The sequence below is a fragment of the Macrobrachium rosenbergii genome, chromosome 19 (assembly GCF_040412425.1).
Source record: "Macrobrachium rosenbergii isolate ZJJX-2024 chromosome 19, ASM4041242v1, whole genome shotgun sequence".
In the NCBI taxonomy this organism is placed as follows: domain Eukaryota; kingdom Metazoa; phylum Arthropoda; class Malacostraca; order Decapoda; family Palaemonidae; genus Macrobrachium; species Macrobrachium rosenbergii.
The window spans coordinates 34787309-34931487 of record NC_089759.1 but is presented as its reverse complement, the minus strand read 5'-3'; the positions used below and the strand labels follow the sequence as shown (position 1 = coordinate 34931487).

The 144179-nt window shown below is 37.5% G+C and overlaps 4 protein-coding genes, 1 non-coding gene and 1 pseudogene across 12 annotated transcripts; 2 read left to right on the top strand and 4 right to left on the bottom strand.

Moving 5' to 3' along the window:
• The first annotated feature begins 15971 nt into the window (after positions 1-15971).
• On the top strand, positions 15972-44443 carry LOC136848815 (uncharacterized). 5 transcript variants are annotated; one of them, XM_067121488.1, is made up of 7 exons: positions 25741-25800; positions 26008-26061; positions 27630-27754; positions 31334-31443; positions 35748-35829; positions 38898-39014; positions 41571-44443. In XM_067121488.1, exons 3-7 carry the CDS (start codon positions 27662-27664, stop codon positions 41817-41819), a joined length of 651 nt encoding a protein of 216 aa, XP_066977589.1. In that variant the 5' UTR covers positions 25741-25800; positions 26008-26061; positions 27630-27661; the 3' UTR covers positions 41820-44443. The 5 variants fall into 5 exon arrangements, with proteins under 5 accessions (XP_066977591.1, XP_066977590.1, XP_066977588.1 ...); XM_067121490.1 differs by lacking the exons at positions 25741-25800; positions 26008-26061 and adding an exon at positions 15972-16038; XM_067121489.1 differs by lacking the exons at positions 25741-25800; positions 26008-26061 and adding an exon at positions 15972-16109.
• A 9519-nt stretch (positions 44444-53962) lies between these two features.
• On the bottom strand, positions 53963-76074 carry LOC136848814 (voltage-gated hydrogen channel 1-like). Of its 3 annotated transcripts, none has more exons than XM_067121485.1 (7): positions 74572-76074; positions 71675-71868; positions 69992-70186; positions 68657-68792; positions 63135-63336; positions 60535-60592; positions 53963-55959 (listed from the first exon to the last, which is right to left on the bottom strand). In XM_067121485.1, exons 2-6 carry the CDS (start codon positions 71846-71848, stop codon positions 60556-60558), a joined length of 744 nt encoding a protein of 247 aa, XP_066977586.1. In that variant the 5' UTR covers positions 71849-71868; positions 74572-76074; the 3' UTR covers positions 53963-55959; positions 60535-60555. The 3 variants fall into 3 exon arrangements, with proteins under 3 accessions (XP_066977586.1, XP_066977587.1, XP_066977585.1); XM_067121486.1 differs by having other exon boundaries at positions 60538-60592; XM_067121484.1 differs by lacking the exon at positions 53963-55959 and having other exon boundaries at positions 56086-60592.
• A 2185-nt stretch (positions 76075-78259) lies between these two features.
• Positions 78260-118042, bottom strand: LOC136848813 (uncharacterized). 2 transcript variants are annotated; one of them, XM_067121482.1, is made up of 18 exons: positions 118010-118042; positions 116352-116497; positions 115580-115756; positions 112804-112927; positions 111675-111840; positions 111315-111460; positions 108421-108629; positions 106858-106981; positions 105080-105250; positions 103460-103576; positions 102537-102697; positions 100782-100935; positions 98670-98893; positions 98048-98159; positions 93439-94406; positions 82696-82894; positions 81871-81999; positions 78260-79752 (listed from the first exon to the last, which is right to left on the bottom strand). In XM_067121482.1, exons 2-18 carry the CDS (start codon positions 116472-116474, stop codon positions 79697-79699), a joined length of 3360 nt encoding a protein of 1119 aa, XP_066977583.1. In that variant the 5' UTR covers positions 116475-116497; positions 118010-118042; the 3' UTR covers positions 78260-79696. The 2 variants fall into 2 exon arrangements, with proteins under 2 accessions (XP_066977583.1, XP_066977584.1); XM_067121483.1 differs by having other exon boundaries at positions 93439-94403.
• LOC136848872 (5S ribosomal RNA) lies at positions 86950-87067 on the bottom strand (annotated as a pseudogene).
• On the bottom strand, positions 88405-88508 carry LOC136848882 (U6 spliceosomal RNA). The gene has a single exon (XR_010856171.1). It is a non-coding gene; the product is annotated as a U6 spliceosomal RNA (small nuclear RNA).
• Positions 118043-120891: 2849 nt separating the features above from the next.
• LOC136848812 (trypsin-1-like) lies at positions 120892-130269 on the top strand. The gene is made up of 6 exons (XM_067121480.1): positions 120892-121198; positions 122037-122155; positions 125621-125798; positions 126139-126398; positions 128195-128358; positions 129799-130269. Exons 2-6 carry the CDS (start codon positions 122038-122040, stop codon positions 129955-129957), a joined length of 879 nt encoding a protein of 292 aa, XP_066977581.1. The 5' UTR covers positions 120892-121198; position 122037; the 3' UTR covers positions 129958-130269.
• Positions 130270-144179: the final 13910 nt, after the last annotated feature.

Below are 144179 nucleotides of genomic sequence, written 5' to 3'. Positions count from 1 at the left end.
CTACCTTAAAGTTTAAACAATTTACAAATTTCTTTTGATATTAAAGGATCAAGTTTATACATCCCTTGACTGATATTCATATTATGGTTGTAACTTTCTTTTATGAAGCTAGATTCAATGATGTTCCTTTCCAGTGCATTATTAGAATATACAATCCTTTTTGCCCCTTCCCAGTTGATAGCATGATTGTTCTCACTAACATGTACAAATATACCACTGTTCCCTTGTGCATATCTCACACATTTCTTATGTTGTTCAATTCTTTTTCCAGTGCTTTCCCGGTTTGGCCAATATAAAAGTTGTCACAAGACTTACACGGAATTTTATATACACACCCTTTAATATTGTCTGGGAGTTCTTGATAAGTACATTTTCATTGTTGTATTGTTCTTAAATGCGACATTAACACCAAAATTCTTAAGTAGATGAGGGATATCTTTCATACTATTATTATAAGGCAGAACAAGCAAATTTTTGTGTTGTAAGGTTCTTTCTGGTTTTGATACAAAGTCTTTTTGCCGCTTCATATGCACTGTTTAATACACTATCAGGATATTTCAATTTTTGCCTGCATTCCTAATCTTATCTATTTCATCATCAATATATTCAGGGCTACATACCCCGTAATGCTCTTAAAAACATAGATGAAAACACTGACTTTTAACCTTATTGCTTTGTCCAGAATAGAAATGCACATAGGAAGAAATGTTAGTGGGTTTTCTATACACACTATATTTAAACCCACTACTATTTCTTCGTATGAGGACATCCAGAAACAGTAAGCACCCATTATTTTCCATTTCCATCGTGAATTTAATTGATGGTACTAATTGATTTAACTTAGCAAAAAGTTTTTACATCTTGGTTCCCTGGCCATACACAAATTATGTCGTCAACATACCTAAACCATGTTACATTACGTGGGATTATGTTGTTTAATATCTTCTTTTCAAAAATTCCATATATAAGTTACTTAACACTGGGGATAGAGGGTTTCCCATTGCCATACCAAAATTTTGTGAGTAAAATTTACCATTAAATTCAAATTTACAATCTTTTACACATAATTTAATCAGTTCAATTAAAGTACTTTTAGAAAATGGGATATCCAGCTGTGTGTTCTCTAACAATTCAGATAAAAACGCCATCAGATCATCTATTGGCACCTTTGTGAATAGTGATACAACATCAAAACTTACAAGCCTGGATTCACTATTAATCTCTACACTATTTAGTTTATTTATCAGGTCCACATTATTCTTGATATTTGCATTTGAGATGGTACCTACTAATGGGTTGAGAATATCTACTAAGTACTTCGCTAGCTTGTATGATGCGGAACCAACTGAACTGATAATTGGCCTGGCCGGAAAGTTTGCTTTGTGAGTTTTTATTGTACCATACATGTATGGTAGCGATGGAGAGGTCACACACAACTTCTTTATAAGGCTTTCGTTACCTTTTAACAGGTTTTTCACTTTCTTATTGAAACCACTATTCACATTGTCTATCGGGTTCTTATTTAATTCTTTATATGTGTTATCATCACCTAAAAGATTTTGCATTTTTCTATATATTCACTTTTATTTAAAATTACAAGGGCGCCTGATTTATCTGCTTTTGTCATGTGTATATTTTTATCTTTTTCAGTTCATTAATAGCAACCATAAATCTTTTGGGGACGTTTGTGGTGTCTGATTTTTCATACTTCCATAAATCACTCCCTTAACCATGTTCACTTCTTCATTCGTTAAATCACTATATTTTTCCAAATTACACAGTCCTTTAGTTATTTCCACACTGTTCCTTCCGCCAGGAGATAAAGCAAAGTTTAAACCGTAGCCTAAGGCACTAGTTACATTTCTATCCAGCTGTTTGTTTGATAAGTTGACGACACATTCATGATTGGCGTTGTTGGTCCAAGGGCTTCTTTCAATCAACAGTTTCATTTTATTATCGTGTTTCCGTTTCAGTTTCCGATACACTTGATTCCTCATCTTCACATGACAATATTCACGGAGGGCATCTCTCAATCTGGTGGTATTGAGGCTTCAAAATGTCGTCTTTTCCTCGTGAGATCTTCAAAATTCTTTTTGGTTTCCAATGTTTTGATGTTGATATGTTTTTCCAATATGGCACGTTGTATTTCACCGAAGGGTTGGTCTTCTAATTTCAGCAAGGAATTGGTTATGAACGATCTTGGTATCACTTGTTCATCCCGACATTCACGTAAAAACCGCAGGTGTTCCTTGTTGGTATGAGCTTGAGTGAGGGCGTCGGCAAATTCTCTGACGGCATATTCCAAGATGGGGAAAAGAACACAGAAAGATCGGAAGGAGCGCGTGGTATCCATTGATGATTATTATCACTTTTGTACGTGATTCATTTATCACACATTACCACAGGTGAAAAATAAGAAACGGGGTGTAGGTCCTGACCGGTTTCGACTTTATTTCAAGCCATTGACGAAGGACTGATACAGAGTGTGAGAAGTCACAAATATATATACTACAAGAACAGTACTAACGAACATACACAACCGTTAGAGGCTCCATATCCCCACTCTGGCCGGTGTCGAGGTAGGAGTGGCCTTTAAAACTCATTTGGCTAAAAATCACAATAGACTCTCAGGGGACATTGCTGATAAACAGACCATACCCCACCTCAGATCCACACCTGACAGGTGTCATGGAGGCAGGTTTGGAAACTCATTAACCTTACTACCCTCGTACTGTGTTTACAAATATGATAATCCTATTTTCATATATCTCTACTGCCTACCTTAAAGTTTAAACAATTTACAAATTTCTTTTGATATTAAAGGATCAAGTTTATACATCCCTTGACTGATATTCATATTATGGTTGTAACTTTCTTTTATGAAGCTAGATTCAATGATGTTCCTTTCCAGTGCATTATTAGAATATACAATCCTTTTGCCCCTTCCCAGTTGATAGCATGATTGTTCTCACTAACATGTACAAATATACCACTGTTCCCTTGTGCATATCTCACACATTTCTTATGTTGTTCAATTCTTTTTTCCAGTGCTTTCCCGGTTTGGCCAATATAAAAGTTGTCACAAGACTTACACGGAATTTTATATACACACCCTTTAATATTGTCTGGGAGTTCTTGATAAGTACATTTTCATTGTTGTATTGTTCTTAAATGCGACATTAACACCAAAATTCTTAAGTAGATGAGGATATCTTTCATACTATTATTATAAGGCAGAACAAGCAAATTTTTTGTGTTGTAAGGTTCTTTCTGGTTTTGATACAAAGTCTTTTTGCCACTTCATATGCACTGTTTAATACACTATCAGGATATTTCAATTTTTGCCTGCATTCCTAATCTTATCTATTTCATCATCAATATATTCAGGGCTACATACCCGTAATGCTCTTAAAAACATAGATGAAAACACTGACTTTTTAACCTTATTGCTTTGTCCAGAATAGAAATGCACATAGGAAGAAATGTTAGTGGGTTTTCTATACACACTATATTTAAACCCACTACTATTTCTTCGTATGAGGACATCCAGAAACAGTAAGCACCCATTATTTTCCATTTCCATCGTGAATTTAATTGATGGTACTAATTGATTTAACTTAGCAAAAAAGTTTTTACATCTTGGTTCCCTGGCCATACACAAATTATGTCGTCAACATACCTAAACCATGTTACATTACGTGGGATTATGTTGTTTAATATCTTCTTTTCAAAAATTCCATATATAAGTTACTTAACACTGGGGATAGAGGTTTCCCATTGCCATACCAAAATTTTGTGAGTAAAATTTACCATTAAATTCAAATTTACAATCTTTTACACATAATTTAATCAGTTCAATTAAAAGTACTTTTTAGAAAATGGGATATCCAGCTGTGTGTTCTCTAACAATTCAGATAAAAACGCCATCAGATCATCTATTGGCACCTTTGTGAATAGTGATACAACATCAAAACTTACAAGCCTGGATTCACTATTAATCTCTACACTATTTAGTTTATTTATCAGGTCCACATTATTCTTGATATTTGCATTTGAGATGGTACCTACTAATGGGTTGAGAATATCTACTAAGTACTTCGCTAGCTTGTATGATGCGGAACCAACTGAACTGATAATTGGCCTGGATTGAAAGTTTGCTTTGTGAGTTTTATTGTACCATACATGTATGGTAGCGATGGAAGGTCACACACAACTTCTTTATAAGGCTTTCGTTACCTTTTAACAGGTTTTTCACTTTCTTATTGAAACCACTATTCACTTTGTCTATCGGGTTCTTATTTAATTCTTTATATGTGTTATCATCACCTAAAAGATTTTGCATTTTTCTATATATTCACTTTTATTTAAAATTACAAGGGCGCCTGATTTATCTGCTTTTGTCATGTGTATATTTTTATCTTTTTCAGTTCATTAATAGCAACCATAAATAAAAATATACACATGACAAAAGCAGATAAATCAGGCGCCCTTGTAATTTTAAATAAAAGTGAATATATAGAAAAATGCAAAATCTTTTTAGGTGATGATAACACATATAAAGAATTAAATAAGAACCTGATAGACAATGTGAATAGTGGTTTCAATAAGAAAGTGAAAAACCTGTTAAAAGGTAACGAAAGCCTTATAAAGAAGTTGTGTGTGACCTCTCCATCGCTACCATACATGTATGGTACAATAAAACTCACAAAGCAAACTTTCCGGCCAGGCCAATTATCAGTTCAGTTGGTTCCGCATCATACAAGCTAGCGAAGTACTTAGTAGATATTCTCAACCCATTAGTAGGTACCATCTCAAATGCAAATATCAAGAATAATGTGGACCTGATAAATAAACTAAATAGTGTAGAGATTAATAGTGAATCCAGGCTTGTAAGTTTTGATGTTGTATCACTATTCACAAAGGTGCCAATAGATGATCTGATGGCGTTTTTATCTGAATTGTTAGAGAACACACAGCTGGATATCCCATTTTCTAAAAGTACTTTAATTGAACTGATTAAATTATGTGTAAAAGATTGTAAATTTGAATTTAATGGTAAATTTTACTCACAAAATTTTGGTATGGCAATGGGAAACCCTCTATCCCCAGTGTTAAGTAACTTATATATGGAATTTTTGAAAAGAAGATATTAAACAACATAATCCCACGTAATGTAACATGGTTTAGGTATGTTGACGACATAATTTGTGTATGGCCAGGAACCAAGATGTAAAAACTTTTTTGCTAAGTTAAATCAATTAGTACCATCAATTAAATTCACGATGGAAATGGAAAATAATGGGTGCTTACTGTTTCTGGATGTCCTCATACGAAGAAATAGTAGTGGGTTTAAATATAGTGTGTATAGAAAACCCACTAACATTTCTTCCTATGTGCATTTCTATTCTGGACAAAGCAATAAGGTTAAAAAGTCAGTGTTTTCATCTATGTTTTTAAGAGCATTACGGGTATGTAGCCCTGAATATATTGATGATGAAATAGATAAGATTAGGAATGCAGGCAAAAATTGAAATATCCTGATAGTGTATTAAACAGTGCATATGAAGTGGCAAAAAGACTTTGTATCAAAACCAGAAAGAACCTTACAACACAAAAAATTTGCTTGTTCTGCCTTATAATAATAGTATGAAAGATATCCTCATCTACTTAAGAATTTTGGTGTTAATGTCGCATTTAAGAACAATACAACAATGAAAATGTACTTATCAAGAACTCCCAGACAATATTAAAGGGTGTGTATATAAAATTCCGTGTAAGTCTTGTGACAACTTTTATATTGGCCAAACCGGGAAAGCACTGGAAAAAAGAATTGAACAACATAAGAAATGTGTGAGATATGCACAAGGGAACAGTGGTATATTTGTACATGTTAGTGAGAACAATCATGCTATCAACTGGGAAGGGGCAAAAGGATTGTATATTCTAATAATGCACTGGAAAGGAACATCATTGAATCTAGCTTCATAAAAGAAAGTTACAACCATAATATGAATATCAGTCAAGGGATGTATAAACTTGATCCTTTAATATCAAAAGAAATTTGTAAATTGTTTAAACTTTAAGGTAGGCAGTAGAGATATATGAAAATAGGATTATCATATTTGTAAACACAGTACGAGGGTAGTAAGGTTAATGAGTTTCCAAACTCCGCCCATGACACCTGTCAGGTGTGGATCTGAGGTGGGGTATGGTCTGTTTATCAGCAATGTCCCCTGAGAGTCTATTGTGATTTTTAGCCAAATGAGTTTTAAAGGCCACTCCTACCTCGACACCGGCCAGAGTGGGGATATGGAGCCTCTAACGGTTGTGTATGTTCGTTAGTACTGTTCTTGTAGTATATATATTTGTGACTTCACACTCTGTATCAGTCCTTCGTCAATGGCTTGAAATAAAGTCGAAACCGGTCAGGACCTACACCCTGTTTCTTATTTTTCACCTGTGGTAATGTGTGATAAATGAATCACGTACAAAAGTGATAATAATCATCAATGGATACCACGCGCTCCTTCCGATCTTTCTGTGTTCTTTTCCCCATCTTGGAATATGCCGTCAGAGAATTTGCCGACGCCCTCACTCAAGCTCATACCAACAAGGAACACCTGCGGTTTTTACGTGAATGTCGGGATGAACAAGTGATACCAAGATCGTTCATAACCAATTCCTTGCTGAAATTAGAAGACCAACCCTTCGGTGAAATACAACGTGCCATATTGGAAAACATATCAACATCAAAACATTGGAAACCAAAAAGAATTTTGAAGATCTCACGAGGAAAAGACGACATTTTGAAGCCTCAATACCACCAGATTGGAGAGATGCCCTCCGTGAATATTGTCATGTGAAGATGAGGAATCAAGTGTATCGGAAACTGAAACGGAAACACGATAATAAAATGAAACTGTTGATTGAAAGAAGCCCTTGGACCAACAACGCCAATCATGAATGTGTCGTCAACTTATCAAACAAACAGCTGGATAGAAATGTAACTAGTGCCTTAGGCTACGGTTTAAACTTTGCTTTATCTCCTGGCGGAAGGAACAGTGTGGAAATAACTAAAGGACTGTGTAATTTGGAAAAATATAGTGATTTAACGAATGAAGAAGTGAACATGGTTAAGGGAGTGATTTATGGAAGTATGAAAAATCAGACACCACAAACGTCCCCAAAAGATTTATGGTTGCTATTAATGAACTGAAAAAGATAAAAATATACACATGACAAAAGCAGATAAATCAGGCGCCCTTGTAATTTTAAATAAAAGTGAATATATAGAAAAATGCAAAATCTTTTAGGTGATGATAACACATATAAAGAATTAAATAAGAACCCGATAGACAATGTGAATAGTGGTTTCAATAAGAAAGTGAAAAACCTGTTAAAAGGTAACGAAAGCCTTATAAAGAAGTTGTGTGTGACCTCTCCATCGCTACCATACATGTATGGTACAATAAAAACTCACAAAGCAAACTTTCCTGCCAGGCCAATTATCAGTTCAGTTGGTTCCGCATCATACAAGCTAGCGAAGTACTTAGTAGATATTCTCAACCCATTAGTAGGTACCATCTCAAATGCAAATATCAAGAATAATGTGGACCTGATAAATAAACTAAATAGTGTAGAGATTAATAGTGAATCCAGGCTTGTAAGTTTTGATGTTGTATCACTATTCACAAAGGTGCCAATAGATGATCTGATGGCGTTTTTATCTGAATTGTTAGAGAAACACACAGCTGGATATCCCATTTTCTAAAAGTACTTTAATTGAACTGATTAAATTATGTGTAAAAGATTGTAAATTTGAATTTAATGGTAAATTTTACTCACAAAATTTTGGTATGGCAATGGGAAACCCTCTATCCCCAGTGTTAAGTAACTTATATATGGAATTTTTGAAAAGAAGATATTAAACAACATAATCCCAATGTAATGTAACATGGTTTAGGTATGTTGACGACATAATTTGTGTATGGCCAGGGAACCAAGATGTAAAAAAAAACTTTTGCTAAGTTAAATCAATTAGTACCATCAATTAAATTCACGATGGAAATGGAAAATAATGGGTGCTTACCGTTTCTGGATGTCCTCATACGAAGAAATAGTAGTGGGTTTAAATATAGTGTGTATAGAAAACCCACTAACATTTCTTCCTATGTGCATTTCTATTCTGGACAAAGCAATAAGGTTAAAAAGTCAGTGTTTTCATCTATGTTTTTAAGAGCATTACGGGTATGTAGCCCTGAATATATTGATGATGAAATAGATAAGATTAGGAATGCAGGCAAAAAATTGAAATATCCTGATAGTGTATTAAACAGTGCATATGAAGCGGCAAAAAGACTTTGTATCAAAACCAGAAAGAACCTTACAACACAAAAAAATTTGCTTGTTCTGCCTTATAATAATAGTATGAAAGATATCCTCATCTACTTAAGAATTTTGGTGTTAATGTCGCATTTAAGAACAATACAACAATGAAAAATGTACTTATCAAGAACTCCCCAGACAATATTAAAGGGTGTGTATATAAAATTCCGTGTAAGTCTTGTGACAACTTTTATATTGGCCAAACTGGAAAGCACTGGAAAAAGAATTGAACAACATAAGAAATGTGTGAGATATGCACAAGGAACAGTGGTATATTTGTACATGTTAGTGAGAACAATCATGCTATCAACTGGGAAGGGGCAAAAGGGATTGTATATTCTAATAATGCACTGGAAAGGAACATCATTGAATCTAGCTTCATAAAAGAAAGTTACAACCATAATATGAATATCAGTCAAGGGATGTATAAACTTGATCCTTTAATATCAAAAGAAATTTGTAAATTGTTTAAACTTTAAGGTAGGCAGTAGAGATATATGAAAATAGGATTATCATATTTGTAAACACAGTACGAGGGTAGTAAGGTTAATGAGTTTCCAAACTCCGCCTCCATGACACCTGTCAGGTGTGGATCTGAGGTGGGGTATGGTCTGTTTATCAGCAATGTCCCCTGAGAGTCTATTGTGATTTTTAGCCAAATGAGTTTTAAAGGCCACTCCTACCTCGACACCGGCCAGAGTGGGGATATGGAGCCTCTAACGGTTGTGTATGTTCGTTAGTACTGTTCTTGTAGTATATATATTTGTGACTTCTCACACTCTGTATCAGTCCTTCGTCAATGGCTTGGAAATAAAGTCGAAACCGGTCAGGACCTACACCCCGTTTCTTATTTTTCACCTGTGGTAATGTGTGATAAATGAATCACGTACAAAAGTGATAATAATCATCATATATATATATATATATATATATATATATATATATATATATATATATATATATATATATATATATGTGTGTGTGTGTGTGTGTGTGTGTGTGTGCATTGAAAGGAAGAACAGAAATCATTTCAATGAAGATTTAGAGAAAGATACGAAAAGGCAAAAAGGTTCCGACCCTATAGGGCATATAAAGGAAAGGACACCAGAAGTGTTTCAGAATTGGACATTTTTGCTTTTTAGAGTCTTCAAAAGTTAATCAGTTGTGCAAAGACCAAAGGAATGAAACTTAATGTCTTATGCAATGATTGGCTGAAGAAACAGCACGCAGCTGCGTCTGAATTAGGGACCATGACACGTTTTGCGAGACAACAAAATTGACAACACCACCAGTGCAGCAGCGAAGGACTAAGTTACATAACACTTTCATTTGTCCCTAATTCGAAATGAGAAGGCAAATACAGCTGTAAGATCTTTTTCTGTTTGTTTCTTTTCTTGATCCACCTCTGTTATCTACTTGTTTGTAGACTAATTTACATTTTAGTTTTCTGTAAAAGGAAACTATTGAGATGGCTATTTTGAGTTTTCTGTACAAGGAAACTATTGAGGTGAATATTTGTCTGTCGGTCCGCACTTTTTCTGTCTGCATTTTTCTGTCCGCCCTCAGATCTCAAAAACTACTGAGGCTAGAGGGCTGCAAATTGGTATGTTGATCCTCCACCCTCCAATCATCAAACATACCAAATTACAGCCCTCTAGCCTCAATAGTTTCTATTTTATTTAAGGTTAAAGTTAAACATAATAGCGCGTCTGACACCGCTATAGGTGCCAGCAACACACGCCACCACCGGGCCGTGGCTGAAAGTTTCATGGGCCGCAGGTGAGAGTTTCCTGGACCGTGGCTGAGAGTTTCATAGCCTACAGCATCACACGCTGTACATAAAACTCGGTTGCTCCGAAGAAACTCCGGCGCATTTTTGACCAGTTTTTACAGCATCCCTATTACACGTAGGCGTTTGTGAATATATCAAAAAGTTCTGAAATGTTCTCTGGGAAGCAGGTGGCTAACGATATAATGCGAGTCTCTAATGTAGATCAAACGGGATTAAGAACGATGCACTTCACTGACTCAGCCGACTTCTCGAGCATCGTTGTCATTTTATGCTGCTTCTCACGCCTGATTTCTAGTTTGTTACATGGTTCTGAACAGGACTTATACCCAAAACGAAATGCAACAACCTTTTTTTACTATTTGCACACATCTCCACATTTCAGACCCTCTAAATTATTATGACACACGCACTACAGAAACAATTCGTCTCATTGTCTACAATCATCCACGTACGTCTTCCACAAGAACAGTTGAACCAACAATCTCTTTATACATTTCTACTTTGAGTTTCATTGACACCCCCGTTTCCCCAAGTCATTTCCTCCCACCTTGTATCTACTCTCATCCTACCGTCATCCATTATAATTACTCCCAAGTACTTATATGAATCAACTCCTCCAATTCTTCGATTAACATTCATTGCTTCGTCTTTCTAGTTTCCGTTACTCTGCAACTATACTATTTCCACATTTATCCTCTAAGCTTCTTCTAGAAACTATTTCACTAGTTACTGCAATTTGTTTTCGTCATCCCCAATCAATTCAGTGTTTACTCTACGCATTGGCTATTCCATATTTGATACGAAACTCATCTCACAACTTTCAACGTACATCTAATTTCATTTGCCTGATTTAATTTCTTAGCAACACTCCTATAAGATTATAAAACATTAATGAAGATATGATACACCCACGTCTCAAGCCACTTTCACAACCAACCAGTCACTCTCTTTTCTACATGTTTTTCGCATCCATCATGAAAACTTTAAATCACTGCCAAAAAATGACCTTCTTTACCTTACATTCTGAACACTCCCCACATTGTTTCCCTGTTGGTGTTATCGTGAACTTTTATGATATTTTATTATAAAATATATTTTATAGTGAAATAGATTTTTCCTTCACTTTCAAACTTCTTTCTTAACTGCTTCACAACAATCCCTTGAGCTACACATCCCTTTTTTCGTCTTAACCTAAACCGTTCTTTACCTAACAGTCCTGTCCAGTAACTCGTCTTCTTAATCAAAACCTGCCCTACTCTTTCTAAAGCAGACCGAGTGATGTAACACCGCTACAATTCCTACAGTTACGTCTCTCAAACTGACCTCTATAAATCTGCACTTACCCACCTACACATTCCTTCAGTAGCTTCCCCTCACCCTAATGTAGCTCTTAAACCCTGGTTGGCTACTCATACGTTGCCATCTTCGCCATGCTGCAAGTATTCTCGAACGCACATTAACCCTTTCCACCCTTATATAATTCAGCTTTGCCTCCTCTCTCATATCTTCCGCATTTAACAATTCTTATATACTCATGGGATCGACACTGGACCATATCCTCCTCAAATGGTATATATATATATATATATATATATATATATATATATATATATATATATATATATATATATATATATATATATATATATATACACACACGTGTGTGTATGCTTAAGGGGTGGCGGCGGTACGTGCGGGATCAGGGCGGGGCGCTTCTTCAAGTCTCAGTAAAATACCTTCTCTCTCGACGGGTATATGGTTACAGAAGTGGTAATAAACTTCTCACCTTTCTTGCTGGCTGAATGGCGTTGGAATGCAGGAAGGCGATTCTCGTAGACGTGAGACTGAGAGCATGAACTGTCAAAGAGAATTTTGCTTACAAATTTCATTTTGGGGAAATTAGCTCCTCAAACACAAACCGTCTCCAAAATGTTTGGGAAATCAGGAGATTAAGAATCATACCTGCCACAAACATATATATATATATATATATATATATATATATATATATATATATATATATATATATATATATATATATATATATATATATACACACCAATATTCAGAGGGCATTTCCTGGTTCCATGGGATCCGCACCACGTCATTAGTCACTCTTGTGACTTGGAGCCAGGGTCCACGTAACACTGACTATACCGCCATGTTACCAGCAAATTCTAGTTGACTAATCTGATAAAGACGGTGTATAAGAGATATTGGAATTATCGTAATGTTAAGAAAGAAAGAGTGTATAAACCAGATATGGAGTGTTGCTGTTCGGGTGACTCATTCACAATTCAGTAGGCAGATTGTGGATGTGGCACTGTTCAGTTTGTGTTATCTCAGAAGGCCCCATTCCTGTCTTGGAGAAATTTATATATAGTATGTTTGTTGTTACTGTTGCCTAATAATACTAAGAGGGCAAGTCATTTATGTAATCTGACTCAGTATTTGTCAAATTCATGACCTTTGGTTTGCCTTTGATAAATTTAACAACTGTCGGAAAGATACATGTCAAAATTAATGGAACTAGTGTCTGTTCGATAAATTGAATGCCTGTTTGAATGATATTCGTCGAACCATTGTCTTTGGTTTCATTTTGTCAGAACTGATACCAGTTTTAATAATCAGGTATCATCAGTCTTATTAAAATGAAAGCAGAGACAAGGACTTGTAGAACTAAAATAAATCTAGAAATCATACAACTAAACTTTCTTGGCCGGTAAACGCACAATTCGTGTTGACTCTTCCCTTCCCGACGCGTTTGCATGACCCAGCCTCTTTCAAAACACAACGGCCGCCAGCTGCATTGGAGCACTGAATTCAGATGAGACATGTCAGACATATATTCGAATGAAGATTTCCTTATCTCTTGTAATTATTGTTACTGAGTAAATAAATGAACATTATCCTGGCAAAGACGCGCCAAAAATAAGTCATAAAACTGAGGTTTCTCCAGTGACAGTACATTCGGAAAGGATACATCAGCAAAAGAATAGACAAATGTCTGCAGTCAGCTGAAAATCTATGGTGCACACATAAAAAAGCTTTATTGCTACAAGAGGCAGGGAAAGGAAGATCAATGGATGAGAATAAGGTTCATGGGGGATTGGGGGGAGAACTGGGGATGAGAATGGGACTTTTATGGAGGAGGGGGAGGGGGAGGGATATAGATCTGCAGACACCATCTCCTCCACCAACTAGGCACCCCCCCCCCACCTTCCCTCCTTCGTAAGTGAATACTGCAGTGCGTCGACCAACCAAGAATGGATCAAGGTGTGGTGACGGTGAAACGTAGAGACAAGGAAAAAACAGACCTTATACAACAATCAGTATATGTATACATATATGTATACATATATGTGTGTGTATATATTTATTTATATATACATATGAATTTTTATCAGACATTAAGCTACGAATGTTGTCAAATATCCGCCAGGTGACGGACCACTTATCAGATACAATTCCACTTCAATATTATTTAACATTTGTAGCTTACTGTTTATATATATATATATATATATATATATATATATATATATATATATATATATATATATATATATATGTATATATATATATATATATATATATATATATATAGTTGAGGTACGGTCAGATCTGACGAAGCATTAATATCATTTTTATTTGTCCCATGATTCTAGGATTACTGGAGCATAGAGTCAATCAATGTAGGAAAGAATGAAAACCGTAGTTTGCCTAAGAGTTGGCTTTTAAACAGGCTTGGCACATTGTTCAGAGAGTACAAAAGGCCGCATCCTCCTATGCAAAGAATTTGTGCAATTTCAGGCAATGAATGATATTATCATTATCATTATTATTATGATTATTACTTCAGTAGATGAAACCTATTCACACGGAACAAGCACACCAGAGGTGCCATTGACTTGAAATTCAAGCTTCCAAAGAATGTTGGTTCCAACCTCCCACCTCAGACCCCACGCTGCAGCAGTGCGGTACAGAGCCAGTGATTTTTCATCGCCCTGGGGGAGACGCGAACCCGCGACATCTGAGTGGCATGCCACGACACTAACCACTATGCTAGATGACCAGTTGAGTGCGCAATCGTTTGATAATTAATCACCCTTTTATTTTACGGGAGGCACAGTTTACCAAGACTCAACCAGCCTCGCCATTTTGTTTTCGCTTACCGTTTGATTAGAAAGCGCGAACTCTGTACTTTCTCAAAGAAAACATGACTCTTGTTCTCTTCGATTCAGAAATCTTGTTACAGAGCTGGTACACCTTGACGCTAATACCTATAGTTTTACGACCTTCAAGGCACGATCTAATGACACTCTTTTTCTTTACTTGCTCTCATTATCCTTTATCAGCTCTATTCTCGACTCAGACTCTATAGAAATAGGTTATATATCAAGGTTTTCGTATTTCTGGCTCTATTTCTAAGCTTTCTTATTGGCGTGACATCCACAGAAATGCTCTGGGACTCTAACCAGAAAGTATCAAGCGGGAAACTTAACAGAATAAAAAAAAATAAATTCATAATAATAACTAGCAAGAAAATACTATAACATAAGTGGTTAAGCATAACATAAAATTGTTGTGTACAGAAAATCCACAAGGATGTCAATAAATTGTATTTGTAATTCACTGTAATTTATTTAATGGCATGCTTATGGATTTTAGATATACAAGAACTTAAACATAACATTGTGAATTTTGTTAACAAGATACACATTATTTTCTTTAAGAAATGACCAAATTGAAGGGAGGTTGAGTACTTTCAAGAGGATAAAATTCACGTATCAACAATGATTTAAAGACAAAAACCAGTTCGCCTTAGAACAAAAGATCAAAGTATTTCTCCGTCTTTAGGTTTAGATGATACAAACTAAATCTCACAAAATGAATCACTTAACAGCACACGAGACAAATAAGAATAGGAAATTAAGAATAAGAAAAGAGAAAATAAAAAAAAAAAATTCAACGGAAGTCAACAGTTAACCGATATCGCAGAGGTTTCCTGCGCTACAAAGCGAGTCACGAGGGAAAGGAAATCGCAGCGGTTTAAGAAGTAGTCGTCGTAAAACCAAGAAGAAGTCGAGGCGTAATACCATTAAATTATGCTGGTGATAAAAACGTAAAAAGCAAAGGTGAATGAGAACTAATACGTTTTTATGCAAGACGAGAAGAAAGTTAAAAAAAAATTATATTGGAGTAAATATGATTCTGTGTAATAATATATATATATATATATATATATATATATATATATATATATATATATATATATATATATATATACAGAGAGAGAGAGAGAGAATATACTTCCTTAGAAGTGATATATCCAAAATTTGATAAATTCCCTGTTTTCAGCAAATATTTCAGAAGAGGCTGCTAGCTCATGCCTTCTCCACCCTGATTTGGTTTTAACAGACTGGCCCCCAAAGTGTCCCATCTCACACGGGTCTCGAACCTTGATTCTCTCACTTGACCAATGTACGTGTAGTATACCACAAAGAAGAAATGAGAACTGATACATGGTAGCAGAATCTAGTAAAATTACTTAAAAAAAAGAGAACTAAACATTATCAGAAATCTATATGATTTGCTCAGAATGGCAGTAAAATTTTAGTTCATGTTAGAGAAAACAATAATGCAATCTACTGGCCAGGCAATAAACTGTTGGTGCACTCCAATATTGTGCTGGAACGTCCGTTCTTTGACTTTTCAAACGATCCCGCTGGTCTGTGTGACAACTTGCAGTAGTATTGAAAGAAGAAGATTACAGAAACAGCGCGGAAGTAAACAAAGCGTCAGGCGTCACAAGACCCAGGCCTTCACAAATCTCCCCACGGCAGCAAACGAGCAGAACGGTAGGAAGCAACAAACGTCACCAACTGCACAAGAAGACATGTAGTGACCTGCGGCGTTTTGCAACGTGCTGGTGATGTTAACAGAGATTTATATTTGCTGCTACGTGCTTGGCCTTGCTTTCGTGCGGGTGTGTTCTATTTAACATGATGACAACGCCGTATCTTCTACTTGAGCGGAATCGAAAGAGACGGCAGTGTTTTGCATACAATAAGATTGTGCTTTACTCGTGTCCTCAGCTTGATTTCGGTGTGCTGTCGAGATTTCGTGTTAATAAACGACAACATTCTGGTAAAGATTACCTATAATTTCGATTTGGAAGTGCATACTATACTTCTATTGCTTAACGTGCCTCATTATAACTAGTTGGTGCTCCCACCAAACTAGTAATATCTGGTACAAGTTGTCAGCTACGGTTTGTTTAAGGTTCTTTTTTTTTTCCATCTAACTGGATCGACTGTCAATCTGACTCGAGAATATCCGATACAGTTCATCTGAATAAAGGGGGAACCTTTTTCCCACGACGCCCATTTGCTTTCCATAACGACAGGAAACCATATGAAGAATCTGTTTCCGTCGTCTGGTAACTGGTCTAGAAATTTTCTTTACAGCAAAAGACAGTTTAAAAAAAAAAAAAAAACAAACATACCTGGCTGAGAAAATGGAATAATGACTCCTAGACCTTCTTCCATAACTGCATAATCTCTTGTAATTAAGCCTAAAGAGTTACAGCGATACTAATATGGCTCATTTGCCTCGGCTATTTCTGATCACAGAGAAGGGTAACTTCTGGTCTAAACTGTGGGGATCTTGTTGTTGGTTTATTTGTGAATACACATAACGGGATTTATTCCCAAAGAAGCGATGCCAGATATAAAGGAACAAATTTCTAAACTTTGAGAGCAGGTGACAAAAAAAAAAAAACATTTCAAATCGAGACAGCGTCTGCTCCTTTAAAAGCATACCAACCTTTTACTTCTTTTGTAATTTCCTCTGTCAACAGTGTTTGAAGGCAATTATGCTATCTTGCGTGCCTGAGTGTGTTTGCGTGCACTTGCAGGATGTCTCAAAAACGAGCAGGAAGAATGTGATGAAACCTGCTGGCATATTGATCATGTGGCCTTCTTTCGAGGAAAAAATGGTCTAAGGGTAAGATTCGTGATCACAGATTTTCAGCAGTTTTTAAATGCATCATATCTGGATACAAGTCTGTGGCATCTATTTCGTATTGATAATTTCCATTGCAGTGCCGTAATACACCAAAAGTCAGAGGTCAGGGTCACTGAACAGGTTATAATTTTTTTATAGTCTGCGGACACACAAGGATGATCAATGACTACGTCATTCATCCTTAGAGGAAGGGCTTTGGCATTTAATGAACGTTTTTATTTTTAGATTGTTTGGTGCTATTTTAATCTAGTGTGCATTGTTAGCTCTTAGTTGATCTCAACGTTTCCTTGAAATATTTTTGTCTCGAGAAATAGTCGAATCGACGCATTGCAATAAAGATCTTATGAGTTTTTACACTGCAAAATTCCCTATGGTACAGTACCTCATTATAAAAGCATAACTCAGTGACAGAGTACTGGGCTACCCTCTGCAAGGTCCGTGGTTTGATCTTGGCCTGCTGCCCACTAGTTGACCCAAGTGTTAAATTGTCCCAAGCAATTGCTTTGGGTTATTAAAAAGGAATGAAGGCAGGGGCTTCTTCCCTCGACACTGCTGAGTCAGGAGGGATCAGCTCTTCGGACGCCACTCACGTGTATATTCAGTACTAAGACTAGGGCTGGCTCCATAGAAAAAGCAGCCATTGTCAGTCACTGCTTCATTTGTACCTTAACAGCTGAATTGTTGACGATGTCGCTGAGCAAGTGCATCGAATTCCCTTGCAGACACACGGCAACATTTACTTGCATCTTTCATGAAATATCTCATTTTCTTCAGCAACCTTCCAGTTATACATTCTCACATCAGCCTACCGTTGTTCATTCTTTCCTCTATATAACCAAGTTCCTGCTAGGCCCGAGTTCGAGTCTCCGACCGGCCACTGAAGAATTAGAGGAGTTTACTTCTGGTGATAGAAACTCATTTCTCGGTATAATGTGGTTCGGATTCCACAATAAGCTGTAGGTCCCGTTGCTAGGTAACCAATTGGTTCTTAGCCACGTAAAATGAGTCTAATCCTTCGGGCCAGCCCTAGGAGAGCTGTTAATCAGCTCAGTGGTCTGGTTAAACTAAGGTATACTTTTTTTCTCTACATAACCAAACCATCTCAGGTCACTTTGATCCACCATTCCCCTACGGTAACCTTTCTTACTACTTACTACACTTTCAGCTCTTCCTACGCCACTTTTGGAATTAATAGATAAAAAATTGACATTTGGGTGAATAAGTGATAACAATAATGTGATAATTTATAGGAATACGAGTGTTGATTCCTAATATCAGTTAACTGATCAGTTATCAAACCTTACGGGTTATCGAAAAGAATCTGGTTATTTTAATGAGATATGATTTTAGTATATTTAATAAAGATTTTAATCATATTCATTTTATATACTAAGTTTGTATTTTGAATATAAAAGTTTAATATATATTAAATTTTATCGGTTCTATCCAATTCCATTCTTCATTTTTTACGTTCATATTTTAACACTGAAATTTACTAGTATGTCATCATTCACCTATTCATCATCAATCATATCATTAATTTATATATTTCACCTTCATTATGGCGTTGAATAATCCTGATGGGTTCCGTCGCTTGGTCTTCAAGACCTAAATTTCATAATCAATCACTCAATCAAAGAAACAGTCCCCTGAAAACTAGTGACGATTTTGTTCGTTCTCAGGAGTTTGTAAATAGTAATTTTATAGCAATCCTCGGGGTCACGGTAAGTAGGTTAATTTGCAAATAGCAAGTGTTATTAAGACAATGAAATTACAGCAACTGTAACATAACATAAGCCTACCATAATTCCAAGAAGCCTACCGTGTTGGGAGTACACATTGGTTTACTACTAGAACTAGTAATTAAGTATAAAAATTGTCGCCATGCAGATACACAGATGCTCCTCATCACCGTTGAGGCTCTGTATCGATTTCGTAATCGTCATTGATTGACACAACGCCACCTTTTAATCCTTTAATCATTTACTTTCACATCTGTCTTTCACATGAGTTAGAATCACAAAGAAATTATCATGATGAAGCCTAACGGGATTTTTACGCTCTTTTCGTAATTTTCCGTACCAATTTTTCACCTTCTCTGCATTCGTTTCCCGATTAATACTGTAATCATCAGTTTCATATAGCTCAGGAATGATGAGTGGCTGTATTGGAACCTTTTAACAGCATTCCGGGAATTATCGACTCCGGAACTTCTTGGTCAATGGGCATAAATTACTTGAAGGCTTTTGACCAAATGCACAAAGTACAAGGATTTCATTTCAAGCTCCTTGTAAGTCAAAACATTACTTCTAACTGGGTCAAATGATAGATTTTTTTTTTTTTGTAACACTGACATAGCTTCGATGTTATCTTGATGCAAATACAGCAGGGTAGCAGGCTAATCTAGATCATTCATGACAATATTAGAACCTTCAAGCAATGCCAAGGTCAATTATGCAACACTCAGGAATGCCAGCATCCCAAAATGAAGCCATTACTACCAGCCCCTACCTCCTCCAATTCACTATACCCCATTCACTCAGACACTCTCCCACATCCCCTGAGCTGCGTGAAATCTATCTACCATGTTCCTCAGTCTCCCAACCTATTCACACCCTGAACCCACATCCTTTTCTCCTTCCCCCACACCCATCTTCGTCCATTGCGTCACCCCTGTAAAGAGTTAAGTATATCTGAGTTTAACCAGACCACTGAGCTGATTAACAGCTCTCCTAGGGCTAGATACACTGTAGATTTATCCTGTTAGGTGTTTGTTGGGATAGAACCATGAGGGCAAATAAGGGTCACTGCCTGAAAAGTAACCCAGAACTGTGCCAAAGGTTACCGTCAGGAAGCAGTTAGGACAGTACAGGTAAATACTACAACTCGGTTTAAATTTCTTAAACTGCCAGTCCCTACCTTTTCACCCCATAGGCCTACTCTCCCCCTCAACATCCCAATCCCAAGGTTTCCCATCCTTCTCCATCCCATCCCTAAGGTCAACCTGAAAGCGGGTCACTGGTTAAGCCCTTGGTAAATTCCAGCCCTAATTGAAATGATTCTGTAAGTAAGGCCTCGCTAGTCTTGAAGTTAAGTAATCATCGAAATTTATGTCCTATATGTTTTGGCATCTAGTACTCACTGACTGTGTTAGCAGTAATTAGATATCTTTGGAAGTATTACGTTTGTAATATGCATTGGTGCGAGGACAGCCATTAACCATTTAAAAAATTTAATAATTCAGCTTTAACGTGGTTTAGTTTAGCGTTTAAAGCGAGTATTGAGAGGCAATTTTAAAGGCTTAAGCCTTTCATTATGCTTTTCATGTATTAATGGTTTATCATAGACAAGATTACCGAACTAAATTAGGCATACATTGTGCACCTTCTACTTCGCATCTCTAGTTGTCATAAATTCTTCAGGACCACAAACAGTTAATGAGTCTCTTGAGTTTTAGATGTTAATGTTTACTTAAGGGAAATTTCTCGGTGTATGTTTGTATACTATTAATATACTGGTTGATTATGTTTTGTGTTTCCCTAGTGCCTTTAGTTTACGAGTATTTTGGTGCGTTTAGGATGTTTGACTACCATGTCTCCGCAAGTTGTTATACTCCTAGTGAACATAACTGCATTCAAGAACAACTGCGTCCCACTTCCATTCTCCTATCAGCCTTCATCAGCTACTTAAAGGATTGTGGAAGTCCAATTTTAAAAGGGGGTGTTAAACGAAAAGAAAATTATCCTTTTTTACTCAGTCAGTCACGTAGATGACATAGCAAAAGTTCGATACTACCTCAAAGGTTACTCACACATTATGTTAAATCACGTCAAGCATTAAAGAAACGCCTAGTCATTTAAGAATATTAACAAAGGTAAAACATTTGCATTTTTACTAATTCGTACGAATAAAGTAAAATTAGCTTTATTACCACATCATCCCCGCCACATTCCAGTCTAGACCACCTTTTACATAGCCCACTACTTGAACGGTCCTCCCAAAATATCGTCTTTGATAAGATATCGGTCATTTACGTCCTGGACTCGCCCAGTCCAGGTGTAATCGCTGAATGGCTTGCGTTTTCCCAAAACAATCTAGAGATAGGAAATAGAGCCCCTTTACAAGAATATTCACTTATAACTGGAGTGATAAAAAATGTCCCGAACTCCTGACCATTAGACTGGAAGAAATACAAATATCGAGAAACCCTGCACTGGAAGAGTCAGATATTTAAAAAAAAAAACTAGATAAGAAACTTACTAGAAATGAAAAATATACCTTCTCAAAAAAGCGAGTTGGATATTTAACACTTTCTAGTTCTACCGAATGACCCTATATTGCTGTTAGGGAGAGCCGAAGGTGCGGCTGACAAAAATGTCGATGGTTGCTTGCTTCTCCGTCACTTGAGTTAACTCGCGCGAACTAAAAAAATATTAGGACGAGAAAAACCGTTGTTGAATTCACGACATACTAGGAAATTCTCTCTCTCTCTCTCTCTCTCTCTCTCTCTCTCTCTCTCTCTCTCTCTCTCTCTCTCTCTATTCTTATGGAGAACAGCTAGTCATGCCCAGATAAACACATGTAAAGCTGGTGGCTGTGAAGGAAAAAAACTTCATGAGTCACTCGTGTCTTTAAGTAAAGGCCGTTACGCAATCTAACATTGGGAAAACAAGAAATGAATTGCTTGGTGATGCGAGTCCGTATATCCACTTAAGGCATCTTCTTCCCTTTAACATCGTACCAAATTAACAGGTAGCCTTTGGCATTATCCCGTGCTGGCATAAGGCCTGGTTAATTTAAGCGAACCAGCATTATCTAGAGAAGAGAATAAGATAAAAAGGATATATGAGAAAAGGGCAGATTTGAAAAGAATCGGCTCGGGTAGAAACAGGATGAAAATTTCAGCAACAAAAAGCAGATGAAAAAATAACCGTTTAAGGTGCAATCCGCTCCTGGTTCCTTTGAGCCACAATATAAAACCGTAACATCAAGTAAAGGAAAGTCTAACAGACAAACGTTAGACCCGTTTGTTTAAAAGAGTGAATAACACGAAGGAAAAAGTGGAACGTGCGAAAATGCCATATCAAGAGCCTAATGCAACGAATAGAAATTCTGACATTCTACAGAAACTGTTATGACGAATACTCCCGTTTCTAAGGTCTGATTGTCAGGTTGAACTGTTACAGAGCAAAGTAAGGCTAACAATTTTAGCAGCTGTTGGCGTTAGTAAAATGGTTAACCATTATTATCTTTCAGTTAATTAGTTCTTAATTGCCTTCTATTAAGACTTGCAGACTTACTTGTGTAAAAAGGTTCTGTATTTCATTGTGCTTAAGGGTGCGTCCATACTATAGTAAGCCATGTTGTAAACACTCTGTGGTAACTTATCTTTTACATGGACTATCACCTGATTGTGACAAACGGGTTGAAAGTAAGTCATAGACCGGAAGCGGAGAACGAATACCTTTCACCAACACTATATAATCGTACGAAGCAATGGTTAGAACTACCAGTAAGCCATTAACTTCTATTCAACTTGTTTGTGATGTGTGTACAATAAGTTGCCGACCTTTGTGTATGACGTTTGACTATCTATCTAGATTTAGCCAGCCTTGTGCTAGCACGGGCCCTTGCTCTTTAGCAGCCCGTAAGAGACTCTATAGTGAACTCGCCTTAATATATATAATTTTTTTTTACTTCATTTGCCTAATCTTAGTGACTTTCATACAAGCCTACCTGTATCAAGATGAATAATTCATATCACTGATCACGGGGAATTGAAACCCCACAAATCTGTTATTTCAGCGCCCCCTCAGATCTCTGCTTTAAATAACTTTCAGTTGCCTTTGCATGATAAAGGAAACTACGCTGTGACAACGACTTATCTCAGTAGCCCATAAACAGAGATTAGACGTGCAAATAAAAGAATAACCTTGGCATTTTCTTTATCTAGACTTAATGAGAATTAGAGCAAAACAATAAACTTATTTTCCTGGATAAAAGAAACTTTGCAGCAATTAAAACCAGGTCGTGAGTGTGACACTGAAATCGCAGTTCTTTGTCATGATGCCACTTTTATTTCATAACAAAGTTATTTATATGAATTATACATTTCTCCTTTATCATTAGGTACGATGCAAATGACAATAATAAGTCTTGTGAGACTTGTTAAATAGCTATAATTATGTTGTATAGTTTTCACAGTTTGACAGTTTTCTATCTAATTATCACTTTCTCGAAAAGATCTTCACCATGGATAACGGCCTCATTGTGCTATTTCTGCAACTCATTCATTTCAACTTGTTAGTATAGACTCTTAAATGAAAGGGCGAAGATTTTAAACTGACTCAACAAAACGCAGTGAAAAAAAGATAAATACCGAAAAAATTTTAGTACATATTAACAGTTTCATGATAGAAATTGCACCTCTTTAGGCCCACTCATCAAAATTCCAGCATCATTAGCCAAAGTGAAACATGGTACCAAAAGCAGTACAGAGCTACATAAATTACCAGATTCATTGAAGAAGTATATCTTCGCATGAGTTTGTTAAAAATGCTTTCCTCAAACAACAATCAAGGAAAGCTACGGGTGTGCAACAAAACCTCTAACTATGCCCACCCCTCCCCCGCCCTTCCACCTATTCCACTTTCAAGTCATGACAATGTCAAAACAATGCATCATATAACACACATTTGTACACATTTTCGCCCCTTCTTGATAAATTGCTGTAAGGCAATTTAGCAATATCTCCAACATGCTTTCGTCAAGCACACTTCAAAAAGTGCACTTTTCGTGAAAAGTTGTCTAGTTTGCTCAAATTCCTTGCACATTGATGGGACATTTTCACGGTAGCATTGTACAAAAAATCTGAAGGTCATTTCTTGTAATTGTTTTCTGCAAATGACTCTTGTCCTTATTCTGCCCTAAAACGGTTTCAAGCTAGCCATTTAAATATACATGCGCACGCATACACACTCACGCGCACGCGCAAACGGATTTTTTTGGCAGCCCTTGTGCCCAAGGTGTTCCAGCTTTCCTCCATTGCTTTAATAACGAACGATTTTTCCTTCTTACTGACAGCCTAAATTGGAAACGGTGAGATATAAACGGGATAATACAAAGGAAATATAACATAGGAAGCCTGTTTTGTCAATACAGAAAAGTTAGCATTACTTGTTATAGCTAGTTTAAATGTATTAGAGCTTAACAACAGTGAATTTATGGAAGGGGAAGATACGAACTGTCCGTTGCGTAATGAAGAAAAAGATTCAGAACATTAAATAGCGTACTTTTACGGGCTACTGTAAGGCCAAGCTGGCTTAATCTAATGCCGCGTCCACGCGATCGAACTCTGTCTTCAGACTATATGTCTTTTAACATACAAAGTATGCAAGAATCCGACCGAAACTTTGTCCAAACGGCAGAGCTACAGTACAGGTGGATTACGGGCTTTAGGTAATCACTAATCAGTCGGCAGCAAGTCGAGACCGCGTGTGGTTGTAGTAGTGTAATACGGTACGATAACAATAGTATTTTCACTAAATAAGTACTCTGCAAAGACTAAACGTGACAATAAAAAAAAAAACAAATATTCGAAGCGAGAGAGAGAAAGAGGCACACATACCTCAGAGTCGGAATGGTCTTCACCTAAAACCTCCTCAGTAGGGTACCATCAGGAATGATCAGAAGGCTGGTTATCGCTGCTTGGCATATTCGACACAGACGGTCCTGTAGTGTCGCCATCATTTAAAAAAGATAGATAATTAAAACACCACGACTTTGGCATACATATACCATCTGTTCCACTTCCCGACTTCTTTGACATTTTCATTTGCCTCACTACCCCACGGTACTGGTTTCTGAGATTGTCTATTTTTTTCACATCGCTTGTCAAAACTTTGAAGCTTTTGCTGGTAATCTTATTGGTTATCTCTTTGAGGGCTGCAGCAAGTTGGTTTCTATTCCTACAAGAGACACTTCTTATTTTCCACAAACATTCATGTTCGTGCAATAATTCAGTAATGTTATTCCGAGAACAATACGTGTTTGAGTTGGACATGATGCACAGTAATAAATCTAAGAAAAAAAAAAAACGTTCTTAACTCAGTCAGGATAGAAACAGACTGAAAACTGATTTTGTACCTGGCAGCGTCGTCGTTTCATATTCAGAGTCAGAACAAGGGCATTGTTTGTGCCCTCTTTAACAGCAAACACGAACATTTCGTGGTTTTGTCCGCTTAAATTGCCCATTTACAGACAATGTCTTCGACTCTGCAGACAGAGTTCGACCGTGTGGACACGGCATAAAACAACAGCAGGATCCTAACGTAATGTCTTGTGCTGGTGCTGGATTATATAATAAAAATGAATATAAAGTATTATGAAGACCGACCATATCATGACGAATATTCCCTTACTTAAAAAACTTAAAAGAAAAAATATCGGGAAACAAGACGCACATGGAAAATCAGGAAGCTACAGGGAGCCGTTACAACATTTCATCTTAAATTACTACTACTTTATTAATATTCCGCTGTCACCAGCTGTCAGATATACCAAGTAATCGCCTATGTATGAGAAATCTGTAAAAGGTTAGTAAACGTATTACCATTTGTTAATCAGCAAATCTGTTATATTCTACATTAAAGGGAACTTAGAGGTAATGCATAATATTAAGAAATGCATAAACAAAATAATTTTTCTCCGAAAGGTAAAGTATATCTTAGACGATATCTTAGGCTGTCGAATTAATTTATTTTGTGCTTTAATGGTTTTGTTATTTTGTTGCACGGTGGAAGAAGACCGGACTTGATGCCGCCCAAATCCAGTTGAAAAATGCATTAAAGGAGAAGGTAAATGTTTTATTTAAGGCATAATCATGTTCCCGAGTAGAAAGCGTAATTTCTTAATTTAGGGTGTAGTAAAATGGTAGCTTTAAAGATATAGTTTTTGGGGAACACATTAGAAAACCAAGGATTTTTGGGAAATCTAAGCAACATCTCTGCACGGACTCTTGCTTTGAAATTGATTTTTCCTATTCATTTAGCATTGCTGATGAAGGAGGTGGTGGTGTTTATTGTCGGTCAGTTATTATGGTAGATCTAAGTAGTAGCTCCGCAGCGACGATTTCCTCCTAACTTGACTTTTTTTTACAGTGTTTTGGTTGTTAATTATGGATTTACCTTCAATTTTTGTCGCAAGAATGTAATTGACCTGTAATTAACCGCTGAAGTCCATCCAACAAGGGTTTTCCATACGTGATCTTCACGAGACAGGGCACAGGTACGTCTGTTTCGAACGGTTCATATCCCGTCCAGCAAGTGCAATAACTTGTTAACGTATAAGTACCCCCCCCAGGCTAGTACTAAACACGGCAAAGGGACATTCCATTTGGCCGACAACAAACAAGTGCACCGCCAGTATCAGAAGCCCTAAAAGTGCCGAAAAAACCAGTTTCCAAGGTAAAAACAGGTGCGGAGCTAATACTTAGAATTACCATTATCATTAACCTCATATCTGCCCAACATGGTTAGGGATCCTTCGGGTACACGGGGTTTGGGTGGGGGAAAACGTTGGGAGAAAGACTGGGATGCCAAGTTGTTGTTATGGAATGATTCCATGCATGCGCAAGCCATTAGGGAGTCATATGTTTAAGAAGGGATTGGCTAAGGAAACCTATTATAACAGGAACTATACTAACCTAACCTAACCTAGCAGGCCGTGTTACTTAACCGACCCCCGACCCCCCGGTGAAGGAAACTCCACTTTTTACCAAAAGCTCCCCTATAACACTGTGCATGTGTGATAGCATTCCAGGATGGCCAGTATACAACTTCTGAGGCTAATTACAGGTTAATTACAGTTGACCTACAAAAAATAATGGTAAATTATTGATGAGCAACCAAATTACTGTAGGAAAAATCAAATTCCAAAGTAATACCCCGTGTGGAGCTATTGCTTAGTCCTACCAGACTTTGGTCGGCAAAACCACAAAATGAGTGAAATACAGGATTTATTCTACTTAACCTTACCTATAGGGTCCTTGCATCCCCACAACAGACAACCTAGGGCACTGTAAATGAAATTGGATAGTAGGTGTACAACCTAACCAAACCACACCTAAACTAAGATAATTTAGGATGCCAGGTCCTTACTTGGCAGGGAGCATCCCCTCCTTAAACCCCCAACCTAACATAACCTAGTTTATTAGGTCTTTGCTTACCAAGTAAGTGGTATCACTTTGAAAACATTCAATAAACCTTACTATAGGCTGATCAGAATAAGAACTTCCAGAAGTATCATGGAATCTATCCTTGTATTTCAGTAGTTTTGTAAAGTACCACAAATAGCATTACAGTATTGCTGTACAGAATTACAGTAAGCTTTTGTACTAACTGAGTTTTCCTGTTCTCTATTTCAGAACTTCACAATAAGGAAATTGGGTCATCTGTGATGGATTCAGAGCCTCTTCCAGAAACAAGAGATGTTTTAAGAGGCCATTTGCTTACTAAAGTACGATATTTAAATCCAGCTTTAGCAGAGCAGGTAATTGCATGTTTTTTTTTTTTTGGAAAAATTGTTTGGGGAATTTGCTTCTTGGATAAATATTTTTAAATGTATTTTGCTAAGTACACATGTGATCTTTCTCTGAATTTTTTGTAGCTGAACTCCATATATTGACTATGACTGAAAAGAGCATGACTGTTGGGTGATGAACTGCTGCAGCAGCAAGGAAGTTTGGATTCTATGTAGTGGTTGAATGTAAATATGTAAACAAGGCAGTAACAGTAACAGGAACAATAAGCATACAGTAGCAGTATTCCTGAAAGAAGGAAGACTTGAAATTGAATGAGATCTATTTTTAAGTGAGGATGTTTACATTTTCAAAATTCTAAAAATATGATATTTTGCGAACAGACATTTTTTTCTATGCGAACCTATTAGCTTACATGGCCTATCTGTGTGGTCAGCACTCAAAGAGACACTTAATAGTATAAATGAGAACACTTCTGTGTTAGGCCATGCACTGAGAACACCCAGCACCCCCATTAATGGTAACTTTTTTCCTGTTTTGTCCGGACTTCCCGCAAGAAGCTTTGGCTGAGAGGAAGGCTACATGTGGAAACTGATAGGTTTTGTATCAGGAAAAACACATTTTTGCTGCTTTCACAACATATAAATTGTTTTAATAAAAGACATGAATTTATATGAGACAAAGTAATTATTTAATAGTGTTCAACTGTGATGCATAGCAGTTTTTGAGCTGCATCACCGGGGAAGCCAATGGCCGAGCAAAAGTGATCAGGAAACAGAAGTTCAGACTGGTTCCTTGTAAGTAGGGTCATAGTGTATACTTTTTTTTGTATATAAGGATTTGGCTAAAAATATGTTAAACTTAACCCTTAAAATCTTCGATAAAGTACAGTAGTAAATACCCCAGAAGTCTATTTTCATATAAAATTGAACTGAGCCAAGGCCCTGCAATATGTTCAATTCCCACAATATCAAACTCTAAGAGTCACTTGATCCAACAAGCTTCCTTGAATTCGCCTCAGCATGTGTCGGCAGAAGGCTTCTTTTCCCTCTACAGTCTGGTCTCTTTCAGGGGTAAAGGACTAGTAATTATAACACCCAGTTGCCTTAAAGTAGAAAGAGCTATAATTTTTTTAAAATCAGTCTCAAAATTAGCCCCCAACCCGGCCATAAATATAGTTAAACACCCCAACAACAACAGTAAGGTCCTATCAAAAGAAGATATTAATCTCAGCCTGAATCGAATTAAAAGATAAACCCCTGCAGTAACTAGAGTAGAAGAATGAACCAGAGCAGAAACGGGGTTAGGAGCTGCCATCGCCCCAGGAAGCCAAGCAGAAAACGGAATTTGAGCTCTCTTAGTCGTGGCTGCCAACACAGCTAAAAAAATGACATACCTATTGTCAATAGACTCTTCCCCAACATAAAAATAAAAATTTCAGCCTCCCAAACTCAGTATCAAAGAAATAAAAATTTCAGCCTCCCAAACTCAATATCAAAGAAATAAAAATTTCAGCCTCCCAAACTCGATATCAAAGAAATACTAAGTAAAATAGCCACATTGCCTGATTAGACAAAGCTGCTAACGTACCGGCCCCAGCAGATTTTTCATTTTGGTAATAAATAACCAGAGCGTAAGACACTAAACCCAGGTCATCTCACCCCAACAAAATTCTAATCATAATAGGACTAATAATCAACAAAAGCATAGAAAGAACAAACCCTAAAACCAGATATATAAAACACCCAATATTGTAATCCCCAGACATATAACCACCTCTGTAGAATAAAATCATAGAAGAAATAAAACAAACGAAAGACATAAACATCATTGACATCCAGTCAGTAATCAAAGCTATTATAATGCTAGCCCTGTTAATTCTAGTCAGCTCCCAGTCTAAAAAATAACAACGACCAGAAAAAAAGCAAGTTTGAAGAGGTAACCAGACTAACAACAGACACAATAAATAAAAATACTATAGTCCTTAAATTTATCTTATTATTCCACAACACTGCCTAAAATAAAAAATTATATCTTTGGATCCACAAACCAACATTTTATTTAAACCATTTAAGCTATTAACAAACCAAAATCGAACCCTTCAACACTAAAACATTCAAGGGCAACCGGTGAAAAATTAAAACTAAATATTCTCGAACCTTACCAGAGCAACAAGAAAACAAAACCCTAAAATATTTCCCATATAAAGCCTGTAAGCTGCCCTTGAAAAAGAAAGTTTAGCAACTGGAACCATTGCCAGCAATACCCAAGAAACAACCCTTAAAATAAGACTGATCTCACCCAATAAATTAACGGTAGGGGGAGCAGCCATATTTCCAGCCCTTAACAAAAATCACCACAAAGCCATGGTAGGCATAAAGTTAAGCAGCCCCTTTCTGACCAATAATCTACGCCTCCCTAGATGCTCATACACCGTATTAGCCAGACAAAACAAACATATTTGTACATATTTGTATTGTATAAGGTACCCTTTAAAGGGCCTGCTGATTTTCGCTTTGCCCACCTCCATGTTTAATGTGTGAATCAGCTATATAATGGAGAGGTAAGGTTCATTGAAAAAATGTAAATGCTTGTTGCCCTCCCTACCTCCACACATTCAAAGTGGACAGAAGTAGACTGACCGGCTACGGGTGTTTGTACCTATCGTTCCCCTGGTGGGGGCTGGGAGAAGTAGATGGATAGAAACAGATATTCACGGAAAACCAAGTGTTCTCATTTTTGGTTTCAATCTATCGAACTACCGCTGGCATGGAAGTAGAAGGTATACAATGGAGAGGTAAGTATTTAAAAAATAAATCTTAAATTAAGTATTTATTTTTATCTTAAGTAACTTACGAAGTAATTACATTACTAATAATTCCTACTTTTCACAGCAGCTTTATTTTTAAATTTTGCGGTAGCGCTCTATTCTTTTGGTGTAGGTAACAGACCCCACCCACTTTCAGGGAAGAGTAAGTACAACCCGGCTCAAGAACTCAATTCGTTCCTGCCTCTCATCGACTGAACATCGGTTGTTGGGTAGCTTTTGTTTTGCATTGAATTTCACTGGTTATTTGCAGGCATCACCGAACTTTGGTGAAGTACACTGTTCTTTTTGGTAGCACTAATCTGTTTTAGCTCAGCAAGTTTCTTGATTGTGACTGAAGTATGTCAGATTCTAGTGCCCATAGTATTAGGTATTGCAGCAAGGGCTGCAAGACTAGATTGACATCTGCTAAATATGAAACACATACTATTTGTAGTTCTTGTAGAGGACAAACTTGTTCTCCTGACCTTAATTGTGATGAGTGCAGGGAATGGGATCAGGGGTGATGGAAAACTTTGAACTATCGTTTAGGAAGACTGCAAAGAGATAGAGAGAGGCAGCTGCAAAAGCCGAAGTTAGGTTCTCATTCTCCTGAAAGTGGGCAGGGTCGGTTATCTACACCAAAACAATAGAGCGCTACCGCGAAATTTAAAACTTAAGCTGCCATGAAAAGTAGGAACTAATAGCAGTGTAATTACTTGGTAAGTATATATATATAACACCTTATTTTATTATAAAAATATCATATTTTTTCTTTTTTTAGATTACAGATAAGTTGATTGAGGATAAAACCAACAATCAGATTATTGAGCTGTTAGTATGTGACTCTACATTAGAAGAAAACGTTGAGAAATTTCTCTCTTGCATTTCTGTGTAAGTATGTGTTTTGTTTTACTAATGGCTCATGAATTTCAAAGCAGTAACATTACATTTTCACCTTGAATTGTATACCTAATTGCATTACTGTATTAGCAAGAGAATACTTTTGTATAACTCCATTGGCTCCTTTTCAGAAGACTTTAGATTGTAATGGCTCCTTTTTCAGAAGACTTTAGATTGTAATGGCAATCCCTTTACAGCCATACAGGCATGATCAGTACAGCTGTTAATTGAACCAAAACCACAAATGAAACTAGGACAAAAGTAAGACAGACCATTACTAAAGTGTTTGTTCCAGTGAAGTACAGTATGCAAAACTTTGTCTGATATGTAGGAGTATCTTCAGACAAAAAATGGTTGGTTGTTGGTAACAAGGTAGTTAAAATGTGTGTAGTGAGGAAGGGTGTACGGAAGTCCTGAGCACTCACCTGCCTGAACCATATGTTTATTTTTACAAAGCATTCAGGCCTTTGTCTTTATATAGGAGTATTCCTTTGGTGGAGGCATTTTTGTTCATTGAAGCCCCACATCTGACATCTCAACAACCAAAGAAGCTTCAGAGCTAGGCTACTAAGGGAAAGAAATTGAAAATTTAAAAGAGTTAAAGTATACAGGTGGCACTAAATACCATACACATGCTCAAATACACAATATTTATGGATACACGCTCCACAATTAAAGTTGTTTTGTGGTGTGTTTATAGAACAGTGGCAGAGAGATGTTGGCCGTAAGGCAATGAAAGAACAGCAAACAGGTGAGTAGGTTACACCAACCTTCAACCACTTACACGGAAGATTTACCTTTTACAAGGTAACCTACTCACCTGTTTGCTGTTCTTTGGCTGCCTTACAGCCAACATGTCTCTGCCACTGTTCTGTTAACCACACCACAGAACAAATTTAATTTCGGAGCTTGTACCCAAAAATATTGTGTATTTGAGCATGTGCATAGTACTTTGTGCCATCTGTATATTTTAGGCTTATAAATTTTTAATTTCTTTCCCTTAGTAGCCTAGCTCTGAAGCTTCCTTTGGTATCCAGATGTTGAGATGTCAGGTGGTTTCATCATCTATTTTCCTGTGACCTCTGCAGATGCTGTGCCTTTGGGAGTCATGACCTCTCCTGCCGAGATCACTTCCCTGTTCTCTCCTGGTATCTGGCAGCAGGACAGTCTTGGGGTGGATTTCATGGATGTTCTCAAATGTCCATCATTAGCATGTCCGTTACCCTGTTTCTGTCATCTTTATTCTAGGGTTTCTCCAAGTTCCAAGCGCATTGGAAGTTGTGTGTGGCCATGAGTTACCCACTAACCTTCTTTTTGGAATCTTCAGCTTTGACCAGTGAACTGTGCAACAGTGGCTTTGCTCTTACAAGAGACTGATGCCTCTTGCAGTGAGCCAGTCTCAGACATGTTGGATCCTGCCTACTCTCATGCTTTTCTAGGGCTCCTCCAGATATTGCAGTGTTGGAAATTTCATGTCTTCCTAAAGTTACTGGGGAACCTTCCATCCAAGGGCACTGGCTTGGGTGATACCCCCTCTGCAACAGTAGTAAGTGCTCTAGTAGTGGACTCTGCTGTTGTGGCCTTAGACTGCTGTCATAAATCTCAGCCCCTACTATTAATATTGTTTGGTTGAGGAATAACTTTTCCTCGTCCATCTCCTCACCATGTCTTTTGGTTCTTGAACTGTAGATATTAGAAATTTTCTCATAGTAGGAAGCTCCAACAGATTTCTGACAGTCACCATTCTTCCTTGAAAAGGGATGGCAGGCACTATTCTTGTACAGGGGGCTGATATACCGTAGGTAAGTGTGCCAGTTTTTGTTAGAAACTTGTTTGTGACTAATCATGAGCCCAAATTTCTCAGAAGTGGAGGTTTGGCCCTTGGCTCCCTTGTAACTGTGGACTGTCCTAGCTCTTTGGAACTCATTTTTTTATTATAAAGTACAATTACATTGCAACCAATTTTGGCATTTCTGGCTTAGTTTGACATTCATGTGGTTGAGGTAGCACCCAAGCTCTCCAATGTGCTCAGTGTTGGTCCCAGTCTTAGGGCTTCTTGCTGATTCCAGTTTTATTGGCTTATTTACAGTGTATGGTCAGAGCAGTGACTATTAACATCCACTTCTGCTGTATTTGCTCTGACAGTCCACTGGTAATAGATACTGGTTCTCAATTTATTGGATCTATATCATCTACCAGTGTTTGTACTCGTGATTGGTCCTAAATCTACGTTACCAATCCCGGATTTAGGTCTGATCCTTACTTTGGCACCTAGCAAGGTGTTAAATGTTATGTTATAATAGTTGCACTCTGGAACAAGTCTGGGGTTTCACTGAGTTTGCTAATATATCAACAGACCAAAAATGTGACCGATAATTATGGAAAATTCAGGGATCTATAGGCTCAGTACCATTTTTAGCTACCACTTCTCCTTTGTGTTTGGCAAACAAAGGAAGGATTAGTTTGAGATTTCTTTCCATCAGAGAACTGGGTTATCTTATGGGTAATATGTCTGGTTTTGACACAAAATGGTAATGCTGGTAATTTTTGTGAAATATCTCCATTAGGCTTGATTTTTTGCTAAACATTTGTAACGACCCCAACTTGTTAATAGCTATAACCCTAGAAGGCAGTGTTTTATGATATTTCCTGACTTGCAAGGATTGAGTGAACTTACGAATCATCCAGCAAGAGGGGACATCTCCAGGTCCTGCTCAATTACCTCTAAATTCTTTATTATACCACCCCTCTCTTTTGGGCGAAACTGTTTTCATAGGTATGAGGTTGTCAAACATTAGAGACCATCTCTACATCTTTCTACTTTGTGAAGTTACCCACAAGTCCTTGGATTCTTCTTGAAAATCTGTGGTAGCTTCTCAACATATTGTGTAGCTACATAAGCTCCTCTTGAACAAGAATAGCATCTTGTGTAAAGTTCATGGGTAGGCTTCGGTCTGCTAAGTAGATGTGGCAGATGACTGGGCCCTCCCCTTTTCTTTCACTTGTTGAACTCTGGTAGTCCAGATCTTGATCATGCTGGTGTGACCAGGTGGAGGTCAGCTGCATGTGTGAGCACCATTATGAGATCTATGATCTAAGGATGTAATTCCCTCTGCCTTCCCCTGATCATCTTAGAGTAAAGTATTCATACAAAATTCAAACTCTGGCAAATTTCCATATCAGTCTCTCACATCAATACATACCTAAGCTTCCTGTGGGAAGATCATAGAGAACCACTGATGGCCAAGCTGCTCTCCCCACTTGTTTTGGGACAGGTGGATGGCCAGTGGACATAACTTTTATGGACACTGTTCAGCTACACCTGCAAATTAAATATTTAAAAATATTTTTAATATAAAGCCATCAGTTTACAAGTAGAAGATCCACCACCCATCTGCATAATTCTTGCGACACAAGGGGTGAACTAACCACTAGGGACCCTGTTCTACCAATTTGTATGGTTTACAAGGCAAACGTTAGCTCCTTTTGGTGCATGTCTAAGGGAGTTGTTGATTGCAGTAAATGCAAAAGTAAGCTGATTGGTTTGTATTAAAAGGATAAAATTTCTTTTAATTAAAACACTTCATTTATCAAACCATGATTCTATTATTAGATATTTTTTCTTATCCAGTGATGTTGTTTATTTAATCTTGATACCTATACAGTACTGTATTCATGTATAGACGCAGTGCCAGTACGGTAAATTACTATACAGAAAATAGTAGCGTATCCTTTATTTTGTCATAGAATTCTTCAATGTTTTTAACAAGTACTTAGAGAGTATATTAGAATATGAACAAAACCAGTATAGATTATTAGTTGCTGGCAGTAATTATAAAGTTATAACTTGCCACCTGAAACCTACATATGCCAGAGTGGGTCAGCAGAGCACATTCAGAGATGTATGAGCCTAAACGGTATTCTGTAGTGTTGAAAGGAAGTACAGTACGAGTATAATCAATTTTCCTGAAGTCTCATGGATCAGCTTTGAGTTGAACTTAACTGACTGCAAGTCATTACATTTATGCACTAATGATTGAGGTATTTGGATCACTGCAGTAAAAAAAGGATTAGATCAGTCGTATTACAGTATACTGTAAAGGAAAGGGAATTTCAAATATTGTACTGATTACAGTAGTTGTTTTACTAAGTTGTCTTTGATCATAATTTAAGTGCATCACAAGTTGTTTCACTTTTCAAAAAGACCAGTATTTAACTTGAGTTAATCCTGTTTTGAAATGTGTTGCCATTTATTACTCTTTGCGCTGATTGTAGTTTTTTATCTGTTCTTATAGTCCTAATTCCGAGGTGAGGGAGAGTCTTGGTATGGCCTTGTATCAAGCTGTCTCTTCTGTGGAACATGAACTGTGTGCTCAGGTAAGAGAATATCTGAAACTGTTATGGATAAAATTTGGCTAGAATTATAAGTTACCGGTAGTTTAAATGTTATTTATTTCTGTAATTATTTTTTTTAATCTCATCTTTATTTTTATTCTGAAGGAAATCTCACATGCCATATATATACAGTACTGTATATGGTATAGAGTGGAATTCCCAGAATAGTGATTATAACAAAATAAAAGAATGAAATACATCTAAAAGCCAGAAAACAGCAGTCAGCCAATAGTGGTGTGTATGCTTGGCTAGATACTAGAGTTTTGGGCAGCTCCAAGTATCATTATTTGTGTTGTCTTGATCCATGAGCTGTGGGAAATTGATTTCATAAAGGGGAGAAACTTAAGACCATTGGCAAGAAAACAGTGTTAACCCCTCAGATGTTTTCTATCCAATTCTTAATTGAGATATTTTTATGTATAAGCTGGATGCTCGCTTCATGCCCACAATCACTTCATGGAATAGAAGCATTGGCTGGGGATGCTTTGTCCTCTCTCTTTAAATATCTATTCATCCTAATTCTGCTAATAAGCAGGAGAGGCCTTTAGGAGACATGACTAAGTTGGAAGGTTTAGCCAAGAATCCCAAGTCTGGCCCAGGCAAAAAAATCAGTAGCTTTCTTAGGTCATGCTTCTATCCTGAATATACATGTATGATTTCATATTCTTTGGATACAATAGTCTTGATGAAGAGGACTATCTAATATGCTTTCCTCTTCAGGCTTTGAGAGCCCAAGGACTGCCAGTTAACTGACCCTATTTTCTGGCCTTTGGTCAAGAAGATAGCTGTCAGGTTGTATGTTACAATGACTTGAACTACAATGGTTGCTGGGCTGCTCACAGCCTTTTTGCCCTCAATAATTCCCTGGCAACTGTAGCCAACCTTATTATCTCTTGGCATTCCTATCCTACCACCCAACAAGATCTGTGACAACTAAGGAACACTGTTCAAGGAGGATGATGATGCTCTTCTTCACCCATGATATTTTCTCTACCCTGTTAGGATTTACTTCCCAAAATTTTGATCCTTCTAGCAAGGTACATGTACCAGATTTTGGGTGGTGTCAACCTTGGAAGAAGGTTACTTTTTGCCGTATGCGGAGACAGTTCTCCCATTAACTTGTGGTATGATACAGTTTGAGATCTACAAAAGAAACTCACTGAAATTCTGTGCTTTAGACAATGAAGTAAGGGTGATGGTGGAGAAAGAGGTCATAGAAGATATGGTGGGTAACCTCTGTGGCTTTTATACAGCTAGTTATTTATAATCTCTAAGGCCTTAAGGGGGTTGGAGATCCATAACTTACTCAGCCTTCTAAAATCAGTATCCCCAGTTAATACCCATTCAGAGGCAGTTACATTGCCTTATTGCTCTATCCAAAAGGACGCCTTGTTTGTATCCATGGAATTGAAGGATTTGTACTTTCAGGTTCCCGTGCACAGGTCTTCGAGGATGGTACTGTGGTTTTCTTGGCTAGGCATGGCAAGGCATGGTCTTCTAGTTCAAGGCCTTGTTTTGGGTTGGCAACAACCCCCCTCAAGTCTTCACTTGCTAACTATTCCCTGAAAGTTTTTGGACCCAAAGGAGGAGTGCAGCATCTGGTTGTTAATTTATGTCAACTAGGACAAATCTGACTTGGCACTGTTGAGGCATATGCATCTGGGCGTGGACGTGGTCACAGAAATCTTTTCAGTTTACCCCACAGTGGAGAGAATGCTCAGATTTCACTTGCTTTTGCAGAAGTTCCTTTGTATTCCAGCCTCTCCTTTAAAATTGTTGCAAAGCTTTCTGGGGCATCTGAACTCTAAATGAAGCTGATGTTGCACAGCCACATAAGGCTAAGAACATTGCTGCCACAACAGAACAAGACAATTTTGAGTCCCATCCTTCCTGGTAGTTCTGATAGACCTTGCTTGGTGGTAAGATCTTAATAACCTCCAAAGAGGATATGGGTACCAACTTCCTAAATTATATAGCACAGGGAAGGGATATGCACAATAACCCTCTGGAGTTGAAGGCAGTTTATCCTGCCCTTTGGACCTTTGCAAGTCACCTCAATAAAGTGATAGGGATAATGTTATACAACTCAACTTCAGTCGCATATTTCCCAAACAAAGGAGGTACTAAATCCCCAGCCATGGTCATCTGGCTGTTTACAAAGAAACAGAATGTTACCATAATTCCCAGATTTGTCTATGGGATACAGTGTTGTGACCGATAAATTGAGTAGGCAGGATCGAGTTACTGAATCCCAGACATCCAATATGGTAATTAGGGATCATGAAATTGCAGCTATAAGAGAAACATATGAGTTCGTCTGTTTTAGAGATATAATCATGTCTTGATCATGAATTCAAATGGCCTTGCTGTAGCTGCAGCTCATGTTTTATAAATTCCCAGGGGGGAGGGGGTTGCCATGCTTCAGACTTGCCTTCCTCATCATCATGATACATAACCCTTCTCCTCAGTGCATAGAACTCTGAGGTATTAACTTCTACCGTGTATATTGATGGGCTGAGCAAAGCATTAGTTTTGTTTGACCTGCCCAATATTGTGCAATCCCTTCAAGGCTCAAATACCTCACTCCAGAGGTTCAAAGGCTCGAAAGCCCTGGTTTACTCTGCATTGCATGAATTGGCAAAAATCCATCTAACATAAATAACTAGCCAGGTTACTGTAAAGTAATATGTGTGTGGTAAAACAAGTACAAGTTTTTAAAAACAATATTATTTTTTTTTTCATACAAAGTTTATTACTTTACTGAAGATATCCATTCCTTACTTATCTTTTGTAGTAAATCCAGATGACACAGGGAATGAATTGTAACTGCCTCCAATGTACTTTGGAGCCCGGATGTACAGCTGGCCAGGAGGGAACTTTTTTCTTCTAGAAAGTGTTTGGAAAACAACTCAGATACATAATCAGACTACTATAAAGTAGATGGTTTTTAATAAAAAAAAATATCAACATTAAAAAAAAATAAGATATGAAGTATGTACTGTTATGCTTATGTGGAGGTAGAGATCTTACTTTTTTTTATTGATTTATAGGTAACTGGGATGTTGTTGGAGTTGCCTGTTTCAGTAATATCCCAGCTGATCAATGATGAAGCAGCACTGAAGGAAGCAGTCACCAAAGCCCGTCAGGAGTACATTAGGTTTTCACAGGTGAGTTTAACTTTTCATTTTTATTGGACATATTTATATATTATGTCATGTAAGCCCATTGGTGAAATATTACTGAGTAGCTGGAATAGTTTCATTTATAAATTTACTTTTTTTTTACTTTAAATGCCTCAGGCTCTTGACCCACGGTGTATAGTGTTATTATTTATATTACTGTTTTATTGATGTGCTGAAAATAAGTCTGTCAAATGGAATGTAACAATTCCAGAGACTATAATGCTTGTATGTGAAAGGAGAAAACTAATCAGTGAGGAGTAATGAGGGTAATAACAAACAATGAACAGATATATGCAGGCACTAGGTAACACAAATATGATATTCTAAGAAAGCAATACCGGGGTGGGTTCTGTTAAAGTAGCACTGCAGCTTCTCTTGGCTGTAGGTGCATTAACATTCTGAACCATGCCAGGGATATTGTTTCATAAGTTTTACAGTAAAGGGAGTATGTCTCTCTGTTGGTGTGAGAACAACTGAATGTCTCAGCTGGTGAGAGAACAGCTGAATGTCTGGGCTGGTGAGAGAATGACTGGAGGCCTCAAAAGAAAAGACAAATTTCTTACTAAGGCCACAGTGCTAATAGAAGGCTGCCTGCCAAAAGTGGAGCACCCAGCCCACTTATAGTATCATTTAGAATGTAGTACATGCAACTGAGAAAAATGCAGCCTAATGGCAAGCAATTGATCACTCTGCATGGAAAATGGCCACAATCATGCAATTCAGCCATTGAAATTCAAGCTTCCAGAGAATATGGTGTTCATTAGAAAGAGGTAACAGAAGGTATTGCTAAATACACAAAGAAGAGATCAGTTATTAGAAAAGCATATAAATTGATAAATATCATAAACAAATAGTTAAAAATATAGATAAATTGTTAAAATACAAGGTGAATTGTTCTAGGGTAGTAATGCATTACATCTCCTCTTGAACTTTTGGGTTTTCAACTGCACAATATCCTCTGGGTGTTCCACATTCCAGTGATGTGAGGAATAAAGGATCTCTGGAACTGTGAAGTTGAACTGTGAAGTTCGATGGCGAGGCATATTTACTACATATTGTTGCTGCTGTTCAGCAAACCTGGTTTCTTTCAGCAGGAAATTGGGATCAGGGATCAACTGTGAATGCAAAAGATCTCGGTTAAAATACATCTTTTGAAAGGTGGAATACATCTTTTGAAAAATTAACAAAAAAAGAGCCCATCCATCAATGGTCCAAGTCATAACTACTAATATTAGGAAACAGAAACTTACCACCAGGAACCACTCTATCTACAAGAGATAAATCTCGAGCAGATGTCCACACTGGAGAACATTATTCTCCTAAAGGAAGGACAAATGACCTAAAAACAATTTTCACTGATTTTATCACTTATGTACAATACCCAACTTTGGTGCAGCATTTGCTAACACTTTCTTTAGATGTTTCTCAAAAGTAAGATGTGTCACAAATTACACCAAAAATAGTTGAAGCTACATATTCATTCAGTGGGGTCCCATCCACCTGAAGGGGAGGATGAGGAGGAAAATCTGTACGAGATCTGCTAATCAACAGTGTTTTTGTTTTTACTGCAGTTCAGCCTCATTCCTCACCGACCACACCATTCACTAATCCAGTCCATGTCATGATTGAGACTAAGGGCAGCATCATTTTTCGTAAGTGAAGACTGTACTACACCCGCAAGTGTTGCATCATTGGCTTACCGAATAATCTTGTTTTCCAGGCCAACAACCATATCACTTGTATACAATAAAAATAACAGTGGGCCATTTACTGACACCAGTACGAGAAAACTTACTGAAATATGTACTGTATAATGAATGTAAGTACTGTACAGTGAACCTAACACTATAGTGTATTTGCTGCATAGCAGTTGCTCTTCTCTTGAAGAATCAAGAAAGATTATACATTGCCTATGTAAACTTGATAAATTGCCATTCACAAAGGAAAGAAGCTGTACAGTTAGGCAGTTAAATTTGGTTTCACATCTGCCTCCAAATACTGTGTAGAAATTAAGGGAAATTCACAAGTCACCTCATCATATGAGCCAAACACACTAATTAAATGAAAAATAAATGAAAAATGAAGAACAAAGCCATATCTTGAAACAAAAGATCACACTATAAAAACATCTTTGGACTTTATGACCTCAGCGGGACACGCAGATGCATGAAACCTGCCTACACGTGTGTACAGTAGTGCTACTGGTTCACTGCTGTTGTCTTTCTTTACTGGGAGAGGGACTCAGCTGTCTGGGTTGATTTCATGTACATGAAGGGGCTGATTTTAAGTAATGTATTTGTTGTGAAGCAAATAATTAACAATGAACCTTTGTGGATAATGAACACCCTACATGTCATAAACCTTTAATAATGTGAGATATACCCATGTGATGATAATGATGATTATTGTAGTATCTTTATTCAAGTCAGCTGATAACTTAAATTTTAGAGCAACTGGTCATGTCTACCATACTTATGGAGCTTTCATGTTTTTTGTCAGGAATTGGAACTTATTACAGCTATGATTGCATCCTATTTTCAGGGTGAGGATGGCTGCCAGGAAGCCAGTGCTATGGGAGTATCGCAGAATATCAGTAATGAGAAAGAGGAATTAGGTGAGGTAATATTTGAAAAAATTTCCAAGAAGCATCCACAAGAAGCTGCTAAATTGACTGGAATGTTACTTCAGATGGAATATAAGGATTTGGTTAGAGTGATTGCTGAACCTGAACTTTTGACTAAGAAAGTGGAGCTTGCTTTGAGTGTTTTGAGATCATATAAGGGGAGTTGATGACATTGGACAAGATTGCATTATTCTTAGAACTTTCAATGTTGTCCTTGTTATTTGCAATTTGCTTTGCCAAAAGATGGGGCTGTGAGAGCTGTAGCATTTTTTATTATTAATGAAAACTTGTAAGAGTTTAGTCCTTTCTTTGCTGGATATATTTTTGTGATTCAGACCATATGAGTAATACTTAGATGTATGGAATATAGGAGAAAGGACATTATAGTTGGTATTTTATGAAAACTTATAAACTTTTATAGTATTAAATTCAGGGGTCTGCTCCTTCTGGTAAATAATGAAATCAAGTGTTTAACAAAGATTGGCACATAACGCACATGATAGGGTACCCTGGGGCCAACTTCATAGCTTATACTGTAGTCCAGTATTATTTGGAATGAATCTTACCTACTGTTAAATTTAGCTTTATCTTCATACCGTTTGTTGAAATTGCTTTTAAAAAAAAATCAGAATATGCTTGGCTAACCTGCGAGGACTGCCACTGTAGTCATCTGTTTCCCACCAGATGGTGCTGGAATGTTTACGTTCCTGTCATATTTCTTAGTGCCAACCTGTTAAACGGATGGTTGGATTGCCGTTTGTAATATTTTGTTGATTTCTGGCTAATTTTCTCCCGTACGGTACTGTGCTTGTTTCTGTTTTTGCTTTATGTCATCTACAACAAGCAGAGATGAAAGTGTCAGGCTGCATAGAAAGACTTTGTGAAGGCCGAATGTTTAGATTTTGCAAGATGACCTCATAGCCTATGTTAGCCTAGCTGCCCAGGCACGAGTGTAGTTTTCTTGATGCAGTATGTAGATTTTGAGTGATCTGATGAAAGGATGTAAATTTTGTTTAGTACTGTATCGGAAGATGTTAGAGGCCGATAATTTACGTAAACAATTAGTTAGGGCACAGCAGAAGCCTACCCAGTCTTTTCCTTTGGTATTCTGTTGTTGCGTCTCCTTCATTAACCTACCCGATATCCTAGGTTAATTCCTTTCTCTCATTCTGCTCCACCTTCTTTTGCTCCCTATGTGGTTCAGGAGAAAAGTAATTCTTGACATATATTTTATTAGTTAGGTTTTCGATCGAAAATATTAGGGCCAAGATCCCCCCCTCCCCCACCCCCAGTTTTCGTCCCTTTACGGTTTCCTCCACGAGGGATAAGGTTTCGGAGCCTTGGCATCATTCTGTAGCCTGCCCTCTGGACTGCCCTACGTCAGTTGGTTGTCTCCTCTGACAGGGAACCAAGGTGTGTCTCGGGACCAAGGTTCTGTGCCCTTCTACACCTCTCTCTCATCCATTTTCCCACTAAACATAGCAGTTTTTTCTGCTAAGTTAACAGCACTGGCTGGCTCACATAACATCCCTTTTAGAGAGAGTGATTGTGATGTATGTGAACCGGTGGAGTTAGGGTTTCAGATGTATTACATTTGCCTCTGTAGTTCTGAACCGCGTGTCTGTCCGTCTGTTATCTTTTGCTCCCCCGGTATCGTCCCCAACTGGACGATAACCCTCCTCCCCTCTTGCTCAGTTTTTCCCGGGTGACAGTTATTCCTTTTCGTATAGCGGCTCTTCCTCTTCCGCTGCCTATTTAACGAGAGTGAGTTGGCCTGATTTTAGCACATCTTGATAATTGCCTCTTAAGTGTTGTGCAGTCTCTCCGACTGTTGTTACCGTTATGTGATGATGTCAATCCATGCAGAGGACATTTGACTGACAATAAGGTTACATGGCGATGTCATACAAGAATCCTCTTCCTCCTCCACCTAAATACCTGTTCCTCCATCTGGTATTTTCACCCGGCATTCCGTGTCGTCATTACTCATGTTCCAGCAGTATTTCACCTCTTCCACCTCAGTTCCTTTGTTTGGACTTAAGGAGTTTCAACCGTGTTTTGGTTGACTCTCCTTTAGTATTTAAGTGGTGCATAGCAAGGGGAGAGAGGGGCTGACCATAAAACAACCCGTTGGGTATCTCAAGTTTTATTGTCACCGACGCTCTGGGTTCATCCAAGCCTTTTTCGAAGCAGTGTTGCTACACACACATTAATTCGAAAGGTCTGGAAGTCGGACAGTTGACACACAGTTGTTCACACTTTTGTTCTACATGTCAAGAGGCATGGTCTCCTTCCTTTGCTCTTATATGACCAGGAAGGAGACCCAGGTGAGGCAAACTACCAGTCCATTCAGAAGCTTACTCAAAATCCTCCCACCAAGGAAGTAAGTCCTCCTATTGTAAAGACCAGTGGTTTGTACATTGTGTAGGAACAAATGACAAATTTTAAAAGTAATTTGTATTTTTCCTAACTATACAAACCTGAGGTCTTGAAAAGTTAAATGCCCACCTCAAGCCACCCCTCATTCTGCTCCCTGGGCCAAAAGGCAAAGTGAATGCATACCAACTGGATGGGTGGGACTCCCACCTGTAGTCAGTAGTTAAATATATACTTAACCACCTTGTTTAAAGTTAAATGTCTGGTCTCCAGCTGCACTGAAGTATATTTTTATTGTAAAGACCCTAGGTGTGTGTAGTTAAATTTGTCATATTGCTGGAAAAGATGTCTTCCATACCTGCAGTTTCATTTTGAAATATATTTAGTTAAAATAAAGATCCATTTTTTACACTTATTCTTAGGGGTGTGCCTCCATGACCTTACAAGGATGATTTAAAGTTCTCAGTAATTTTGGGGGGTAAAATGATACTTTTAATATGTATCATATAGAAAACTTATGAATTATATATGATGAACATACTTTCATTCCCTGTCCAGAAGAAACTGGTTTGTTTCCATTCAATAGGCAAGTGCTCTGATGCGCCTGACAAATACAAAGAAAACTTAGTGCAGAACTCTCTTAAATCCTTTTTGAATGAGGTATTCTGCTACGGTACATAACAGGAATGATCCACTTGTCTCAGCTAATTTTTACAGTATTGTTAATTAAGTTCAAGAAAAAGAGATCCCTAACCCAATAGCTAAACCACCTAAGTGAGACTTTACACTGATATTTAAGCATCTTGTGAGGGAATTTGTAAACCTCTGAATCAAGTTTCCCTCTAGGAGCTCATGTTACAACCATTTTGCCTGCTTTTGCTTAATTCAGTGGGTTCATTGAACTACATGGGCTTTCAACTTGGGTAACATATTTAATACCACAATGTTACTGCAGTTTTTGCTTGTAGCCCTGTGAACTCAGACGAAGGCAGTGATTGGTAATTTTGTGTTTCATGAGAGTCCTAAGTTAGCCCTACTTGCAAGTTTTGCCTAAAACGTATCCTTAGGACATTCAAGTGTCATGTCTCGAATCTTCCCTTACCAATATATTTGTCCTTAAGAGTGATTTATTTTTTAGTGGGCTGACAAGCTCTCAAGCAGACACCCAACACAAACTGAACCCTGTCACTGTTGTGACTCCCAGACACTCAGACTCTTAAGGACAGTTCCTCCCTAACACACAAAAATTATATACAGGTAAAGCCAAAGTACTTGAGGACACAAATGAACTATGCCTCCTCTCTTATTGATGAATAATACGTATTACTGTATTAGGTAATTTTACCATACCAGAATCCTTATTCTTAACTCTTATAGGGTTGGCTGTAAGGATTTGTTCTTAAAAGTGCATGAATTATATTTCAATTGTAAATTGCAACTGTTTAAAACATAGGGATTTGATGGATTAATGTGACATTTGCTGCCTGGTGATATTTGTTTAAATATGTTTAATTGTTGGTGTTGACTTGCATTCTTTATATTCTGGCACTGGGTCGTATAGGTTATTCATCAAGAGTGCTGCAATCCAAAAGTGAGTATACTATAATTTATTATTATATTCATTATTTTATTTAGATTAAAGATGATGGCTTTTAGGGATAGTAAAAAATCACCAATTATACAGTATTTGATCTGGTTATACTCGTAGTAGCTGCAGTTTTGGCTGCTTTATCAGCAGTCATTTCCCGTAATGCCAACATACACCATTTATTTCAGCTTCATATTATCTGTGGAATAAAAAATTCATTTTTATAACATTAAATATATAGTATTTGTTTTGATACCGTTCAATTACTTTACAGTAGCCCAATCTGGTAATTCATAGCTCTTCAGATTTATTCCAGAGATTCAAGAGGACATCCTCATGATCAGGTAAGACACCTGGGCTCCAAACCTCTTGCCTTAAAAGAGTAGTCTTGATTCCTGTATGTATGCCCGACGTAGCACACGTGTTTTGGGGGCTCCCAGATTTACTCAGCTACGCTCTTCATAGTGTTAATTATTCTCCTTTCATTGATAATTTTCTGACAAATTGTTTATTTCCCCAATTTCAGTGTTTTCATTATAAAAAGAAGTCATAAATTTTGTGCAATATTGAAAATTTATCTTCAAGTCTTTTGAGTAGCCAGAGGGTTGCTAGTTACATGTAGGTACAGTAGTACTGTTTTCTTTTTAAACAGCCATCTGTTCATTATTCGGTAAGATAGAATATTGGATGTTTAACGTTGCACTTATTATTATTTTTTTTTTTGGATATGACCACAGTTTATGTTCAGTATCTATATTTCATTTTAGAATAATGGACTGTTCCTAGATTACCTGGAGGTAAGTGCAGTTCTTTCTATGGTCAGTACTGTACATTCTTTGGTGTTTTCCTGCTTAGTGAGCCTATTTGAATTCAGTGTACTCTTTGATGCCTAAAACTAGCTTGGAGTTAGGTTTGTAGTACAGGGTATTATACTAGTAATTATTAAGTGTTCCATTATGTACTTACACTCTCAAGCTGCAAGGGTGGTGAATGTTACATTACGTATGTGTTTGAATATCCTCGGGAAACATTCTATAGTTTGTCAGCGAGGTTCCAGAAAGATAAATAACTTATTGATAGCACAATGTTCTAGAAGCCAGGTTTGTTCACCAGAACTGACATGTAAAATTGGCAACATGTTCAGAAGTACTATGGGCTTTGTATGAATTGGGCAATTGCTTTTAGCATTTAAAGTCTTCTAAGGCCAGACCAGTTTAAAATATATCCTCAGCATCATTGCAAGTGATTAAACATAAAAAATTCAGTAAGTACCAAGAAATATAGGATGAAAAGATTAAAGAACTATCTTTTTACTACATTTCTTAAGCAGGTGAATGACGTTTAGATCATTTTTCAGATGATTTAGATTCACCATCCTTCTACTTTGGGTAAACTAAGAATAGGAACAGATCAGCTCCTGAATTTCAGTTAACAGTAAATTGTATATAAATTTACCACAGTTAGATTAGGATCACAGCAAAGTGACCATGAGATTAGTCTATGCCTTACCAGATTCAGATATGGATTTTGATTCAGTTTTTGGAAACACAAATCAAATCTCAGGTTCCTTCATTGTCAATTGTTGCAACACAATAAGAGCTGAAATATTTCAGGTTCCTTAAGGTATAGCAACCACATAGAAGACTACCTATTCAACTGTTTTTCCTGATACAATTCCTGAGCCAGCAAATCCCAAGATGACTCCTGTTATAGTTGAAACAGTCTGGAGTCAAGCATGAGACTCTTAGATTCACTGAAATTACTGATACAAACCACTCACAGAGAAGGAAAGGCCATGTCTGACAACTTGGATGGTAGTACTAAGCCTGGGAGGCATAAATCATTTAGACTGAGTTCTCCCAGGCGGAAGAAGTTGGTACAACCTCACCAAAGTTGAGTCTAGTAGCTTTGGCTTAATGGATTTGTGACTGTAGATAAAACTCAAATGTTAGCTAGTACTGATACTGTGTATGTGAGAAATTGACATACTCACAGGAAACCTGAGCATTGCAGCAAACCCTTTAGGAGTCTGGAAGGATCAGGCTAAAGCCACACATGACTTGCAAGTATACAGAGAAGTCAGGCTTGAAAGAATGTTCTTCAAATATCATAGCAGTAGTTGGGCACACAACTGTTGACACTCACACTCTAATGGATACTAGTGATAATGACCCAACCATGCAGCTCACCACTTGTGACACTTTGCCAAGAAAGGGTGCTCCTTTGATGACAACTGTGAGTTTTTTGTTACTAATCATTCTTTTGCCCAGTCTTCTACTCCATCCTACTGATATGTTCCACGGAAATCCGCGAACAGGTGAGTCTGTGAATCGTGAGACCGCGGATATGGAGGGTTTACTGTACACAAGTATATAAAGTAATATCCCAGCCCGAGAAGAACCCTAAAAGAGTTCAGAGGTCTGGTTAAACAAATCATTTATAACTAAATATAAGGTAATAGATGCAATTCTAACCCTCTTTCCCCTTGAACAAGACCCGTTGGTTATCTTCAGCTTTATTGTCCCTGACAATTTGGGTTCATCCAAGCCTGTCTTCACATCAATGACAGTACCTTCCATTTATTTGAAAGCCCAGAAATCTGGCAGTTGATCAGAGGCACGGGTCTCCTTCCTTTGATCTTACATGACCAGGAAAGAGGCCCCAGGTGAGGCTAACTACCAGTCAGTTCAGAGATTTGCTCAGAATCCTCCTACCAAGGAGTAAATCTCTATGTAAAGACCGAGGGTTTGTATACATGTAGGAACAAATGACATATTTTTAAAGTAATTATTTTTCCCAACATCCAAACCTGAGGTCTTTACATAAATGGCCCACCTCTAGCCACCTCATTCTGCTTCCTGGGCCAAAAGGTAAAGTGAATGCGTACCAACTGGATGGAAGGGATTACCTCCCCTTCCGTTGGTATCCAGATACAAATATCCTCCTTGTTTTAAGTTAAACAGCCGGCTCCAACTTGCACTGAAAATAAATCTCCTGTGTAAAGACCTCAGGTTTGTATGTTTAGAAAAATATAAATTACTTTAATTTGTCATTGTTCGCTTGAATTTTCACCTCTCATTTGATGAAAATTCTCTCATCTAGACCAGTGAATCTAAAGATGTGAGTAATGAAAACATTTTATGATAATAGACTAACCTTGGATAACACGCACACAGTGGGTAAGCAAATGGTTTATGACACTTGTAGTGAAGGGACCAGTTACTACTGGGAAGGTTCTAGTGAAGTTGGCCAATAAGAATTTACTTCTGTTCAGAGAACGAATTTGAATGATATTGTGAAATTCCCTTGATGGGTTACAGTGAATCAGGCTCGAGTTACCTTTTAAACCTTTTAAGTGTAGGAAGCCATTTAGATTTGGCTGAAGCACAACATTCACTGATGCATGGGAAAGAAGCCTGTACGGTACATAATTTCAATGTCTTCAAAAAGTTTTTATATAGTACATAATCAAGAATGATCTTAGTGCAAATGACAACCATGTTACCACCTAGACGATACACACAATGTCAACAGACCTGAATAATTTTATTTTTTAAAAATAAAAATTATTCATAAGGACACTGAAACAAAACCATCCAAGCCTCTGAGCACTAATGCTCAATATACTTTATTTAAAGCAATGTTGGAAATAAATGAGTTAGTTCACTGTCTTTTAAGTTAACCAATGGTTCAGATTTTCTGTAGTAACAGGTACTTGTGATAAAAATATTTGGTAAATGGTGGTAAACTTTAGTAAGCAAATATTCAAATCAGATGTATGAAATTTGGCAAACTGTAATACCTGTATGATGCAACAAATTTTGAATAAAAATGGTTATTTTTCTTAGGTATATATATAAACCAGAGCCTTTTATTATAGACAGGTATCTTTCAGCATGAACTGGAAACCACACAAAACTTGGTAACAAAGTAGTTAACCAGCTGGTTAACAGGTGGAGATGGAGGTGAGTGGGAGAGCATCCCTCACTCATTGACCATCCCCTTCACTTTTTCTAAGGCCATAGGACAGGCCATGCAACTCCCTCAACATTTTTGCCAAAGCAAGAGCTAAGAGGAACAGTCTTAAGTGTAAGGTCTTGGCATGAAGGCCAAGACAATGGCTCAAAGGGCACCCTAGTGTGACACTTAAGAAATAGTAACACATCCCACTTGGGGAACTGAAGTTCCCAAGGAGGACAAGAGTCTTCGTTTGCATAGACAACTCCGTCAAAGAGGAGTGGTCTAGCCCCTTCAGTCTGAAAACTTGTGATAGAGCAATGGGACAAGTCTTAAAAATTTGTCATTTGCATAGACAACTCCATTGAAGAGGAGCAAGAGACATCAGCGATCCTGGAAACCAGAATCGGAATATGTTCACTGCATCTGAAAAGGGGGACTGACCATCCTTGAATGGTCCTGTACCCATCCTAAAGGACAACACTACCAAGGGCTCTGCTCCTTGCTCCTACCACAAAGCCCATAAGTGAGATAGGCAACCCCTTATTCATGGCAGTGGGGGAAGGAGCCTGCCACCCTAAGCAACCTCCTCCCTTTTTGGCACAGAAGACGACTTTCTGCCCTTCTTACAGGAAGACTGGGCTCCTTGTCAGAGTTTTGTAGGAACAGGCTTCTTTGCTGACCCAGACATGGAAGGTTTTACCAAACTTGCAGATTTGGACAAGGCTGCCTTTGAAGCAGAAGGCTTAAAGGCAGCACTGGTAATCAAAGAGTTTGGTACTCAGCCACTCTCTGATCTACTGCTGCTTCCACCTTACTCTGAGGGAAGAGCAAAGAACAACTCAATGGCAAACTTTCCTAAGCGTGAGGCTACTCCCATGCAAAACCTAGCCAGAGATGAGAGGCAATTACATACCTCCAATGGAGATCAAAATTCATCCACTAGTTGGCACTCTGGTGTGCCAAGGTCAGAACTCTGCCCCACTGACACCAACAACCTCCAGTATATGAGATGCTTGAAGCAATGTGGACTGTAAGTGTGATCAACCATAGGTTGAGCCATGATACGGTCTGGAGCAGTCATCATAGTTGTCTCCATTGTAGCTTTCTGCAGCAGAGAAGGAAACACCTTCCAGATGTAATGTTCCAACAGCAGGTCATTTACCACTTCAAAGACTGACACTTCGAGCACTAGTGGAATAGCCTCTGCATCCTCAGGTACGTAGTACCTTCTCTATTGTGAAAATGGCGGGGGAAGGAGCTTGCTCAATATGCTAGAGGCAAGGGAACTTCTACACCTGCAGATCAGGATGTTCACCTCTTCCAAGACATCATGAGCAAGCTGTGACCAGAGTAACCAGACTGGGTAGAAACCAAAGACTGCTGACGCACCAGGAACAAAATAATCCTCTACCTGGAGAATCATTGCTATATGGAGATAGCACAAGCCAGGACAGCAGAAAAGACACCTTGGACCAGACAGCTCCAGTGTTAAAGCCCTCTTTCCGTTGGCCAGGTTGTCCAAGAAGGCAGCGAATGGCAGACTCTCTGGGATACGAAAGGAAGGACATATCTTCATGAGATACTGCAGTGATGATATCATTCTGTGGAAACCCTGGAGCATTAGATTCAAAAGGAAATTGTCCAAGAGTGACAAGGCTGTTAATGGACTGCCTCCATCAGAAACAGCTAAATCCTTGGGTGAGAGGACATGTGCAGGTTTTAAGTTTAGGCCTAGAAACACTAACAGGGGGGGGGGAAGGGATTGAAGACAGGGGTAGGAAGGAGCTAGGTTCAGTGGTGTAATTAGGGGAGTATTTCCATACCTAATCCACTGAGGCAAGTCCCATATTACACATTACAGGTAGTCCCCAGTTATCGGCAGGCTTGGTTATCGGCGATCCAGTTTTTTGGTGCTTGTCCAGCGACGAAAATCAGCAATTTTCGGCACCGGTGTGCTGATTTCTGCTTATCAGCGCCGATAATCGGGTATTGGCACCAATACATACCTAACAGAGGCGCAGATAACCGAAAATCAGCGATTTTCACTTTTCGTCATGCCATCGGAAAGGAACCCCCGCCAATAACCGGGGACTGCCTGTACTTGCAAGCCCTCCCCCTTGCAAGCAAAAAGAAAGAGTGAAGGCGAGGGTTGATGAGTGAGGGACACTCTTCCACTTACACTCCCTCTCCATCAGTAAACCATCTGGTTAATTACATTATTACCAAGTTTCAATCAGTTTCCAGCTCATGCTGAGAGAGACTCCTACATAAAAGGCAACGGTTTGTATTCCTGTATGAAATTTGGCACACTGTAATATGGCTTCAAGCTTAAAATTAGGGTTATTTTCACATTTTTATGAAAGAAATCTCAACTTTGTGAAGCAGCAATTACTAGCTAAAACAAACCAATTACATACAACATTTGAAATCCTGCAACACTTATCAAACCTGAATACATTTCAAATGCATGCACAAGGTTAAAATAGTTGTAAACACACTAATCTTATATAGAAGTTTTTAAGTAAGAAAATCTTATGATGTATCAAGGAAAAAATTGGCACAAAAATCATAGTCAGGCTGTGAAAGAACTAGTACCTCTTTGGCACAATAGGCAAAAGAATGTCTCCTGGAAGTTTGCTTGAGTGGGAGACATTCATATGCTCGACCTCACAATACATAAGCTGAAACTATGAGTTTTTTCATCATCTTAGCGTACAGACAGTGAAAATTTACTTAAGCAGTGTACATAAAATGCATCAAGAGAGCTATCTCCAGTTCCAACTGAAAACTGCATACAAGTAAATGTCATTTGCATTACAAAAATATATATTTTGAATAACATTTCATATTTTTCTTAGGTATACAAACCAGAACCTTTAATATAGGAGTATCTTCCAGTGCAGGCTGGGAACCAGTCGAAATTTGGTAACAAGGTAGTTAAACAGGTGCAAATGGTGGATTAATAGGGGAGTATCTATCACTCACCAAACATCATACACAACTTTTCCTTCAGCCACAGGGACTGAGCTGGGCAGTTGAGGTGGAAAAGAATATGAAAGGCTGTGCTTTGTACACCCAGGACAAATACAAATTGTTATTTAAAATTTATTTGTTCCTATGGGAATACAAACCATCATCTTTTATTTAAGGCATCTTACAACTTAGGAGGGAGGTCAATTCCCACAACTGACAAGAGTTGAGAGCCACAATGGAATTGCTATGATCCTGGTTTCCTTGCAGGCAGAGGAAGTCATGACTCCTGTAACCTTCTACCAAAATGGCAATATGGTTGGCCAGTGCAAAAAGACCCCTGGTCCACATGCCCCCTACAATCACAAAAAGCTACTCTCATAAAGAAAAAAAATATTCACAGAACCATTACATCTCATGTAAGAGACTTCATATTAGAAGACAGTTTAGTCCTGGCTAAAGCCCAGTTTTGGGCATCAGACAAAACTCTACCTAGTCCCCTCTCCCCTTTGTCATAAAAGAGAGGATAAAGGACATGCCTCCTCATCTCTAACAGGGAGAGGATGTCTAAAGCATATTTACCTGTACCCTTCCCAAATCCAGTGAGTACTTTGGCCCAGATGCTGTTCTCAAAGGTGGGAAATAGGATGGCATGGAACCCAGTCATGTGGAATGACTGGGTTCCATGTGTAGCTTCATTAAGGTCATGTGACCTTAATGAAGCTACACATGCATTCCTCCACAGGGCACGTCTTACGAACGAACCATAGGGCATCACAGAGCAACCACTACGCTCTGAGATTAAAGCTGAGAAACCACCAACCAATGGGAGAAGACCATGAATAATCTTGTAGATTATCTGTTCAACTCTTCTAATTAGTCTTTTTTCTTCTTCAGTAACAGAATTAAGTAAAATGCCAAAGTTCATTGCAGGGATTCTTTATTTATAAAAATATCCAAATGTCGATGGTTAATGGAAATTCCGAGGGCGGGGTTCAAAAACGAGTGCAGGGGTCGTCAGTGCTTCTAGGATCATGGTAGGTATCGCGACATGTTTCGGAAGGCCTTCTTCCTTCTTCAGGTGGGAGCTGAATGAAGTGGTAGGACACTGGTCTCGCTTTTTTATATCAGCGGGGGCCGCTGGTCATGGTCTGCTTTTTGATTGGCCGAGAGAGCGCTGATTTTTGATTGGCCAAGATACGCTGACATCACTGGCAAGGCTGCCATCATATTCAACAAAACATGTTTGAAAGAGGGCTTATACCCATAATAATAATAATAATAATAATAATATATATTATTATTAATATATTATATTATTATTATTATATTATATTATTATTTGGCAGCAGACCCTCTTTTAAATACGTTTTATAGAAGACTTTTTCTATTTTCCTTATTGCGGACTTCTCTTCCTTGGAGATGCGTGCTAACAGCTCCCCTATATTTGTCATTTCATGGGGGAAAGTCAAAAATTTGGATTCTGCTTTTTATATATTCTATAGTTAGAATATTATAACTTATACAGTTGCTTATACTCTTGTTGCCGCAACGTTTCGACAGACTCTTCTGTCATTCTCCAGCGGGAGCTAGTAGAGGACTGGCAGGTTGCATAGGTCCTTCTGAATTTATACGTGGGCTTCAGCGGGGGGTCATGGACGGCGAATTTTGATTGGTTGCAGTCAACGAGCTTCAAGCCACATTTCCACAGCAAAGATCAAGCCTGACTGACCTTCTCAATCTGGGAATGCTACTCATTCCAGCGTTCCCATCGGCCTGCCGTTGCGTGACGTCATGCTGACTGACATCATCAGTAGTTTGACTGCTATTGGGCGGAGGATGAATGGCGTAATTATTTCCTCTCTCTCATAGTCGGGGGGTTGTCTCGAAGGGCGCCTTGCTCTTCAAGGGCATCTCCATTCTCAGGGTTGTCATGTTCAGGTGTTTGTTGGATTTGGTGGTTGTTCGGCATTGCTCTTCTAAAATTCGTGGATAGGAGCGATCCCTACTGTGTCGTGTTCATTGTGGGCTTTCTCTCAGCAATGAGGAGCGCCTACAACAGGCGCAGACGTCAAGGGTCGGCAGCTCTCCCTATTATACTTATATTTTGTATAATACTGTCGCTGGAGATGGAAATATTATGGGTGGTTCATGATGGCACCTTCCTGGGCATTGCAGGAAATCCTCTTTGACAGACACATCGTTTCATTCCAATATAAACGCCGGGGCATCCTCGGACAGGACATACAAATTGGTAGACCACGTTCTTCTGCTTGAGGGGGTCTCTTGCTGGCGGAGAGGGGTTATTCTTCATCACGAGATCACGGGTGCGGCAGTTCTTGTAATATATTACTAGATTTATCATCTTCTTATCTTCGGTTTGGGTAACGTTCGCCATGACGATTTTCTTCATGGAACACTTGTCCTCGTGGTACTGGGGATGCTGTACCAAGTCTCAACTTGTTAACCACCTAGTTAACTACCTTGTTACCATGTTTTGACCGGTTTCCAGCTCATGCTGAAAGATACTCCTATATAAAAGGCAATGGTTTGTATTCCCTTAGGAACAAATTTGTTGCACTGGAAAGTCTCCTATACAAAATGTAACATGACCAAAGTCTTCTTTTCAAGCCAGAATATTCTAATGTTTCTAGTCAGTAATAATTGCCAATTACTAAATTATGAGTCAATTGCTGCACAGAACACAGAAATAGTGGTATGAAGCTGGCAGTCATATATCTGATTGAAGGAGTATTTTCAGAATATCTCTATATATATGTGGTACAGTATACATGTAAAACAAGACTAAAAATTGTAATTATGAATCCTACAGATAACATGCAAAACTGAGGAATTCATAAACAATTCACTGTAACAGATAATTGAAAAAAACATTTAGTTTCAGTTAATATACTGGTCAAGTTATTACTCATGTCTTATTGAAATTACTCATGTCTTATTGAAGTTCTTTGACCAAAATGTAATCTATATGACATTAAATGGCAACAGCATACATAGCTGCCAGGAAGATCCAAGTAGGCAACAGTTAACCTACAATGTCATTAACTAATAATTACCATTACTGTACCAGCTGAAAACTGGCGAATAACAATGTGATTAAATAGCTGGCAATGTAACCCTTCAACTATTTACTGACTGAAGACAAGAAACATTCTGAAAAGTAATATGCATAATAAAAATTTCACCTTGTAATTACAATACCAGCCACATTGCAAGATGTTTCCCAGTACCTAATCTTTAGTGACTTAACTTTAGTATTACAAAATGTCTTCTGTGTATTACAAAACATGACACTTTCCCAAGTAATAGCTATCTATACATTGCTCCTGTGACACTCAAACTTCTGCTAAAAATATCAACCTAGTGGAAAAGAAGCACAGGGATCCCTTCCTCTGTAGGAATGAAAAGAAATGATATACAGTATTAGTTATGTACCTACAGGACAGATACAAGTTTCCTTCCTATTTCCAACCTATTTCAAATGCACTGGCAGCTGGGGAACATAATGCATCAATGTAAAATTGTAAATGTATCTTCAATTTACAAAATTATTTATAGTGGATAAAATAATAGTCCTGCATTAAGAATTACAAAAGGAACAGCTATTTATCTTGATTATAATAAAATTTCAGTAAACAAGCTCTTGGTTTACTTCTGACCATACACAAGAGGTTATAATTTTTTTTTTCCCGTAAGCAAACAAACCAGGATGAAAACCTATTCTAAGGGCAGAGGCAATAAAACTACTTTAATAAATGCTCATAGAATAAAGTGAATGTGAAACATACTTGCCTAGACATAACTTTCAAAATTTTACCACTTACCCCCTTGCCTTCATCACATTCGAGAGAAAAAGTAACTATTCATCGCTAAGTTTTTAAGGATACCAACTGGAACCCTGGACATATGAAAATTTTACAGTCCCAATTACAGTACAGTACTTGAACATCTGAATAGTCAACAATACCTAAAAAAAATAATACCAATCATAAATTTCAATATATGTCAGTCCAAAAAATGTATTTGACATTTATGCTACTTTTCCTTTTTTTTTTTTATAATTCTTGCATCTCATAACCCATTATGAAAACAAATCTTGGTAAACTCAAATAACCAAACATGATAAAAAATAACCCTGCAATGAAGAGTATGAGACAAGAAATGCATACAAACAACTTGTAGAAATGATCAGTAAAATACTTACGTGACTTTTAAGATTAGTTATTAATACAAATGTGACAAGTACCATTATAAGGGGTGATAAAACATGTATAAATTTTGTAATTTTTTCAAAATCATCATTATCAAATATGTTAACCAAACCACTGGGCTAGAAATTCCAACTACAGTATTATCACAGAAATGGCCCAAAGGGTTTGTTTTCATCTATTCACGCATACATGGATAGCAAACTGAAGATTCTAAAAAAAATTTCTTTACTGGTTTTATTTCCAAACTGGTCAGCTGTTTTTGGTTGAAAATGGGACATCCTTTCAAAAGGTCTTTTACTTTCATATCAGAAAAGCTTCTACATTTAGGGGACTGAGTCATGTGGGGTGTTCATCAAATACCTATGGATGAAACCCATGTCTAACTTGAAGTCAAGCTAAAATTACTTCCGCACATAACATCCTTTTATTGTGAAGAAAGTTATAATCTTAACTTTGGTTTAACCTGTTTTACCTTACTGTATTTTAAAAAATCTTCCTTTCATGAAGTCCTGACGATAGATTTTGGTAATAATACTGTGAAATCATCTGCAGTAGTAATGGTCATGGACAATGAAATTCATAACTCATCTATTCAGTAAGTGCTATTATGGTTTTTTGGAGGTTATGTTAAAATTATCAAAGTACAACAGACCAGTCAGTCACATCACAAATTACACAGAGCAGGTATATATGCTGAAATATTCAGACCAAAGAAGTGACAGATACTGAAACAGGTGGATCCCTGCCTATGTGGGTGATACAGGAAATGACGATGTAAAAGCAACCAAAACTGGGTCACCTATGACCAAACTAAACAACCATTCATTTACAGGAATGGTCATGTGATCTGGTCACAGATCGCCCAACTTTGACTTAACATCATTTCCTTTACCACACACATAGGAACAGATCCAGCTATTTCATTATCTATTCCTTCGTTGAATAAGTCTGAATATTTCTGCATTTATACCCAATCTGTGTAACTTTGTGATGTGAATGCTTGGTCTGTTGTACTGCAGAATTTTTAAGAAAAATCCCAAAACCCATAATATCACTTATTGAATTGGTGTGCACTATGAATTTAATTGCAGATGAATATTTTTATTCCTACTGCAGACAACTCTCCTGTGAAAATAAAAGCATTGCTGAATTATGAGAACTGGCTTACATGAGACTGAGATAACTCTTAACTCATAACGAGATTTAGAACTGTCTTTATAAGTTTCTTAATGCAACCTCTGAGTCTTGTGTTCCATCTAGATCAGACCCAACACTAGATGAACTTGATACAAGACTTTCATATTTCTTGATTATGTCAGTTATTTTAAAGAGGCCTATCAGCCATCCTACCCTCCTCCCTGTTTGAAAATACTTTAAAGCTATGCAGGTTTAAGTAAGTGATCTTTAATGGGCCCCACCCACAGCAACAAGCTAAGAGTCTGGGAGTACATTTTGACAGGTTGTTTCATAACTAAATAAACTGTTTGACTTTTTACTCTAAAATTTTTTATCTCGGCCCCATGAATTAAGACAGTTAAATGCTCATTATTGGTAATACTATTCAACAGTAATTACAGTGTGGGATAAATTGATTGTAATCATCAACACTGGGAGTGGTCTGGTTAAAACATAAGGTGATGATATATTTTATAGAAGACAAAGTTGCATAGGTAAAACTCCTTACTAACAGATAACAGTAAAGGTGTCACAGACACTAATGCTTTGAAACTTACAGTTAAATGAGAATATAAACAGGTGGAGGGATTTCACGAGGTCACAAAGAGAAGTAGGTTAATTCTGTAAAAGCTAAAACTACATAACAGCTAATATCTTGCAATGTTATGATGAGTCATATGTACAGTATTACAGGACAGGTACACAAGATAGCATTGATATACTGATACAAATCTTTTGTAAAGCTACAAAGACTTCTTTAAAACACCTCAGTACATAACATTTTTGAGCACATCAGTGCTATAAATTTATTTGCTCCATATATAAAATTAAATTTAAAAAGATTTTTTACTATGACAAGAAAACCACTATTAGATAAATATTTCTGAAATTCATAACAATTATAATTCTTAAGTCAAATTATAAATTTACACTAGAAGGTTTTGAAATGCATAAAAGCACCAAACTTTTTTTGTTTTAAAGAAATGTCTTAACTGATACTGTATATAAATTCGGCTGAATCCAACTACCTGAATAAGATTTGTAACATTTAAAAATAAAACACACTAACATTTTTACTTACTTCTTGGAATCTTCTACTTTCCAAGACTAACTTTCTTTACGCCTTAAATTGTTATTTCTTATAAACAAATGCATGCAATAAAGTACACCTTAGATATACATTTGAACATAGCTTCCTGCAACAGTAACAGAGGTGATGTGTATGTCTTTCCTTAAACACCTAATAATAAAAATTTGTAAACTTAAACTGAGCTTTATAATAATGGCATTCATATTTTGTTTGATATCCTTGCAAGTAACACAATTATCTATGTTATTTATGAGGTTTTCCCATTTAATAATTTTTCCACCTCATGGCAAAAGGAGGATATTTTAGCCCTTTCCGGTCTTGTGAATTTCATATATGCTACATATCTTGTCATGTCCAAATGTTTTTAGACAGTAAAAATAACGATCAATTAACCCTTTCAGATTCTATGGACTCTGAAATGGAACAGAAGACTATGGGGTTAGTCTAGATAAACAGGCTAGGCCTATATCTTTCATAGGGCAACAACACGAAGGTCTGCAATAAATGGTTGGTGAATATAAAAAAGAAACTTTGTGTAAAGTTTGTGAATACATGGAAGGAACTTATATTCCAGTATTTAAATAAAAAATTCCTTACAATAATACTGAACAGAATTTATAAGCATAGGAAAGAAATCTAAGTCATAATAAAATATTATGGACAAAAGCTAATTTAAATATAACCTGGGGACTATTTTTTGAGCCATTAAAAAATACATCTTTTATGCCATTAAATACAGTAAGTTTTTACAGTAAAGTTGATCAAAATAATATTATTCATATGTATGAATAAAATCCCACCAAATTAACTTTTTATGTACAATACTGTTAAACTCTAAAAGGGTAACATGGTTGCTTCTTGTGCCAAATTCGGTACAAAGTAAAACCCACAGACAGTATGATGTAGATGGGACTTGATATTAAAAGTTTATACTTTGTACACTAATTTACAAATATCAGCACACACAACTAAAAAGAACTACGAAGTGTGATGACCCCACCAGACAGGTTGTCAGTAAAAAAAAAGAAGGGGGAACCAACATATCCTCCAATGGTCATGACAGAAGGCTTTCAACACAATGTAAAACTCAAGACACCGAAGGACCAACATCCAAATCACCTCTGATTAATAAGCCATGAGGTATGCACAGTAAATGCTGCTCACAGTATAACAACCAGTGGGTTAGATGCCCTTGAAAACATTTTAAAGACACAAAGTTACCATATTTATACAAGATATTAACTTTACACCACTTGCATGTCCTGCATTATAGTTACCCTCATGAACTTGCAGTAACTAAGCATGTGTCTATAAATTAATTGAATTATATATCTTAAGGCAGTATCACTTAAAAGTAAATGCAATATAACAACCAAAAGACAATCACAGTTGTTAAATTTGACACAGAACGTTTAGTCTGACATCAACATCATACCACTCAGACAACTCATACTTGCTACACATTCTTCTCATGTAAAAGTACAACATACCACCTGAAATGAATGCCGTTCTCATTCCTTGGTGTTCACTTCAGCTTCTACACAAATTCTGAAAAGAAAGTTTGTTAAATATTGCAACCAGACCTAAGAAAAAAAATTGTAGGAACAGCATAGAGGATTGTTTTCAAAAATGTACATCTAAATGCATACACACACAGCCAAACTGCCAAAAACCATCGGTCCAATAGTATTTAACATGTAAAACAAAACATAATCTCAAATCTATAAATCCAGAATCATAGATAACTGGACAGAATCTAAATCTGCAGATGTAATTTTAAAAAATATTAACAGGGTCTAAAAAATTTCAAGAAAAAAAGGTAAGAAACAAAGAGAAGTCAAGACCAAAGGTTTGGCTATCAGTATCCTTGCCCCTGCTGTGGAAGACACCTCACAGTGAATTCGAGGGTCTCAGGACTCCAACTTTCTCTTTTTACCCTTTCATCTCCGGGTTACTCTTGGAAAATAGTAATGGGGAGCCCTGGTGAACAGTAATAATGACACAGGTAAAACTAGCACAGGCAAAAATGGCACAGTGAACATAACACAAGGAAAAATGGTACAAGTGAAAAAATAGGAAAAAGTGGCACAAGGGGAAAAAAATATATTGATTCATCTACAATGTTTCACTGTCTTTAGCACTTGCCTCTCAGGGATCAAATGTCCCCAAGTGTATCTGATCCCCGAGGGGCTAGTACTAAACATGTCAAAACACATTTGATCCCCGAGGGGCTAGTACTAAACACGGCGCAACATTGTAGATGAATCACTGTTTTGCTGTATTTACTACTAGCCCCTCGGGGATCAGATGCACTTGGGGACACTTGATCCCTGAGGGGCTAGTATTAAACACGGCAAAACTTTGTAGATGAATCAATATATTTTTGCCCTTGTGCCATTTTTCCTATTTTTTCACTTGTGCCATTTTTACCTGTGTTATTCTGATAAAATTTCCTTCATTGATAAAATTTCCTTCATTGATCTATTTCCAAAATTTGATAATTGCTGAAGGTTATATTTTGGACAGTCACACAATACATGTTTGACAGTTATCAACACTTTGCAATCTGGGCATTTGGGAGGAGGGCCATACGGACTGTTCATTACGTGTCCATGTGTCAAACGAGTATGGCCTATTCAGACGCATCAGAATTACTTGTGTGTGTGTGTCTCTCTCTCTCTGATATGATGAACTCCATTTTCCAACACTGGATTTCTTCTGTTTTAACTTATTATTTTCAGGTTTGTCATTCCATATATTTTGCCATTTACTGTACTTACAATGATTGTTTTTATACATCTTAGTCACTAACAGGGATGTCTACATTTGCTCTTGTCATGTGGACTGCTTCTTTAGCTGCTTTAACAGCCTCTTCATTTCCTTTAATCCCTACATGGGCAGGGACCCAACATATTTCAATATTTTTTCTGTTACAGCATTATACAATTTATGGAGTGAAGACTTAATCTGTTGTACAATATTATTTTTTTTATTATAGCTTTGAATGGCTTCTATAACGCTTCTGGAGTCACTACAAATCACAAAATTTTTACATGAGGCTTCTCTAATTAAGTAGGTAAACCTGCAATCAGCTTTGTATTTGTTAGGCTAAACTTTGCAGTACTGTACTGTGCATATTTTCAAAGCAATTCCTTTGCAGATTTCTGTCTGAAATTGAATGACAAGTATATTAATATTTTAAACTGAATAAAAACTACAAAATACTGTCAGGATAGGCTATTGCAGTAATTACTTTCCATGGGAATGCTGTACACTATAAACTATATGAAACAGAGACAGGACACTTTACAGAAGAGTTTCTGAAAAGGTGTGACTATAAAATGATGACTTCCTGGTTGGAGTGTACTGGGAAGACTGTATCATCTATGAGGAAGTAACTGTGAGATCTGGTATTTAGAGGCTTGAAAACAGATTGAGAGGGATTCAGCATCTAATGAAAATGGGAGAAGAGCAACTGGTTTGTGAACTCATAGACATGGAAGTGGAAGGATGACAAAACACTAGGAAAGACCAGAGAGTCACACAGAAAAGGTTGTGGACCATATGGGAACTTGAGCATAACATGTACAAGATAGAAGAGAATGTTAAGAACCCATCAGACATCTATACTTGTATAATAAAAACTAGATTTAATCATGTTACCAATGTAGAAAATTACTATAAGAAGAAAACTACTATACCTCTTCCGTAAGCACAAACCTTCTCTATTTTAAAAAAAATCACTCATTAGTATTGGAAATTTTCTCTGAACTGCTTATACATGAAATCTGGTACCAATCAAAGCCTACCTTAGGTTAATCCTTGGATAATATCACTGTTATGGAGATTTTCCATTAGTGGACAAGTTAAATCTTAAGAATCTGTTGATATGAGATTCTGTAGCACAGTTCAAAATGGTGAGTTTTACGACCTAATCATTATTCAAAGAACGCCATTATTATCAAAATTGTACCTATAGGCAAACAAAATTAATATTTCCAAGGTTACACTGCAAGCAAACATATTACACTGACTCATAAAATGAGATTCCTCAGGACATCTTTTGCAGTATTAATTGCAGCATAATTACCTGTTAAAATCAGGACGACTTTTGCATTCCTCCTGGAAGGGAATTCCATTTCTCATTAGAATTTCCTCCAAATGTTTGATGTACACATCCTGTGCGTAGCTATACGTACGATACCGTTCCATTGCTTGTTCTGCATGTACCCTACATTTATGTTCATGAAGTAAGTGCTTTTCTCCAGTTTTTCTCACTTGTAACACCATTGCTGTAAAATCAAGCATCAAGGTACAGTAGCTGTAAAAATAGCCTTGACTGTTACAATACTTTGTATGTACCTCTGTATGCTCTCATAAACATTGGGCAAGGGCTAATTTCAACTTACTTTAACATCAGAAATAGGGTAAGGTCATTTTCAATAATCCAAAAAACTTACTTGGTACTATTTCTTAGAACAAAAAGATAAAGAGTTCTTTATTTGACACAGAAAAATTTTAACAATTTTTCTAGGGACTTTGCCTTTTTATAACAATTTGGGTTTATTTTATTTCATACTTTCATTACCATCAACACACAGAAATGATCTATGCACCTCAACACTGATGTGTGAAGAACTTCATCAAATGGAAAAATATAATTTATTGAAACAATAAAATTTTCATACAAACCTATTACTCTCAACTTAGCCTAGTTCATGCAACATGCAAATCTACATAGCAGTAAGAGACAAAACAAACCTTTCATATTTAATGAAGGAGGTATGTCCTAAGCATCTGAGTTTCCTGTTTTGCTCAAAGCCCTGGACAGGTCTCCAATTCCACATGCTGATTCTTCCATGTCCACTTCTCAATAATTAAGGATGGGAAAGTTTAAGAATTACCTTTGTTAAAAGTAGATGGAGTGCAGCCTATATGATTTTGGCTATTCTAAACAAAGGCTCTAGCTCCTTCACTGGGCTCTGAGGACTGTAAGCTTCCTCCTCATCCTATGAGATCTACTCCTCTAAAAAGGCTTGTCAGTTAGCTCTATAAGTACTGAGGTTACACTGTGCCCCTCGGAAGTTGCATGCCACCATGTGCTGGTATGTATGATGGTACCAGTAACTCTTCTTACATGCTCATGTGAAGCCCCTCTTTAAGTAACTAGGGCTGCCTGGTGGTGCCCCTTCAGTCATCCATCAGCAATGCCTTAGATTTCTGTTGCAAAGTAGAAGTACATATTGCAACTTTGTTGAGTCATGCCTTCAAAGGCAGCCATACTCAAAGCTCTCATAGTCCACAAGGAGACACTGGCATTTTTCAAGTTGTTCACAAGTCCTCACGTTTCATGTTGGTGGTTTGTCAGTAGAACTTTTTCTGAGGAGAGTCATCCTTGTGATCAAAGATGAGATTCCAAACCTAGTAAGCTTAGTTCACTGACAAGCCCATAACATGCCCAGAATGGACCTCTACTCCCTTCAAGAATTCATGAATCCTTTTTGTACAGCTTTGTGCAGTGGACCTGCTAGTACAGTGCCTCCCCCATTTTTACGCAGGAATAGGTTCCAGAACCTATTGTGGCAATGCAAAATCTGCGGAAAGGCAAAAATCCCCTCTAAAAATGCTTATAACTGGCTTATAACTGCTAAGTACCTTGTACCCTTAAATGAAAATGCTTATAACTGCCTATTTTAACATTCCGCTGCTTAATTTGATAGTTCAAACAAAAATATACCTTAAATTATCACACTAAAACAATTTAATATCATTTCAAACAAAAATACATCCCAAACCATCATCCCCAAACACACAAAGTAACCTTACATTACAGTACTCTCCTACTACTGTTACTCTTAAGTAAGCTACATACACCCCTAAAATGCTTATAACTGCCTATTTTAACAGTTCATTGCCAAACTTGACAGTTCAAAGAAAAATATACCTCAAACTATCACCCCAGAACCACCCTAATATCATTTCAAAGTCATGCTGCAAAATTAAGCACCAGCCTAAAATTGTTACTCTTAAATTATCCTCTATCATGCAGACACGCACATTTTCTTTGGCCTACGTAGCTGTGCGCATCGCTCTGTGCATACTGCAATGCACTGGCCGTACATTTTACTTATAGTATTGATATTTTCCTGTGTTGTAAGATAATTTTGAAATGATATTTACTGTACTAGTATTTTCGTGATCACGCACAAATACATTTACAATAAAAAAAATTATTTACTACAATAAGTTCTTGGTTTACGTCGTTTTGCATAAATTTATTAAAAAATTCTCTCTCTCTCTCTCTCTCTCTCAGTATAAATATACTGTACATACTTTACTGAGAAAACACAGCAAAATATCTATAACACGTTATTTCACATACAGAATCCATTTACGTACACAGGCAGTCCCCACTTACTGGTGGCATTGGTTAATGGCGTTTCAGTGTTACGGCGCTTAGCTAGCGAGATTGTTAACCGGATTTTCAGTGCCAATAAGAAATTTTCGGCATCGGTATGCGGTTTTTCAGTGCCGGTTATCGGCGATTTTCACTTAGCGGTGCTCAGCTGGGAACAGAATCCCCGCTGTTAACCAGGGAGTGCCTGTACTTTATTAATCTAATCACCATAAAATATTTAAAAATCCAAAATTTCATAAGCAGGCAACTCAAAACATCCAGGCTTCAGTACTACTGTAGCAATTTTTCTGTGACGGCATATAAAATTCTCTCTCTCTCTCTCTCATATATCAGTACTGTACTGTATAAACCCTCTAATGAAAATATCAATTACTGTAAAAAAAAAAAAAACTAGTGATAATTTTAGATACGGCCCTCCAAAAAATCTGCAAATTAGTGAAATCGGCCCCCGCGGGCAAGTGAATGATGCGTTCCACAAAAATCTGCAACAAAATGAAACATGGAAGTGTGAAACGCATAAAAAGGGGGGACATTGTATTGGCATTAGGGACTTGTGCTCCCATGACTGTTCTTTCACCAAGTCTACCAGATAGCATGCCTTCTCGTCTGCCTATTTTGCTCTCATGGCTCACTAGCAACAAATGGCCACAACTCATCTTCTACCTGTACAGTACCCACTTGCACATGGTTCATCTGTACCTGGTAATATGTAAGCAGCATTCAAATCCCACAGTTTCTCTGCCTCAAGTCATATGCACCACTCACTCATTCCTCCTCTGTCCACTAGAGCTGTCACCTCTTCCTATGTGTGTTTGTACTACTCTTTGACAAACACGCATTCGACTGTTTTGTACTATATACTGTATGCTGCTCACATGAGTGTTCACAACTCTGCTTCTAGGATGCCTGTTCTCATCCTAATTACTCAATAACCAGATATTTTCCAATTACTATAAGCAGCCGTCTCATATGAAGATAACAACTGCTGTTACCTACAAACTTCGGTCTGAGCCCTTAAATTGTGACCTCTTCTGATTACTCCTCCTTCAGCTGAAAAGACATCCCTTCTCTGCAACAAATTCTGCTGTCATGATTTCTCATGGCATAAAGTCACCTATTTGTACATCTCTCAAGTCTATAGTTGATGGTGTGGTCTCCACTACAAAATAAAATAAAGTTCAACATTGTTCTTGAGGGAATTTGAGCTGTAACTAATGGCAATGAGGATTATCTTGCATCCCAGTATGGCAAAAACTTTATTTAGGGTAGCATTAGGTTAGATCTGTGATGTTACGAATTTGTAAAGACAACCTGAGCCTTCCTATGTGGTATCTGCTGCATGACCAAGATCAGGCTTGGAACTGGAGGAACCATACATGGGCTGTGAACTCCCTACAGCAGTAGCCATTAGCTCAATCATGCAAGATGAGAAGGATCACATGGAGGGGTACGCTATACTCAGGTGTGAGCAATCCAGTGACCCTCGGATATTTTCCATATCCAATTTAACAAATGAGCTGGATGCTCAACCCCTGCCACAGTCGATCCCCTTAATAAAAGTACTGTCCAGAGAAGTGCATCCACTTTCCTGAGAGCTGCTATTTTCCTGACTCAGAATGCAGTAAATGCCAGCTAGAGGTTCCTAAGAGTGATGCTTGTGGCTAACTGAAAGATGTTAGTATTAGGGCCAGAGATATGTTACTGAAAGTTGCTCTGAGAATCTGACTACCTATGCCAAACCAAAAAAAAAAAAAAAGACTGCTGGCTTCCTCATTACTGTACAAGTATGATTTTACATTCATTAACCAACAATGTCTTAGTACAAAAGTTATTGAGAAGTCTCAAATATGCTCTCCTCAGTGGATTTTAGTCTGAGATCTATCAACATGGAAAAGGACCTATTTCTAGATGCCTTGGTTAAGAAGATTACTATGAGAAATGACGCTATAACGACACAAGCTGAGATAACTAGGCTGCAGTAAGTGTTCTTACTCTTTGGGCTTTCTCAGTAATCTGTCTGATAAAGTTATAGGGTAATGTCCAACAACCCTGAAATGAAAGTGGGACAAAGTCTCCAGCAATGTCCATCTACCTAAGGACATCATAATGTGGGAGGTTTAAGCACAATCTAGCAGCTAATATAATTAGCAGGCAGGATCAAGTCCTTCCCATCAGGCAGTCTCTTCACCCTGAGATGTACAGGAAGCTTAGGAAGTTGTGGGAGCTCTCTTGTAGTTCTATTGGTTACCCAACTGAACAACGGGCCACCAAAGAAACTGTTCTACTCACTCCATAACCTCCAGCACTGGTACACAACACATTCGTGGTTCTCTGGGGCAACCTTGCAGTATCAGCCTTTCCATCTTTCTCTCTCATAAGGACAGCATACGGCACAGTCTAAACAAGTATTCCACTGGCTCTGTTGATGCTGCAAGTCAGGTTTTAAAAGTCACTGGCAGGAAGTGTAAAAGATTAATCTTCATTCTCACAATGCTTATACTGTACTATTTTGGGTACTGGCTTCTATGATTTGGTGACTGGGCAAGTGTGACATCAATTAACCAGCCCAGACAGTGAACCCACCACCTTCCTAACAAGGTTCCAGTTTATTTCATGACCATGGTTAAGTCTTCAGAAATTTTGGTCCGCCACTCAATTTCATTTCAAAGTTCATAAGCTTTCCCCAAAGGCACCGACTCAGTATATATTATTGAATAGCATGAAGCCTTCCCATCCAGTTAGCTATTCATACTATTGTAAAGTAACCTGTTTGTGATAAAATAATTCTTTTTCTTAACAAAATTGATTTTCCTTAGGCAAACCCATTACTTTACAGGAACTAAACGCCACTGTGTACTTCTTTTCTTGCACCTAGCCACTTCCCTACACCTCTTTCCCAAAATACTAGTAGTGACTCATCCTGCCATCAGTGGTGCTTTGGAACTCATAGGTATATCTAGTCAGGTGGATGAGCTATTTTTCATCTTCTTTGGGGTGTGTCTTTGAACTGCATTACTGAATGTGCAACAGGCTAATGTAAAGTAATTTATTAAAATATTCAGTTGTTTTTAATTAAAGTGAATCTTCCAATTCAAAGATAAGCATAGTCTGTTCCAAGGGAGGTGTTACTATCCACTAGACAAAATGACATGAATTCCGATGTATTTCAAAGTTAAGTAAAAACGACGACTTACCATTTTGTATGCACACAACTCTCCAGAGCCTAAGGACAATGATAAGGCCAACTCCAGAATGTGCATCATGAGAGTGGAGGTAGACAGCATCCAAACATAAGGCTATGATCACCACAATGGTATCAAATAAGTCACCCTACAAAATTAGGAAAAAGATTAAAATACAAATACCAAGGCATTCTGATCATGTATGTAAAATTTTTAAAAATATCAGTCCAAACATCAACAGCTATTACAGTATTATTATTATTATTATTATTATTATTATTATTATTATTATATTTACTTATGTATTGTAACAATGAAATTTTTATTTTAATTATGTTCCATTAGGCATTTGTTATGTAGAGTAGCTTAACATTTGTTTCTAATGTATATAAGAAATCAACTGGAGAGAGAGAGAGAGAGAGAGAGAGAGAGAGAGAGAGAGAGAGAGAGAGAGAAACACTTTCATGCTTCTCCTTCCCCCTTTTCTTCCTTCTCAAGCAAATTATCTTTCTCTTCACTCTCCTCGGACTCCTGTTGGTTCCTAGACCATCAGAAAGGTAGGAAGAGGGTTCAGAAGTCTTCTCTCTCTCTCTCTCTCTCTCTCTCTCTCTCTCTCTCTCTCTCTCTCTCTCTCTCTCTCTCTCTCTCTCTCTCTCTCTCTCATACCTATGCACACAATTGCAAATATCTTTTACATTGTAAAACTAAAAAATGGGAAAATGCAGTAAAAATATAAATGAGGATAGCATAATATAAATAAAAAATATCATAAGCATAACAAAAATACAAGCTCTATCATGTCAGATGTCTGTTAAGTCCTTTTCACTTATCGAACGCTACATCCCCATCCCTCCCAGCCAGGGAAACTGCTCACCAACTCCAACCTCCTACCAAAACAACCCGTACTCTGAGTGAGTTCCTCTTCACAGTCTTACTGGCCCTCCTCTCCCAAAATCCTTTCTCCTTCCATTTGAATGTAAGCAGCGTTGCTAACACTTTTCTGAGGCCGTGCAGCATTGACAATCATCGGAGAGCGGTTTTTTCAAATTTGGTGAAATTCATATATAACAAATATTTTTGGGGGGTTGGTCCCTGGTGTCCCTAGTGTGTCAGATAATGTCGAGTTCCGGATAATGGTGATCCAGATAACTGAAGGATTACTGATTGGTGTTTCTTTAAAAGTTTTTAAAAAGTGTACAAGAAAGCAATGATTTAAAAACACTGCTCAGTGTTTTTTATAATTATAGTACTAAAAGATTCAATTACTTTATACTCATTTTACTAGCTAATGGTTACCTTTCATCTGCTATGGTATAAGAACAAAATAGATACTTGTACAGTACATACCTTTCGAGTGAAGAAATCAAAATGATAAGCATAAATCCTGAGGAAAATCTCCACAACAAACAGTGCGAGAAGACTTAGTGACAAGGTGTGTAAAACAAATGGCACAGATGAGACCTCACCATCCATCTCCAAATCGAAGAGTAACTCAGTGATAACCAAAATTGTGTCGAGTACCACCAATGAAACAATCAAAACCTGCAATAAAAGAAAATTTACTGTACCTAAGTATTTCAAAAATTGAAAAAGATACAAGCAAAACATGCATGTAATTGTCAGAAGAACTGCATTGTATATTTTGTACAGTATTGTGGAAAGATATGACATTGTGAAGCCTGAACTAAATACTATACTGTATGTATAAATTTTTTTTGGATACAGGACACTACAAGAATAAATTAAAGTTCACAAAAATATAACATTTAAAATTTTCAGTGGGTCAATAGGATGAACAAGTCTCTTACTTTGCTTGTGATATATTTTTTTTACATAACGTGGGAGTCCATTGAAAGTGCAAACCTTTTGCTGTATTTATAGCTAGTGGTTCCTTAGGTGAATGGTAATGTTCCAGGTCTTTAACATTCTCCTGGAACCTGGAACAGGAGTACAGGCAGTCCCCGGTTATTGGCAGGGGTTCCATTCTGAGGGTGTGATGATAACCGAAAATCGCTGCTAACCAAAAATCAGCGATTTTCCAGCGCTTTTTCGGCGATTTTCGGGGCTTATTGCCACCGAAAAGCGCCAATTTTCAGTTATCGGCACCTACGTTAGGTATGTATCAGCGCCAATACCCAATTATCGGCACCAATAAGCGGAAATCAGCGATTTTCGGCGCCTGAAATTGCCGATTTTCATCGCTAGGCAAGCACCGTAAAACCAGATCGCCATTAACCAAGCCCGCCGTTAACCGGGGACTACCTGTAGATGGTAAAGTAGGAGGACTTAGGATAGGAGAAGCAGGAGGAATTGGAGGAGTAGTAGTTCTATCATCCCCTACATTATCCAGAGGAATAGAATTTGCATTGGCCCTATTCTCAGCCCTATTGGCTGCTTTCCTCTTCCTATCTCTTTCTAATTTTTCTAGATGAGCTTTCAAGGTTTTCCATTTCTTATCCTCCAAATCCTGACACTCTACGGAAGTATTATCTTTACTACATTTTTGCCCCCTACATTTAGTGCATTTTGTATGAGAATCGTACGGAAGCTTGGTTAGCCTAGTTCTACAACCCTCAGAACAGAAGCGAACACTGGATGAACTGGAATCCAACATCGTTAACTAAAGTAATTCCTAAAGTTAACCTGAAACAACAATGGCAAGAAGCAGTTTCAACGGCTTTAGTCTAGATCCTTACAGATAAAGCACTAACAATCATGACCCCTGCATCAGGATCAACATTCAGTGAACAAACAAAATCAAGATTCATTATGACAGCTGCAGTGGAGGTCTGCTGACATGACAAGAAGAGAGGAAAAAGATACAATTAGATGAACAGGTAGGTCTCTACTCTAACTCAGCCCTCCAAGTGTATTGTCACTATGCTTCAGCTATTAAACCAGACTACACCACAGATACCTTTGAATAGATTTGGAACAAAAATACTCTGCTGATAGCTTATCAAATAAACCCTAATGGTATATTCTATTTTCACTGTTTTAAACAGGTGGCATCTACCCTCGTAACTTTACCTGGCATCGTGTTGAGCGAAGAAACTGCTGTAGTTCTTGCCTTACAGATGTGTGGGACCTGAGCGCTGCTCCATCAGATGAAAGAGAGTCAAGGCTAAGGGAGTCTTGTGGTCTATAATCTCCATAGTCTTCTGGCCCCTTTTCAATTTCACTCTCACTTTCATCTCTTGGCATCCTTTCAATTTACATAAAATCTGGAATCAAAAGAGGTTTTATTTATCTTATCTTTAAAACGAAAATTATGCAGACGAATAAAAAGACAAGCTTAGACCCTTACCTTATACATAAATCATAGAATAAACAGAAATGCCCTATAAAATTTTTATATAACCTCTGCAGCATCTTCTTTAATTTAAATTAGTAGTAACAAAATTTCTTACATATCTTTATTAAAGATACATCTACAGGGAAAGTAATCAGAAATTAAGCCACTATAAAAGACATTTACCATTCACTGTAATCCATACCATCACTTATCATTTTTTGTTACCATACTCGTACTATACAAATCTGTTATAAATGAGCATCTCCAATGTTAGTATCATAAAAGACTTCTCACAAGTTAAGTTGGGATGTGTTTCTTATGGTACATGCCCTGGAAAAATCTCCATAAATATATCCAATAAAACATAACCAATAAACCAAGAAATATCCGATAAAACATATCCCCCCTCAGTCGTTGATGTCTGGAAAATCAGTTGTTTACTAATGGCGAGAGGGTGATAGTTGGAGGTACGACCCACGCACCTGAATACCAATCCTTGCATTTTCCTTTGGCAACAGAGACAAATGTTGGGACGGTTAAAAACGGATTATGAATGTCAGGTTTGTATACCTAGAAAAATACAATTCATCTTTAAAAATTGAATTTTGTTCCTACAAGAATACAAACCCTAACCTTTTATATGGATTCATTTCTTAGGTGGGAGGTAATGTCACTGCCACCAGAGATACCAGTTCCTGGTCACTTAAGCAAACAGGTTAGAAGACTCTGCAAGCTCCCGTAAAGTCTGAGAAATCTAAGAGAGGATAACAGAGTATGGTTCTGGAAGAATTGCCCTCTAGGAAACTTCAGAAAAACCTGAATCTCAGTCATAAGAGATGAGAGCAACAGGTCAGCGGGATACACTTACACCAAGAAATAATAATCCTCTACCTTGGAAGGGACTCGCATCTATTGGTTGAAGCCATATATAGGATGCTCTATTGTGTAACTCATCTGCAGCTGACACTGCACAGACAGCCGTAGGCTGTTAGCCTACATAGAAGAAAGTGAGAGAGAAAAAAATCAGCCATTCTCCTTTCATTGTGGCAGTAAGCCAACCAAAAACCTTGTAAAAGATGATTCTGACCAGTGGTGCTTGGGCAGCTGCACATTGAGCAGCCACCACATGCCAAAGGACTTGTGGGAGATGTTACTGAGGTAGGATGCAAAGGTGGTCTGGCAGCACCAGACACCTGCTGTCAATACCTATACAACTGAGAAGTTAATAATAAACTGAACACAGGAACCTGAACAGGTCTCCCTTATCTTGAAATACTTGAAGTCTCCGAGTACCAATTGGCTAGTGTGAACACAGGGCCTTGATTCATACATAACTCATGTTGATTAGAGAAATTTTGCCACATGTGCAAAGGGAGGAGGAAAATGACTGGATCTGTGAAATCCTCTTTGAGTCTTTGTTGGCCTAGAATTTGAGGCTTGTCATCCAAGCCCTAGGTTAGTGAACCAGTTATTACCATATACTCAGTTAGGGAAGGTTAGGTGAAGATGGTTTACATGAGCACATTATTTTGCATGATTTAGCATCTCTTTACCAAACTTTAGGCAAGGTATCCAATAACTGATATATTCCCACAACCTAGCATTACAAATTAACCTACACAGGTGACGAAAATTAAGTCATCTAAGTTCTTCCTTGGGGGTCATCACTGTCAAAATATCTGCAGCTTCAGTGTGCACAAGTACGAATAATTATATTTGTCAATGTGCACAAGTACGAACAATTATATTTGTCAATGTGCACAAGTACGAACAATTATATTTGCTACTTGGCACAAAGTTTGGGGAAAAAGATTATGAGAGCTGCCATGAGGCATGTTGGTGGAACACTGACTCTAGGATGTTTGTCTTTATTTCACATTTTGATTTACGACGACGCCCTAGGGCAAATTGGGGAAGGGGGGGGGAACACCCCAATCAAGGGGGATCCAGAACTCTGATGAGAGCAATTAAATGAGAGCAAATCAGGTTAAAATGCATCATTACATTTCACTTAATGATTTTGGCTGTAGCACCCGACGTCAGGGTGAGGGGTCAATCTCCTGTCAAGTGACATCTAAGGTTACGTTTTGTTACAGAGGGTCAGGATGAATCCCCGTCTGTCATAAGTTTTCTTACATAACAAATATAAAGGTCTAGATTTTACATTCGAATCGATTATTGATTTAAATGTAACATTTGCCATTTGTAAATTACGATTCATTAACCTGCTGGGCCACGCTTGCTACTTTTGGGTGAAGAAAGTTTTCACGTTACGTTAGCTATCCACATGAAGTTAACTTGGACCAGGGTAATCTTACTACCTAACAGACAAGGATTATACTTGTAATGTGTAAAGATACGTAACAGCCGGAACATAAGAACATATTATATATAATCTTTAAACTTCAATGGCAATATCCCAATTGACAACGCTCGTCTCATTTCGCCGAAGCAGCCTGTGCCGAAAATGGGCAAACTGCGCACAACACTTCAAATCGACATTTCATATCAAGGAAACATTACAAGAATGATTATTTAGACGACAACTTAGAGGCTATGTAACAAACGGTCCAAATACCCCCGAAAAACCATCCAACGACGGCAACAACGACGACAGGAACCAAATATTTACCTGGAACTTTACTTGTCTCATCGATTGTTTGTGGTGGTTGGTCGCTTCTCAAAGGGTACGTTCAGTCGCTGCGATCGCGCGCGCAGGAACGTTTCCTCGGCGATTTGTTGTTCACGCTCAGATACGCAGACGCAACGTTTTTCGGTTCGTTCGTTACGGCGTGATTACAACCCTTTGAACTGGTGTTTATGGTGTCTTTTTCCATTTACCTAACGTTGACACAAGCAAGTTTTGTTAACTAGCGTGAATTTCGTGAATAATATTGCATGGTGTCATAATATACTCTTATTTAACATACCATTCGACGTCAGTTTTTCTCACTTAAAATTCAGTGAAGGTTCGTTATGATTGTAAAAGCCAGTCCAGTTTTGTTTGTAACTTGCATTTACTGCGAAATGCTTTCCTTTTTAGGTAATGGTTGTTCTCGAAGGGATGTGCGTTTACTTTCAAAAGTACTTTGTCCAGTAATGTTTGTTGCATCATGGCTTTATATCAATTTACATTCTTCGATACGCGTCCGTGGGCTATGCATAAATTTGGTACATTGCCCCCAGGTTTCGCATTTATTACTCTTTACGTCAAAACGCTCAATTTTTTATTACGATGTTTATTCTTGCTTTTAAAGGTAGCAAACGAGGCTTTGTTTTGTCAATGAAGCTTTGTAACCTCTTCCATGACTAATTTTATGCGCCGTTATGGAGGTACTTACATGAGACTATTCTCGTGATTGCAAGCTCATAATATAAACTTGTATCACGTGTTTTAACTATTTGCTTTTGATAGCTATATTTCTTAAGTGGTAATGTCTTGATACAATACCTAAATCAGATATGTTAATACCAAAACGTTCATCTGTTAATGCTCCTAGCTAGTTTCTAACAGCATGTGGCTCCTTTTATCTCTGTAGCAGTTATATTCAAAACTTTCATATCGAGCTTTTTAGCCTAGTTTCATCAAACCATTATACATTAATTTTCGTCTTTCGTTTATAATACAACTTTCCCAACGATCCAACTCGTTACATCCTTCATTCATTATGTTGATACTATTAAATTAATATTTATAACCGAGCAGATCTAATTACAGAGAACTTTCATTAAAGTTTTCGCTCATAAAAACTGTCAAGCTTGGGTCTGTTCTTTTTGTACTGAACTTTTTCCCTTTTTTATTTCTTGAGGCTTTAAATTACACGTAGCCCACTTACTTCGTGTTTGATTCAGGGAAGGATTTATTAGCCATTTGATGTGGGGTTATTGCCATTTTCTAGGTATTTTCATGAGCCTATCACAGAGCCACAATTGAAGGATGTAAAAACCCCTCATTTATGGGCCCTTCTAGGGCTTACACTCAACTATAATCCAGCCCCTTTACGGTCGTAAGTCAACAAAGATCAGACTCCGAACCAGGAGCAAAGCTAAACAGGTCTTTCACCTCGCACGACAACGAGTAATTTGAATTTCACAGATGAGGAGCACCTTGTTCAGTCTCACCCTACCTCGCGTTGTAAGAATAATCAAAAACATAATCACGGCTGCTCACATTTCATTAACAAAAGGTCAGTTTTGACAATCAAGGGAGAGAACAAGGGAGGTGAGAAAGGGCCCATCATGTTTAGCGTATCCACATAAGTCCAAGTTTCGATTTTAAGACCTAAGTAGTTGCTCTCTAGTTGCCCATCCCGCCGTCCCAAACCCTAACGACAAGGGATAGATAGGAGTTTGAACTTCAGCTTCAACTTTGAAGTCCAATATAGTACATTTCGGAAGCTTTTGCAATTCTTAGCAACTTTCTCCATTTGTATGACAAACAAAATAATACTCAGAGCTGATCCTTGATGGAAATCAAAATAATATAAAATTCTTTTGATATACATGCCATTGTCTTCACGCAGTGAGCTCTGAGAAAGCCTTAACTGTTACCTGGTCCTAAGCCAAGGTTTCTTTCACTGAAACGTTTACATGTTTTTGTAAATCTTGCCCCTTTTTTCACACCACATATTTCTGCTGACTTTATTCAGCAGTTCATAGCTTCCACTTTTATTCTGATTTCCTCAGTCATTTGTTCACTTTCCATGTTTTTACTTCTTTGTGTCTTCTCATCTTAATTCTTTCCCTCACTGTCTACTCAACTCACAGCACTTCACATAATGTTGTGCATCCTTTTCTGCTTCAACTAAGTTTAATACTGCAACCTTTCATTGATGTTTACACTTACCAACCCAATAAAATCAATGTGTTTAAGTTTTTCCACTCCGGTATGTTATAAATTTCTCTATCAGCCTCTTAAACACTGTTTTATCACCTTTAATTGATGGTAGTGACAGAATTTTCATACTTGTACTCCTTGAATATCTCCCTATCCAAAGATGTGATTCCCACCCAATCCCCCAAAAAACCACCTGTTCCCACTTACCAATTTAGGTCTCCTTCCACCAATACATCCTTAGACTGCCATGGTACTTATACTATTACTTCTCAAAACCTTTCCTGTAACCTTAATTTTTCTTCTTCTTCTGTTCACTCTTTTGTGGTATATAAACTGAGAACCCATGTCGGCAGTGAAGCCGAGCACAAACAAAAAGAAAATATAGTCCAAAATAAATTTTTATTTCAAAAGCAACAGACATTTCCTACTACATCCAAGCAAATCTTAAATTTACCTGCAATAGAAACTCCCTATGTTAACAATATTTTATTAAAAAGAAAACATATACAAAAGACTAATGTACGTGTAAAGCGCATCATACTAAAAGGTAACAACTATGAATACATTAATATGGAGGCAGTAAACATTAGAAAGATATCCACCCTGGAGTAGACTGTACATTTTATTAAATAAGTTGGTTTTTTATCTGGCATTAGTGTGACATAAAACCCCAATGGCAAGGTATTGTATCAGAGATATTTTATTTCCACTGGTGTAACTACCTTTCTGCAATACATTCTGCGAACATAAGGTACTGGCTGTTAAAAATTATAGAAATTGGAAAAATAAACCTAAAATTATGAAATTATTTTCATTGTTTCTATGTCTCAACTGCCATGGTAGTTGGCAGTTAGTAAAGCCCAGCGACTGGAGTACACAAAAACCCCAACTTTGGCCCTTTATAACTCTGGATGAACCACCGCTGATAAGAAAATTATGCAAGAACACCTGATTACAGTACCACCCAACACTGACCCAGCCACAGTTTTTGTTAAACATTACTCTAGTCTCCGCAACAGCAACAGCAATAATTGGAATGAGTTCGCCCATATTATTCTCAGCAACAAAGGAGAAGAAAGAAGAAAAAACAAAAAACAAAAAAAAAGTTAACCACAAAGAAGCTTTGTGTTTATATGATCGCACGCTTCTGAGTGGATACATTTGCTATATGTCTTCAAATTGTATTGCCTGAAGAAGTTCAACCATACCACTGAGCTAATTTCTTTAGCTCTCACAAGGCTAGCCCAAAGGACTCATCTTTATTAATGATAAAGTTTAGATGCCACTCCAAAGCGTGTATATATTGTGCCAACTAGTTATGGGGGATTTCTCACCACATCCTCAAAAATGGGAGAATATGATGAATATTTTGTTTACTATAAGAAATTACAATGACTTTCATTGAAAAATACCAATACTAATGGCATCTTTTCCTCAGGATAATAGACAACACAGTAACAGCCCAACATGGCAGATATCTATGTCTGAAGATCTATACTAAGGCCTTGCACTATATTAATTTCATTCATGTACTGTACAACAATTTGTCTAGGAAGAGGAAGGCACTGGAATCTTAAAATATCTTTTCTAACTGAAAGACACAAAAACTGAAAGGATTGCACAATGAGCTTCTCGACTTAAAACTGCTGTGCTGTATATGATAACCTTTACTCCTGTTATAAATATTAAAGCCATATCCCAGTAAATACAAATTTCCCTTCCTAACGTGTTTGATCTCTTTAAAGCTCTACTGTTCTGAGCAAAATAAATATTCCTGATCACAATACCATGAGCATCATATGACCAATCTACATTATACACAGCTACAGAACATAAACTTCAGATGATATAACATGATATTCTAAGAACTTTCAAAGGTTACATTTTTCCTGGTTCCACTTGCATATAACTGCAACGATAAATATTTTCTGCAGAAACTGAGAACTTTACAACACGAATTGTAAATTACACCTGATGAAAACTTTATATCATTATAAAACTTAAGTCTGTCTTTTTATATTAATGTCTTTCATACTCAGTTTACCTGAAATGTTACCCTAAACCTAAGGAGAATACAAAGTCTACCATTTTACATGAACTGTCTATGATAGAAAACACAAGTGACGTAAGTGATCATATTTACAAAACACTGCTCTGCACTTTAGGTTATAAAAGATCAGCAAACACCATATTTAGTTTTCCCACTGAAAGAGATTAATATATAACTTGATGCCAGACCTATTATTCTTAGAGTCAAGGTGTGCTACTTCATGAAAAGAGTTGGCTGGTGCAAATGTTCATCATTATCATATGAGCTATTAGGTCAAATTCACCTGTGACAGGGTTCAACAGGAAATGAGTTCTCTCCCGTCTTGCTCACTTTCTGCCCTAATTCTCTTTTAGTTCGGGTCTTCCTCTTTGACCTTCATGATCTTCAGGCTTTCCTACTGGTCACTGTCCTGCCAACCCCACATCTATATTTCTGATTAATTGCTCCTATTCGGTTACTATCATAAGCGAATAGGGAGTGGTTTCTTGCAAAGATAATTTATTAAATTCCTTCAAAATTAACATTCATATACTCTGTATTTAGTTATAACACAGATGCTCAGGCTAAAATCTAACAAAAAAATCTACCCTGATAACACATTTAGGAGATATTAAACTTGAAATGCAAATGTAATTCTTTCAGTCAGTAAAGCAGTTCCATATGTAAATACTACTGAACACTCATCCAAAGAAAAGTCAACTTTACCATATCGAAAAATTTAGTATGTACAAAAGTGCAATATATGCAACATATTTCACTACGCAATAAAATTCAGAATTCTGTGCAAGAGCCACAACCCTTGACTTGCTCGTCATTCACCTAATATTCTACCTTATTAACAATGTACACAGATGTAATTGCCAGTATATCTCAAAAGTCTTCAAAATCATCCAATGATATAGACAGCAAACATGAATCACTCTCATCTGAAAATATAAAAAAAATCTTTCAAATCCAGTACAGACAATACTTGAAATGCAATACTGTACTTGATGTGCTACATTAAAAAAATCAGATGCATTAATTCAAAAACAATACGAAAAATTGTAGGTGCAAGAGTAAGAATACTGTAATTAATAGTAAAATGAATTTGGCAAAGTATTCAGTTATGTTATCATACAGTACCACTTTTCAAGGCAATAACACAGGTTAATGTCAGCAATAAATAAAATAAGGCAATAACACAGATTAATGTCAACAATAAATGATAAAAATACATCTCAATTTCACCCAAATAAACTCAACTCGGGAAAAGAAGCCTTTCTATACACATACACATACTATACCAATTTTCAAATTAAAATGGGTAATTTCTAAAGTACACTTACCTAAAATTCATATACGTACATAGCTATAAGTTTTCAAGCCACAGCTTATTCAGCAGCTGAGAAAGTGAAAATGAAATAGAGAGGTTGTGAGTGGTTCACCAGCCTGTCTCAAATTCCATTTTCCCTCCCTCCCTGGATGGGTACTATGAAAGTAAGAATAGAAATAACCAATTTCAATGTGAAAATTGGTATTAAAGGCAGTTCCTGGTTATTTGCAGGGGTTCCATTCCAATGGCGTGACGGTAAGCAAAATTCGCCCATAACCGAAATCAGTGATTTTCAGCGCTTATTGGCACTGATAACTGGGTACCTGCGCCTGACAAGTGGAAATTGGCAATTTTCTGCGAAAAAAATCACTGATTTCCAGCACCAAAAATCGCCGATTTTCGCTGCTAGACAAGCCCCGTAAAACCAGATGTTGTTGTCTAGAGAGGTCCCGGAGCAGGAAAATCATCTAGGCCAACAAAAAGTCCAGTTAAGTGTACCACTGTTGTTGGTGAAGTTTATTGTTACTCCTCTTTCGGTTTGGAGAAGAGATTTCCATGAAAGGCTTTAAAAACCTCTAGCTCATAGGAAACAGCTGAAAGTCTCCAGGAGGTTAACAGAAGCATGAGGGGGTTTTGATGAAACCTTAAGAAGTGTGGTTATTCAGTATACTGCATCTGGTCAGAAAGTGATCTGAAAGATAAGAGATCAAGGATGGTCTCCTACCATAGAGACATCAGGTTCAGAAATCATTTTCTCTGTGGCCACCAAGGAGCTATGAGAGTTAGTCTTGCATTCCAGGAGTCCAAAAATTCATTCAGAACTTGACTCAAAAGAGGGTAGGGAGGTAACTCATAAAAGTCTAGATTGGATCTGGCGGATAGTTGTGCATCCACTGCCCAAGCTTGAGTATCCAGGTAGGTAGAACAATAGATCAGCTGGCTCACGACAACACATCTATGAGGCACTTGCATTCTTTTATCCACAAATCTTGGAATTTTGCAGCACGTGCTCACACAATGAAGCAAAGAAGCATGGTGCAATTACTTTAAAAAACATTCATGTAAAGAACCACTTTATACTTTCAATTAACAATGATTTCCAATTCTGTAGTAAGCATACGAGTAACTGCACTTCTTTCAACTACAAATCTTAGAATTTCAGAACATGTGCTCACACAGTCAAACAACCACTTTAATCAAATTCATATAAAGAACTGCATTTACACATCTCATTAACAATGATTTACAAAAGTGTGATTGTCTATTCTGAAGTACAGGTACAGTTCATATAAGCATGAAATTACACCTTACTGTATTTCACCAAACATCTCAGAATTTCTGAGTAAGTGATTGCCAGATGAACACAGAGTGACTCTTTCATCACTTTTAAAAGTGTATAAAACTTTTAAGCTTAAAGAGATGTATGTAGTAGTGAAGGTCATACACATGTGGAACTTGAGTTCTAAACTGTTCAACTGGTTCTAAGCCCAGGTCTACATGCATCTGTATGATTTTTTACCAATGATTTAGCCAAGTCTTTGTCAAGTACATGTCAATACCTTACCTGCTGCATATTTTGTGATATTTTCTTTCTAATTATGTATTATTTATATAAACAAAATTAGTCAACAGTGTACATATTTCAATGAAAATGACCCAGTTTAACTGTAAAGATCAAACTTGCTCAAAGCCAACAATATTACATGGGAAAAAGGAAAAGAAAACTTACCTAATATACCGGCGCAACCCGTGGACATCCGACTCTGGAAAACTGACAGTGCCTCTGACAAACCTTTATTTGACCCAATGCTCATCCTTCCTAAACTAATCAGTGACTGTCTACGTGATGAAATTGACTCTGAAAGTAAAATAAAACAAAAGTGTAGGAGTCAATTTGATTATACACTATGCCATTTTTGCAAGAGGGGTCAAATCAATAAAAGAAAGAAAGTTAGTCCCAGTTCAGAAGACCATTGTATCTAAAATTACACTAATCAAAAGTGATCTCTCGATTATCTGGATTAATAGAGCCAAGGCTCTGTCAGATAAGTGCAATACCCTTACCCGCTCTACCTTGTCAATACCACATAAGCACGAACACTCAATATGCTTATGAACAACAACCATCACTCTTTAAACTGAAAACTTGATGCAAAAAGCAATTAGCTAGGTTATTTAACCATATCTGTAACAAAATATACTGTTCAAATACAATTAAAAAAATAGGGAACCCCTGTGTTTTTTCTCATATGCAACATAAAACACCGTAGGTCACACGCTAGATATATCACTTTCCTCTTCACTTTGCCCGTACACATTATATGACGCAATCTTCTAAGCCAACAAACAAATTAAGAAATTAATATATATACATCTAAATTAACTTTGATTAAGTGCAATTAAAAACACAAATTACCTGCAACAGACTATTTTCAAAATGCATAGCTCCTACTTCTTTGGTGTCTTGTACCTTGATTCAACGAAGAAAACCACGTCATTCTAAAACACTATAATGTAAGTACAAGAAAAGAAAGAACGAAAGAAACCAACAAACCTCTTCGAATTTCATCTTGAACATCTTCATTTGTTAACAAGGATGAACACACTTCTCCTGCTAATATGGACTCAGTTAATGTGTCAAATATTGAATTTCTAGGCAGGTATGATGATTGTTGGCCAGGAGTCTGTAACAATGTCCTTTCAAATTCTTCAGATTCCATGAACTTCTCATTGTCTTCAGTTAATAAAGTAATCTGTAAAATAGAAAAAAAATCAGTACAGTGCTAAAACAAGGAATTGGGGTTTCATGCAGAAGAATAAGTAATAAGGTAACTTCCTTTATTTTTCAATCACATCATCAGGTAGAGTAGAGAATATCCCAGTCAAATACGATATCCCTTGAGCTCTACAACCATTAACTTAGCCTGCATATGCACAGAACTGTGTACAATTTGGAGGTCCTCGGATGTAAGGTGAAGAGTATATTCAGTGGCACAACTTTCACCCATGTGAACACAGTTCTAGTAGCATAAGAGTTTCAGTGCAGATATTTACATTACAGTACTGTAGAGTATATTGGAAAATCACTGGTACAGTACTATTATTTTAGCTACTGTTATTAAATTAAGGAGAAGTAAATGCTGTGTTTCTTCAATCAGTCTAGGGTTAGCTGCTAATTAGGCTAGTACAATAATAATAACAAATAAAAGAAATTGGTATGTAAGATTGGGGACATTTTTCACTTTGTTATATGTATATTTAAAGCTTACTGGAAAAACTGTTACAAAAATATAAACTTTTTATTTTATGACCTATGATAAGTTTTCTTAATAGAAAATTCCTTAAGCATACAACAAAATAAAAAAAATGTTATTTTCATGATAAAACTAAGTTTCATATACAGTATACTTACCAAGTACAGTAATTACATAGCTATAGCTTTCACTTGTGTGGCAGCCTAAATTTAAAAAACCGCGGTAGCGCTTCTATTGTTTTTGTGTAGGTGACTAGCTCCGCCCACTATCAAGGAACAATAGGAACACCAAAGCAGAAGAGTTCAATTTGTTTGTGCCCTTATGTCCACGAGAGGGGAGGAGAGAGAGCTCCAATCTGTAATTACTTGGTAAGTATATATGATAATGACATTTTTACGATAAAATAAAGTTATATATATATATATATATATATATATATATATATATATATATATATATATATATATATATATATATATATATATATATATTTACCAAGCAATCACATAGCTACTAGCTTTCTACACAGCAGTCTAACGAAATATGATATTTTAATGATAAAATAAAGTTTGTTCATACTTACCTGGCAGATATATATATAGCTGTATTCTCCGAAGGTCCGACAGAATTTCAAATTTCATGGGCACACGCAGTGGCCGGTCAGGTGGTTAGTACCCATTCCCGCCGCTGGGAGGCGGGTATCAGGAACCATTCCCATTTTCTATTCAGATTTTCTAACGCCACTGTCTCCTGAGGGGAGGAGGAGGGCAATATAAATATATATATCTGCCAGGTAAGTATGAACAAACTTTATTTTATCATTAAAATATCATTTTGTTCATGAGACTTACCTGCCAGATATATATATAGCTGAATACCACCTTTGGAGGGGGTAGAGACAGCCAAGAAATAGGAAAAAACCAATTATTGGTAAAATTATTTTGGTTCCTTATCTGATAGCGTAGCTGACTGAGTGGTTACTGTCACTCTAGTCTGCTTCTGCTTTACTAGAGACCCCAGCGAGGTAGTGACCTATATAGCTGGCGACTTCTAGATGATCTGTCAACGGGGCGTGACCACAATGTGACTAGATCATAGCCCATACAAAGAGGACAAAAGAGCATTACTAACCACCTAACCAACACCTAAAGCGTTAGTTTGCAAAGGATTGTGAAGACTGCCTCCAGTAGTCGACCCAACAACCACAAAAACACAATTAAAAAGGATAGGATCAGAGTTACCCCTTGTCCCCAAGGTTGCTGAAGCAGCAATGTATGGTCCCAGCGAAAAGCAATTTCGTATGCTACCTAAACATCTTGCCAAGAGTGTGAGGCAAACACCGAATTGACTTCGCCAAAATGTGGCACTAAAAATGTCACTGAGTACCATATTTTTCTTGAACGCCATGGAGGTAGCAACTGCCCTCACCTCGTGAGCGTTAACTCTCAACAACTTGAAGTTGAGTCGTCACAACTAGAGTGTGCGTCCTTAATGACGTCCCTAATGAAGAATGCCAGTGCATTCTTCGACATAGGTTTAACTGGTTGCCTCACAGAACACCATAAAACATCCAATGGACCACGAGTGTCCTGTGTTCTTTTAAGGTAGTACTTGAGAGCTCTAACTGGACATAGAACTCCCTCAGGTTCCTGTCCAATAAGGTCTGCTAAACCTTTAATTTCAAAGTGTCTAGGCCAAGGGTTAGAAGACCTATCATTCTTAGCCAAGAACTTAGGGCTTAAAGAATAGACAGCATTGTGTTCCTTGAAGCCCACATGACGGCCTCGAACTTCTCTCACTCTCTTCGCCGCAGGAATGCCGTTTCGAGTAACATCCTTAAGAGATGCAGAGTGGAGAGGCTCAAAGGACTAAACATCAAAAACTTGAGCATTACGTCCAAGTTCCAAGCAGGGGAAATCAGCTGAGGAACCTTGGACGTCTTGAAAGAGCTCGCAAGATCGTGGAGGTCCTTATTGTCAGACAAAGCTAATCCTCTGTGTCTGAATACAATCGAAAGCATGCTCCGATAACACTTGATAGTCGGAACTGCTATATCGAGTATTTCTCTTAAGTAAAGGAGAAAATCCGCAACCTGGCTCACAGTGATAGAGGAAGAGGAAAATCCCTTCTTTCTACACCAACCTTTGAAGGTTGCTCACTTCGCTAGATATATCCTTTAGATGAAGAACTTCTGGCTCTAGCGATGGCCCGTGCCACCTGGCCAGAAAAACCCTTTCGCTCTGACCAAGTTTCGATAGTCTGAAAGCAGTCAGGTTCAGAGCGGGAGATTCAAAGATATCTCCTGAAGTGGGTTTGTATGAGCAGGTCTGCTCTCATAGGAAGGGTCCTCGGAACGCCTACCAACCAGAAGAGAAACTCCGAGAACCAGTGGTTCAAGGCCAAAACATGGGGATGAGAGTCATCCTCGCCCCTTGTGAGGCCGCGAACTTGCGTATGACTTCTCCCAGAATTTAGAACGGGGAAAAGGCGTAAACATCTATTCCCGTTCAATCCCAGGAAGAGCAACTATCGCAACTGCCCCAGGGTCGAGTACAGATGAGCTTTACAGAGGGAGCCTCGCTGTTCTTGAGGTCGTGAAAAATATCCACAAGATGGCGACCCCAAAATTTCCAAAAATCTTGGCAAACCTCCTGAAGAAGGGTCCATTCCTTCGGCAGGAGTTGATGGCGCCAACAGAGCAGGTCTGCTCAACATTTTCGACCTCTGCCACAAAACTTGTGAGAATCGAAATGTTGCGAGCATAGGCTCAAAGAATAATCTCTCTTGCAAGGCTGAACAGGGAACAAGTATTGTCCGAGTTTGCTAGAACTACACGATTGCAAACTTGGACCTCGAAGAATTGGCGAGCTAAAAGATAGCCGCCAAATCTTTGAAGTCGATGTGCCAGGACACCTGTTCCTCTCTCCAGGTTCCTAACACTTTCTCTCCCTCTAGTGTTGCCCCCAACCTGTTGACGACCCGTCGGAAAAACAACACTAGGTTGGGGTTCAGAAGCTTGAGGGAGATCCCTTTCTGCAATTCCGTTGGATCGAGCCACCACCACAGATCCTCTTTATATAAGGAAGAATTCTCAATTCCTCTTTCAAGTCTTCCTTGCTTTGTCAGTTCTCCAACAAAAAGAACTGAAGAGGCCTGAGATGCAGACTCCCAGAAAACAAACTTCTCCAGCGAGGAAATGGTCCCCAGCAGACTCATTCCTTCCTTCACCTAGCATGTTTCCTTTTCCAAGAAGGCCGAAACTTTTTCGTACATAGAAGTTGCCGTTCTTGCGATGGAGACGCTATAAAAGCCGCTGAAAAGATCTGAATTCCCAGACACAATGGACAGTGAGGGGATCAGCTGCGACTTCTCCACAGACCAGAAGTCCCAGGGACTTCACGAGTTGCAGAGTCAACTGAAGGTCCTCCAGATACCTTCGCCGACGACGCCGAATCAACCAGTCGTCCAAGTAGAGTGAGATCCTGACGTGCGACAGATGCAACTGCATCGCAACGTTTTTCATGAGACGGTAAACACCCTCGAGCAAAATGTGACGCCAACAGCATCTGGTGTTCCCAGGCGGTCAACCATCCAAGTACTGACCAGACCCAACGTTGCTTAACTTCGCTGATCGGACGAAAGCGGTGTTTTCAACGTGGTATGGCCGTTAATGCAGAGTCCAAAGCAGAGAGCCCTGAACTGGTACGCCTAGTCCCCAAGACAACCTGAGATACTTCACCGAACGTGGATGAATTGGGGCGTGAAGATAAGTATCTTGGAGATCCAAAGATACCATCCAATCCCCGGGATGAAGGGCTCCTAGTATTGACTGCGAGGTCTCCATCTTGAACTTTTCCTTCCGGACCAAGTTGTTCGACCTGTTGACGCCCAAGACGGGTCTCCAGCCTACTGAAAGTTTCGGGACTAGAAACAATCTGTAGTAAAATCCCGGGAACACCGAGTCCAATATCTGTTCCACTGCTCTCCGCTCAACATCTGTTCGAGCAGGTCAAACAATTTTCTGTTTGACAGGAAGGCAGTTGGGAAACAAAAAAAAAGAGGAGACAGGAAGGGAATCAAGTAACCTCTCTCTAACAGTAGGAGGGACCAAACGTCTGCCCTCACTCTTTCCAGGCTTGTGCAAAATGAAGCCTGGTTGCAAAGGGAGTCTGGAGATGAAGGGAGTCACTTGCTACCTCTCTTGGAAGTGACATTCCTTCGGGAAAAAAACTCTTTCTCGTGGTGCGGGTCTCGTGTTGCTTCCCATGGAAGCCCCTTTGTTATGCAAACATTTAGCTTTCGTTTACTTTTTGTATCTGAGATCGGTGCAAGCGTTATGAAGGAGATGCAGTTTGAATGTCGATAACTTTAGTTTTGAGAAGAACGATATTTTTTGCTTCTCTGTGTATTTATTTGCTTGCCGTTACACAGTTTGATGTTTTATGACATAATGAAAAGCCAAAAAATAGACCTGCAAAGTAATATAACTTCGCTAAATGAAGCTAAATGAAGCGAGTGTCAAAACACGGCTGAGGTTGGCCAGCGCGACGTTTTACTTAGTCAAGCTCTGAGCTGCTACTGACTGACTGCTCTGCGGCATTCCTGTCTTTCGCTGATGCGTACTATGTCCACAGGGTTGCCATAGATCGCATTAGATATTATTTCATAGCTAAAAGGAAATTACCACCGATATACTGACAATATCATTACATTATATGAAAAATGTAATTTGACTATGATAGGTTACTGTTTTGTTTATAACTTCTAACTGTGGCGAACTTTTAAATAAAACTTTCTGAGAAGATAGTCAGGATATGTACCAGAGTCTGATAATCAGAGGAAGAAGAAGACGAAAGAAGTTTCTCTTCATACAAAGGCTGTGACGAAAGAGGATGTTCTTCCGCAGCTGGTGGGTCTTGAGTGAGTGGTGAAAGTAGTTCCGATTCGCGACACGTAAGCGGAACTCCCGCGAACGAAGAAGTCGCAACTAGAGTACGATAGTAAACATAAAAAATGTGGAACGCTTCACGATTAGCGTGTCATCCTTGCGCAAGAGCCATGCTAATCTTCTCTGTATCGTTCCAATTAGTATATGTACTGCCGAAGCAAGTACTGGCTAAATTAAGAAGGACATCAAATGTTGAAGCGGGTAGTTGTGCGACATGATGAACAACTGGAGCGGTGTCAACACAAGACTTGAAGCTATACGGGCGAAGCGAGCGCGGAGCGTCATGGCGTGACGCGCGAGAGGCTCCGTGGCAAGTACTAGAAGAGAGTCACAGCGTGGCGCGCGCGGCGCGGCATGGCTAGGCGCGCCGAGCGCCAAGGTGAGGAGCGCGTGAAGCGTGAGAAGCGCACGAAGAGCAAGACGCGCGCTCCTGGCGCGAGACAAGAGAAAAGGCCAACACCTCAACTCGGGGAAGACGAATAGGAAGCCACTAAACACTCTCTCTAGAAGACAGACGCTCTGTATCGTTCCCGAAGCGGGAGACGAAGGTGAAAGTCTGTACCTCTTAACAGGCAGATTCGAATCTTGAAAGGTTCATGAGAGCATCCAGCTGTTGTTGCAAACCCAACAAAATCTTACGCGTTGGAGAAGCCACTCTCTCGGGAGAAGGGCTGAACCTGAGAGAAGGAAGGGGGCGAGAGACGTATACTTCCTTCCACAGGGGAAGAAGCTCTAGCCCTTGCCTTAGCGCGACAGGGGGGTCGAGTAGAGTGATCATTCGAAAAACACTTTATTCTCTTCTGCAGAGGAATATCCACGCAACTTTCGGGAAGAGTACAAACGTCTAGAGGAAGAGGACGTGAAGCGCCCTCTCCCTCTAAGCTTCTCTTAAGAGGGCGAGAGTCCAACCGAGAGCTCCAACCCCGTGGCGGGAGGACGTGTCGGAGGACGAGAAGCAATCCTTCAGGATGCGTGCCTGAGCACGATCCCTGGCAGCCTGGGTAGCGCCATCAGGACCTGCCGAAGGGACGCCAGATCGGTGGGAAGCCCCGTAACCCTCATGCGGCTTTCGACATGCCCCCTCCCTGGTCCTGGGAGTTCGACAGAGGTCCAGGCCTAGAGGCATTATAGGGCCGATCTGACGCCCCTCCACAACACTAGGGGCACTAGCACTAACACTATGCGTTTGAATTGCATTCACTTTAGTTTCAAGAGCACGCATTGACTCCACACGAGAGCCAGGGAATTACCTTCTGCAGCAACAAACTACAGGGTTAGTAATAAATTACTACAGGGTTACTAGTAGGAGAAAACCTGACTGTCCAACTAAGGATGCACTCTAGGAGGAAGATTTCCTCAGCCTATCACGCTCCAATTTAAGCATATAGGCTTCATATTTCTTCCACTCACCCTCAGACAATCCCACACATTCATTACCGATTATCATAGAGCATTGAACACCCTTCATATCATACATAAAGAGTGAGGAACTATCAAAGTCTTCGATAGCCTCACCTTACATTCACCCAAGCTACAGACTCGATAGCTAGAGGTAAGACATCTTAATTATAAGAAAAGTCAAAAGCAAAATCAAAAACGGTCCACAAAGAGCGTATGCCAAGTCACAGATCCAGTCGAATACCAAAAAACAACCAAAATACTTAAGTGACAACAATTTCAAAATCCAAAAGGCGGAGGAACTGACAACAGGTGTTGACAGTCCGGCGACAGAGAAAATCTGAATAGAAAATGGGAATGGTTCCTGATACCCGCCTCCCAGCGGCGGGAATGGGTACTAACCACCTGACCGGCCACTGCGTGTGCCGCGAAATTTGAAATTCTGTCGGACCTTCGGAGAATACAGCTATATATATATCTGGCAGGTAAGTCTCATGAACAAATCAAATTTTCGCGGCGGCGCTGCCACCGCTAGTGTAGGTGACAGGGTCCCAACCTCCCACTTTCGGGACTGATAGGTACTACTCAGCAAAGAGCTTCAATTCGCTTGATGCCTAAATGTCCACTGAGGGGAGGAGGGTGGGCTCTGATTTTGTAATTGCTTGGTAAGTATATATAAAACTTTATTTTATCATAAAAATATTTTTATATAAGTGACTTACCAAGCAATTATATAGCTGATTCCACATTGCGAGGAGGTGGGAATCATGGAAATCTTCCAATCCAAAACATTAATAAAGATAATGACTTTGAACTACAAAGGTTGCTGGCATTGGGTCAATGCTTGTTGTACCTTATCTGGTAAGAGAGCTGCTTCAGGCAGGTACCGCCTCTGATTGAAGCTCATCTTAATCTATAGAGGGCGTGGCAATATTGGCTAAGTCACCCCTACTTCAGTGGGCACTTTGCAGTCATGGAAGTTCACTGATGGCTGGCAAAGACAAAAAATAGTGCCCTTGCCCTGGGCATAGACCAGAATAAACACAACACTGCCACCTACAACCAGAATTAAGAACCACCACCTCAACCATTAAAAACTGGCGGGTACTCCAGGTACACTGTACCCCCAGGCTTCCCTTAAACTCAACGGCCTTACAATAAGGCAAAGAGACAGTAGAGGGACAGAGAGCCCCTATGCTTCCTTTCCCAACCATGCCAGCCACGAATCCTGAAAGTTGGCGCTGAGCGCCCGGAGTTTGGCGTCGAGCACCCTACTGTTGATGCTGAGCGCCCAAATGTTGACGCCGAATGCTCCACAGTTAGAAGTTGGCGCCAATCAATCGGGTGCAGAAGATCGACGAAGCAGGCGCAAAGTGAGTCGAAAAAGAGGGGCGCTCTGGGCTGAGTGCAAACACTCGAACCTCATGAGCTTTGACCTTAAGGGAAGATAAAACATCTTGAACTTGAGAATGCACTTCAGTAATTGAACTTCTAAGGAAGAAAGAAAGTGCATTCTTTGACAGGGGCGTGAAGGCTCTTCACTGAGTACCAAAGCTTGTCGAAAGGTCCTCTGAGCTTTTCAGTCTTCTGAAGATAGTACTTCAAGGCTCCCACAGGACAAAGAAGTCTCTCTTCCTCCCCTGGCCCAAGGATGTCCGTTACTCTCTTAATAATGAACAAGTGAGGCCATGGCTTGGAAACGTCCTCATTCTTGGCGAGGAAACCAAGAGAGAGAGAGAGAGTATACTGCATTTCCATGTGAAAAGTCTACTCTCATGTTGAAGGCTTGCTGCTCGCTAACACGTCTGGCGATCGCTAATGCCACGGGAAAGAGTCCCCCTCGTGAAATTCTTAAAAGAGGTTGAGCTCAGGTGTTCGAAAGTTGAGCTCGTAAGCCACTTCAGAACAACATCCAAATTCCAAAGAGAAATCCAGGCTTTTCTAATTTGGAGGTTTTAAAGGAACTGATAATGTTGCTGAGGTCATAAAACAATATTCTATACCCCTTGATGGTAGGGGAAGAAAACTTCCTATCGGTCCTCCAGAAAGGTAAAAAGTCAGCTAACTGGCTTATAGAGGTTTCAAAAGATGAGATGTTATTTTGTCGGTACCATCCTCTGAAAACTGACCACTTGGACTGGTAGAGCCTACTAGCACAAGATCTTTCGCACCTAGCTTGCTTCAAAAAGCCTTTTAGCTCTGACAAGGCTCCTGACAGTCTGAAGCCTGTCATCGCCAGTGAGGACAATCCCTGATGGGACCTGAGGAGTGGGGCTGTTTGAACAGTGACTGTCTTTGTGGCAGAAGTCTTGGGAAGTTCATTAACAGACACAGCAGATCTGGAAACCATTCTTTCCTGGGCCAGAACGGAGCGATCAGGGTCACAGATGTTCTGGCGAGAGGAGAACTTGATCGTCTCCCTGATCAATCTGAAAGGTGGGGAGGGATGGACATCCAGGCCTGTCCAGTCCAACAGCATGGCATCCATCGCCCATGCGAAAGAGTCCAGGACTGGGGAGCAACAGGGAGGCAAACGATGATATCGCAATGTTGCGAAGAGGTCCATAGCTAGTTTGTCTCAAAGTTTCCAGAAATCGTCGCATATGAGGGAGTCCCGAGTCCATTCCATCAGCAACACCTGATTGCAGAGATTCAATGTGCCTGCAAGGACGTTCATTTTACCCCACAAGGAGCGAGTAATAATCTTCACCTGGTACTGATCTGCCCAGAGAAGGAGTTCTTTCACAGACTCGTAGAGAGAGGAGTGGGTGCCCACTTGTTTGCATACATACAACAGCAACATGGTGTTGTCCACGTAAACCGCTACTGCTTTGCCAGAAACTAAAGGAGAAAAAACCTGGAGACTCAGCCAAACGGCCCTTGGTTCCTTCATATAGAATAATTTCATAAAGAGGATGAAGAATGCTGACCGTATGCATTAAAAACGCAGCGGAAGCAACTGGTCAACAAGGTGGAGTCAGGACACCTTGTAAGGCAAAAAATACAACTGCCAGGTTTGCCAGGATGGTTTAGAAATTATACAATACTGAAAGGGGAAATGATTAGGTAAAGAAGGTGCTTTCCTGATAATCCACCCAGCAACTTATGCCTTCACATGGTCAATAATCAAATATTACTCAATAATCATTCAAAAGAAAAACTTCAAATGATATTTATCACTGATTAAAATAAGGTGAAAGGAAGTGTGGTCAATAACTTAATCACAAGTCAGTGACATTGGTGATGAACTGGGGTTGCTTAAACACTCAAAATAAAATATACACACTACTAAGTGACTTGTGATAAATCATCAATAACTTGTAAAAGAATAGTATGTGTTTAAGATCAAATTAAATTTAATTTTTGTATTACAGTATTTGATTTACATAGACAAGCAAAAAAAAAAAAGATATAAATCTTAGTGGAATCTTCTTCTGACAAACTATATTGCTTTTTCATCACTACATATACCTGAAATATCAATTCATGTCGAACAAAATATTGCTTTGTCATTCAATAGTTTGATAAAAAAAAAACTAGCTCTTTTTAAGAATATGGTAGGACTTAAATCACTTACAGATTTACCTGTATACAGTAGTTCTTTGGGAAAAGAATTAAAATATTGAAATGCAAGTGCATAAATAAAAAAAGAAGACTGACCTCCATTAATTACAACCTTCAAACTCCGTAAGCATACCTGTCCTAAGTTTCCAGTAAAGGTGTCATCATCATCATCATCCAACAGTGCCTCCAATCTTGCAACTGTACTGTGAAAGGAGTCTCTGGAGTTGACTAATAACTGAGGTTTGCATCCTTCATCTGTGCTCTTACAATTCTGGTCACCTGAGTCACAACTTTCCTTTAACTCAGGAGTCGGAACTGAGTCCTTCCCATTTTTGATGTTCTTGACTAATGTTAGAAATTTTGAGTTAAAAACACATTCTGTTTTTCTTCTCTGCTTCATTTTCTCCACTTTAGCTGGGTATTCCTCTTTTACCTGTTGAACCTGTTTCATTAAATCATTAAGACTGGACTTGGACTGGTGTCGCAACTCTTCTACAGTTGAGCTGTAACCATCATCTGCTGAAGATACTACAGATTTCAAGGTATTCTTACCTTTACCAAAGTTTACATCCTCAAACTTTGACAAAATTTTTGAAGCAAGAGGTGTTGGGTTATCCCTAGCTGGACTCTGAGTGAGGAGTGCCATTCTGGCAATTAGATCATCATTTGTGGGGCTTTTACTTTCAATGTTTGACAAAGCTGGGAATCCTCTTTCACTTTTTTGACTGCTATATGAAACTGCTTTATGTCCACCAAGTTGCTGTAAAGGCATTGGGGTTTTGAATGGATCCTCACATGATAACCCACCGGCCACACTGAGCTGACCAACATTATGAATGCATGGAGTGTAGTCAATGAGCCGCGTGCACTGTGTATCAGTTTTTGGTGTGTAATCTGACTTAATTGGTGACTGCATATCTTCTCTAGCAAGTGGTGATAAAACAGAACTATTGGCCAGAGCATGACTTTTCACTGATCCCACACTTCGATGAAGGGACGATCTGGCTCTGTTTTTCTTAAGTTTGCTTTTAGGAGTGATATCAATTTTTTCAATTGCATCTAAAAGGGTTTCAGAATCTATGGTTCCTTCCACACAACCTGCTTAAAATAAAGAAAATTATCTTTAGGTCATTAAAATCAACATTTCTTACAAACAATCATCAATTATTTTTTAAAACAAATGCTTAAATAATTTACCTTCATCTATTGGCACGTAAGAAGCATTCAAGTTCTGCAGGCCATATTCTTGAAAAAATTAAAATGTCCCTTTTTTTCCCGATCTCCAAAGCCCTCCTCACTATTAGTTATTTTGTTATTTCTCACCTACTGGTATTTAGATATTACTATAAAGGAGAAGACAGTAAAACTTGTACATTCTGGAATGTTAAGGGTCTGCCCCTCCCATAATATTCTTAGTTATAGCAAAGCCTTTGCCTAACTTGGTGACTAGCATAGGGCTAGTTTACTATTCTCTCTCTCTCTCTCTCTCTCTCTCTCTGCATTGGTATTTTTCTCTGTGATATTGTAATTCTAAACCTACTAAAGATATTTCATAACAATATTGTTACCAATGTGGGATGGTAGACATAAATTTATCATTGCACAATCAGTATATGTCCCATGTGCTTGAAATTTCTAAATCATACAAATATGTATCTGCCTGCCTAGTCTAAAATTGCTCTCTCTCTCTCTTTTTCTCTTCCATACCTGTATTACTGATACTGCAATTTGAAGCTATTAAAAATATTTGCAACAAATAATACGGTACTGTCTTTTTGCAGTACAGCATATAAAAATCTTTTATTACATAATCCAAAACAAACTAAACTCTGACCTTGAAATTGTACAGGTCTGCTAGCTGGCAATCTCTCTCTCTCTCTCTTTCTACACATTACATAAAAAGGCAACTATCACTGTGCAATTTGGTTAGGTTCCTCAAATATAGATTGTTTGGCAACTGATCAGATAATGGACCAATTAAAATATGGGTCTGATATGGATAACATTCCTAGCCAATCAGAAAATAAAGAATTAGTAATATTTTACAGCTTCAACCTCATACTGTGATTCATATCCATACAGCAATATAGTTTATAGCAGAGTAATGAACAATTTTACTCCTGCATGAAGTTTATCTGTTTGATTTCCTGATGTTATTCAGCCTACCCATTGTTCAAGTCTTTTGCTATATTTCAACTCTACAGAACCTGTACTAAATGTCGTAGTTCTTAAATACTGCATTTGTTTTTTGAAATTTGACCTCACTGACCCTTTCTCCATCTGGTGTAACTTCCTCCCCTCTGTCCTAATTATTTCTGTTTTCTTAGATTTGTCTCCAATTTTTTAAAGAAGCTTTGTAAATTCTGTGCTACCAAGTTTGATTAAAAGAGCATAGTTTTTAGCCTGTCAAGTTTCTGTTGTTACTCAGATCTGAACCTCTTCCATACCAACCTATTTTTTTTATTTCAAAATCCATGAGAAAGAAAAACAACAAAAGTCACATAACATTACATGTAGCATTCCAGCGTTTACTGCAAATTCACTTGAACTGAAATTACAGTAAAAGACACTACAGTAATACCAAAATTATAAAATTTTCACTTTCTGAAAGCAGGAGAGACTGATACTAAAATGAAAGCCGATTTAAAAGATAGGATAATTTTGTCTTTTAATACAAATAACAAATACAGTAAAAACAATCTGGAAGTCTGAGTTGTGAAAATTTTGTTTTTAGTTTATCATATACTTAGAAGGGGTCTTTAAAAGAAAAGTGTGTAGTCCTAGATTAAGAAACCACAAAATTAGAAGCGAATAAGATTTCTTATATTTCTTATTTGGTAACATAAAATCGCCACAGTCTTTAAAAAAAAATCTTTTTAGGCATATGATAAACTGGCATCATCAAATATCCCCAACTATATCCACCAAAATTTTCATTTGTATCAAACATCCTGTTTGCAGAATATGGAACAAGGAAACAAATCCTGATGACTGGAAATTGTAAGTCTAGCCAAGACCCCAAAGAAAGGTGACATGACTGAATATGGTGACTAAAGAAGCACTGCACGTCAGTCGTGATGAAAGTATTCGGTACGCTCATCCTCAATAGGGTGGAGGAAGAAATTGATAGAATGCTTCTAGAAAAGTCAGGAGTTGAAAGACCAAATCTGTGTAAAGACAGACTGCTCAGCAGTGCATGGAATTTAAAAGTTCCCTTCTGATGGCAATTTTTTAGTATAAGAAGACATTTGCCATAATCTACAGGCTAATATCATGGTATTCCTGTTACATAGAGGAAACTAACTGGATCTATCCTCAAATGAAATAGGTGCAGATTTATGTTGAGTCTTATCAAGTGAACTTGCAGTCAACAGTTGTTTGGTATTCTCATAAATTTTATTATAAAATAGTGGTCAGAGATAGCATAAGAGGTTCATATCTTAGTAACAACTGAAACTTTAAAGGCCTAAAATATATGATTTTGTGATATCATCCCACTTCTGCAACATTCTTAAAATAAAATACCTTCAGACACACATTTTGTCACAAGTTTTTTTGCAGTGTTTATCCAATGCAACCACAAAGTTTATGGGACCTGGTTTTAGCACAAATGATACTCCTAGATTTAATATAGCCTATTCTTCCATGGTAAGGGGATGGTTGGAGAGATTCATTAAATCATTGGGTATGCCTAAAGTATTCCATACTCTGTTCCTAATGAATTTTTAAAATTTACTACACAGATTTAAGGAATGGGCCTCGCTGTTTTTAACAGCACCTGCTTGCTTTTCACTCAAACATAAACTGATTTGTGGAGTCATATGCTCATAATTTTCTAAATTTGCAATATTTGTATGAAGAGTGAAGATTTTGTCTACAGTTGTCAATAATTTGTTAATAAACTGATAAATAAACTTCCAATATGAATGATTAAAAACTACTTAATAAATCTGATTATAAAAAATCTTGTACCATCAATAAATATAACTTCAATGTTAGTTAGGTTGTCTGAAAAATTTTTCCAATATATGACAAAGACAACTGTCCTCTTCTTTTGCATATGTGGTAAATCCATATGGTGCGTATATTATTTTTCCTTAACTAACATGACCAATACTATAAATAATTTACCAAGGTACAATTTGTATCCTAATGCTTACAATACAATAGTGATATAATAGTGGTAATTAATTATGTACATATTTTTAATAACATTTTTCATGATATTAATATAATATTGCATGTCATACATTGTTTATATATAAAAAAAATTATTTACATGATGTTTTATTATTGCAGGTGCTGTTAATAACTTAGGACTGCTACCTGCATTTACCCAATGGGTAAAATAAGTAAACATAATAAATGATAGTGCCAGAACTGTGTATATATAAACATGCACCTCTTGTACATGTATGTTGTACACCTAGTTCTTGGGTAGATTACAGATAATACAGAAAACCTTTTTAACAAGAGATATTTTCTTGAAGGTGAAGACTTTAAATGCAAGAAAATTACAGGCAACAGCCATATCAAAGTTATTCATGGAATAATGCCACTTCATGCTGCCAATTCCTGTGTAATACTATAATACAGAATTTAATTTATTAAATTATTCGAAGGAAGAACTTAAAATGCTAAACAGTACATATAATTTTCTTATTACATACAGACCTCAATCTAGAATACGCATCAAGTGAAATACAGAAATCATTTTGAGTATAATTTCTAAAAGATCTTACCAGAATCACCAGCAGAAGCTTCAATTACAGTGTTATTTCCTGAGGAAAGTGTTGTCAATAATTCTGCAGTTCCGCTATCATCATATTCATCATTTGCCAGCATATCCGCAATCTGTAATCATTAAACTTTCAAGAGATCAAAAGACACTTAGCCAGCCTCTACTTGAGTAACCAATAAGTTAAAAAAGTATGATATGTAGATAATTGTTGTTGCAAGCAAATGTGTAATTCATAATTAGAAAAATCTGACTTAGCAATCTACATTAATTCAATCTGATTTACGGTTACTAAAACTGGCATCACCAAGTCTAGGTTACTGATGCCAGAGCAACCTACATAAATGCTCATTGTCGCTGATACAGAGTCAAGGGATAGGTCATTACACTGTAGCTCACTCACATGGTGACCAAAAATATTAGGATATGAGTGTGCAAAGCCCTTCTCCAACTAGCAATGGGTACTGATGATGATTCAGCAGGTAAACCCATGGGACCTGCCAAACTCCCATCTCTAGCTCAAAGACTTGTTTAGGCTCTGCTTCAATGAAATCTATCCAACTTAGTGGGACTTGACATATTACAATCTGCACAACAATAAAACCCAGGTTACTATCACTACTCACTTGATTTGTAAGCAATTCCTCCGCAAGCTTGCTTTCAGAAATGGTTGTGTTGGTTTCTTTGATACCTGGTGAATATGTCTCGGGTTCATTACAAGTAATTTTCTTGCAAATTTCTTCGGTGCTTTTGTCACCTCGCTGCCTCACTGACTCTTTACTAACCATATTTGAAGCCTTTATACCATACTTTGGAATCTGAGAAGGTCTGGAGGCAGCTGATCTCACCCCTGCAAGATTTATACAAGTAGAGATGATAAGTACTAAATGCTGTAAAAGTGTTTATGTAATCTGACCATTACCTTTGTACTGCCAAGGTCACTAGATGACTTAGTTTCTACTAATAAAAATGCTTTTCACCATGAAAAAACTTTTACACAGTTCTTGAACAACTTCCCGAAAACCAGGCAGTGTCTCATATAAAATCTGGTAGTAGCAAACGTGTTTTCTCTTATTATCAAATTCATCACTCCGTTTGGAGTCTTCCTATCTAGCTGCTGGATTTTGGTTAGTACAGTTTGCAAAAACAGAAAGGATATGCCTATCTTTGCCTTAGGCATGAAAAAAAATTTTATTTTTAAAAAAAGGGTACCATCTTGCTATTAAACTGGAAAAAAAAAAAAGAATCTACCTTGTTGGCAAAACACGCTGGCCTATTAGCCCCCATAGGGAGACACACCCATTAGACAAGATCCAGTCATAAAGCCAGATATTGTCGACTACATGAATAATAATGTGCAGTTTGCTGATAGGTCAGATACGCAGATGGGTACAATCGAGAGCATGAGAAGAACAAAAAAATTGATAGAAAAATCACTTTCACCTGATGGACATTTGCATGCTGAGTATTTGTGACATTATTAAATATAAAACTGGAAAGTCCTTGTCTTTACAGAATTCCTCTCCGAAAGTCTGTATGCTCTACAAATAATGGCAATTTCAGTTTGAAAGGAGTTGTAGAAGTGTGATGATGGCAAAAGTTGATCATAATGCATCCCAAAAATGGTGTTGGAAGCACTATGTTGCACCAGTGCCGCCAACACGGGAGGACAGAAGGATAAAAAGCATGCCATATTTGTGCAAACATCGAGAAAAAGAGAGCATAAAAAAAAAAAGAAAATCCTTGTGCCCCAGCTATAAGGCGGCTTTGTGTATGAGATGCTTTAGAGAATACCACAGCTATGTGGAGTACCAGAAAATAAGAGAGAGAGAGAGAGTTTTCATTTTTGCATACCAGTTCCTAGGGGAATATTTACATGCATATTATAAATATTTTCTATATTGTATCAATTTGTGAACTATATTTCTCTATCATAGTTCTCTTCAATTTGTGTAAACAATGTGCTTCCAAACTGTGATATTTACAATTACGGGTAAATGTAGCTTTCACATCTAATAATGAAAAATGAGAAGAGAAATTGTGAGAGGGACAGTGGGCAGGTTTGGACAGGGGTCAAAGAAACTTGAGAAATTGACAAAACGCACAAAAACTTGAGAAAAAGCTTCATATTTCTTAATATTTACATTCATTATTACTCATGGAATGCTATTTTAATTCTTATATCTTTCAAATGTAACTTTTGTTTTTATAAATTTACTCACTTGTATTTCAGAATAATGTTGATTTTTTCTTGGATTGGATATTTGTAATATGTAATGGGAAAATCCAGCAGTGAATAATTTAAAATAGTTACAGTTGTAATTGTACAATATCAAGAACAAAAAAATATCAGAAATTTAATCTATAACTCGATAAATTAGCTAGCACTTTTGCATGTGTTTTGGCAGAGACCACGTGCCAGGGAAAAAATTTCCATTCAGCTCTCCCATTGCTCACTGCTAGCTGAAGATTTCACATTCAACTTGATGTGCTGAGCCCACAAAAATATTAAATATCTCTGCATGCCTTTTTCTTCCTGCTGACGTGTCATTCTCTCTTTTTTTTTTGGTTGGATGACCTTAAAGTTTTCTTGGTCAGGGAGTTACATTTATGTATACTTTTTGCCCAACTCATGGAAGTTAACCAATGATTTTAAACTTAATTCCTATCACATACCTTTTTTTATAATGATAATAATAAAAATACTAACCAAGTAAATACAAAACTGAAAGTTATACCTCTATTTCCCTTGGGTTGCTGATTAGTCTGCTCAAGTTTATGGTTTTTCTGGTCCTGCTTGAGTTGATAGCTTCCCCTACAATCCACAGTTACCATTTCTAATGTGAGACCAGCCTCCTCCTCCAGTTTTTTGGCATCTTTTCTGGTATCAATCTGTTTTCATTGTAGCATTAGTTAAGATGTAAAAAGTCACTTGTCCTAACCTTAATGAAATTATATATAAAGTACAGTAACCCCTCAACTCATCTGATGCTTCAGTGGTCTGGTCTTCTGACAAGAACAAATCTATAATGTAGCCTGCATCTGAACATTCAAGATAAGTCAAACTGAAGGTAATTCAATATAATTTCTAGCCTAAACCAGACTGTGCTTTATACTCACATTTTAAATTTGATAAGTTTATTTGCAAAATGCATCACATCTAAAATGTAACTTGGCATAAAACATTCATAATATTGTACGTGATAAGTAAATAGGGCTGATGAGTTAAGGGAACACTATAAACTGTAAACAGAATCTCAAAAAGCACTCCAACTAAACCACAGGTCTAAGAACAATTTTCAACTTATATCTTGTACGTAATAACTTTCTTATAAACTAAAACAACAGAATACATTTATAATTCATCAATACAAGCTGTACACATAGAATAAATAAAATCAAAATCAACAAACAAAAATATAATAGGCTGGTCAGACATTGCTAAGCAAAATCTATAATATCTGTAAAAACTCACTTTAAAACTTTTCTCATAATGTACACGATCAGTCAAACAATGTTACAAAAATCAAAATATCAAAGAGAATATTTGTATAACATTATACTGAATTGTAATACATGTTAGCTGATAAAAGACAGTGAATTAGGGTTATGCAACAGAGATGTCTCAATTTATCAGAATGGAGGCAATCCATTGGTGGCAGCGCCTTTCTAAGGAAGAGTTTGACCAATCAAGGGACTGGCTACCAGAATGGCTTGGGGTAGGTACTCCAGAAGAATCACAGATACAAAAATGAATCTGGGTCTCATTCATGATGCAGTTCCTTTTCTAGGCACAAACCCCTTAGTCTTGTCACCACTAATGATGACAGTCCTAGAGTAAGAGCTTGAGAGGAGCAAAGCATGCAGCTAGGAGCAAGGGCTGGCTCAGATGATGTTCTAATGGGAGCCATCACACTGGAGGCAGCAGATAGGCAACTAGAAGCAGACATGTAGCTGCTGAATGAAGTGATGTATGCATTAGAAGACTGACTGTCTGAAAAGATCCTAACAAGTATGCTGTTGGAGTCATGGCATGGTGATGAAATGCCTTAACAGGCATGGGAGGAACAAGCATGGTTACAAAAGGACAGATGGCTGATTGCTGATGCTGGACTGATAGCATACAAGTGGCTTGGCACAGTGTGTCAACAAGCAGGGATGTGGCTCGATACAGAGGTCTGACTGGAGGTGAGGTAATAGCTGACCACAGAATGGTCATGTCTGAACAGTTCAAAAGTGCAACCAATAGGAGCACAACTGGAGCCTACCCAGTTGGGCAAACATTGCCTGTCTTGACTTGCATAAGAAAAACACATGTAAATATTCAAACATATATATAAGAAATCTTGGTTGCAAGAATGGAGTAGCTGGGATGAATAAAGCAAACACCTTTAACCTTTCATTCAAAGTAAGAAGCCAAAGCTAACATATGAGAGAAGCAGAGACAATGAATAAATGCTTGAGATTTTCACGAACGAATGTGTGACACTTACTATAACTGAATCATCAAGATGTGTTGATGAAGAAAAACTAACATCTGCTTTGGGAGACCTCTTTGCAGCTCGAGTTATGTTGATGGATGACAACAGTCTGGTAGGTGTAATACCATTCATGCAGTGAACTGTTCTGCGTTTGTTGCCTAGAAGACCTAATACTGTAAACATAAAAAAACACAGAAACTCCAATGAAATATATGTACCTGAAAGGACATGGATGCCTACATTCAATGTTAAATGAACTATTACTTACTCCCTTGAAATATACATCTTAAACATATTTGTATAAAAACAAAAAACATTAAACTGTTTATAAAAATATCTAACCATCATGTCTATTCATATATGCATTTCAATTAACTTATCAAGCTGTCAGCTTCATGTTTTACCTAATTATAAGAAGTGAGAAACAATGGCGATGGTAATTGCATTTCCTAACTAATAATTAGAACATTGGGTTCAATTTTATAAATACTGAATTATGGTGTATGTATATATGGTTCTTAATTATGCATATATTAATATATAAAATTTAACTGTATTATGTACATATATATGCAATTTTTTATCATAGTCTTACACTACAGGTGCTGTAAGCAGTTAAGGACTGTTACCATCATTTACCCTGCTGGTATTGAAAATGTACACAACGATGGATGGTACAAGAAATTAATAGTATACATACAAATGCTTCTTGTGTGTTTATTTTGTCTATACTGACTTAACTTTGACTTTTGTTTGCTTTTTGTACTTTATATTTTCTATTTAAAACTTACAAACTTAATGATCCATTAACAATCTCTAAGGAACAGGACAAATAGGCGTATATCCTTTATGTATTTTTCTTTAAGACATTATTGGTACCATACAGTAATTAATCCAGACCAATGATGCTTTTAGGCCATAAAGGGAATAATTACCTGGAGTAAGGTGCAGTGGTATCAATTTTTTGCTCTTGTGAGCACTAACTGGTGTGCTCACTGGGGTGTTGACTAAACTCAAAGGTGGTGTTGGTGGACACAGTTGAAGTTTTCCTTCTGCAAGAACAATGAGTTTAAATATTAAAATTTTCCCTCTTCATTTTATACAATAGTAAAAACTATTCTTTAAAACTCAAACTGATTTTTTATGCAAACACATCAATTAAATATGACAGCTCATTTCCCAAACATACTTCACAAACACATGCTCCCACCTTGCCACCAGGACATCCAAGCCTAAAACTGGTGCCTGTGACGGTAAAAGCATTCCAGGTGTTATCTTAATTAATGGTAGAGAGAGAATTTATTGTAAATATGCTGAAATATAGTAAGGGTACAGTTGATGAATTTTCTCTCTCTCTCTCTCTCTCTCTCTTTTGCCTTTCATTGTTAATACTGTACTGCACAGAACTCTATACTAAAAGGGGTGTATTACACTGTACTGCATACTATTTAATTTGGCAAATACTGTAATCAACTATTTATGTTAAATATCAGTATAGTTTGTGGCCAGCGATACAATGCACAATAGTGGGATTTAGGTTTGATAAGATCAAAAGATATTTGCAGATTTTTTATTATTTTCAAAGTGGTTGCCAGCCTAATCCCTACAAGATGAAAAAAAAAAAATGAAATTAACCTTAAAATGAAAGAACAGCATTATATCATAAAATAACTAACAAATATGATTAAGCCATAAATAGTGAATGACACTGAAAAACATACACCACTACCAATTAATGGAAAGCCAAGAAAATAATGAATAAAATACTAATCCACAGGACATTTTATCACTTATAGCAGCCGAGATCTAACAAAGGTGGGGACTTACTGAAATCAGGACCAGTAAAGAAAACCTCAATCGTCATTAGCTAATACGAGAGTGGATCACTTTCTTGGGACACTGCATAAAAATGTACCTAAATACTTTACGAGAATGAAAATGAAAATATAGATAAAAAAGGAATTCTCATTGGAGTTGGATAGATGTTTGCTAATCCTCTACACAGCAACAGAGACATTAACATGGGTAGAGCCCAGAGTGTTCATGGAGTGCCTGAAGTCTGTAGCGTATGCTTTAAAGCCATTATAATGTATTGGGTTTGTGACGAAACAAAGGTAAATATTACTTTTATGCCTGTAACAACAGGCTTTTTATTTTTCCTGAGATATTATGTCAACTTGCTTCAAATATTTGAAGCCTACAAGCATTTAAAAACATCCAAAACTCCACTGCTTAGCTACCAATATTTTGTTGTCTTAAAACTTTTTACTTGCTAATATTCCCCACAACAGGTTGTGACCTCATTAGATTCATCACGACCAACCATGTCTAATTTACGCTTATAACAAGTAAAGCTATTTTTACTTGCTAATATTCCCCACAACAGGTTGTGACCTCATTAAATTCATCACGACCAACCATGTCTAACTTACGCTTATAACAACAAGTAAAGCTAAACAAATTGCAAGTAAGGGACAGTCTGGATACAAAAGCAGAGTTAAAAACTGCAAACCACATATTTCAGTTTAAGCCCAACACAGATACAGTTTTCTTACCTATGTCCAAGTTATCGAAAGACTCAGAAAAAGAGGAGGTGCACTGTCGCAGAGTTGAAACTGACTCTATGAGGGAAGGGAGTAACATATTAAGCTTGCTGCTAAGATCATTCATAGATTCACTCATACTAGCTGCACGACCTGTCAGAACTTTCAGCTCTTGGGCAGATTCTGGAGAAAAAAAACAATCCAATTAGTGATGAATGAACAATAATCACACAATATCTGTACAATACTTAATTTCACTGACAATCCAAAAGGCATCATAATTCTTTGGTAGCATACACGTGCAAATAACATATCATACATACCTACATACAGCAAGTACAAAGACTGAAGTTTTCAGCAAACACTGTACAATTACTGTACTACCCATAATAACAACAAAAAACATAATAATAATAATAATAATATAATAATAATAATAATAATAATAACAATAACAATAATAATATTAATATTAATAATAATAATAATATTGAACCAAACACCCCTGTAACAACGCTAAAATATCGAGAATTAAAAGCCACAGCAGCGTTAAAAATATTTACACACACAGTTAAAAATGATAAGGAGGGACTTTCAGATACCATTAGTAGGACTGATGAGGGATACGGAGTAGTATCTGAAAGTCTCTCCTTATTTTTAACTCTGTGCATACTTTGGAAGTATGATTATTTAGCATTTATTTTTTATAAATACAGTAATCCCACTCTGACCATCCTCCAATTTTCTGGAAAAATTTCCATAGTGCAGAATAGAAATTTGAGCTGTCTTGCTTTAATCAGTATTATTCACCCTCCGAGAAGAACCCTAAAAGAGTTCAGAGGTCTGGTTAAACAAATCATTTATAACTAACTGAGAAGCTACTAACTAGTCACCTTGCAGAGTAATAGCAAGGAGTGGAGGCTTAGCTCCTCCCTACATAAGAGAATGTAATCAACCTAATCCTAATACAGATTCAGATATGCAATGCTAACCAAACGTAGCTAAACTCAGGTCATTACAAACAATACATGATTACCCTATACAACTGGCCACCTAAATGAGTGGAGAATTCCCACCATAACCTGGTTTCACACACACGAAATTACAGTACTTACTGACGTTAAGTTTTTCTGAAGACATTTTCATCACTGAATAGCAATTAACTAAGAGTATGCTACTATTAAGAGTGGCAATTAATCTAAAACTAAGCATAATAAATCAAAATTAGACATCAATAGGTAGGCAAATAATTAAACATTAAAGCTATAAACATGTTATGTTAAAACTGTGAGTTAAAGAGAATTAGGGTCAGATGGTATGGTTCATATTGCAGCAGGAGGGTAGGTCAGTCATCCATCTCCAGTGAGTTAAAGCATTCGACATTCCACTTCAGGGATAAAAGGATTTGGATTACAAGCATTTACATCTATCATACAATCTGTTAAGAAATTACTCTCAGCATACTGTATTAGCTTCTTCCTCAATAACAGATAAGTGAATATAATGACTGGTGCATAAGTACTTTATAATCAAAATAAAGTAGAAAAAAATCAGTACCCTTTATGCTAGCGAAAAGCACCTTTAAATATAATCTTGTAAGAACTGGCTATAATTCATAATAGCTATGACTTCCTAGGGGAATAAGTTGAGATGAATGGGACTGCCTAGTGGTAAAATGACATCACCTGCTGCAGGGTGAGAGGAGCAAGACTACTGTGGTACCAAAGTATTGCAAACAGAAATTCTAAACAATAAACAAAATTAAAATTAAAAAATAAAAAAACCTTTACCTGGCCTGGCTTGGGAATGAGTTGCTTGCACAACCTTCAAGATGCTCTGAAGTGCAAAGGTTGAATACTGCACTAAACTTAAGAGATTCAACTTTCCATCAGTATATAAACCTTGAAGACCAACCTGGAAAATGAAACAAACCTATTACCACAAGTCTATTCTTACTTGGACAATAAGAATAAAAGTTAAAAACCATGGCTGCAATACTAATATAAAACTATATAAAAAGAAGTTACAGAGTACCTGTAACAAAATATGCACATTCATAGGCCAATGTGTTTCCAGACAGTGAGCTGTAAAAACTCTAATTTTCCTCCTTTATTCTCTTTTATCACAAATACACAAATATACCTTTGATGACAGCTATGTACCCAGGTATGGTCATTGCTACCACAGAAAGGTAATTTGACTGGCAGAAGACATGATCAGAAGGTTGTTAGACTCCATCCAGGGATTCTGACAAAGTACCATTCTCCAGTCCTTGATCATGAACTTCATGTCACTTCAGGTTACAGTGGTTACAAATGAAAACTGCACTACAAAAGCATGGTCAGGAAGAACTCTCCTCAATGATTACTGTCATAGCTTTTGGATGATTCTCTTTAGTAGCCGCACCCCAGTCCAGTATGAGCCCCATAGTTCCTCCCGTCCCAGAAATCAAAAGTTTAATTGGAAATACACCAACAGGACCATCAAACAACAGGATCAGAAGAACACTGAAGGACATGGAGGTACATCAACTTCCTTAAGCTAAAAGGTTGTTGCCCAAGTATCCTATGCATCCATTCAGTTCCTGGTCAGAAGAGTAGTATGTGCAATGCCAACAACTCAACAACAATGGTATACTGTACCCGCAAAATCAGTGAAGCAACTAAACAGACCCCTTATAGTGGCTGGAAGCCAAAACCTTTGTGGAAATAGAAGCAAAACAAGACAGTTGATGGTCTCAGTATGATAAACATGTAGATACCATCAGAGTGGTCAAGAACCTAACTGGAATCTACAAACCTGAAGCACAAGGTACTAGTATACTCAGCAGTCCAGCTAGTCAAAGTAACTTGAAGGATAGATAAAATGATTATTCCTTGGGACAACCTTAACATCTACAAATTTTCCTGTTTCACCTCGTCTGACAAATTCTAGAAAAGTTCCGTGCCTTTGGCAACACAAAGGTGACACCAACACATCCATTTTGGCATCAGTAAGAGTGGTTTTCCCATCTTTATCCAAGATGGAAGACAATTCCTGGAACCTCCCAGCCCGGAGGAAAATCCTCCAGACAGCAACTTGAACAACCCACGTTTTCATAGCTTGAATTATCAACACGACATAAGAGATAGAGGAATTAACGAATGCAGCTGCAGCCATCACCAAAGCCTGAAGACGATTAATTATCAGCCTCTATCATACGAAGTGGACTGTTCTGTGGCTGGATCAGTGAAACGAGCATTGATCTGGTAAAATCCACTTTAAAATCAATTGATAATTTTCTGTTGTTTTTATAATGAATCAGACATTCCACTAATTATCTAAATGTACCAGGAAAGACATCATTTTCTGACCTTATTGATTTCTACTGCATAGTCCTTGTACACAATTTCTGGGACTGTAGGTGTATAAAGAGACCCATCTATATGTGACAGGGACATTGTTCCGTCTAGGAGTGGGGACAACACTTTCCACGAAGACGACTCAATATTGTGAAAAGCACTGACTCGTTCCCAAAGGTCTCCAGCTTCACCATTCAACTTGGATATGTCAGCCATTATTTCTGTAACAAATTTAAACAAGTTTATTTTATTTACCCGATTTCAGTGAAATTCTCAGATGTGAATGATTTTGCTACTTAACATTACAAAGAAAGCAATTAGCTGAAAAATCTTTTAATTATCAAATTGCATAAATTCATGTTTTTGTGAAGCTCAAATATCTAAAGCATGAAAATAAAGTACTATCCTCAAATTTTAATGCCAATTCTCTTTCTCATATTTCAGTGCTAAATCGTCTGTGGCAAAACAAAAATGAGATTATATCCCAGAAAGAATATTAAACACAGCCAACAGATATTTACACTTTTTTAGAGTGGGAGAGAGGGGTCCAAAACCTGCCTTTGGTAATACAAACTTTGTTCTGGCCTACTGTTTACAAGCTTAGAGATATTCTTCTGTCACTCTGTGTAATTTTATTCTTTATACAGAATGCTGGATTTGGTGTCAAAGTAAAATAATTTTGTAATTTTTGGTACCCTTGAAAATGTAAAACAAAATTATATAGCCAGTACATTGCATTAAAATTGGCCAAGACAGAATTTCTTTTCTTTTTGCAAACATCCTAAAAAAATATAGTATAATGAAATTTAAACATTCATTTTACACAAGAATATGGGAAAATTAAAAAAATATTTTTAAAATTTTGGACTGGTTTAACAATCGTTATTACTTAACAGCCTCCAACGTATTGGATATGAGTCAGATCTTCCCAACACATTTCTCTGAGATCATTCAAGTGCTACCTGACAACAAAATATCTATGGTTAATTTTTTTTTATATTTTACAGATGACATCATTTGGCATCATTGGAATCTCAAAAGATTATAAGGGGGTCTCAAAAGTAGTTATAGTTTCACCACTTACTTATTTTTAACTTCTTGTTGAATTATAAATTCAGCATAATCAATTGATTCATTTAAGCTACCGAAAAATCGATCACTGATTACCACTCCAAATTTCCTTAACCATAGCTATTTACCAAAATTGCTATAGTGAGAGAATGGCAGGTATTTATTTGTAAATCATGGATTATAGACCAGACCAAAGGTGGAAAAAATTAACGCTGAATCTTTGTTCAAAACAGATACAAACATATGAGGAAAGATGGCTTTTCATATACCTTCAACTCAGATCTCTAGAACACGAGGACCTAAAAATAATAATTAGAATAACAATGTCCAATCAGGAAGGTAATTGTTTGGTAGCATCCACTTCCATTTGCCTAATATTCTGATTGTGACTAAAAACATTAACACTAAGCATTTTTGTTATCTCAAAAGTAAATTCAACCACTACATAATAAATTACTAAAAAGAACCTGGCTAAATATACTGTATGTATATAATTCATCTCATACAGGGTTTTTTTTAATAATTACAACACATATTGCAAAATAAATCTTTTCTAAGAAGATTATAAATTCACTTATTGAAAATTTGATTTAAATTGGTAAGACTATAGTGGTGATTCTCAATTACCCCCATTGCCATACTGTCCAGTCGGTGGGTAACATGAATAACAAAAATGGAGAACAGTGTGACTAATTAGTTTTCAAATTAGGCAAGCAAATTGGCACTGTGGAAACTTGGTGACAAACAAGAAATTAAACTACAGAACATCATCATGGGTCACCCTTAGTCCTCATCTATCATCTCTTATTCTATTATGGAAATTAACTTCGTTTATATGTGACTCAGAGATTTACTAACAATACTTCATTTCTTTCATCTCACCTTATACTGCATTTCTGTATTGTTAAAGAGAGAGAGAGAGAGAGAGAGAGAGAGAGAGAGAGAGAGAGAGAGAGAGAGAGAGAGAGAGAGAGAGAGAGAGAGAGAGAGAGAGAGAGAGAGAGATTACAATGAAAGTGATCTGTTTCTCTTCTCTAACTTAGTAAGTAAACATCATGGGAAGAGATCCAACATCCTCTTAGCACCTCCCTTTCACTTTTGTGGTTCTAACTTTTAACAATTAAACCTAGCATAGGAAAATGAGAATACCAGGTAACAATGTCCCAGAATTGATAAATGAATCAGAATTTGGCAAAAGGAAAAGACTGGGAATGAATAAAAGAGAAGAAGAACGGACAGTAAACAACAAATGAAACGAAAGATCAAGACTGACTGTGCTTTGGGAAGATTTTTATGCATATACTAAGCAAACGAAGAAACAAAAATTCATTCAAGATATCTGTTCTCTCTCTCTTAAATCAGTTGAAAAAGGACTTGAATCTCATTTCCACCATCATTAGTTAACATTTTCTTTCATGTACTGCACTAAAGTAAATGCGTACTTGTGTTTTACATCAACTGACATTTGTGTCACCTTAAATCTCCCACTCGAATATATATCATATATTTGTGGTTTTCAAGTGTTCCAAAACATCGCAATCCATCACATTTTTCCATGTCTCTTGGCTGTAAACATTAGTGTGATATCTTCAAAACTCTGCTGTGGCTGTTTGGATAATAAAACAGTCTTTGGGATGTTTGGACTGTGAATGAGAGCTCAATATGACTTATGGGTTTGGTAGAAAGAATCCTTTTTTTTAAATAGGCACAGAAGCAAACAGCCAGATTTCATTCAGTGAGAAAAATACAACGTTCACTAATACTCTTGAGCTTAAACATAAAGTGGTCAGCATTATATACTGCCTAAAAAACCAACTAAAAGGTTAGCAACTTACCCTCTTGGAATTCAGAGAGGGGACTCTTCATAAAGCTATCTTTTTGTTGTTGACTTAATCTTTCACATTTCTGAAGGGTCTGTTCTAGTTCTTGTTTTTTCATTTCATCTTCTGAGCACAGTGCATTGTATCTTTCTACAAGGGATCTGGAAAATTGAAGGAGATATCAGTGTATATACACAAAATAAAAATAAAATGACAATCATGAAACCAACTACAAATGCTTCCCTAAGTTATAGCAAAACTTTTAATAATGTAATTGCTAAACCCACATGTAATATAACATTTTACAAAACATGCCATACCATACCTCTTATGCAATAAATACCAAAGTAAATTATCATCCTGTTACATACTCACCTGGCTCTTTCTTGAAGCTTGGACAAAAAAGACTGTCTTGTTCTCTGTTTAGCAATAAATTCCTGTAAATAGAATCTTTTTGACATCTGAAGAAGTTTCAGTTTGCTGCGGTTCTGATTTGGATTACGACTAAGAGTTGGAAAGTGGATGAGCGTGTGTTCTGAAACTAAAGGTGGAAAGGTTTTCTTATAATTGCCTTGCCCATGAACAACAAGCAACAACAGATTGTAGTTACTTGTAAATATTCAGTTTTTAAATATATCACTTCATTAGCACATGAGGAATTAAGAGCAATATGAAACAAAACTACTGTAAAAGCAACTTAAACCGTACAAAAATTTATCACTACATTGCTTTGTATAATTTCTCTATGAGAGAACCTTTAACATAATCCAACCACTTCATGTAAGCTGAGAAACAATAATACTGTACATGAACCTCTTCTGTAAGATATTTCAGTTTCAAGTCCCAGGTTAAAAGATAACTAAAATATCTTAAAAGATATGTATAAAATGTAAAAAGATTAAGTAAATAGATATTAAAACAAGAAATACATCGAAAATACATACAACAAGGATATTAAAAACTAAACCAGCAAATACTTGTTAAAAATAACCACTGACATGTGACTACCTTCAGAGAAACATTACACGGTTGCTAACTGTGTGCCAGAAAAGTTATTTAGCTCCACTTTAATTTTCTACACAAACAAAATCTCAGAATAAAAACAGATCATGTTTGTTCCTGGTTAGTGATAGGATGGTCCTATGCTATACTGTGCTCTCTTATGGCTAAATATGGCTAAAAAGGGCAATTTACAATGGGGACATCTCATTCTAACAGACTTAAAATGAGGAAATCTCATTCTAACAGACCTTTGTGTTCCAAAATTGTGAGTCTGGGCTAACAAGACCCTTTTTCCAACAGATTACAGATGACAGTGTGAACAGATTAATAAATAAATGACACTCTGTCACAGCACACATCATGAACCAGTCAAGTTACTGTGTGTTCTAGTACAGTACAATCAACACTAACTCACTCACCCCACTGGCTATCAGGCCTTACTATGAATCACTGCTACTCATTACCTTAAACATATCAACAATGCACAAAAAAATTATCCTACCTCGTTTATTCAGAGAAGCATGGAGAGCAATCGTGGACAATGTCATTAAAGCAGATGTAAATTTAGGTCCTCCAGGCGACAAGAAAGTCTTGGCTACCACCGCAGGCAAAGGCTGTCCGTACTCCTAGTGTCAAGCAATAAAGGTATTAATTCACACTCTGCTAATAGCTGATGAACACTGGTAACTTGTTTAAAAATGACATTATGATAAAATAAAGTTTTATATATACTTACCGAGTAACTACATAGCTATCAGTTTCACTTAACGGCAGCAGTTCGAAATTTGAAATTCGCGGTAACGCGCTGTTGTTTTAGTGTAGGTAACTAGACCCTGCCCACTACCAGGAAAGAATAGGTACAACAGCGCTGAAGAGCCCAATTTGTTTGTGCCCTATGTCCATGAAAGGGGAGGTGGGAGGGCTTTGATCATGTAGTTACTTGGTAAGTATATATATAAAACTTTATCATAAAAATGTCATTTTTATATAAGTAACTTACCAAGTAACTACATAGCTGAATCCCACATTGACAGGATGTGGGAATAATGGACATTTTCAATCAAAAAACATTCAATAAAGGAGATGAATTTGAATTAGAAAGGTAGCTAGAATTGGTGTAATGCTTGTTGTAACCTTATCTGGTGAGAGAGCTGCAGCAGGAAGATACTGCCTCTGGTTAGAGCTCATCACAAACTGTAGTGACGAGGCAGTAAAGCCCAGAGTCTTCTCTACTTCAGTGGGAGAACCTTGTAGTCAAGGAGTACTCTGAAGACTGACAAGGTCTTACGAAATAAATGCCCTTGCCCTAGGTGCAGTACAACGAATACAACCAGAAATTTGTTACCACGCAACATTAAAACCATCACCCAACCATTAAAAACCATACATTTACATGTAATTTCTTCTCTGCCGACGACCACTTCCCGGATATTTCCACGTCGTTCAAAAGCGACACCCAAACCAAATCTGATGCATCTAAGTACAACGTTAGGTCGGGCTTCAGCGAGTGCAATGACTTTCCTATTGAGAACCTCTCCTCTGCCAGCCACCACCGAAGATCCTCCTTGATCTCGGGAGTGATGCGGAACATGAAGGCGTCTGGGAGAGTTTTCCTCTGCCAGCTGGACTTTACGAAGATTTGTAGGACTCTTGTATACAACCTTCCTAAAGGCATGGACTTCTTGATGGATGAGAGAGTGCCCAGCAGACTCACCCACTCATTGGCTGTGCACGATGGGCAAGATACGAACTTTCTTACTTTCTTCAGGCAGTCTTGAATCTTTTTGTGTCGGAGTAAATTGGGATTTCTGGACACTGATTAAAAGACCTAACTCTTGGGCCAGTAGTAGAGTCTTTTGAAGGTTCTCTGTGCATCTTTTCTTCTATGGGGAGCGTAGTAGCCAGTCGTCCAGATATATACAGACGTTGATCCCCATGAGATGGAGCTATCTTGCTACAGGGGAGAGAACAGGGGTGAATACTTGTGGAGTTGGAAAGAGGCCAAAACAGAGGAGCATCCTGAATTGAAGGACCCTGACCTGGAATACGAGCTGCAGCTACTTCCTTGAGTCCGGATGTACTGGGACACGGATGTACGCATCCTCCATGTCGATCATTACCATCCAGTCTCCCTGACGAATGGCTGACAGGACTGAACGGTTCGTTTCCATTTTGAACTTGGGGTCTGCACAAAAACGTTCAGTGCACTGACATCTAGGACTGGTCTCCAACCTTCCGATGCCTTGGGGACGACAAACAAGCGGTTGTAAAACCCCTATGCTTATGTCTTCGACCAACTCCATAGTTTTTCCTGAGTAGCGACAATACTTCTTCCTTCCGGACCAAAAACCTCTCCGAGCCTTCCGAGTAGGCTGTTAAGCTGATGGGTGAGGATGTCAAAGTTGGTTTTTCCCTGAACGGGATGGCATAGCCCTCTTATAGGACTTTTACTACCCAGGGTTCTGCATTCCTGGCTTCCCATTTGTCGCAAGGTTCCAAGGTCTTTAGATTCAATGACCAAACAGCAGCTAGTCTCCTCCATTGAAATAGCTACTTAAGCAATCGTAAAATGATGGGACTTCTGAAAACATAAGTACTTTTTCAGGTAGAAACCCACCAACTTATCTTCACACATATGAAAATGTGTGTATCCAGGCGCTGACACTTAAAGGCAGTCGTAATGTTATGGGATGGACCAAAAAATCCATTTTGTCTTAAAAGATTATATTATTACTTTTTTAAATTGCTTCGTTAAACTGTCTCCATTAATGTGGATTCTATAAGTTTTTTTTTTACCTAGTGTATGTCTGCATAGGTTGGGCAAGGTAAAACCCCCTTGAATCTTTTAGTACAAATAATAGGGCTACCATAAGGTTCATTTTCACCTTTCTGTAACAGATAAGAGACTAACTGTAACAATAAAAAGCCTTTTACATATGTAAATAACTTTGGTCAATTAATATAATGAGAGCTCCGTATCATTTACTACCGGAAAATAATAAAAAAATATATGGCAACAAATGAAAGTAAATTTCACAAAACAGGGTAAAATTAAATGGTCTTGAGCTGGCCTCAGCTTGAATCAGAAACCAGAAGGCACCGGACCTAGTTTGAGTCACCCTAATCTGCAACTGAGGCCAAGTCAAGACCTAGTAATAAAACTAAAAAAAATCATTGCAAGTCAAATCTCTTAGAGGGAAATGCTGATGCAAGTGTTGATAATGATGATGATTAGCTTAATTCACAGGTTGCTCTCATGAAGAGTTCTTTTTCATTACCTGTTGAAGAGACTTGTACCATTCAAATGTTGCCTTGTGAAACTGATATTCTTGCTTCTTATCGATTAGTGGCCAGCAGTCACGGAACACCTTAGATGCTTTTTCCTGGTCAATGCATGTGAACAAAAAATGAAGGATCTCTTCTCCTAGTTTCTTATTCATCCGAACAAACATTTTCTGAAAACACAGAAGTAGATTTCTTCATGTAGCATATGTGTAAACAAATCTTACCATATCCAGAAAACTGTATAATGAATGCCATGAAAATATAATTAGTGTATAAAATTATGACCACCAAAATGTATGAGGTACAGCTTACAAACAATAGTTATCTCAACTGTATTCAACATTAATATTCATGAAGAAAATTTAACAGTAGCTCTACATTTAAGTCTGTTTAACTTAATTTTACAACATTTTTCTTCTAAAACATACTGCAGCGTAAATGACATTTAATGAATCATATGGTAATATTAGGCTAGTTTTGTAGTATGGTTACAAATAGAACAATATTGTATAGTATATTGCACCAGTAACCAGTGAAGAACGAATGAAGCATTTAAAACTAAAGTTAATTTAGAGCTTTTATTAAGGAAAACCTAAGTTTTATTAAAATTATACTTAGCCTGATTAATTCACTGCTTTTGAGTAAAAAATAAACCAGCTCATTGAGCTAGAGAACTACTGCTTTGAGTGATCTGGGTATTAAAGAATATAAATTTGAGTAATCAAGTATTCCTGAACTATGACTTTTAGACAAAATAAACCTTACCTGATTGACTGGTGTACGCAGATTGTGCTCAAGAGAGACAGCATCAAGACCAAGGACCAGTAATGATGAGTACAACACCTGACCTGTGTCATGGGGGTCATCTAATGGATGTGTAGCAGCCATATCAGTTGAGTGTCTTGAAGGATCTGAAAAATGCAGTAAAAAATCATCAAAAAGAATTCACTGCTCTCTTGCGTGTGTTGGTTTGTTTCAATTTCTTCTTTCGAAAGATCTGCAAACAGAAGAGCTCACGCAAATAGTGTAGTGTGCCTGCAATTGCGCTTGTGGAGTAAGCGCTTAGGAACCAGGAACCAGGTACGAACCTGGCACGGGCTCTTGCTCTTCGGCAGCCGCCTTTTGATAAATCTGAAAAAATGAGCCGTTTATCTGGTTACAGAGGCAGAGATTTACGATTTTCTCAAATTTCTAAGGGTCTGTATTGGTAAACTTGCAGTAAAAGGCAACACAGCCAAATGATAAGGAAATACATTTTTTCTAGGTCATTTTGATGTGTTTCGCACAAGTGTCACATTAAAATTCGTCGGAAATTGATAGTTTCAGCTGGATTATTTTCTCCCATTTAACACTTTTAGGGGTTCTGACACTGGCGGTGCATGTGTTTGTCGTTGGCCAAATGGAATGTCCCTTCGCCGAGTTTAGTACTGGCCCGGGGGGGGGGTTACGGGTTACCCATACATTAACAAGTTATTGCACTTGCCAGACGGGATATGAACCTTATTTTTTCGTCCTTTGGTCATGCGTAAGTTAGGGGCTGTGACCTGGGTAGTCGAGTGACAAGTTAGGGTTAGGGGCTGTGACCTGGGTACTTCTGTGAGAGGTTAGGTTAGGTTGTGTGGGTTTCACTGATAAGGAAATATGCTATTCTGATTGACTCTGATGTGTTAAGCACGAATTTCACCTTGAATTTCGTCGGAAATTGATGGTTTTTGGTCCACTTATGTACACGGAGTTAGCTCCAAAACCGTTAATTTCCGACGAAATTGAAGGTGAAATTCGTACTAAACACATCAAAAATCAGTAAGAAAAACATACTTCTTTGTCATTAAGGCGTGTTGCCTCTTACTGCAATAATACCTCTGTATCCCCTAAGACGTGTTTTTGTTTTTTAAATTCCCCGTTTAGGCTATAGGTAGGCTATCCCCTTTATATATTTTTTTTTACAGTATCTGCTTCTGTAAGCAGATGAACTGTTCAATTTTTCAATGTTTTCCACGATTCAATAAATATTTGATAAATCTGTATGCTGATCCCGACTTTACGTAATGCAGTGAATCCCCTAAAACCCGACGCGCCTCAATTTGGACGAATAAAACCAATTTCGTATCCAATTTGGAAAATTAGTTGGGTTGACGTTTGGCGAGAACTACCACAACGTTATTTTCACATTTACATATTTTGAAAACAGTTTACTGGTTGGTTCTTTATTACTCTATCTCCCATTAGGCAAGAAGCCTCGGATAACTTTTAAATTTCAGTGGCCTCGCATAACACGGCTTAGTTATCTTCTGGCTATCATTTTTCAAGCTTCACTGTCTTTATATTCTTAGTTTTCTTCCCAATTTAAACAAAAATGTCAAAAGTTTACGTCTTCCTTAGATCTTAACTATAAGAAATATCAAAAACTTGCTTGTGTTTACCTTGTCAAGTTCGTCCCGCCAACAACGTGAGACATGTTGACTTTACATATTTGTAAGTACAACTTTTCAATTCAATAAATTACATTAATTTCAAGGGAAAAATATATATTCTCTTAGACATAAGAGTATATAAATTCTATAATAACATATATTGTAAACATTTAATTTTAGTTATGATGTTGTAATTTCGAAGTAAAGCTTCAGTAGTAAGTTTTACTCTAACAACTTCATGTCAATTTTACAGCCATTTGATTTAGTGTCATTAAATTCGTAACCACCTTTAGTTTCTGTGCAACGAATGAAAATTGAAGGAGATGCAAGAGAAATAAAAATTTCAAATGATATTTAGTATTTATCAAGTTACTTATTAATATATATTATCTGTATAATTTCAGGTATATGTAAAAGTAATATGTAAAGTGTACTCTCTTTTATGAGGCGGAAATAAGGAACATTTTTTTTTCTATTTCGGAAAACCTAAACTTTCTGAATTATGTAGGTGACTCACTGACTCATACTAACGGCCTGAGATACAACCACTATAAAAGCTGCATCCTGTACACTGTTCCACTATATCATTGTAGCTGTAAATGGTTTCATTAGGTCATTTACTTTGAGATTAGCTTGAATGAAAACAGCAAAAAATAAAAAAAACATTGAATTCTTTTTGTTATGATGTTTTGAATTTAATTACATCGACATCTTAACTTGTCAATTGCCTCACACTTAGCCTACCTTGGATGAGCTTATTTCTGTAAACATTAAATCCGTACGGGAAATATGTGAAAAAACTCCTATCTTCCCATTAGGATTCAAACTTGGGCACGTTAAGGTATCGTGATATTGTGGGTTACAGCACCCTTAGCCTACTCTTATTAAAGATTCATAGGTACGAATCCCACCTGAAACTTGGGGAAGTTTAGGGGTTACTTTCTATAAATCCCTTTCAGATTCATAGAAAAGTTTAGAGGTCTTTTTGACTTAATATAAAGAATATAAATATCATGCAAATGGGCCAAGTAGGTTCCATATAATAACAATAGCAATTTCCTAGGATAGCCTATTTCACTATAGTATTTGTAGTATTGCAGTATGTACTGTAGAGCCCGCATTTGTCATTAAATTATTGTTTAGCCACATCGCGCGTCACCCACTGAAGAGATGAGTTTTCTTTTAAGGAACTATAACTAAATAATAAAAAACGAAAGACCTTTAAACTCTTGAGGTATGACTATAAAAAGATGTTATCCCTTTCTCTGTAAATGTATATTTCTGCACAAATACATATATACATACAAACGTATATACACATGAATGAACGAAATTCAATGAAACTTTTGGAGTAAAGTAAATATTTAAGTTGAAAAATTAAGAATAGAAATCCCTCTTTGAGGCAGTTCCCCAAACTTGATGTCAGCGCATTATCGGGATACTGGTTTATTTAACAAAACTGCTTGAATTGGTGAATTCTATCCATCATGATGATAATTTAGGTTAAACCACCACTGGAAAATATCCTGTTAAACCCACCTCCCATAATTTCTGTTTCTCCCATAGGCTGTTTCAACAGGGAACTTTCGTCAACTCCTTTAGTGTCAGCGCCCCAAGAATTAGTTTTGTATATTTGCTCCGCAGAACATCTGTTTCAGCAGTCTATGGACATCGCCCGTTGTTACACTGCCCAAAACCGTAATGTCTTTCTCTCTTTTTACTGTACAACTTTGAAATGGTCTTGCAGACGGTGTTGCTAATGTTGTTGCTCATAAGTTTAAGAAAGATGATAATGCTAGTTTAAAGGAGGTAGTAAAAAGTTTCCTGACTATCAATGGTGTTACTGTTTTTTATATGCAAATATTTACTGGCTTGTTAGGTTAGTTTTATTTATTTATATCTACTATTCAATTTTTCTCATATTTCACTAATGTGTATTCTTTTCTTTGGAAGCTTGCTTTGCAATTCAGTTGCATTTGAGGCTTGTTTCTTTTGAATGTTTGTTCCTTTAAAAAGAATAGCTTTATTGGGTGGTTTTGATTAAGCTAGCCTTATTCCAGCACGGACCCTTACTCTAGGGTGGTCCGTAAGTGTGGTCATCTGTGAAAGACAGTAGGAGACCTAGCTAGTACGGACCTCAGGACTCTTCCTACCAACACAAACGAATGACACTTTTTTTTTTATTTCGCTCTCTTTACATTAACCAGTTGATATGAACAAAAACAATTCTAGTCATGACAAATAGATGAAATAAATTACATTTATCATTATTATTATTATTATTATTATTATTATTATTATTATTATTATTATTATTATTATTATACCAAAGTCTAAAAGGTCAGTTACTTGGAACGCAAGCGTCCATCGAATCGAATGCCGAATGGGAAAAAAACAAAAACAATAAGAGACCTACAAGCCATCGGGGAATAAGGAAGAGAGAGAGAGAGAGAGAGAGAGAGAGAGAGAGAGAGAGAGAGAGAGAGAGAGAGAGAGAGAGAGAGAGAGAGAGAGAGAGAGAAGGGAAGGGTGGCCAGCGGCGTGGGGTCTACAAGTGCAGAGAAATATGAAAAAATAAATCGAGCCTCAATAAGGGGCCTCATTAGGCGAAAGCAGACCGGAGCAGTTTAGGAAGTGAGACACACTGGACACGAGGGAACTGCTAAGGAGGTCAGTTAGAGTGACCTCTGCAACATGAATGCGAGTAACATTATAGGCAGTTACCACATAAACTGACTTGATTTACGCTCAATCGATGTCTCTTAATTCGTCCTTGCAAATGACGTGCGCTGATGAATGGAATTTTATAGCTTCATTACTCTACTTTTTACCGATAGTAATTAAGGTTGGGAGTGCAGAGACTCAAGTTCAGAGTCGTTAGTACAGCATTTACGGCACAAATTCGCAATTAGGGAGGCCCAGATAAAACGAAATGTGCAATGAAAAAGGTAATCCCAAAACCCAGATATCCTTGACTGTCGGTCATCACTTCGTTATCTGAGTCTGTTTTTGGAGAGAATTAATCACACTCGGAGCTAATTAGTCTCATGATTAACTCAAGGATACAAACGAAGCTCCTATATTAAGAGGAAGGAAGGAAGGAAGTGAACGCATTACTTTGCAAGAGTCTGTGGACGGTCAGTGTCAGCGCTCTCCTTCAAGAGTCTGTGGACGGTCAGTGTCAGCGCTCTCCTTCAGGTAAGTCCTGTCCTTTTCGCTCAGTAAGTATGGTGAGGATATACATGGATTCAATATAAGTTTTATAACTAGGGATATAGCGAATAAAAAGACTTGATATTATTTTTTAAGTTTTGGCTTGGTATTTCTAATCAGGGAAATATACATTCCTCAGGCTATAATTTAGTTGCAAGAGAGTAGGTGAATTATCTGAATTATCTGTTAGTGATGCATAAAATTACCGTTTATAACCATGCTTCTCAGATAAACAAATAAAATCGTCAACTGAAAATTGGAGACTGCTGAGAGAGCTACACGTAGAGAAACGTTGTGTTTGTTGATTATGAGCCGAGGTTTATTTTCATCAATAATTTTATAGCCATTTCAACTGACTAGTTCTCTTTCTGTGTAACATTCAACCCACAGCAGTCATTTGCATCCCAGTATTCTCCAAGAGGGAGAATCCACAATGTTCTAATTGAAACATTCCTTCGATCACATATTTCATGAGGGAACAATTTGCTTGAATCACGTCTTTTTGCAAACTGTAGGGAACTTAAAAAGGCGTAAATACTATGCTGTGTCTTTGAGGAACAACAGCCCTGTGAAATAAACCAGAAACGTGGAATTGAATTGAAGTGCTTTATCTCATGAGACCTTTTCATACCTCATCCGCCAGGGTAAAGGTTTTTATTTTTAGGTAAACTGTAAATGGCAGAAGTTGTGGCAGTATCACTTTTTTTTTTTTATTACTGAACCACTCATCTCTCGACAAAGATTGTGATAATGGTCTTTGAACTTAGTGAAATCTACCCAAACTGAAATTCTTACTCCCCTCTTTTTTTTTTTGTCCAATCAGGATGCTTGCCAAAGTGCTTTCAACGTTTTTGCTTCTTGGGATGACGTTCGTCCCAGTTCTTGTACGTAAGATAGAAGAGAAAGATGAGCCTTCAGACTTGAGGCAAGACGTCAGCGTGCGTGAGTAGATGACAAAGATCTCACTGTCCTCAACTTATCTAACATTATTTAACATATTTCCCTGGTGTCTTATGGTAGGTCATTAAGAAAGGTATGAAGAAAGAAGGGACGGTTCTCTAAATGATATTTGGATTGCATGGAATATTCCCATGAAACATATCCTTTTAAATTATAAATTCAAGGAGAATGTTAGGATGTCTAGAGGGCCTTGCCATAAAGAATATAATTTAGTTTACTCTAATAATCATTACATATGTTGTATTGTCTAAAGGAGCAATTAATTCTCCAATAATTTACACAGAAACTTTTTTTACCCAGTAAAATTTTTACAAAAAAGAGAACCAAAATGGCTAAAATGAAAATGCATTTATATTTTTTTCATGGGAAATGATTTGTCAATATATATTTTCATATTATACTTCGATAGAGGAAATAATCATTGTGCGTACGAGAAGTGATATACATTGGGTTAAGATTCCCCTTTTTGATTTTTGTCAACGAAAGCTAGCTCTGCAAATATTTTGTTTAGACTATTCGTCATGTGAAAATCGAATCTCCTTTTTTGAATTTTTCTAAGCGAAGAAATATCACAGCTCGCCTCGCATTATGCAACGAAGTTTAGTAGCATACAGATACGTTCCGATCCTGAATGACCTAATGGTTAATAGTTTCCTCTGTTTACTGGAAAGAGACCACATAAAAGAGCTCCTACCTTTTAAATGGTCTCCTCATTCTTGCAAGTAGTGCATAGTCTTTGAATCCTTCGTGATGACTTCGACCTTTCTCAAAATTTTCCAAGAGGAGTTTGCCTCAAAACGCACGGTTGCGAAATTTTTCTCTCGTTAGTTGCTTCTTTAATTTTCTCCAGATAATTTGTATAAGTCCGCTCTATGTCTCAGAAGAATTATTCTGACCAAGAAAGTACAGTAACGTTAATATTAATCTTTGAGTCATACAGTATACTGAAGGCAACTGAGCTTCCTTAACTTTGTAGATATTTAAACAGTTGTACCTCACATTTTTGCGGAGGCAAAAGGTGTCAAACACGCGGCTCGCGGGTTGCCTGCGGTCCCTCACTCTCTAAATTGTGGCCCTGGGGCCACCACTCTCTAGAGTGCGGCCCGCTGGCCACAGGTTGCTCCAACTGCACCTCAAATAACTGCAGATTCATTGCGCGCCGTTTCTGGGTTTTAGAGGCAGAGGAAAAAGCACGTTAAAACGAAGAAGAGGCAGAGCGACGACGTCCTGCCAGACCGTGCGTGTTGTTAACTGGTTCATTGTGGGAGCATTTTCTCGGTGGGTCTTTTTCCTCTCGGCCGATCATGATTATCTAGCGGTACTCAGCAGTTGTGAGCGGCGTTATTGGACAGTAATTACTAATGCTTGCACATTACCCTGAGGTGAATTGCGCTCTAGGAAAATGTAATATATGGTGGTTCTAGCGCAGCGTTTGTGTGGAATCTGAACTTTTAATCCCTCATTCGTTCCGACTGACCACCATTTCTCCGTCCTGATGCATTCGTCTATCCGCCGTCTGTCTCGCACAGTTGTCTGCCTTACGTAACTGTTGTACTGTGTGTTATCGAACTCGACAATGTCACTCGGTCTATCTGCCTGTCTCTTTTATGACGATGAGGTGTTTTTCGTTGTAGGTGACAACGTTAATCAGAATTATGAACGTCGTCATGTCTTGTATTTTTATCTTCGGTCATACGTTTGTTAAACATGACATTGTTTGGCCTCCTGTCCAAGGTCTTGACCTTGCTCCTGTCTATCTTCCCTATTTTTCGCTTTATGATGTATCGTTTGCGTCGTATGTGTAATAATTTTGGGCAAATATAATTTATCCTTTCGGTTATGATGCATAAAAATAACTGACAAATTCAAACTAACCTGTCCTATTGAGGTTCTGATTTTCATAAAGTTTTATTTTTTTTTTTTTTTACTGTCGGCGTTATTAACTGCCCTTTGAGAAAGGGTTTCTACTTATAATCAGCATAACGTGTTTCACTTTTTCTTAGTTATTTGCACATACATACAAATATATTTTTTTTATATTTATTTTTACGCTTCAAAGGATCTACCGTATATAGTTCAGTCTATAGCCTATAGGTTTATGTGATTTTCACAGGGGAGGACCGACAAGGTTGGTTTTAGGACAAACACAAAGAACGCCTTGCGGCAGTTGAGGTGCAGGGACCTCTTACGAGATTGTGTGTGTGTGTGTGAGTGTGTGTGTGTGTGCCAACATAACATGTTGCTAGACCAACAGTCAATGGTTACTCTTCAAAGAAGCAGAAGAACCAACTGTCTTTGTTGCTCTCCAATTCAGTGAGGGATGAGCTTCTACTAACGCTAAGACTCTTCGAGAAGTTCTTGTTGTCTGGCTTTTCCAACAAGGCATTTGTCTAGTCGTAACAGATCTGCTACTTCACAAAGATTTCAAAGTTGCTTTAGATAGGGGTCTTCTATAGACTTCCCTGACAAGGATGATTGTATTGTGGTATTGATTATAGCTAGGATTTTTTTTTATATTTCCTTTAAAAACACCAGCATTAACCAGCTATACTGGGAAAAAGATATTCCAGCTTGATGATTCTGGTCTGAGTTTTCTTTGTGTCTAACTTTCCTAAATATAGCTTACTCAGCAACTCTTACAGGAGTTATCGAGGGTAGGCCTAACCGCTGTTCATATTCAGGTTCCCATTGCAGGTTCTGTATTCTTCTTTGCCATTTAACACAGATAACTGACCTTTCTTGAGCACTGGAACTACGGGTTGTGGTACAGCAAGAGTTTTGCTTGATTTCAGCTGCTCAAACATAATCTGGTATTCTCAGAATTTCGAATGCTGGAATAAAGTTTGGCTTTGGTATACCTACGTTCATTACTCTTTCGATTCCCTACAAGCTTTTTACTGTAAGCCTCGAAATTTAATATAAGAAATAAAGATAGACAACTTTTTTTTTTTTTTTTGCGCCGGATTTCGAAACAACACTCACATTTAAACCGCATTGTTTCAAGAAAGAAGAGAATGTATTTCATCTCATTCATACAGATATCTATTGCACTCAGAGAACTGAAGCAAATCCTTTCTCATCAAGGGAACGTCATTGTCTGTAAGTTTGTAAGAACTCATGGACAAGCTTGCAGCTTACAAATATCCTAAAATTATATTCGCCAAGACGATGACATCTTGTTCCTTTTTGTTTTTGTTATATTCATTACCTTGATTATTATTCGTTGAAACTTTGAGTACTTAGCGGTTTTTTTTTCAGCCGGCTAGCAACTCTTCAAAATGCAATTGCAGCACAAGCAGTCTTGCCTCTGTTATTGTGTGATTTCCATGGGGTCACAGCATTGTCAGTAAAGGCAGCGTGGTGGGGGCGTCTAGGGTGGTACATGACCTCACAGTACTGGACCTGTGTATTTGTGTGATGTATTCTAAATTTCCTAAATCTCTATAGGATGCGGGGTGCGGGCGAGATCCTTCCAACGAATCATAGGAGGAACAGCAGCTGCCGAGGGCGAGTTTCCATGGATGGCTGCTTTAATGAGTGAAGAATTCGATCCTTACTATTTTTGTGGCGGAGTCCTCGTCTCTGGATGGCACGTCCTAACGGCTGCACACTGTCTGTTTGGATCGTAGGTTTTCTCGTCTCTAATGATAAATGTGTTTTGTCCTTAGTTTTAGAATACAAGAGAAAACCAACTCCAAAAACCATGTCATCTCTCTCAGCGGTGTATTTTATAAGAATGCAATCAGTTCTGTGATATATCGTCTTATAAAACTAAACATCTCAAACTGCTGTTCATTCTTAAAAAAACATTTCTTTTCATCTAAATTGATTCAACGGACGTCAAAAATTCCATCATAACAGTGTAGTGACCTCACAGGAGAGAAACAGTTTGGTGAATCCTCAAACTCTGTAATTTTATGTTTCCTGTCAGGTGTAATGGTTTCTATTTTCTCTTGTGCATGCAGCCCTTCACGGAAATCCATCTGGGTGCGCCTAGGCGAGAACGACTTCAAGACTGATGACGAGAACTTCCTCGACCGCCGCATAGCAGAGTTCATCACCCATCCCGAGTACGACCCGATCTCTTTGAAAAATGACATTGCCCTGCTGAAATTTACGATGCTCCTCCCGTTTAGTGAGTTCATGAGACCCATCTGCCTTCCACCCGCGCCCCCCAAAGGGGGAACCCACAATGTCTACGAGGGGAAAATGGCCACTGTTACTGGTAAGGTTTCGTGGTGTCTGTTTGATCGACTGACTCACTAATTTAGTTCTATGATCTGACACTGTTCAAAGGTTGGGTTACGGTTTAGCGCCGAGGTCTGAATAGGTCTATGGCCACTAAAATCTAACAAGAAATATTTTGAGGTCTCTTGAGATTCTGGTCTGGTGGTACATTGTACGAGAAGGATGTATATGTGTATATATATATATATATATATATATATATATATATATATATATATATATATATATATATATATATATATATATATATAAATTGTAATAACAATAATGATCTCTAGCTTCTCGATTTCCTCACACTTCTGCAATACGCTGATCCCTACAAAGCCTAAGATCCAAGTGGAGGAATAAATACTGTCGTCCACAGCTGGATTCTAACCCGCATCCGGAGTCTCAGCAAGAGGTCACGTTACCCACCCGACCACGAGAAGGACAAAAGTTTATTGCAGCTCATACATACTGTACAGATACCTGTCGAATTTAGATACATTTACCAGAAGTGGAATAGTCTCCTCCACAATATCGTTGCCAAGTGGGCAATGGCTTTTTTTTTTATTTTTAGGCTGACACACACACACACACACACACACACACACACACGCATATATATATATATATATATATATATATATATATATATATATATATATATATATATTTATATGTACAACATACATATACACACACACATATATATACATATATACATATATATATATACATATGTATATATATTCTACTGGTGCCTTTTTTGCCCGATGTGCATGTAATTGCAATAACCACACTGCCCACTTAAATTTTCGATTTATTCAAACTTTTTTTGGTTATTCTTGTCACTTCAAGGCCTAAGATCCAAGTGGGAGAATATGAGGATGGTCTATTCTAGTTCTAGTAAATGTATCTGAATTCTTAAGTATAAGCGCGTATGAGCTGCAACTGACTTCCATCCTTCTCGTGGCCAGGTGGTTAACACGGCCTCGTTCTGATGCCCCGGATGAGGGTTCGAATCCTGCTGCGGACGACATTATTTATGCATATTCTTCCATTTGGATCTCAGACTTTGTACAGGGACAAGCGTATCGAAAGGATGTGAAGAGATCGAGAATTAAAGAAGACATTTTAGTTAATACAATCACATAAGTATCTCGTAAAACGTTATCAGTACATTCTATATATATATATATATATATATATATATATATATATATATATATATATATATATATATATATATATATATACATACATACATATATATGTATATATAAGATGACAGAAATTATGAATGTAAAGCTTTTTGGATCATTCATGTATTATCTCATTCAGCAACATACATACATACATATACTCGTATATGTATATATAAGATGACAGAAATTATGAATGTAAAGCTTTTTGGATCATTCATGTATTATCTCATTCAGCAGTAATCTTGCACTGTCAAGTTGTCGTTTCCAAAATCAAGAAACTCCTTTTCATTTCTCCTTTGTACTAGAATGAGTCATAGCATCACCATTAGAAACTCTAGATCGAAGTCCTCGTCCCTCTTCAGATAATAGCAGGGTATATTACAATGTATCTATAATTTCCATTGCATAGCCAGAGAAACTATACGACAACTATTACGCGTCTGCCATTTCGAGATACTTAAAGACACCACTGCAATAAACCATATTCATTGTTATTTGTCTACTGCAAAATCGTGTTTATGAACAACACGTCTGTTACATCTCGTATTGCCAAAATGAATTTCCAGGGTAAACTATTTTTCGGCAGGTTGGGGGTCAACGACCAATTCAGACAAGAAGCCCTCAGTCTTACAGAAGGTAACAGTACCTGTCTGGCCCTTGTTAAAATGTAAGGCAAGCTACAACAACGGGAATTCGTTCGAAAAGGTCATTTGCGCAGGAGGACAAGAAGGAGGCAAAGATGCTTGTCAGGTGAGTTAGAGTAAATTTTCTAAGTCAGTAATTCACTTGCAGTCATTACAGGGAACGCGTAATTCGAGAATGAAAGGGATATAACTACGGTTAGAAACACAGAGACAATTACTGTGCAAGAGTGATTGCGGGAATTAGATGCTGTTTTATACGTAATGAATATTAACTATAAACCTAAACAAACTATAAAAAGTCTGGATCTTCACGTTTACGTTTTGAGTAAGTGGTCGTGAGTGGAAGAAGAAGGGCGAATCAAATAGACTGATATATCGATAAGAATGATGCAGTAAGGAACGGAAAGCAAATTGAACCGAAGATCCAGACTTTTGATAGTTCGTTTAGGTTTATAGTTAATATTCATTTGCATATAATACAGCATCTAATTGCCGCAGAGGAAGTGTTGAGAGAGGTACAAAATGAAGCAGCTCAGTATTTGAAAATAGGATTATTTGGTCTGTGTTTACATGTGATTTAAATAAACTGCGGGCCATATACCAGCGCGGGTTCTTGAATCTATGAGAATTTCTGTGCCACTAACAGAGGCATAGAAGCTCCTGTCAACTCGAGATGTTTGGAACACCCGACTATGAGAACAGGAAACTGAGAACAGATGATAAAAATTCTGATTTATCTTTTTCCATGTTGGAATCAATGTAAAATCGTGGGATTTTTCAGGGCGACTTGACTGAAACATCGAGAGTCACAAATGGTTCCTTTCTTATCGATTTTAAACTGGTAATTTCTCAGCTTACAATGAAGTGAAAGGTTTGAACTATTAGTTTCCCTTTACTAGGAATTTTGAAATTCTAGGGGGTTCGCCATTTTTGTATATTCCCTCCCTCCCCCCCAACAATAGCGACGCCACTGCGGGACCTCTCTTGGAAGCGAGACCCCACACCGTTGTAAGTCCAGACTAATCTGATAGCAATCCGAATATTTGAAAACCTTTCCATGGGAATAGTGTTGCACCGACGCAAACCCCACGAACTCTTGAAACTATAAACAAGACCCATTTTTTTAGATGACAACTATATCAAATCTTTATCTACTTCTCTAATGAGAAACAGATAAGGATTAAACGAAGGAATACTGCAGGGTTACCTTGTGGTGAACTCTACCGTGCCGTGCAGTTTTTTCTTGAACTGAGAGAGAAAGGCAATGTACATAAAATAAGTTGAGCAGAATAATGAAAAGGAAACATAAACTCATTAAACCATCAATATTAGGACTCTTTATATTGGCTTGAAAGGTAAAAATGATACGTTACTAAAACCATTAAACGTAAAGATGATAAAATTCAAATTAACAATCGTGTTTTTGGAAAGAAATGAAGACAAGGCAAATCAATCACAATTATTATTATTATTATTATTATTATTATTATTATTATTATTATTATTATTATTATTATTATTATTATTATTATTATTATTATTCTAGGGCGACAGCGGCGGACCTTTGATTCTTCAGGAAAACCAGAAATTCGTCGTGATTGGCGTGGTTTCGTGGGGGAAATCTTGTGGCCAGAAGGAATTCCCGGGTGTCTACACCAGCGTCAACTTGTTCTTGGGTTGGATCCAGGAAAACATGTCCAAGTAGGACTCTTGAGCGGTTGGGATCACTTCGACCTCAACGATAAAGCCTTGTTGTTCGTCTTTCACTGAGAAGAGTGAACTTATTTGATTAGCAGTTGAGGTCTTGTGATGTTTCAATAACGTTCTCACGAAGATAAATTGCCGTGGAATGGTGGAGAGTACTAGATTTTCATCTACGTACCACGAAGGATGTGTTTTTTCCACAACAAATAATTCTTTTGGTGAATTTCCCGACGGAAATCTGTAGTTTTTAAATCGTTTGTAATCTATGCCAAGTATTTAGAGGTGATCCTAAGTCGCCTTTAACTTCTTTCTTGTCATATGGTGAAGGCTTTCTCATTACTTTTTCCAAATATATAAATTTCAAAGAATAACGTAATATCCTTTCATTTGCCTAATAATTTCTAATCATAGGCCACCTCAAGGCCTTGGGGTATCTCTTCCAAAATAGCTGAGTGTGTAACGTATAATGCACGATTTCAGTCTTAGAGAGGGTCTCTCTGTTAGAACAACATTCCCATTTTCCAGACCACCATTCTCAGTTATTAGAGAAGGCAGTTTATAGTGATCTTTCACTAAACGTGACTTTACAGTATCGTCCTTTTGTTTAAACAAACTTAAGCCCGTTAATACCAAAATTTTCATTTATAAAGAATATGACGGCAGAGTGAACAAGTCCCCGTCTTGTTCAGAATTCTTTGCTAAAGTGAAAGTTTACCTGTGAGCAGACGTCCTGAAAGCGAGCTTTTCGAAGTCTGTAAAGTGGGAAAACTGTAGAGATTAAAAAATTGCAGGAAGAAGAAAAAGAAAGAGAGGGCAAAGTGAAAATAGCACAGAAAATGAAATGGGAATGGGTAGTAAATATACTGAGGATAATGATGCGTTGAGGTACTATGAAGCGACAAATTACGGTATATTAAAAGCTGGGAATTCGGTTGAATGCGAAGCTTTTAATCACTGGTACCACTCACGCCGTGATGAAACGACATCAGCCGCATTTAGAATGACAAAAGAACACGGAAATTTCAGTAAAAACAGCAACTTTGGCTGCGAGGACTGTAAAAGAATGGGTCACATTTGGAAACCCCAGAAAATTTAATAGGCTACAAATTCTCTCTCAAAAATATGGACATATTTCTAAAATAACTGGTTCTTGAGTGAAAACTACTAAAAAAAAAAAATGTCAGCGATTCTTGAATTGTCGAAAGAATGTCCACACAAGCAAAAGAATTTCCCGATATGAAAAGCCACCAACTGCAAAATTAATTTGTGAAAAATGAAGAAATAACGTTACAGCTAATTAAAAACTAAAAATGAAGACCCATAGAATTATGATAGTCAAAGTTCCAAAAGATGAGGAAGAAAAGAACATAGCAGAATTTTTGATAGACAAGACCTCTGGTTGAAGCCTCTATCTAAAGCTGAAACTAACTTCTAGAAGGTTACAACAGTGGAGTCTAAAGCCAAGAGTCTGAAACAATGCATCATAAAATGCACAAAACAGATAAGGTGGAACGCAGGAATCGTAATGGCAATATGTACCCAGTAAATGTAGAAGTGTCTACGGCCGATGCTGTGCAATAAAATGTTTTAACTTCCATAAATTTGGGTCCATGCAACGCTAATGCATAGGGACCAAAGAGTCGCTGCAAAGGACCTTACGTAGACCCGTCAATGCACCTCACTTGGTGCACTGTAGGCATTACTCTTAAGGTCCTTTGCAGCGACCCTTCGGTCCCTAGCTGCAACCTCTTTCATTCCTTTTACTGTACCTCCGTTCATATTCCCTTTCTTCCTCCTGACTTTCCACCCTCTCCTAACAATTGTCTCATAGCGCAGCTGCGAAGTTTTCCTCCTGTTACACCTTTCAAACCTTCTTACTGTCAAATCTGCTTCCTAAATGCACACACACACACACTTATATATATAGGCTATATGTAGGTATGTATACATATATATATATATATATATATATATATATATATATATATATATATATATATATATATATATATATATATATATATATATAAAGATAAAATCACAGAAGAAAAAGAAACACTGGAGTGCTGCAGGCCTTTCGACACTAGTCCTTTATTAGCAGACTGAAGAAATATAAAAGTATGTTTACAAAGAAAGCTCATATAAACATACTTTTATATTTCTTCAGTCTGCTAAGTAAAGGACTAGTGTCGAAAGGCCTCGCAGCACTCCAGTGTTTCCGTTTCCTTCGTGGATTTTATCTTTATTTACTGTATATATTCATCACGTTCCATATTTTCGTGATTCAGTTATACACACACACACACACACACACACACACACACATATATATATATATATATATATATATGTGTGTGTGTGTGTGTGTGTGTGTGTGCGTGTGTATGGAGCATAGTCTGTGAAAAGACAAAGATTAAAAAAAAAAGTGGAACGGAATCGGAGTCCACGATCAACCTCACTGCTTTCCGTCAACAAAGGTCGTATTGCAAAAGAAATCGCAGATACGGGTTACCAACCCTGCGATATCCTGTTTGTCCGGTTGTATGGTCTAGTGAATGCAAACATTATTTCCAGATAATGGATATTGACTCGAAGGGGAGGGAGAAGGGAAGCGGGCAAGGATCTGGAAAACACGAGAAGAGGGGGAGTGCCGTTCTAAAGGTAAACAAGTGGTTCGTTATTCACTGGGCGCAATTCTGTTTAGATTCTTACGCGTTTTGTTAGTGATTTCTTTTCTCGCTATTCAGACACTTTTAACTAAGAATTTTCGACAGTTTAATACGATGTGAAGACTGCATTAAGAAAAATATTACCAGGTTACCAGATTTTGTTACAACTGGCAAAATAATGGAATAATTTTTTAAATACACCTTTGGTATAATTAAACACACACGCACACATATATATATATATCTATATATATCTATATATGTATCTATATATATATATATATATATATATATATATATATATATATATATATATATATATATATATATATATATATATATATATACACACACAGTCCACACAACTGCGCTTGGACGCCATCGTTTGCGAAGACCAAGAAAAAAAAGTATGGGGGTAGCAGCCTCATCGAGACGGGAACGAGACTAGTTGAGTGCTTGTTTTCGTTTCATCATGCACTAACTATTTTAGTCAGATGTGTGAACTGATGTACAAGAGTTTTTTTTTTCTGCATCTCTCTCTATAATATACATCAATCAACTAACATCTTTGATGAAGTTATAGTGATTTTTTTTTCGCGAAGCAAAAGCTTAGCTGCACCTGTGGGGGGTGGCCTGTTATCTGTCGCCTTGCAGCATTTTATCCCTTTAACTTGACTCTTTTTCGATATCTGTTTGTTCAGCCGAACTTCTTTCAGTTCATAAGCACGATAACACGAAGGAAAGAATTCTGTCTGACTGTATTTACCCCAGATGGTTTTAGTTTTAAATGCTAACAAGAGACGAAGGGGTTACAAAGTCAGGAAGTCTGCTCCCTATACTTCTCTTCCGCTCTTTCAACTTAAACCTACTTTCATCTTCTTCTCTTGTGTCAGACCATCGGAATATTCCCTCCTCCCAACCCATTCTGACCTACCCTCACCCTAGACATTACCATACTAAATGCAAAGTAAGATATACGCGTAACAGCACAGGCCGAAACGATTAGCTGGGTGCGCCCAAGGACTCTCCATCGGCCATAAATATACGAACAAAAGTATCCATCAGCCATTGTCTCCCTCGCCTTTGAATTCCGGACTTGAAACTTGAATTTATGGGTGACGGAATATAAAAGAAAGAGAAATCAAGAAAAAAAAAAAAAAGATCGATGGTTCTCCAGATTAGTCACGTGAAGTATTCCCAAGATGTCATGTCATGCGCAATAACGTATGGCCTCTCGATGAGACCCTTGGACGTAATTGCTTCGTCTGCTTTGGATGGTCAAGACGATAGCGGATTCCGCGATCTTACTTCCTCGTTGTTTGGCTCTTCTGAGCGCCATTTTGTTATTTAAGCTGTCCTTTGTTCTTTATAATTATGTTGTCTGGACAGAACGCACCAGATAGATAGAGAAAATATGCATAATTTTTGATGGACATCTCTCCAAGCTTTGCATGTTTCATTTGCTGAGAAAAGCGACGAGAGAGAGAGAGAGAGAGAGAGAGAGAGAGAGAGAGAGAGAGAGAGAGAGAGAGAGAGAGAGAGAATTTTTGGTTGTCATTGCTGTTGGACTTAATCTTCACCTATACTTTTTTGTCCATGAGCATTCAACACGCACACACACACCATATATATATATATATATATATATATATATATATATATATATATATATATATATATATATATATATATACATATACATACATATATATATATATATATATATATATATATATATATTTAATGTTGAAACCTTTCTTTATACGTAATAAACTAGCAAAACAAGGTCGAGGAAATTATTATTATGACTTATTTTTTCAGCATGCTTTTATTATGTATATACCACGACTCCTGAAATTTTTCAGAAATGACGGAGGAAGTAATTTTACACGCAGACATATCTGTTTATATACATGAGAAAAGCATGCTGAAAAAATAACTTGCAATAATTATTTCCCCGACCTTGTTTCGCTAGTTCATTGGCTGATACTCAAATAATTATAACTGTACACTTTCACAGCACTATGCCATTATATATGAACATAAGATACTCTGTTACACATAAACATAAATAAATACACACACAATATATATATATATATATATATATATATATATATATATATATATATATATATATATATATATATATATATATATATATAGATATATATGCATGTATAGTGAGAGAGAGAGAGAGAGAGAGAGAGAGAGAGAGAGAGAGAGAGAGAGAGAGAGAGAGAGAGAGAGAGAGAGAGAGAGGAATTTTGAGCTAATGACTGTCAACTTTAGTAATAAAAGGTCTTCATTTCCCCTTCTATTTTTGGGATAAGGAGTATTAACTGGTGCTGCCAATGCTGCAACATAGTATTCAACAACTTTTTAATTTGCTTTCAGCCGTCGCCTTTTTCTTGGGAGGAAAGTTAACTTTCCATTTCTAAGCACGATCGTAAAATATCGATCTTTTTGAGCAAGGAAGGTTATCTCTTTCAACCACTTCCCTTTTAATGAATGGATACAAAATGATCCTTTAAGATTCATCAAAAATACTCGAAATATTGAAATGGACAGTGAGAAATTAGCTCCGAAATAAATAGCTGTAACGCTGCCTTTACACACGCGTTCAGGTAATATATAAAATGACTTAAGCACATGAATGCAATTATCAAGATAAAGATATTAGTGAAATGTCAAGTAAAAAGTTCGAACAGTCCAGTTTCCCATGGGACACAGAACTGACCACGGCGACACGCACCGGGTAAAATCCCGCGAAAGAAAACCGACAATTACCGAATAAATGAGGATGCTGATTAACATCGCTAGATGTAACCTCAAGGTTACACTCTCGTCTTTCACATTCAAGGGTAGATCAGGCTGAGGTTGACCTTCGTTTTAAATAATTCCCGTTCGTAATGACAGCGTGCGGTAGATTTCGTTTTCTTTGACTGGCATAGAAAATGGGAGCCACCTTGCGGTTTGGTTTAGTGATTCATCACATATAAAGGGTTAAGTCTCTTGAACACGCTGAGAGAGAGAGAGAGAGAGAGAGAGAGAGAGAGAGGAAGCTCTTGGATTAAGTTAAATGTGCCAAAATTAATAATAAAACCCAAGAGTTGTGCACTTTTTATATACACCCCGGGATATAACATAGAGAGAGAGAGAGAGAGAGAGAGAGAGAGAGAGAGAGAGAGAGAGAGAGAGAGAGAGAGAGAGGAACATTTGCTTTTGAGAGAGAGAAGAGTGAGACCACAAATGTCTTAAGGCGAGAGAGAGAGAGAGAGAGAGAGAGAGAGAGAGAGAGAGAGAGAGAGAGAGAGAGAGAGAGAGAGAGAGAGATAGAATGGATTAGGTTCAAAGTGTCAAAACTTATAATAAAACCAAGAGTTATGAAAATCATTATGAGAGGAGTATGCACTTTTGATATACAACCCTGGGTATAACCTGGAGAGAGAGAGAGAGAGAGAGAGAGAGAGAGAGAGAGAGAGAGAGAGAGAGAGAGAGAGAGAACCATAAATAGACGACCTTCGTGAGACGAAAATGCTCGTGTGAAGGCAAATAATATTTCCCCTTATTAGCATAAGCATCTTTTTTTTTTTTTTTTTTCTGTCTCCTTTTTCTGCGGGGTTGATAGTCATCTCCGAATACGAAGGGAAATTCACAATACTGATGGAAATGATAGGGATAACGATAAAGATAAGAGGAAATGATGGATTGGTGATACAAGCGAAACGTTGATAATGTTTTTAAGGTATGACGAAATCTCCTGAGGCCAGTCCCTTACTCCGAGGATTAGTTGGGAGAGTTCATACTTTTATTTTCTTCTTGAATGGAGTTACGTTCTTTCCTTACTCAGTAATTAGATAACGCCACTTTATCTAATTGTACTCAAATACACACACATAGATGTTTGTGTGTATGTGTATAAATAGTGTTATACACACACACATATATATATATATATATATATATATATATATATATATATATATATATATATATATATATATATATATATATATATATATATATATATATATATATATTGCGTTCCTTCTCTTCTGGTTGATGTTGCTCTTCAGATCTGCTTTAACTCGGATTTTGGGGTGAGGCTGTATGACCCATGGTACTACTCTCTCGCATAAACAGCGACTTGTGTGTGAATGGCATCTGGCATTCCTTATCGGTCACCAATCCAAGTAGTGACCAGTCAAGCTTACTTAATGTCACTGGTCGGAAGACGAACATTACGGAGAACACAATTTTATCTCCAGCAAAGTTTTCCCTTCAACAATGGGTGGCTTCAGAGTGATTAAACAGCAGCCAATCGCCCACTCAACCTTTAATTGTCGAATCAAGGATAAATTTTGGTGCATATAGGGTCCTTACCGTTAGGCCTTTCATATGCCCTTCAAGAATACTCATTAGCAGCAAGTTAGGCCCTTGTACTCGCAATGTGCCGTCTCTCTCTCTCTCTCTCTCTCTCTTTTTTTTTTTGCATGATATCTCGTATTCCCATGATATTGAAGCTCCTTCGTTCCAACAGCTCTCGGAAACTATTTAAACTATTTACCCAGCACTCACAATTCCTTTTTCTCTACACTTCAGACTTTCGCATAATTTCCATCAACCTATTATCCTCTGTTCAACCCACGTGACCAAACTACTTCGCTGCATTAACTTATCTATGCCAGCCCTCTTATACATCCATGTCTGAATCTTTACATTACCAACCCTGGCGTCACATTCCATCTGTACCACACAAACGGTGGCAGTCTGACGCTTCTGCCTAATATCACCAATCACAATTGCATTACAAGCAGACAGCAACCATTTTACTCTCCGTGGAGGACCTCCTGTCTTACCCCACATATTTGTAATGGCATCTACCGTCCTGTTACTGATTTCTATCATTGTTCCATTCATACAAATAAGAAATGCTCCTATCTAAATATTTTAACACTTGCATCCCAAGAGCTTTTAATCACTCTTTAGAAAATGTCACTCGCACCATTCATCCTAAATAACCTCCTTGTCGTATCCTTATCAGCTTTATCCTAAGATTTATAGTTTGTGTGAACTGTCACCTTTTGTTGCAAATATTCCGCACTTGGTCCAAACACCCCTTGCCTTATTTAAAGCATCACTTCTCTTACCCGATCAGACCTCCTGTTTTCTGTCTGACTTTCCTAACCGACAGCAAACCTAGTTTGTTGAGTGTTATATCCCCTACAACTTCTAAATATACGCCTGTCATCTTTCTCCCAATGCAAAGAGACAATACTTAGAACTATTATCCTCTAACAGACACACCTTACACACCCTGGTGAGGCACTCAGTCACATTATCACATTATAATAACAATGCAGTAGAATCTCACTTCCTCAAGAATTCTCAAGTTAGACCTAATTCCTTCCACTGTTGCATTATTCAAATCTTATTTTCTCCAATGCTGTAGAATAAATAATCTTCGAGACACTCGCTTTGTCGACACAAAGTTCTGTTCTTTTCTGACAGCATCTTTCCATCAGCATATTTCCTTCGTGATTCTTAGGTGCTTTCCCCTTGTCAATTTGATTGTTTACGTAAAACCTTTAATTTATCGTTCACACTTTTTTAAACTTCCTCATTTTTCCTGTCTCATTCTGAACAATAAATTCTTTGCGGTCTTGCAATGGCCCCCCAGGCATAATCTTTTGCTGTCGTTTACTACGCCTCCAGTTTTATGACTCATAACTTCTATTCATTCTCTCGTCGCACCTAAAACCAAATAGGTTCTCCCTGTCTGCTTACTCCCTGGCCGTAACCTTGAATTGTCCATACGCGTCTTTAAGCGTTTATTCATGTACACACACACACGCACACACACACATATATATTCAGTATATATATGGATAGATAAATATATATACACACACACACACACACACACACACACACATATATATATATATATATATATATATATATATATATATATATATATATATATATATATGACTTTATCACATCACCGTGATTCATATACAATCAGTAAGCTACAAACGTCCTTTAATATCCAATTGCTCTACCTCGGAAATAATATACTTTCATATATGTTACCGAAGGGGAATTTTTTTAGTTGATAATAAGTTCGTCGTCCCGTGGGCTCGAACCAGCGAAGGACAAGAACTCAGGACTACAGTGGACGCATTAACCCACGCGGCCAGAGCGAATTGGATATTAAAGGACGTTTGTAGCTTACTGATTATACATATATATATATATATATATATATATATATATATATATATATATATATATATATATATATATATATATATATAATGTATGTGGTGACTCCCAGTGGTGCCAGCCTTGCTTCTTTTTCGTTTTAGCAGTTATCAGGAGAGGTTTGCTAACCATGTGCCCTTTTTCCACCCTGGCTGTACCCACCATAGCCGACTACCCGCCAATTACAGTCTTCAGTCTTTATGCCAACGGGAGCACAATGAATTTCTCAGGAAATGGACCAAGGTTGTTTCGAATCCACTGGATTGATTTTTAGATTTTCGAGAACTGAAATTACTACCCGGAACCCAGTGGATTATCAACTTCACCTCACCAGCACAATCCTACGAGGGAGAAACGAATTCGTCCTCCTAAAAATTCATTTGCCTCTGTTGATCTAAGCAATGAATTATGTGCCTGGTACTCAGCTGACTCTGGTGGCTCACAACCAGCGTGGGGAAATGGTATGGTGATAGCAACCTCATCCCAAAAGTATATGCAAAGAACTAAAAAGCTAGTTTATGGAGATAAAGGATCTATTTTATATATATATATATATATATATATATATATATATATATATATATATATAATTGCTCATAATGCTCACAAGTTTGAATTCACTGTCATCAATGTTATTCATTGCAATTATGCAGTCTATCTATGGATGAAAAAAAAATGTAACAATCTCATGATAGCATACGCATATAATTTTTACTTCTAAAGCGATTTATAGTTTAATGATTGAATTTGATACATTTGACATGTCACTAAATCCTCGTAGGATCATGGCTAAACAATCCCCAAATGCAACCATAATCTTTAGCCAGAGATTCTCCTTTCCTTTTATGAACCTATTACACAGCTCTCAGATCTTGAAAACTACTGAGGCTAAAGGACTGCAAATTGGTATGTTGATCATCCACCCTCCTATCATCAAACATACCAAATTGCAGCCCTCTAGCTTCAGTAGTTTTCATTTTACTTAAGGTTAAGGTTAGCCATAGATCGTGCGTCTGGTACCACTAGAGGTGCCATCCACCGACTCATATTCACTTGACCGCCCAGTCGTGGCTGAGAGTTTCATACTGCAGGACATAGAGGGTTTCATACAGCATTATACTCTGTACAGAAAACTCGATTGCACCGAAGAAACTTCGGCGCATATTTTACTTGTTTCAAATGCAACTTGGTAGTCAAAAAAAGGAAGTTCAACTGGCAGATTTTTTGAGTAATTATGATCATCGCATTTACAGAGGTTTACAACCTGTGGTTGTACGTCTTAGTCGTACGTAATGGTCTGTTCCTAATTACCTTTTCTAGTATTTCTTTTTTATTTCTTTTTCCTGTGATATTTCATTTAATCCGCATGAAATTTTCTGTTTTTTAATTGTCACCGAATAAAATAGAATTTTATGTCTGAATGAATATTGATTTATGTTTTATATTTACCCCTTTCTCACCCCAACCTTTGCTGCCTCTCATTCACAGGGAGACAGGTTATTATTATTATTATTATTATTATTATTATTATTATTATTATTATTATTATTATTATTATTATTATTATTATTATTTAATATGCTCACATACGCATAAAGAAAACTGGTAAAGGGTCATTCCTTTGCAATGCAAACGCCTGCACAATAAGGCACTCCACCCACTTGTGAAAAAGTAAACAGTGAAATAATGTAAAGAAATAAAAAAAAAAAAAACAGATAAAACTCTTGAAACCCAACAGACAATTAAACATGCTTGAATGAACACCACTTGAAAGGTCCGATAAGTCAAGGTGATGGGACACAGCTCACTGAAATGGCATTATACTCCTGTGACACCGACGCAGCCCTCTGGTTTTAAGAAAGCTTCCGTCGGCTGACATCGGCTGACATCCATTCATCACTTTCGTTGCCGACCACAACAAACATCCTCTGGGTCGACGCTGGAAGAAAAAGAAGACCTAGACCTAGACACTACGTGCCTGAAGTTAAAGACGCCGCAGAGTCACTTTAAACTAATGGCTTCCGAGGTTAGTTGTGTGCCATCGCCTACAGGTGTCCTTGGCCCCGCCCCTCGTCTTAGGGTAGTGCGCGAAGGGCGTGTAGGGAGGGCGTATATCTGCGAAAAGGTATGTGCGTATGCGTGCGCCCGTGTGACTGAGTGTGGCTTGGACATCGGGTTCAGTCGACCTCAACCCTTCGAACTACGCGTTCGTCGTCTCCGGTCCAGCCTTCTGGCGCTGTATGGCGAACGTTTGGGAAAAGCGCCCGGTTCTCCTTCACACGTTTACATATTCTCAGTGAAACTCTCTTTGTACTTTGTACTCTGACAGCCCCAAAACAGATTTCTTCTTGGATGTGAATTTTTTGAGGGATTATGATGTGAGTCAAGTGAATGAAAAATTCATAGTTTGTGATCACGTGACCAAAAAAAAAAAGATGACTTTGTTGTTCAAGTGGCGCAACTAATCTTGGTGATAAATATTTCTTTCAATACTAGTTTCCGTCAGTGAAATCTAACGACAAATATAAGTGATTTTTTTTAACCCTTATGGGAAAGAATGAAGCCATGAGAGGTCACATGACACTGGGTTCATTATACGTCGATGACCGTCAGTTGAAGAACTTCGTTGTCGAACGCTGCGTTGGTTTCGTAACTTGGTCAAAATTCACGACGGAAACTGTTCGTATAAAGAGCGTTGTTAGGATATAATGAAATATGCAAAGCATTTATTATGTACAACCCCGATCGTTAAACTTTGCACTACCAAAATAGGTGGCAGTCAGAACAAGAGAAAATTATAAACCTACAAAAATACAAGCACACTAAACACCCTTTGCTTTAGAAGGGATGGCTCCAGAGGGTGTTAAACCTCCAGTTCTATGCAATTCTTCTTAGGATGCGGATGCTGTCAGCGATCGACCACAGCTGACAATGTATCAAGGACATAATTAACTGCCTAGGTCAACGGGAGCACAGTGGATGTTTTAGGAAACGTGTCCTAAGATTCTCTACCTTCCATCACCCCTTTGGGATCGAATTCAAATCCCATTATCGAGGCAAGGACCTTAACCACTGAGCTATGGGCCACAGTATTAAGATATAATGTTAATCTAACGCAAAAAACCAACATTATCTTCTCCTTATAACTCAAAATAGGGCCATTAAGAGCCCAATTTAGCAATTTGATATAAAAAAAATTCTGTTCATCCTCGGACTAAAAGCTAACCAGAAATGATTGCATTTATGAAAACCTGCATCAAAAGAGAAGCACAATCTCCACATACGAGTTGAACTGAAAGCAGAAAACATTTTTTAAACCAAAAGAAAACGTTAAGTTATCCCTCCAACGGAAATCATCAAGATATATGCCACAATCTAATTCAGATCAACACCAGTACACTCGAACAGAAGGCACTGCGACACGAGGGCGTCATCTGTTACCTAACATCTGGCAAGACTCGATTCACGCAAGTTCACGATCGTTAGGCCAAGCCTTAAAGAACGTTTGCAACTTTTATTTTTCACGAATCCAGAAGTGAGATGATGTTCTACGTGGTACGATTGTGGATGGCCAGATGGTCTCGAGAGATGCCAGAAAGCGTACGCTCTTGTGACGCCGTCTTTAGCAGGAAGGGCCTAATAGTAATTCAGCTCCGAATGGAAACTTTACATTTACATTTTAATAGACCTAAAGAGCCCTCAGAAAAAAAAGAAGGCATCGTGCTTACCCCATATGAAAAATGGGAAAAAGCACGTTTAAACAAAGAAGAAGAAGAAAGAGTAATTTCAAGTTTGAAAGGTACATCTCCACTTTCATTCAGTTTCTAAGAGATTCTTAAAATTATATCTTAAAACCTTCTTACAAATGTTTGTAGCTAAAAAAAGATAGGAGAAAATACTGAGGTAGAATTGCAATCCAGTGTCTAAATACTTGCGACTTACTGAGGTAAGGCAAAATCGGAAATACAGAATTTGATTGATACTGAAGATTCCAGACGAATTTTAAGAATAAATAACATCACCATAGCAATTCTTTAAAAAAAAGGGATAAACAAATGAAAAGAACTATCAGAAAAAAAACGATAAAGCTAGATTTAAATGTAAATGCAAGTTCTCAATTACAGGAAAAATTTAAACATTTATATCCTATAAAGAATAAGCATTCCACTGTTTAAGTTACTGTGAAAATTCTCGTTCCACTCTACCTAATATTTTCTAGTCACGCTCCAAATAGGAATGAAATGGAAGATAAATTCAACTCATAACTGTGTTTTAATAACAGATGAATATCCCATATGACCAACTCGCCCCAATGAAATGATAATAAAAGACCCCTCATGAAGAATTACAGGCAGCAAATGTGCTATACAGTGGCTTTCATATGATTTTGGAAAACTCTTAAGAATTAGGATTAAGATAATAAAGGGTTGAATGGCACAGAGTGTGTCAGGGGTTGAAGTGCTGCTGATGGATGTGGTTTTGCTGTATGTGGCAACGCAAGCTGTTCATTTTGTGAATCAGCTGAAACCATTCTGTCTTAAAGAAATCAAAATATTGGAAATATATATATATATATATATATATATATATATATATATATATATATATATATATATATATATATGTGTGTGTGTGTGTGTGTGTGTGTGTGTGTGTATGTATGTACGTATGTATGTATATATAATATATATATATGTGCGTGCATATACATATGTGTGTGTGGTTGTTTCTTAAATTGTTTGTGTTTTTGTGTGTGTTTTTTATGTGCTTGACAAAACAATCGTATGGATATACAGACAAAACAAATTCAGATTACAGTCCGTGACCATCACAAATTAGCCTCCAGTACTTACGAATCCCCTCACTAAAAACAGAGAGAGAGAGAGAGAGAGAGAGAGAGAGAGAGAATACATCGAACCTCATAACTCATAACAATGACGCCTTATCAAACCACAGGTTCCCTGATGACACGCGGTAACCCTCCTCACACGCCAACCCTTCCAAGAAATAAATAAACAAAAAAATTACGACAGTCTTTCCCATACGTTTTCATTGCATTTTTGTTTATATCACACTTAATACGAAGAACAAATAATGGATTCATTCATGAAGGAACTTCTCTACTTTCAATGAAAGCAAAAACGGCAACGTAAATGACAGCAATTCAAGGTGACGGAAAATGACGCAAGAAGAAGGGGAAGAAAGGAAGAAAAGGAGACACGGCCTGCGTACTCAAGCCTGACTCTCAGGGAGAAAGAATTTGATGGGTTGATTGATGGAGAAA

What these genes read in the sequence shown, in the direction of transcription:
- LOC136848813 (XM_067121482.1), bottom strand. Translation starts at nt 116,474, where the DNA reads ATGGCTGCTACACATCCATTAGATGACCCCCATGACACAGGTCAGGTG. An exon ending in GGTACAAGTCTCTTCAACAG is followed by an intron (nt 112,928 to 115,579) that starts GTAATGAAAAAG and finishes GCTTGACACTAG; the next exon opens with GAGTACGGACAGCCTTTGCC. An exon ending in TCATTCCCAAGCCAGGCCAG is followed by an intron (nt 105,251 to 106,857) that starts GTAAAGGTTTTT and finishes TTTTTTCTCCAG; the next exon opens with AATCTGCCCAAGAGCTGAAA.
- LOC136848812 (XM_067121480.1), top strand. Translation starts at nt 122,038, where the DNA reads ATGCTTGCCAAAGTGCTTTCAACGTTTTTGCTTCTTGGGATGACGTTC. An exon ending in GAGGCAAGACGTCAGCGTGC is followed by an intron (nt 122,156 to 125,620) that starts GTGAGTAGATGA and finishes AAATCTCTATAG; the next exon opens with GATGCGGGGTGCGGGCGAGA. An exon ending in GAGGCAAAGATGCTTGTCAG is followed by an intron (nt 128,359 to 129,798) that starts GTGAGTTAGAGT and finishes TTATTATTCTAG; the next exon opens with GGCGACAGCGGCGGACCTTT.
- LOC136848815 (XM_067121487.1), top strand. Translation starts at nt 25,779, where the DNA reads ATGTATGAGAAATCTGTAAAAG. An exon ending in ATCCAGCTTTAGCAGAGCAG is followed by an intron (nt 27,755 to 31,333) that starts GTAATTGCATGT and finishes TTCTTTTTTTAG; the next exon opens with ATTACAGATAAGTTGATTGA. An exon ending in TTTCTCTCTTGCATTTCTGT is followed by an intron (nt 31,444 to 35,747) that starts GTAAGTATGTGT and finishes CTGTTCTTATAG; the next exon opens with TCCTAATTCCGAGGTGAGGG.
- LOC136848814 (XM_067121485.1), bottom strand. Translation starts at nt 71,848, where the DNA reads ATGCCAAGAGATGAAAGTGAGAGTGAAATTGAAAAGGGGCCAGAAGAC. An exon ending in AGTTGTGTGCATACAAAATG is followed by an intron (nt 63,337 to 68,656) that starts GTAAGTCGTCGT and finishes TTGATTTTACAG; the next exon opens with CAATGGTGTTACAAGTGAGA. An exon ending in AGTCGTCCTGATTTTAACAG is followed by an intron (nt 60,593 to 63,134) that starts GTAATTATGCTG and finishes CTTTCTTTTCAG; the next exon opens with AATTTGTGTAGAAGCTGAAG.